General features: G+C 38.4%; 3 protein-coding genes, 1 long non-coding RNA gene and 1 pseudogene across 8 annotated transcripts; 3 read left to right on the top strand and 2 right to left on the bottom strand.

Annotated features, from left to right (window-relative positions):
* The first annotated feature begins 5814 nt into the window (after nt 1-5814).
* LOC135779455 (uncharacterized) lies at nt 5815-29454 on the top strand. 2 transcript variants are annotated; one of them, XM_073816072.1, is made up of 4 exons: nt 5815-6310; nt 11416-11887; nt 12458-13578; nt 28442-29454. In XM_073816072.1, the coding sequence occupies exons 1-4, from the start codon at nt 6299-6301 to the stop codon at nt 29402-29404; spliced, it is 2568 nt and encodes an 855-aa protein (XP_073672173.1). In that variant the 5' UTR covers nt 5815-6298; the 3' UTR covers nt 29405-29454. The 2 variants fall into 2 exon arrangements, with proteins under 2 accessions (XP_073672173.1, XP_073672172.1); XM_073816071.1 differs by lacking the exons at nt 5815-6310; nt 11416-11887; nt 12458-13578 and adding exons at nt 18998-19485; nt 27203-27674 and having other exon boundaries at nt 28245-29454.
* A 5343-nt stretch (nt 29455-34797) lies between these two features.
* LOC135779527 (uncharacterized) lies at nt 34798-65474 on the top strand. Its single transcript, XM_065290275.2, has 5 exons — nt 34798-35272; nt 43001-43472; nt 44057-45549; nt 62984-63467; nt 64034-65474. The coding sequence occupies exons 1-5, from the start codon at nt 35261-35263 to the stop codon at nt 65191-65193; spliced, it is 3621 nt and encodes a 1206-aa protein (XP_065146347.2). The 5' UTR covers nt 34798-35260; the 3' UTR covers nt 65194-65474.
* Nucleotides 65475-70622: 5148 nt separating this feature from the next.
* On the top strand, nt 70623-104247 carry LOC135779532 (uncharacterized). Of its 4 annotated transcripts, none has more exons than XM_065290296.2 (4): nt 70623-70873; nt 83636-84146; nt 91686-92000; nt 104157-104247. In XM_065290296.2, exons 1-4 carry the CDS (start codon nt 70862-70864, stop codon nt 104159-104161), a joined length of 843 nt encoding a protein of 280 aa, XP_065146368.1. In that variant the 5' UTR covers nt 70623-70861; the 3' UTR covers nt 104162-104247. The 4 variants fall into 4 exon arrangements, with proteins under 4 accessions (XP_065146368.1, XP_065146367.1, XP_065146363.1 ...); XM_065290295.1 differs by lacking the exon at nt 104157-104247 and adding an exon at nt 92797-96281; XM_065290291.1 differs by lacking the exon at nt 104157-104247 and having other exon boundaries at nt 91686-96281.
* Nucleotides 101731-104770, bottom strand: LOC135779547 (heat shock protein 30-like; annotated as a pseudogene).
* Nucleotides 104771-108478: 3708 nt separating this feature from the next.
* Nucleotides 108479-111046, bottom strand: LOC135779555 (uncharacterized). The gene is made up of 3 exons (XR_010544824.2): nt 110795-111046; nt 108903-109000; nt 108479-108787 (listed from the first exon to the last, which is right to left on the bottom strand). It is a non-coding gene; the product is annotated as an uncharacterized lncRNA (long non-coding RNA).
* Nucleotides 111047-128074: the final 17028 nt, after the last annotated feature.

The following is a 128074-nucleotide window of genomic DNA, read 5'->3' as shown; positions in this document are numbered from 1 at the left end:
ATGGAAGGGTCTGAAATTGTCATCGTAGGTGCATGTCCACTGTGAGAGACATAATCTAAAAAAATCCAGAAATCACAATGTATGAATTTTTTAACTATTTATTTGCATGATACAGCTGCAAATAAGTATTTGAACACATGAGAAAGTCAATGTTAATATTTGGTACAGTAGCCTTTGTTTGCAATTACAGAGGTCAAACGTTTCCTGTAGTTTTTTACCAGGGCCCGTATTCATAAAGATTCTAAGAGTCCTCTCAGAAAACTCTGAGTAAGGAAAAGACAAAAACTTTTATCTAAGTGAGGAGGCAGGGTTGACCCCGTTGCTACATGTGACACAATCTTTTGAAGGCTGTGATTGGTTGGCTGTCCAAGAAGGAAGAAAAGAGTGCTTTTAAGTATAGGATCTATTATTAGCCATCAATTTGAAATTACAGGTGTACTTTAACCTATTATTTATATAATACATAAAAATTAAGAAATATAAGTATATATAAAATGAATTATATATATTTTTTATGTACCATGCTGTTAATTTCATACTTGACGTATTAGATAGGAAATAAACAGCGACACAAGGTTCTGTAAGTTTGTGTGATGTCTTTACTTATAGACGTCTGTAACAGACCTAAATCATCTCTGCTGCATAGTTGCATATTTTCTAGTTACCGAATCTGTTACTGTAGTTAATGTAGTGATTACTTTTATTTATTGCGCTATATTATATTATTATGCCTCTAATAAGATCGGTCACAAACATGATTCCTGCACGATCTAATGTGTTGCATGTTATTAACTTATTGTCTTGCATTGTGTGCAACATTTATTGTCTCCCTCTTTAGCCCTTTTCACACAGAGATTCCGTAAAATACACGGGACAGGCATCCTGGATTTTTCCGGAATAGTTAGAGTTTTTTTTCATTCACACTGCCAAGATTACACGGCATCTGATGGTCACGGAAAGACACGTGACCTGTTGAAAGTCCCGCCCTCTCTTCTACGCAGCATCTGAAGTTTGCAAAGTATTTATTATTCCTCTCTCCAGAAACAACTCGCGTGCATTTTTGTTTATAATAAGACTACAAAGGAGCGCGTGAAGGCACAGTTCTATGCTGGTGAATGATCTCAGCTTCTGAGTGGATATTTGACGAGCTCCATGATCTCTGATTTAATACAGTTTTCAGACATTTCTCATCGTGATTGTTTATATGCATTTAAAACCCGCATTTTGAGGAGCTGAACGATATATCTTGGTGGGATGACGCGCGGGTATTTTCGTTTATTATAGCTCAAATGAGCACGTGACGCGATATTCTTTTATGCTGCTGAATGATCTCCGTTTCAACGCAGTAAGTAACGAGCTAACTTACCTTATATCTGCTTCTGTCCAGTTTGCTGACATTTCTCGTCGTGAATGTTGTTAATTCCTTATTTTAAAGAGTTGAACCAACTTCGTGTTGCCATGACATGCGCGTCCTCACTACTGCACGTGCGTCATTGTTTATGTGTCTCATTTACAGGGCCGTGCACAGACCTTTTGAGGGGCATGTGCTGAAACTGAAAAAGGGCACCCCCTCCAAATAAATATCACTTAATAATCATCTTAATAGCTTTATATTTATTCACTATTAATGATTGAAAAAAAATCACTATTAATGAATGAAAAATGACATTTTATGATAGCTTGGCATTATACAGTGCAAAGGATATCTGCCCTTGTAAGTTGGCTTTAACAATTTACATCCTGGGTGTTTGTCTGTATTAGGCCTATTTGTAGTCATGTGTTTGTGAAGTGCTCGCTCTTATTTAATTGTAGAATATATTAATTTAAATTTTTTCCTCTGCTTACATACATAAATTTACATAAAAATATGTTTGAAGAAAAAAAGGTATTCTGTTTGGTTTTATAAGCTAATTTGTATTATTTGGTTAACATGTTTATGCATGTGATTGAGAAGAGGGGGAAATAGGATATTAAAGATCAAAATAGGAGATTATACTATACTATAGCCATACCATAAGCATATTCAACATGTATCTGCCTACCTGGTGCTGAGGACCAGGAACCTTGGTCTTTTGAAGGTGCAAATAACTGCATTACTAAAAAAATATACTAAATACTAAATAGACTTAACTCTATGCAGTTAATTTCAGAATAAAAAGTTATAAACCAAATAATCATACAACTCCCTTGACTAATTCAAGGCATAAGATACATGCATATACAATAAATTATATCCAGATTGCATACTGTAATGAGTGACAGGGCAATATAATGTACATACTTGTATCCTTTACACGTTTTTCGTCTCTATCCAGTTTTCCCAACTGGGCATCTGATGTCTAAGACCTTTCTAATCTGATATGTTTTTGGTGTTAATGTAGGCTAAACATTTACCCGCGCGGGCGCGTCTTCTCGCGTGAGATGTGTTGACTTTAGTTAAACGATTAATACGCGTCATGCAAAAAAAACGGTAAAAACCCGACCGTGCATTCCGTATTGTTGTCACGGGTGCCCTTCACATGGGTGAACACTTGTTTAAAAACTGCTCGCGCTTTGTCAAAAACTCAATTTGGTCGCATTTTGCGCCAGCCCTTGCTGCAATATGGAGCCCTTAGTGCCCTCTGATTGCCCACTCGACCAATCCCGTCTATGGATAATTCGGCTCTGCTCAAATTTATAAAACATGCGCCGTTATATACATACTAGTGTTTCTTTCGTAATGACACAGCATTGTACTCAAACAACAAGATTACCGTTGCAAGACGTTCAGCTGCCTCTGACTGCTGTGGAACTTCAGCTCGCTGCACTCAGGGGGCGGAGTTAAGATGTTTGACAGACAGTTTGGGCGGATCCAAAAATATTTAGTTTTTTAATAATTTTATTTGATAAATATATTTGTAAAACACACAGACAGACGTAAATGTTTAACAATAGCATTAATTTATATATTTAAAAAAATAATAAAACACCTCCAAAAAAGGGCACTTCGGAGTGTAAGGACAAAAAGGGCATGTGTTCTGCACAGGTTGAGCCCTATCTGTGCACGTGCCTGCTCATTTATAATTTCCTGAAAACTGCTTCAATCTAGTTTGCAACATTTCTCGTGGTGAATGTTTATATGCATGTTATCTCTCGTTGTAATGAGCTGAACCATAACTTGTGTTGTGATGACGCGCGCATCCTCACTACGACACGCCCATTACGGCATTCTTGCGGCTTCTTGTTCACACAGAGGGTTATCCGGGTATCTGACTAGGTCCTCTTTCTGGCAACGATCCCAGAAGATTAAAGGGACGAGTTTTTGTTCACACAGACGCTTGTCTGGCAATTTTACGGGTATTTTCTGGGACCAAAGGTCTGTGTGAATGGGTTTTTTGTGTTTTGTCCACTTTCCCGGTTGCTAAAAAACTCTTAAGCCTTTTAAAAGTCCTTGTCTGTACTCCTAACAATTTTGACCTTAAGACCTCTTTTAAGGGTTAAGATGCTTTCTGAATTACTTTTTTCTTTACTAGGATTTTTTCTAAATTTTAGGAGTAAACACCCACATTTCTAAAAATTTTCTTAGAATTGCGTCACTAGGAGCTACTCTTTGCATTAAGATTCTTTATGAATACAGGCCCTGGTTTGCACACACTGCAGGAGGGATTTTGTCCTATTCCTCCACACAGATCTTCTCTAGATCAGTCAGGTTTCTGGCCTGTCGTTGAGAAACAAGGAGTTTAAGCTCCCTCTAAAGATTCCCTATTGGGTTTAGGTCTGGAGACTGGCTAGGCCACGCCAGAACCTTGATATGCTTCTTACAGAGCCACTCCTTGGTTATCCTGGCTGTGTGCTTTGGGTCATAGTCATGTTGGAAGACCCAGCCTTGATCCATCTTCAATGCTCTAACTGAGGGAAGGAGGTTGTTCCCCAAAATCTCGCAATGCATGGCCCCGGTCATCCTCTCCTAATACAGTGCAGTCGCCCAGTCCCATGTGCAGAAAAACACCCCCATGCTTCACAGTAGGGATGGTGTTCTTGGAATGGCACTCATCATTCTTCTTCCTCCAAACACGTTTGGAGGAATTATGACCAAAAAGTTCTATTTTGGTCTCCTCTGACCACAAGACTTTCTCCCATGACTCCTCTGGATCATCCAAATGGTCATTGGCAAACTTAAGACGGGCCTGGACATGTGCTGGTTTAAGCAGGGGAAACTTAAACATGGGGAAACCATGATGATTCTTAGTGTATTACCAACAGTGACCTTGGAAACGGTGGTCCCAGCTCTTTTCAGGTCATTGACCAGCTCCTCCCGTGTAGCTCTGGGCTGATTTCTTACCTTTCTTAGGATTATTGAGACCCCACAAGGTGAGATCTTGCATGGAGCCCCAGTCCGAGGGAGATTGACAGTCATGTTTAGCTTCTTCCATTTTCTAATGATTGCTCCAACAGTCGACCTTTTTTCACCAAGCTGCTTGGCAATTTCCCTGTAGCCCTTTCCAGCCTTTGGAGGTGTACAATTTTGTCTCTAGTGTCTTTGGACAGCTCTTTGGTCTTGGCCATGTTAGAAGTTGGATTCTTACTGATTGTATGGGGTGGACAGGTGTCTTTATGCAGCTAACGACCTCAAACAGGTGCATCTAATTTAGGATAATAAATGGAGTGGGGGTGGACATTTTAAAGGCAGACTAAGGGGCTGTCCACACGGAGACGCGTATCACTGTATACGTATAAATTTGTTATCGTATTGGCGTTTCATCCTCACGGATCCGGCGTTTTGGGAGAATGAATCCGCTATTTTTTGAAACCGGGTCCTAAAGTGGATAAATCTGAAACCGACACCCTTCCGGTTTCGTCTGTACAGCCAATCCGTATATTTTGTGAAGCGAAAACGTCATCACATCACGTGTCGGAAGCGTCACACGTAACAGCAACAACAATAACGGCGGATTACGTGATTGTGTTCGTGCTACAGAAGCTACTAAAGCCTACTAGCTTTATTACAGCAAAATCTATTGCTTCTATGCAATTGTGGTGACCAACAAGCGATAATCAACACCATACGTTGGCTATGCGCATGCTCAAAGTCTTCTTCTCCGTGTATAGTGTATATCTGTGGCAGAATTACAGCGCCCCATACTGGTCCGGCATATATACTACACTGCTTTCAGTCGGTTTCAGTGGTTTCGTGTTTACGGATTATTTTTTTAGAGCAAGGAAAAAAAATGATCGGATAGGCTATATCCACACGAAGCCGGTGCATTCTCTAACAGGTCTTTGATGGTCATAATTGTAGCTGATAGACAGGTGTTCAAATACTTATTTGCTGCTGTATCATACAAATAAATAGTAAAAAAAACATATATTGTGATTTCTGGATTTTTTTTAGATTATGTCTCTCACAGTGGACATGCAACTACGAAGACAATTTCAGACCACTACATGATTTCAAAGTGGGAGAACTTGCAAAATTACAGGGTCTTCAAATACTTATTTTCCTCATTGTGAAAGGAGGATCAAGTGGCCTCAAGCATGTAAAACAGCCGAGTGATGATGTGGATAAGGTGCACTGCACTGGGCATCTCCAGTGAGAGAAGAAGAAGGGCTATCTGCAGTAGCACAGAGGCTGCAGAGAAGGCTTCGAGGTGGCTCTGGATCAAAAGAGCTGAGGTCTAATGTACAAACTCCTTGCGTTTAATTCATACTAAAACATTGCTTAAGGAAAAGGCTGTAAATGTGCATAGGCACCATTAAAATCAGATGACTAAATCTCTGTGTACGCAGGATTACACGTACATTCTCATTGTACATCCCAATTAACGTGAAATTGAGCTATTGATTGAAGCTATTTTATGAAGTATAAAGTAAAAGGGGTGGGGAAATGTGCTGAAGAAAGAAAATAAAGATACAACATCAATCTGATTATGATCAGATTAAAGCACAAAACGTTTTTACAACTTTTCACAAAGTTGTGAAAACTTTTGTGTTTGTATTCCCACGCCTTCTTTTCATTTCGCTTCCAGTACAGCAGGAGGCGCTGCAGCTCTTTAGTCCGCAGATAAACTCACTAAAGAAAGAAAGAAAGAGCTCGCGTGTGATGTGTTTGTTTATCCTCAGTGTTTTTCATTGAGTGTAAACAGAGTCTTGTCTCTGTGTATTTAAGTGTTTAGAAGTTGATGATGAGATGTACTGTAAATGAGTATGAACTGATCTGTCCATGTTGGATATATGATGATTTCATCACAGAAATCTCTCAGCTGAAGAAAGAGGTGGCGTTACTGGAGACAAAACTGAGGTCACGAGGAGAGATTTAGCAATGAAACGAGAGGTTTGTACAGCTTAAACATCATTTACCTGAATCACTCATGTAACGTTCAGCCCTATCGGTTGAGTTACAAATGGTTTAAATGGGGTTAGATTTACTCTGTGTGAGATAAGAGTTAAAATGAACTTAAAGTTGAACTTAAAACATCACATTAAAACTCAAGACTGTTAAAAGAAAGGAATAAAATACGATAAAACAATCTAAAAGTTCAAGTCTGCTAAAAGCCCAAATGTGCAAAGTGTCCTCCTACAAATGAAGAAAGTGATATCCAAAGTCCATAAAACGTAAAAGTTGAGTCCAAATACACAAACTCCACAGACCATGCAGCAACCATTTGTTTTAGCTATAGCATAAGCTAACAATGTGCTCTAATTTTTTTTATAGTGAATTCAATTTACATAAGACCAAGGTAGACAGGCAAAATAACACAACAATACAATGAACAGTTGTGGTGTTTTTTACAGGACACAACAACAGTAAACATACATAAAGCCAGGGTGGAGGTAAATCAAGAATTACACAAATATATTAAAAGATTCACACATATTATTGTATATGATTTACTTTCTTATTACTCGAGAAAAAAATTGTCTTCATATAACGTTACATTTTAATTTCTTTTTCAAGAACCAAAAATAAAGGTTTATCTTTACGATATTTGCATTTTTATGAATTTTGCATAAATTAAAATAAAGTTATTGATAAAATATTATTTCCTTTTATTGAAGGAAATCTTTGTAATGCCAAACAATCTTTCCATATATTTCTTACATAAGAGCAGTGGCAAATAGTGAAATAAAGTTTTTTTCTACTCATCACATAAAGAACAGTTTAGATCAATATCCTTTTAAAATCTAACAAGAAATGTATTCACTGGATAGTATCTGTATTATAATATAATTTCCTCTACTTCATTCACTAATAGAAATTTGTTTTTGGTAGATTCCAAATGGCCTTCCATTCTAGACCTTCCACCAATCTATTACAGTAGATTGGTGTGATGACAAAATTTTCAAAAAACCCCAAAGCTCAAAATTTATCACATGACTGGACAGAGCAGACATTCCCATTTACAAAGATACATGGATTGTAAAAATCCATTGAGGATTGAGAAAGTTATGATTTTTTTAATATTAGAAATCAGAGGAAAAAGTTATATATGGATGTTAATGGAAGATGTGTGACCGAAAATGCTGCTTATTTACCTGTTTTTCCTTGTAATTTTCTCATTTTATCAGATATTTGCATGAAATTTGAACAGAATGTAGAAATTTGTTAATATAAACACATTACTGTTTTAGTTGGAATGGGTATCAGACCCATGGTAACCATGGTTTTTAGAACGGCGCCTGCAGTTCTGATGTTATGACTGGGTTTGTTATAGTCTATTACCAGAAATCTGACTACCAAATTTCTTAAAAGTTTTTCTATTGAAGTGTCAAATACATCAAAAAAGGGAGTGGTCACATTGCTGTTTTGTCAATTGGCTTTGAATAACATTAGTACTCCTGTAGGAATTGCGTCCATGAAACAATTTTAAAGTATTGCTTCATAAAGCCTCAAAACATTTATACATTTTTTTTAGGGGTGGGACAAAAAAATCGATTCTTAGATGAATCGCGATTCGGACGTGGGCCGATTCTGAATCGATTCACAAGTGTCAAGAATCGATTCTTAAATGTTAGTTTACAAAATACGTTATCAGAACCAAAAGGCGGAACTCAACTGGGGGAGCGGTGCTGCACACGGACAACTTAAGAGAGTTTGCCATATTAAACTATGTTATTACCTCAACCTACACAAATTAATACATAACTATCTTTTATCAATGCGTGCACTGTAGAGCGCATTGTGAAAGGGTTAGCATTTAGCCTAGCCCCATTCATTCCTATGGTACCAAAAAAAGTTTTATTTTGGGGCACCATACTTACTGGTATAACTCCTCACGTAACAGTCTTTAAATAGAGAAAACACGAAAGTGTTTGGTGGCTTCCCTGTTTGGTACCATAGGAATGAATGGGGCTAGGCTAAATGCTAACACATTCACAATGCGCTGTACATTGCACGCATTGAAAAAAGATAGATATGTATTAATTTGTGTAAGTTGAGGTAATAACATAGTTTAATATGGCAAAAGGGTAGACTTTTCCTTTAAGGTTAGTCAGTTCGTGGAAGTTAATGACGGTTAACATATATAATTAATATGTCACGTTTATTTACTATTTTTTTACTGGTTTTAATGTCTTACAACAGAAACAGGACATATATGTATATAAGAATGACATTATTTATCCCTTAGTTGCATTAAAGTACAGTATATGACAGTTCAGAGACTAGTAGCAAAAGCACAAACATTAACCTGGCTTTGAGAGCAAATGTGACGTAATGACGTCACAGATATGCAAATTAGTACGTCAAGAATCGATTCTGAATCGAATCGGGACCCTAAGAATCGATTCTGGATCGATTCACGAGAGTCCAAGCGGTTCCCACCCCTAATTTTTTTGTTTCAGATCACATGATTTTAGCAAACGAGGCGTTATTACGAATACACTTTTACGTAATGACTTTAAAGGAACAGTATGTAGGATTGTGGCCAAAACTGATATTGCGAATCACAAAACATCAGTTGAGGGCTGCAACTCCACTTTTTAAATGACAAAAGAGACTTTGATTACTCTGATTGTAGACATACAGATTTATACATCATTTAAAACGTGAAAGTCTGTAGTCTTGTATAGGTCCTTCATTGCTTTAGTTTTTGAACAGAGTAGAGATGCTGGATTGTTTACGTTAATTTCTTCTCCTGACATCGGAGATGCTGGTTGTAACTTAGCCTTAAATCCAATTCCAGTCGGATGTATTCTGTTAAACTGTATGAACCATAAAAACATGAAATTTCAGCTTGTCTCTCTCTCTCACATAATATTGTAGTGTAGCCCAGTTTGTGCTTACACAGTGTTATGAGACTTGCCATTATTTTGTTCTTAAGTAACTGAAAAAAGCACAAATATCAGTGCTGGTCAAAACTTTCCTAGGGCTCTATAACCCCTTACGGCGCATTCACACGGGGCGTAAGCGTTAACGCTTAACGGAAGGCTTGTCTGAAGCGTGGCCAACAGCCAATCACTGTGGCCGCAACACAAGCTCCGGTCTTCCATAAACGTAATTGGCTGGCTCTGCCTAGGTTATTTGCATAAGGCGATATGATTGGCTGATGCACGCGTTGTCGTTTGAAAAGTTGAGAAATGTTCAACTTCTGCCGCGAGCAACGTCACTGACGCGGCGCTGACGGATCCACAGTTCAGTTTGCCAACGCTTGACGTCACCCATTAAAGTGAATGGGAAGCGTCAATGCTGACGCCCCGTGTGAATGCGCCGTTAGACCTTAGAGGGTTAAGTTAAAAAAATAATTTTTCCTAAAACATTTTTTTCTAAAAAAAGTGTAAAATGTTTGGACTGAGATCTTGTTGCTTTAACAATGTTTTCACCAGCAGATGGCATCATATTTAGGTGTTTCGAGCACTTTGATCGAGTGAATCATTTCTCCAAGAAATTGGTTCAATTGATTTTTTCGTTTTTCCGGCAAAGTTCAAAATTTTCAAATCGCTCGTTTCTTGCAGCAACGCTCAATTTGCTCAAACAAGCCGAAATCGCGTCTACAGCTCTAAAAGCCTAATTCGCGCTGCGAGACCTCCAGACGCGCGTCAACTAGGGATGTCAAATTATGCAATTTCCCATATTCGATGATCATTTAAATTAACGATCAATCAATCGAATAATCGTTAACAGTAATAGTGCAATAAGCCTTTACAGCAGTGGCATATAGCCAGTGAAATAAATGTGTGCGTAAAAATGCCAGCCTCCTCAAGCGAATTAAAAGATTTTATTTTGTCTAAATAACATGCTAGTGGGATTGTAAAATGAGTGAATGTAGTTGGTGTTTTGATAAAAATCATCAATTGAATCTCGTAATGAAATATAATGACTAATAGACACAGTATAACTCCGCCTCATATGGGCACTCCGCACAGTCGGATGAAAGTCCGTGCGTCCATGACAAAATAAAAGTTTCATTATCATCAAGTGTTATTTTTCTAGTTGTTCACCTTGCTTTCCGAGTCATTGATACACCGTTTGTAATTATATCCAAGAAGCACACGAAGAGCACTTTTCCCGTTGTCACCTCAGCTCAGACCTGCGGCGTACTTTCAGCAAAGATGCTTATTTTATGAAGAAAACCCGCAACAGTGTTTAGCTTGTAGCAATAATGATGATCAATGATATATGTTGCGGGCGTTCAGATTGTAACGACAGTCAGTTACAGTTTACATTTAACAGTTTCTTGCCAGAATTTAAGTTTTACATTTTAATCTGTTTATTAAAAACGGCTTCTGGTCTCCTTTCCTGTGTATAGCAGCGTTGCTATGCTAATCTTGCAGGCTTCCCTGAAGAGGGTCTTTGCTTTCAGTATCCTAACTGTGTTGAGATTTTTGGCATCGGACCCTCTCAGATTCACTGCGGATGCCATTTCGTTGCGTTAGCAGCCAGCCTCGTCTCGAATGAGGTTAAAAAGCCCAGGTGTGTGTTTGGGATCGAGCATCGTTGTGATCATGGCTAGTTTAACTTCTTCGTGCTTGTTTAATTTTTTACCGGCTGTGTATGTGCTTTGCGCAGGCGCCGCACACACGTGCTTGCTCTTTCGACAATCATTAAGTTTTATCGATTTAATTCTTATCGACAATTAATTGATGATCGATTAATTGTTAACATCCCTAGCGTCAACGTGTCTTTACATTGACTTAACATTGAAATCACTCGCGTTTGACGCCTCTACTGCGGCTGGTCTGAACGCAGCATTTAAGTGGCTCTTTCTATTTCCTTTCATGTGATTGATTACTCACATGACAGGCAGACCAGGCATAAAGACATGCATACATAAAATAGCAAAATGAATAAAATTGCCAAGAAAACATGTAAAACCTATTAAAACTAAAATATAGATAAAATCACAATATACTGCATTTGATGAGCGGTAAAACATGTTTCTTGTGTGACAACATCAAATTATTTCTAATCTTACTGTCTGTGTGTGTTGTTCTTGTCAGGAGGTGGGTTGTTGTGAATCTTCAGTGTATAACGTGACTGATGATGGGAGTCTGGATTCAGTGTTGATGAGCAGAGATCAGAGCCGCACACCTCAGCCACTGCTGGACTCTAAACTCTCTGAAGAGAAATCCAGACACACACAGGACTCCGAGCTCAGTCTAACTTTACTCTGTTATACTGAGTCAAAGCCCACAGACACTCAGGACACTACAGTGTGTGACAGTAAACAGAGCTTACAGGAGGATCAAACCTCCACAGAGTCTCTGGATTCTGTCTGTAACGCTGGAGAACGACAACAGATCCTGCAGACCACACTGAAGATGTGTTCAGTCAAACTCATTGACTGCACGAACCTCATGATGAAGATTAAAAGTGAACCCACAGAAATAAAAACTGAACCCACAGAAATAAAAACTGAAACCACAGAAGAGGAAGATCACACTAAGGAAAATTATGATTTTATTCCATCAGGTATGTGTCCTCAATTATTTTTGTATTTTTAACTGTCATGTGAGCACCTGTTTTGGGTTTTCAGTCACAAACTCACAAATCAAAAGACCAAAAAATGTAAGTTCGAAAATTTTAAAGGGATTTAGGATATCTTTAAAACATATTAAGCAACAGGCATGTAGGCTTAAATGGTTAGTTCACCCCAAAATCATAATTTGATCATAAATCACTTATTTGTTATTCTAAACCCCCAAGTGCTCAGATTCTCTTCAGAACCAATTTTTAGATATTTTTAATCAATGTTTTTAGTTTTTATCCGCTTTTCTATTTAAGCCATTATGCAAACATTATAAATAATACCTAAACAGCCTGTATAAATGCACAAATTATTTGCCAGTGTATTCTGTGTCTGTATGCTGGCAACTCCGTCAGCAGCATGCGCCATAGTCTGGTCGTGAACGTGCACTATACAACCAAGGAGGAGAACAAATTGTTGAATAAAATTGTTGTTTGTGTTGTTGCCTAAATCCTTCATCCTTCTTTGTGTAATTAAGAGTGAAAGACAATTTAATTGTTTCATGTTTCTTTCAGATGTGAAGAGTGATTCATGTTTGGATATAGAAATAACATCCTCAACATCAAAAGAGCGACTGACAGCACAAAATCTTTCCTGCATCACCTGTGGAAAGACATTCAGATCACAAAGACAATTAGAGAGACATGAGAGAAAACACAAAGAACAGAAACTCTTCACCAGATCTGAGATCAGCTTTACTACCATTCTACCTTACTACCATGAGAGACTTCACACTGGAGAGAAACCTTATCATTGTAGTATCTGTGGGAAGAGTTTTAGTCAACATGGCAGTTTAGTGTCACACCAGAGAATTCATACAGGTGAAAACCCTAACAAATGCTCTCATTGTGGCAAGACATTTGCTCAGTCAGTTTACTTAAAAGTCCACCAGAGAATTCACACTGGAGAGAAACCTTATAATTGTAGTGTCTGTGAGAAGAGTTTTAGTCAACGGTCAAACTTACTTCAGCACCAGAGAATTCATACAGGTGAAAAACCTTTCAAATGCTCTCAGTGTGGCAAAACATTTTCTCATTCAGCTCCCTTGAAAGTCCATGAGAGAATTCACACTGGAGAGAAACCTTATAACTGTAGTGTCTGTGAGAAGAGTTTTAGTCAACATGGCAGTTTAGTGTCACACCAGAGAACTCATACAGGTGAAAAACCTTACAAATGCTCTCAGTGTGACATGACATTTAATTATTCATGTAACTTGAAAGTCCATGAGAGAATTCACACTGGAGAGAAACCTTATAACTGTAGTGTCTGTGGGAAGAGTTTTAGTCAACATGGCAGTTTAGTGTCACACCAGAGAATTCATACAGGTGAAAAACCTTACAAATGCTCTCAGTGTGACATGACATTTAATTATTCATGTCACTTGAAAGTTCATGAGAGAATTCACACTGGAGAGAAACCTTACGTCTGCTCTCAATGTGGAAAGGGCTTCACTGATTCATCTCATTTAAACGTTCATCTAAGAGTTCATACTGGAGAAAAACCTCATCACTGTAATGTCTGTGGGAGGAGTTTTAGTCAACGGTCAACCTTACTTAAGCACCATAGAATTCATACAGGTGATAAACCTTTCAAATGCTCTCAGTGTGATAAGATGTTTGCTCAGTCAGGTTCTTTAAAATCCCATCAGAGACTTCATACGGGAAAGAAACCTTAAAGGAAAAGTCTACCCTTTTGCCATATTAAACTATGTTATTACCTCAACTTAGACGAATTAATACATATCTATCTTTTTTCAATGCGTGCACTGTACAGCGCGTCGTGAATGTGTTAGCATTTAGCCTAGACCAGGGATGGGCAACTTCGGTCCTGGAGGGCCGGAGTCCTGCAGAGTTTAGCTCCAACTTGCCTCAGCACACCTGCCTAAATGTTTCTAGTATGCCTAGTAAGACCTTAATTGGCTGCTTCAGGTGTGTTTAATTATGGTTGGAGCTAAACTCTGCAGGACACCGGCCCTCCAGGACCGAAGTTGCCCATCCCTGGCCTAGACCCATTCATTCCTATGGTACCAAACAGGGAAGCCACCAAACACTTCAGCGTTTTCCCTATTTAAAGACTGTTACATGAGGAGTTATACCAGTAAGTATGGTGCCACAAAAAAACTTTTTTTTGGTACTATAGGAATGAATGGGGCTAGGCTAAATGCTAACACATTCACAACACGCTGTACAGTGCACGCATTGAAAAAAGATAGGTATGTATTAATTCGTCTAGGTTGAGGCAATAACATAGTTTAATATGGCAAAAGGGTAGACTATTCCTTTAAAGGAATACTTTAGATAATTTACTCACCTCCATGTCATCCTTAATGTGTGTCTGTCTTTGTTTAGTCGAGAAAAACATGGCAGGGTTTTTCTCAATTTAATAGACTTTATTGGACCCCAAAACTTTACAGTTTCATCGCAGTTCCAAAGCGCTCTAAATGATCCCAAACGAGGAATAAGGGCAGGGCTCCAAACTGACATTTTAGAGGGGTGGTACTGGCACCACCCAAGTTGTACAGCTGGTGGCGCTGGGTCTCATTGTGGTGGCACCAATCACTGAGCGGTGTAAAAACAAAAACACTAAAACAAAGTCAAAATTTTTTTATGCAATAATAAATTCTAGGGTTGTCAAAAAATGAATTGTGAATAAACACATACAAAATAAAAGTTTGTGTTTACATAATATATTTGTGTGTAATTATGATGTGTATATATACAGTGAGGAAAATAAGTATTCGAAAACCCTGCTTTTTTGCAAGTTCTACCACTTAGAAATCATGGAAGGGTCTGAAATTGTCATCGTAGGTGCATGTCCACTGTGAGAGACATAATCTAAAAAAATCCAGAAATCACAATGTATGATTTTTTTAACTATTTATTTGCATGATACAGCTGCAAATAAGTATTTGAACACATGAGAAAGTCAATGTTAATATTTGGTACAGTAGCCTTTGTTTGCAATTACAGAGGTCAAACGTTTCCTGTAGTTTTTTACCAGGGCCCGTATTCATAAAGATTCTAAGAGTCCTCTCAGAAAACTCTGAGTAAGGAAAAGACAAAAACTTTTATCTAAGTGAGGAGGCAGGGTTGACCCCGTTGCTACATGTGACACAATCTTTTGAAGGCTGTGATTGGTTGGCTGTCCAAGAAGGAAGAAAAGAGTGCTTTTAAGTATAGGATCTATTATTAGCCATCAATTTGAAATTACAGGTGTACTTTAACCTATTATTTATATAATACATAAAAATTAAGAAATATAAGTATATATAAAATGAATTATATATATTTTTTATGTACCATGCTGTTAATTTCATACTTGACGTATTAGATAGGAAATAAACAGCGACACAAGGTTCTGTAAGTTTGTGTGATGTCTTTACTTATAGACGTCTGTAACAGACCTAAATCATCTCTGCTGCATAGTTGCATATTTTCTAGTTACCGAATCTGTTACTGTAGTTAATGTAGTGATTACTTTTATTTCTTGCGCTATATTATATTATTATGCCTCTAATAAGATCGGTCACAAACATGATTCCTGCACGATCTAATGTGTTGCATGTTATTAACTTATTGTCTTGCATTGTGTGCAACATTTATTGTCTCCCTCTTTAGCCCTTTTCACACAGAGATTCCGTAAAATACACGGGACAGGCATCCTGGATTTTTCCGGAATAGTTAGAGTTTTTTTTCATTCACACTGCCAAGATTACACGGCATCTGATGGTCACGGAAAGACACGTGACCTGTTGAAAGTCCCGCCCTCTCTTCTACGCAGCATCTGAAGTTTGCAAAGTATTTATTATTCCTCTCTCCAGAAACAACTCGCGTGCATTTTTGTTTATAATAAGACTACAAAGGAGCACGTGAAGGCACAGTTCTATGCTGGTGAATGATCTCAGCTTCTGAGTGGATATTTGACGAGCTCCATGATCTCTGATTTAATACAGTTTTCAGACATTTCTCATCGTGATTGTTTATATGCATTTAAAACCCGCATTTTGAGGAGCTGAACGATATATCTTGGTGGGATGACGCGCGGGTATTTTCGTTTATTATAGCTCAAATGAGCACGTGACGCGATATTCTTTTATGCTGCTGAATGATCTCCGTTTCAACGCAGTAAGTAACGAGCTAACTTACCTTATATCTGCTTCTGTCCAGTTTGCTGACATTTCTCGTCGTGAATGTTGTTAATTCCTTATTTTAAAGAGTTGAACCAACTTCGTGTTGCCATGACATGCGCGTCCTCACTACTGCACGTGCGTCATTGTTTATGTGTCTCATTTATAATTTCCTGAAAACTGCTTCAATCTAGTTTGCAACATTTCTCGTGGTGAATGTTTATATGCATGTTATCTCTCGTTGTAATGAGCTGAACCATAACTTGTGTTGTGATGACGCGCGCATCCTCACTACGACACGCCCATTACGGCATTCTTGCGGCTTCTTGTTCACACAGAGGGTTATCCGGGTATCTGACTAGGTCCTCTTTCTGGCAACGATCCCAGAAGATTAAAGGGACGAGTTTTTGTTCACACAGACGCTTGTCTGGCAATTTTACGGGTATTTTCTGGGACCAAAGGTCTGTGTGAATGGGTTTTTTGTGTTTTGTCCACTTTCCCGGTTGCTAAAAAACTCTTAAGCCTTTTAAAAGTCCTTGTCTGTACTCCTAACAATTTTGACCTTAAGACCTCTTTTAAGGGTTAAGATGCTTTCTGAATTACTTTTTTCTTTACTAGGATTTTTTCTAAATTTTAGGAGTAAACACCCACATTTCTAAAAATTTTCTTAGAATTGCGTCACTAGGAGCTACTCTTTGCATTAAGATTCTTTATGAATACAGGCCCTGGTTTGCACACACTGCAGGAGGGATTTTGTCCTATTCCTCCACACAGATCTTCTCTAGATCAGTCAGGTTTCTGGCCTGTCGTTGAGAAACACGGAGTTTAAGCTCCCTCTAAAGATTCCCTATTGGGTTTAGGTCTGGAGACTGGCTAGGCCACGCCAGAACCTTGATATGCTTCTTACAGAGCCACTCCTTGGTTATCCTGGCTGTGTGCTTTGGGTCATAGTCATGTTGGAAGACCCAGCCTTGATCCATCTTCAATGCTCTAACTGAGGGAAGGAGGTTGTTCCCCAAAATCTCGCAATGCATGGCCCCGGTCATCCTCTCCTAATACAGTGCAGTCGCCCAGTCCAATGTGCAGAAAAACACCCCCATGCTTCACAGTAGGGATGGTGTTCTTGGAATGGCACTCATCATTCTTCTTCCTCCAAACACGTTTGGAGGAATTATGACCAAAAAGTTCTATTTTGGTCTCCTCTGACCACAAGACTTTCTCCCATGACTCCTCTGGATCATCCAAATGGTCATTGGCAAACGTAAGACGGGCCTGGACATGTGCTGGTTTAAGCAGGGGAAACTTAAACATGGGGAAACCATGATGATTCTTAGTGTATTACCAACAGTGACCTTGGAAACGGTGGTCCCAGCTCTTTTCAGGTCATTGACCAGCTCCTCCCGTGTAGCTCTGGGCTGATTTCTTACCTTTCTTAGGATTATTGAGACCCCACAAGGTGAGATCTTGCATGGAGCCCCAGTCCGAGGGAGATTGACAGTCATGTTTAGCTTCTTCCATTTTCTAATGATTGCTCCAACAGTCGACCTTTTTTCACCAAGCTGCTTGGCAATTTCCCTGTAGCCCTTTCCAGCCTTTGGAGGTGTACAATTTTGTCTCTAGTGTCTTTGGACAGCTCTTTGGTCTTGGCCATGTTAGAAGTTGGATTCTTACTGATTGTATGGGGTGGACAGGTGTCTTTATGCAGCTAACGACCTCAAACAGGTGCATCTAATTTAGGATAATAAATGGAGTGGGGGTGGACATTTTAAAGGCAGACTAAGGGGCTGTCCACACGGAGACGCGTATCACTGTATACGTATAAATTTGTTATCGTATTGGCGTTTCATCCTCACGGATCCGGCGTTTTGGGAGAATGAATCCGCTATTTTTTGAAACCGGGTCCTAAAGTGGATAAATCTGAAACCGACACCCTTCCGGTTTCGTCTGTACAGCCAATCCGTATATTTTGTGAAGCGAAAACGTCATCACATCACGTGTCGGAAGCGTCACACGTAACAGCAACAACAATAACGGCGGATTACGTGATTGTGTTCGTGCTACAGAAGCTACTAAAGCCTACTAGCTTTATTACAGCAAAATCTATTGCTTCTATGCAATTGTGGTGACCAACAAGCGATAATCAACACCATACGTTGGCTATGCGCATGCTCAAAGTCTTCTTCTCCGTGTATAGTGTATATCTGTGGCAGAATTACAGCGCCCCATACTGGTCCGGCATATATACTACACTGCTTTCAGTCGGTTTCAGTGGTTTCGTGTTTACGTATTATTTTTTTAGAGCAAGGAAAAAAAATGATCGGATAGAGAATGCACCGGCTTCGTGTGGATATAGCCTAACAGGTCTTTGATGGTCATAATTGTAGCTGATAGACAGGTGTTCAAATACTTATTTGCAGCTGTATCATACAAATAAATAGTTAAAAAAACATATATTGTGATTTCTGGATTTTTTTTAGATTATGTCTCTCACAGTGGACATGCAACTACGAAGACAATTTCAGACCACTACATGATTTCAAAGTGGGAGAACTTGCAAAATTACAGGGTCTTCAAATACTTATTTTCCTCATTGTGAAAGGAGGATCAAGTGGCCTCAAGCATGTAAAACAGCCGAGTGATGATGTGGATAAGGTGCACTGCACTGGGCATCTCCAGTGAGAGAAGAAGAAGGGCTATCTGCAGTAGCACAGAGGCTGCAGAGAAGGCTTCGAGGTGGCTCTGGATCAAAAGAGCTGAGGTCTAATGTACAAACTCCTTGCGTTTAATTCATACTAAAACATTGCTTAAGGAAAAGGCTGTAAATGTGCATAGGCACCATTAAAATCAGATGACTAAATCTCTGTGTACGCAGGATTACACGTACATTCTCATTGTACATCCCAATTAACGTGAAATTGAGCTATTGATTGAAGCTATTTTATGAAGTATAAAGTAAAAGGGGTGGGGAAATGTGCTGAAGAAAGAAAATAAAGATACAACATCAATCTGATTATGATCAGATTAAAGCACAAAACGTTTTTACAACTTTTCACAAAGTTGTGAAAACTTTTGTGTTTGTATTCCCACGCCTTCTTTTCATTTCGCTTCCAGTACAGCAGGAGGCGCTGCAGCTCTTTAGTCCGCAGATAAACTCACTAAAGAAAGAAAGAAAGAGCTCGCGTGTGATGTGTTTGTTTATCCTCAGTGTTTTTCATTGAGTGTAAACAGAGTCTTGTCTCTGTGTATTTAAGTGTTTAGAAGTTGATGATGAGATGTACTGTAAATGAGTATGAACTGATCTGTCCATGCTGGATATATTGATGATTTCATCACAGAAATCTCTCAGCTGAAGAAAGAGGTGGCGTTACTGGAGACAAAACTGAGGTCACGAGGAGAGATTTAGCAATGAAACGAGAGGTTTGTACAGCTTAAACATCATTTACCTGAATCACTCATGTAACGTTCAGCCCTATCGGTTGAGTTACAAATGGTTTAAATGGGGTTAGATTTACTCTGTGTGAGATAAGAGTTAAAATGAACTTAAAGTTGAACTTAAAACATCACATTAAAACTCAAGACTGTTAAAAGAAAGGAATAAAATACGATAAAACAATCTAAAAGTTCAAGTCTGCTAAAAGCCCAAATGTGCAAAGTGTCCTCCTACAAATGAAGAAAGTGATATCCAAAGTCCATAAAACGTAAAAGTTGAGTCCAAATACACAAACTCCACAGACCATGCAGCAACCATTTGTTTTAGCTATAGCATAAGCTAACAATGTGCTCTAATTTTTTTTATAGTGAATTCAATTTACATAAGACCAAGGTAGACAGGCAAAATAACACAACAATACAATGAACAGTTGTGGTGTTTTTTACAGGACACAACAACAGTAAACATACATAAAGCCAGGGTGGAGGTAAATCAAGAATTACACAAATATATTAAAAGATTCACACATATTATTGTATATGATTTACTTTCTTATTACTCGAGAAAAAAATTGTCTTCATATAACGTTACATTTTAATTTCTTTTTCAAGAACCAAAAATAAAGGTTTATCTTTACGATATTTGCATTTTTATGAATTTTGCATAAATTAAAATAAAGTTATTGATAAAATATGATTTCCTTTTATTGAAGGAAATCTTTGTAATGCCAAACAATCTTTCCATATATTTCTTACATAAGAGCAGTGGCAAATAGTGAAATAAAGTTTTTTTCTACTCATCACATAAAGAACAGTTTAGATCAATATCCTTTTAAAATCTAACAAGAAATGTATTCACTGGATAGTATCTGTATTATAATATAATTTCCTCTACTTCATTCACTAATAGAAATTTGTTTTTGGTAGATTCCAAATGGCCTTCCATTCTAGACCTTCCACCAATCTATTACAGTAGATTGGTGTGATGACAAAATTTTCAAAAAACCCCAAAGCTCAAAATTTATCACATGACTGGACAGAGCAGACATTCCCATTTACAAAGATACATGGATTGTAAAAATCCATTGAGGATTGAGAAAGTTATGATTTTTTTAATATTAGAAATCAGAGGAAAAAGTTATATATGGATGTTAATGGAAGATGTGTGACCGAAAATGCTGCTTATTTACCTGTTTTTCCTTGTAATTTTCTCATTTTATCAGATATTTGCATGAAATTTGAACAGAATGTAGAAATTTGTTAATATAAACACATTACTGTTTTAGTTGGAATGGGTATCAGACCCATGGTAACCATGGTTTTTAGAACGGCGCCTGCAGTTCTGATGTTATGACTGGGTTTGTTATAGTCTATTACCAGAAATCTGACTACCAAATTTCTTAAAAGTTTTTCTATTGAAGTGTCAAATACATCAAAAAAGGGAGTGGTCACATTGCTGTTTTGTCAATTGGCTTTGAATAACATTAGTACTCCTGTAGGAATTGCGTCCATGAAACAATTTTAAAGTATTGCTTCATAAAGCCTCAAAACATTTATACATTTTTTTTAGGGGTGGGACAAAAAAATCGATTCTTAGATGAATCGCGATTCGGACGTGGGCCGATTCTGAATCGATTCACAAGTGTCAAGAATCGATTCTTAAATGTTAGTTTACAAAATACGTTATCAGAACCAAAAGGCGGAACTCAACTGGGGGAGCGGTGCTGCACACGGACAACTTAAGAGAGTTTGCCATATTAAACTATGTTATTACCTCAACCTACACAAATTAATACATAACTATCTTTTATCAATGCGTGCACTGTAGAGCGCATTGTGAAAGGGTTAGCATTTAGCCTAGCCCCATTCATTCCTATGGTACCAAAAAAAGTTTTATTTTGGGGCACCATACTTACTGGTATAACTCCTCACGTAACAGTCTTTAAATAGAGAAAACACGAAAGTGTTTGGTGGCTTCCCTGTTTGGTACCATAGGAATGAATGGGGCTAGGCTAAATGTTAACACATTCACAATGCGCTGTACAGTGCACGCATTGAAAAAAGATAGATATGTATTAATTTGTGTAAGTTGAGGTAATAACATAGTTTAATATAGCCTGGTATAACCAGACTCTCGTACATTCATTTCATTTGTACAGAGAGTCTGGCCACGCTCCATAGCAAACCATTACTTCCGTTAAGGAGGGTCCATTGTTGAAGTTTAAAACTATTGGATATGCCCAGAGTCACTCAGGATCTGCCAAAGCCAATCGCTAACATGTGGTCGTGACGTATATCATGCACCGAAACCGTCTGGAAACAACAAGTCAGAATAATCAAACAAACAAAAGTTAGCAAACCTGGTTCTTGCTCCGGCTTTAACTTGTGTATATTCGGCAGTTTTGCAACAACGGACCGAATAGCTTTTCTCACGTCTTTCTCCGCTGCCATTACTGAACTACAACTCAAACTGACGCACGACCTCAACGTCATTGTTCTTAGCCACCCCCATCTGTTCGCTGATTGGTCCTGCAGATTTTTGCAGGAGAAAACGAAACTCTATAGAGAAATACCAGACGTACTGCTGAAGCGAAATGAAAAATAAGCGGAAGCACGTAGGAGGGCGGAGCCAGGCTAAGTTTAATATGGCAAAAGGGTAGACTTTTCCTTTAAGGTTAGTCAGTTCGTGGAAGTTAATGACGGTTAACATATATAATTAATATGTCACGTTTATTTACTATTTTTTTACTGGTTTTAATGTCTTACAACAGAAACAGGACATATATGTATATAAGAATGACATTATTTATCCCTTAGTTGCATTAAAGTACAGTATATGACAGTTCAGAGACTAGTAGCAAAAGCACAAACATTAACCTGGCTTTGAGAGCAAATGTGACGTAATGACGTCACAGATATGCAAATTAGTACGTCAAGAATCGATTCTGAATCGAATCGGGACCCTAAGAATCGATTCTGGATCGATTCACGAGAGTCCAAGCGGTTCCCACCCCTAATTTTCTTGTTTCAGATCACGTGATTTTAGCAAACGAGGCGTTATTACGAATACACTTTTACGTAATGACTTTAAAGGAACAGTATGTAGGATTGTGGCCAAAACTGATATTGCGAATCACAAAACATCAGTTGAGGGCTGCAACTCCACTTTTTAAATGACAAAAGAGACTTTGATTACTCTGATTGTAGAAATACAGATTTATACATCATTTAAAACGTGAAAGTCTGTAGTCTTGTATAGGTCCTTCATTGCTTTAGTTTTTGAACAGAGTAGAGATGCTGGATTGTTTACGTTAATTTCTTCTCCTGACATCGGAGATGCTGGTTGTAACTTAGCCTTAAATCCAATTCCAGTCGGATGTATTCTGTTAAACTGTATGAACCATAAAAACATGAAATTTCAGCTTGTCTCTCTCTCTCTCTCTCTCTCTCTCTCTTCTTTTTTTGCAAACAAACACGCGTAAACACTAAGGTTATTTATCGCCTCTAAAAATACTACTGATGTCATGTTCACCTATCATTCGATAAGTCAATATAGTCATTATCGCGACAGGCCTAGAAACACTTCAGAAAAATTAACAATAACTTAATGAATACTTGTCATACAAACAAAAGATAAATGTCTACATAAACAAATATTCTCATTCGGTGTTAGCTGTATGAGAAGGAGAGGTACCGTCTTTCTTCTGTTACCTCATTATCTCTAATGAGCTGACATCATTTTAAAGAAAAAACTGTAGACTACTAGTTCGTGTTTTGTAAAGTCTTGTGAACACATGTTTAGTATGGGTTTTGTGGACTTACAGTATATCAGTGACTTAAAAAATTAGCTTTTTCAAAAACCATGCATAAACATTTTTCTCTCAAAAATACAAACATGTGCATGTTACTCACATAATATTGTAGTGTAGCCCAGTTTGTGCTTACACAGTGTTATGAGACTTGCCATTATTTTGTTCTTAAGTAACTGAAAAAAGCACAAATATCAGTGCTGGTCAAAACTTTCCTAGGGCTCTATAACCCCTTACGGCGCATTCACACGGGGCGTAAGCGTTAACGCTTAACGGAAGGCTTGTCTGAAGCGTGGCCAACAGCCAATCACTGTGGCCGCAACACAAGCTCCGGTCTTCCATAAACGTAATTGGCTGGCTCTGCCTAGGTTATTTGCATAAGGCGATATGATTGGCTGACGCACGCTTTGTCGTTTGAAAAGTTGAGAAATGTTCAACTTCTGCCGCGAGCAACGGCACTGACGCGGCGCTGACGGATCCACAGTTCAGTTTGCCAACGCTTGACGTCACCCATTAAAGTGAATGGGAAGCGTCAATGCTGACGCCCCGTGTGAATGCGCCGTTAGACCTTAGAGGGTTAAGTAAAAAAAATGTTTTTTCCTAAAAACCTTTTTTTTCTAAAAAAAGTGTCAAATGTTTGGACTGAGATCTTGTTGCTTTAACAACGTTTTCACCAGCAGATGGCATCATATTTAGGTGTTTCGAGCACTTTGATCGAGTGAATCATTTCTCCAAGAAATTGGTTCAATTGATTTTTTCGTTTTTCCGGCAAAGTTCAAAATTTTCAAATCGCTCGTTTCTTGCAGCAACGCTCAATTTGCTCAAACAAGCCGAAATCGCGTCTACAGCTCTAAAAGCCTAATTCGCGCTGCGAGACCTCCAGGCGCGCGTCAACTAGGGATGTCAAATTATGCAATTTCCCATATTCGATGATCATTTAAATTAACGATCAATCAATCGAATAATCGTTAACAGTAATAGTGCAATAAGCCTTTACAGCAGTGGCATATAGCCAGTGAAATAAATGTGTGCGTAAAAATGCCAGCTTCCTCAAGCGAATTAAAAGATTTTATTTTGTCTAAATAACATGCTAGTGGGATTGTAAAATGAGTGAATGTAGTTGGTGTTTTGATAAAAATCATCAATTGAATCTCGTAATGAAATATAATGACTAATAGACACAGTATAACTCCGCCTCATATGGGCACTCCGCACAGTCGGATGAAAGTCCGTGCGTCCATGACAAAATAAAAGTTTCATTATCATCAAGTGTTATTTTTCTAGTTGTTCACCTTGCTTTCTGAGTCACTGATACACCGTTTGTAATTATATCCAAGAAGCACACGAAGAGCACTTTTCCCGTTGTCACCTCAGCTCAGACCTGCGGCGTACTTTCAGCAAAGATGCTTATATTATGAAGAAAACCCGCCACAGTGTTTAGCGTGTAGCAATAATGATGATCAATGATATATGTTGCGGGCGTTCAGAGTGTAACGACAGTCAGTTACAGTTTACATTTAACAGTTTCTTGCCAGAATTTAAGTTTTACATTTTAATCTGTTGATTAAAAACGGCTTCTGGTCTCCTTTCCTGTGTTTAGCAGCGTTGCTATGCTAATCTTGCAGGCTTCCCTGAAGAGGGTCTTTGCTTTCAGTATCCTAACTGTGTTGAGATTTTCGGCATCGGACCCTCTCAGATTCACTGCGGATGCCATTTCGTTGCGTTAGCAGCCAGCCTCGTCTCGAATGAGGTTAAAAAGCCCAGGGGCCTCATGTATAAAACTTTGTGTAGATTCCATCCTTAAAGTGTGCGTACGCACATAAGGCAGAATTTGCGTACGCACAAAAGTTTTCAGATTTATAAAACCATGCGTACTCCAGAAACTGCGCAAAATTCCATTCATAAATCCCAGTGAGCGGAAGATTGTGCGTACGTGCGTCCCGCCCCCATCTCCTCCCCGAAATAACCATATATGGAGCGTACAACCCTTAGTTTTAATAGGCATAATGTGGTCTGCATATCATTTTAATATGGATTCACGTAACAAAACACATGGAAAATATCGTAAAAATATATTTTTAAATTCAAAATAATAAAAAAATGGCAAAATATATATTTGCTAAAATATATTTTGTAATATGTTTACAAAAATATTTTTTTCACAAGTAAATACATTTTAAAGCATTAAAAAATATATTTAGCCCTTCATATATTTTAATTCAAGGAAATATATTCACGTCGCATTGGAAGAAAAACTTTGTTACGAACCTGTAAACAAAACAGTTTTAAAAAGATTAAAATGAAATAGTTTCAAAATAAAAAATATACTTTATAAAATTAACTTATTTAGCATATAGTTAAAATATACTTTTGGCCAGAGAAATTATTTTTTTAGGCTTATGGGTTTTTATGAAATTATAAAAACAGTGTTTAAACACTGGCATTGTCAAAGTTGATACTGGTTTCACATATGGCCAGACAGGTGTCATTATATTCATAACATTTTTGATATAAAACAAACTCAGAGGGAGATTAAATGTTTTTGACCAGCGGATGGTGGAGATCGTTTCGGGTCATGTTCGTCTTTCTCTCAGGCGGCAACTGCATCAATTATACCATTGAATGCTACTTAATGGATTAAGACTGCAATATTACATACCTTATAAAGAATAGGCTGCTATAGGCAAGTAGACGAGCCCAGCATATAAAAGTTTCGCGTTACGTGTTTCCCATAATAAAACATAAAGACAATGATATATTACGCGGCGCTGCCTTAAGGCATTAAGATAAAAAAAAGTTCAGTAGCTACAAACGAAAAGTTCAGTACAAACCCTAAAAAAGCATATTTACACGTAAGCAGATGAAACCAGAATATAAAAACCAATGAGTTTAAATAGTTGTTAGTGTTTTTCTTATATAAACCTGCATTGTAATAACATCTCTTTATATTAGGCTAAATTCATGTAGTTCATGTAGTTCTTTATAGCCTTGCGTTTCAAACACGCAGACGCGCTCATGACAGATGTGTGTGGCACTCCATTCACCGTAGAGGCTTCGTCTTTTCAATAATTTTCATCTGTTAAATTTTTGCTACACATAGGCAGGTGCGACTCCTAGATGCAATTTGAGTGTTGATCTTCATGAATGAAACAGGAATATTAAAACTAAATGTGTATAAAAACAAGAACAGAGTTTGTGTTCTTTCACTCCGCTCAAAAAGAGTGCGTACGCACAGTGGAGAGCATCCGTATGGTGCGCACTTATTTACGCCAAGTTTATTTTTTATAAATCCTGATATGTGCGTGGAAAATTGCGTACGCATATTTCTATGACCATTTTGTGCGTACGCAACGTTTATACATCAGGCCCCAGGTGTGTGTTTGGGATCGAGCATCGTTGTGATCATGGCTAGTTTAACTTCTTCGTGCTTGTTTAATTTTTTTACCGGCTGTGTATGTGCTTTGCGCAGGCGCCGCACACACGTGCTTGCTCTTTCGACAATCATTAAGTTTTATCGATTTAATTCTTATCGACAATTAATCGAAGATTGATTAATTGTTAACATCCCTAGCGTCAACGTGTCTTTACATTGACTTAACATTGAAATCACTCGCGTTTGACGCCTCTACTGCGGCTGGTCTGAACGCAGCATTAAAGTGGCTCTTTCTATTTCCTTTCATGTGATTACTCACATGACAGGCAGACCAGGCATAAAGACATACATACATAAAATAGCAAAATGAATAAAATTGCCAAGAAAACATGTGAAACCTATTAAAACTAAAATATAGATAAAATCACAATATACTGCATTTGGTGAGCGGTAAAACATGTTTCTTGTGTGACAACATCAAATCATTTCTAATCTTACTGTCTGTGTGTGTTGTTCTTGTCAGGAGGTGGATTGTTGTGAATCTTCAGTGTATAACGTGACTGATGATGGGAGTCTGGATTCAGTGTTGATGAGCAGAGATCAGAGCCGCACACCACAGCCACTGCTGGACTCTAAACTCTCTGAAGAGAAATCCAGACACACACAGGACTCCGAGCTCAGTCTGACTTTACTCTGTTATACTGAGTCAAAGCCCACAGACACTCAGGACACTACAGTGTGTGACAGTAAACAGAGCTTACAGGAGGATCAAACCTCCACAGAGTCTCTGGATTCTGTCTGTAACGCTGGAGAACGACAACAGATCCTGCAGACCACACTGAAGATGTGTTCAGTCAAACTCATTGACTGCACGAACCTCATGATGAAGATTAAAAGTGAACCCACAGAAATAAAAACTGAACCCACAGAAATAAAAACTGAAACCACAGAAGAGGAAGATCACACTAAGGAAAATTATGATTTTATTCCATCAGGTATGTGTCCTCAATTATTTTTGTATTTTTAACTGTCATGTGAGCACCTGTTTTGGGTTTTCAGTCACAAACTCACAAATCAAAAGACCAAAAAATGTAAGTTCGAAAATTTTAAAGGGATTTAGGATATCTTTAAAACATATTAAGCAACAGGCATGTAGGCTTAAATGGTTAGTTCACCCCAAAATCATAATTTGATCATAAATCACTTATTTGTTATTCTAAACCCCCAAGTGCTCAGATTCTCTTCAGAACCAATTTTTAGATATTTTTAATCAATGTTTTTAGTTTTTATCCGCTTTTCTATTTAAGCCATTATGCAAACATTATAAATAATACCTAAACAGCCTGTATAAATGCACAAATTATTTGCCAGTGTATTCTGTGTCTGTATGCTGGCAACTCCGTCAGCAGCATGCGCCATAGTCTGGTCGTGAACGTGCACTATACAACCAAGGAGGAGAACAAATTGTTGAATAAAATTGTTGTTTGTGTTGTTGCCTAAATCCTTCATCCTTCTTTGTGTAATTAAGAGTGAAAGACAATTTAATTGTTTCATGTTTCTTTCAGATGTGAAGAGTGATTCATGTTTGGATATAGAAATAACATCCTCAACATCAAAAGAGCGACTGACAGCACAAAATCTTTCCTGCATCACCTGTGGAAAGACATTCAGATCACAAAGACAATTAGAGAGACATGAGAGAAAACACAAAGAACAGAAACTCTTCACCAGATCTGAGATCAGCTTTACTACCATTCTACCTTACTACCATGAGAGACTTCACACTGGAGAGAAACCTTATCATTGTAGTATCTGTGGGAAGAGTTTTAGTCAACATGGCAGTTTAGTGTCACACCAGAGAATTCATACAGGTGAAAACCCTAACAAATGCTCTCATTGTGGCAAGACATTTGCTCAGTCAGTTTACTTAAAAGTCCACCAGAGAATTCACACTGGAGAGAAACCTTATAATTGTAGTGTCTGTGAGAAGAGTTTTAGTCAACGGTCAAACTTACTTCAGCACCAGAGAATTCATACAGGTGAAAAACCTTTCAAATGCTCTCAGTGTGGCAAAACATTTTCTCATTCAGCTCCCTTGAAAGTCCATGAGAGAATTCACACTGGAGAGAAACCTTATAACTGTAGTGTCTGTGAGAAGAGTTTTAGTCAACATGGCAGTTTAGTGTCACACCAGAGAACTCATACAGGTGAAAAACCTTACAAATGCTCTCAGTGTGACATGACATTTAATTATTCATGTAACTTGAAAGTCCATGAGAGAATTCACACTGGAGAGAAACCTTATAACTGTAGTGTCTGTGGGAAGAGTTTTAGTCAACATGGCAGTTTAGTGTCACACCAGAGAATTCATACAGGTGAAAAACCTTACAAATGCTCTCAGTGTGACATGACATTTAATTATTCATGTCACTTGAAAGTTCATGAGAGAATTCACACTGGAGAGAAACCTTACGTCTGCTCTCAATGTGGAAAGGGCTTCACTGATTCATCTCATTTAAACGTTCATCTAAGAGTTCATACTGGAGAAAAACCTCATCACTGTAATGTCTGTGGGAGGAGTTTTAGTCAACGGTCAACCTTACTTAAGCACCATAGAATTCATACAGGTGATAAACCTTTCAAATGCTCTCAGTGTGATAAGATGTTTGCTCAGTCAGGTTCTTTAAAATCCCATCAGAGACTTCATACGGGAAAGAAACCTTAAAGGAAAAGTCTACCCTTTTGCCATATTAAACTATGTTATTACCTCAACTTAGACGAATTAATACATATCTATCTTTTTTCAATGCGTGCACTGTACAGCGCGTCGTGAATGTGTTAGCATTTAGCCTAGACCAGGGATGGGCAACTTCGGTCCTGGAGGGCCGGAGTCCTGCAGAGTTTAGCTCCAACTTGCCTCAGCACACCTGCCTAAATGTTTCTAGTATGCCTAGTAAGACCTTAATTGGCTGCTTCAGGTGTGTTTAATTATGGTTGGAGCTAAACTCTGCAGGACACCGGCCCTCCAGGACCGAAGTTGCCCATCCCTGGCCTAGACCCATTCATTCCTATGGTACCAAACAGGGAAGCCACCAAACACTTCAGCGTTTTCCCTATTTAAAGACTGTTACATGAGGAGTTATACCAGTAAGTATGGTGCCACAAAAAAACTTTTTTTTGGTACTATAGGAATGAATGGGGCTAGGCTAAATGCTAACACATTCACAACACGCTGTACAGTGCACGCATTGAAAAAAGATAGGTATGTATTAATTCGTCTAGGTTGAGGCAATAACATAGTTTAATATGGCAAAAGGGTAGACTATTCCTTTAAAGGAATACTTTAGATAATTTACTCACCTCCATGTCATCCTTAATGTGTGTCTGTCTTTGTTTAGTCGAGAAAAACATGGCAGGGTTTTTCTCAATTTAATAGACTTTATTGGACCCCAAAACTTTACAGTTTCATCGCAGTTCCAAAGCGCTCTAAATGATCCCAAACGAGGAATAAGGGCAGGGCTCCAAACTGACATTTTAGAGGGGTGGTACTGGCACCACCCAAGTTGTACAGCTGGTGGCGCTGGGTCTCATTGTGGTGGCACCAATCACTGAGCGGTGTAAAAACAAAAACACTAAAACAAAGTCAAAATTTTTTTATGCAATAATAAATTCTAGGGTTGTCAAAAAATGAATTGTGAATAAACACATACAAAATAAAAGTTTGTGTTTACATAATATATTTGTGTGTAATTATGATGTGTATATATACAGTGAGGAAAATAAGTATTCGAAAACCCTGCTTTTTTGCAAGTTCTACCACTTAGAAATCATGGAAGGGTCTGAAATTGTCATCGTAGGTGCATGTCCACTGTGAGAGACATAATCTAAAAAAATCCAGAAATCACAATGTATGATTTTTTTAACTATTTATTTGCATGATACAGCTGCAAATAAGTATTTGAACACATGAGAAAGTCAATGTTAATATTTGGTACAGTAGCCTTTGTTTGCAATTACAGAGGTCAAACGTTTCCTGTAGTTTTTTACCAGGGCCCGTATTCATAAAGATTCTAAGAGTCCTCTCAGAAAACTCTGAGTAAGGAAAAGACAAAAACTTTTATCTAAGTGAGGAGGCAGGGTTGACCCCGTTGCTACATGTGACACAATCTTTTGAAGGCTGTGATTGGTTGGCTGTCCAAGAAGGAAGAAAAGAGTGCTTTTAAGTATAGGATCTATTATTAGCCATCAATTTGAAATTACAGGTGTACTTTAACCTATTATTTATATAATACATAAAAATTAAGAAATATAAGTATATATAAAATGAATTATATATATTTTTTATGTACCATGCTGTTAATTTCATACTTGACGTATTAGATAGGAAATAAACAGCGACACAAGGTTCTGTAAGTTTGTGTGATGTCTTTACTTATAGACGTCTGTAACAGACCTAAATCATCTCTGCTGCATAGTTGCATATTTTCTAGTTACCGAATCTGTTACTGTAGTTAATGTAGTGATTACTTTTATTTCTTGCGCTATATTATATTATTATGCCTCTAATAAGATCGGTCACAAACATGATTCCTGCACGATCTAATGTGTTGCATGTTATTAACTTATTGTCTTGCATTGTGTGCAACATTTATTGTCTCCCTCTTTAGCCCTTTTCACACAGAGATTCCGTAAAATACACGGGACAGGCATCCTGGATTTTTCCGGAATAGTTAGAGTTTTTTTTCATTCACACTGCCAAGATTACACGGCATCTGATGGTCACGGAAAGACACGTGACCTGTTGAAAGTCCCGCCCTCTCTTCTACGCAGCATCTGAAGTTTGCAAAGTATTTATTATTCCTCTCTCCAGAAACAACTCGCGTGCATTTTTGTTTATAATAAGACTACAAAGGAGCGCGTGAAGGCACAGTTCTATGCTGGTGAATGATCTCAGCTTCTGAGTGGATATTTGACGAGCTCCATGATCTCTGATTTAATACAGTTTTCAGACATTTCTCATCGTGATTGTTTATATGCATTTAAAACCCGCATTTTGAGGAGCTGAACGATATATCTTGGTGGGATGACGCGCGGGTATTTTCGTTTATTATAGCTCAAATGAGCACGTGACGCGATATTCTTTTATGCTGCTGAATGATCTCCGTTTCAACGCAGTAAGTAACGAGCTAACTTACCTTATATCTGCTTCTGTCCAGTTTGCTGACATTTCTCGTCGTGAATGTTGTTAATTCCTTATTTTAAAGAGTTGAACCAACTTCGTGTTGCCATGACATGCGCGTCCTCACTACTGCACGTGCGTCATTGTTTATGTGTCTCATTTATAATTTCCTGAAAACTGCTTCAATCTAGTTTGCAACATTTCTCGTGGTGAATGTTTATATGCATGTTATCTCTCGTTGTAATGAGCTGAACCATAACTTGTGTTGTGATGACGCGCGCATCCTCACTACGACACGCCCATTACGGCATTCTTGCGGCTTCTTGTTCACACAGAGGGTTATCCGGGTATCTGACTAGGTCCTCTTTCTGGCAACGATCCCAGAAGATTAAAGGGACGAGTTTTTGTTCACACAGACGCTTGTCTGGCAATTTTACGGGTATTTTCTGGGACCAAAGGTCTGTGTGAATGGGTTTTTTGTGTTTTGTCCACTTTCCCGGTTGCTAAAAAACTCTTAAGCCTTTTAAAAGTCCTTGTCTGTACTCCTAACAATTTTGACCTTAAGACCTCTTTTAAGGGTTAAGATGCTTTCTGAATTACTTTTTTCTTTACTAGGATTTTTTCTAAATTTTAGGAGTAAACACCTACATTTCTAAAAATTTTCTTAGAATTGCGTCACTAGGAGCTACTCTTTGCATTAAGATTCTTTATGAATACAGGCCCTGGTTTGCACACACTGCAGGAGGGATTTTGTCCTATTCCTCCACACAGATCTTCTCTAGATCAGTCAGGTTTCTGGCCTGTCGTTGAGAAACACGGAGTTTAAGCTCCCTCTAAAGATTCCCTATTGGGTTTAGGTCTGGAGACTGGCTAGGCCACGCCAGAACCTTGATATGCTTCTTACAGAGCCACTCCTTGGTTATCCTGGCTGTGTGCTTTGGGTCATAGTCATGTTGGAAGACCCAGCCTTGATCCATCTTCAATGCTCTAACTGAGGGAAGGAGGTTGTTCCCCAAAATCTCGCAATGCATGGCCCCGGTCATCCTCTCCTAATACAGTGCAGTCGCCCAGTCCAATGTGCAGAAAAACACCCCCATGCTTCACAGTAGGGATGGTGTTCTTGGAATGGCACTCATCATTCTTCTTCCTCCAAACACGTTTGGAGGAATTATGACCAAAAAGTTCTATTTTGGTCTCCTCTGACCACAAGACTTTCTCCCATGACTCCTCTGGATCATCCAAATGGTCATTGGCAAACGTAAGACGGGCCTGGACATGTGCTGGTTTAAGCAGGGGAAACTTAAACATGGGGAAACCATGATGATTCTTAGTGTATTACCAACAGTGACCTTGGAAACGGTGGTCCCAGCTCTTTTCAGGTCATTGACCAGCTCCTCCCGTGTAGCTCTGGGCTGATTTCTTACCTTTCTTAGGATTATTGAGACCCCACAAGGTGAGATCTTGCATGGAGCCCCAGTCCGAGGGAGATTGACAGTCATGTTTAGCTTCTTCCATTTTCTAATGATTGCTCCAACAGTCGACCTTTTTTCACCAAGCTGCTTGGCAATTTCCCTGTAGCCCTTTCCAGCCTTTGGAGGTGTACAATTTTGTCTCTAGTGTCTTTGGACAGCTCTTTGGTCTTGGCCATGTTAGAAGTTGGATTCTTACTGATTGTATGGGGTGGACAGGTGTCTTTATGCAGCTAACGACCTCAAACAGGTGCATCTAATTTAGGATAATAAATGGAGTGGGGGTGGACATTTTAAAGGCAGACTAAGGGGCTGTCCACACGGAGACGCGTATCACTGTATACGTATAAATTTGTTATCGTATTGGCGTTTCATCCTCACGGATCCGGCGTTTTGGGAGAATGAATCCGCTATTTTTTGAAACCGGGTCCTAAAGTGGATAAATCTGAAACCGACACCCTTCCGGTTTCGTCTGTACAGCCAATCCGTATATTTTGTGAAGCGAAAACGTCATCACATCACGTGTCGGAAGCGTCACACGTAACAGCAACAACAATAACGGCGGATTACGTGATTGTGTTCGTGCTACAGAAGCTACTAAAGCCTACTAGCTTTATTACAGCAAAATCTATTGCTTCTATGCAATTGTGGTGACCAACAAGCGATAATCAACACCATACGTTGGCTATGCGCATGCTCAAAGTCTTCTTCTCCGTGTATAGTGTATATCTGTGGCAGAATTACAGCGCCCCATACTGGTCCGGCATATATACTACACTGCTTTCAGTCGGTTTCAGTGGTTTCGTGTTTACGTATTATTTTTTTAGAGCAAGGAAAAAAAATGATCGGATAGAGAATGCACCGGCTTCGTGTGGATATAGCCTAACAGGTCTTTGATGGTCATAATTGTAGCTGATAGACAGGTGTTCAAATACTTATTTGCTGCTGTATCATACAAATAAATAGTTAAAAAAACATATATTGTGATTTCTGGATTTTTTTTAGATTATGTCTCTCACAGTGGACATGCAACTACGAAGACAATTTCAGACCACTACATGATTTCAAAGTGGGAGAACTTGCAAAATTACAGGGTCTTCAAATACTTATTTTCCTCATTGTGAAAGGAGGATCAAGTGGCCTCAAGCATGTAAAACAGCCGAGTGATGATGTGGATAAGGTGCACTGCACTGGGCATCTCCAGTGAGAGAAGAAGAAGGGCTATCTGCAGTAGCACAGAGGCTGCAGAGAAGGCTTCGAGGTGGCTCTGGATCAAAAGAGCTGAGGTCTAATGTACAAACTCCTTGCGTTTAATTCATACTAAAACATTGCTTAAGGAAAAGGCTGTAAATGTGCATAGGCACCATTAAAATCAGATGACTAAATCTCTGTGTACGCAGGATTACACGTACATTCTCATTGTACATCCCAATTAACGTGAAATTGAGCTATTGATTGAAGCTATTTTATGAAGTATAAAGTAAAAGGGGTGGGGAAATGTGCTGAAGAAAGAAAATAAAGATACAACATCAATCTGATTATGATCAGATTAAAGCACAAAACGTTTTTACAACTTTTCACAAAGTTGTGAAAACTTTTGTGTTTGTATTCCCACGCCTTCTTTTCATTTCGCTTCCAGTACAGCAGGAGGCGCTGCAGCTCTTTAGTCCGCAGATAAACTCACTAAAGAAAGAAAGAAAGAGCTCGCGTGTGATGTGTTTGTTTATCCTCAGTGTTTTTCATTGAGTGTAAACAGAGTCTTGTCTCTGTGTATTTAAGTGTTTAGAAGTTGATGATGAGATGTACTGTAAATGAGTATGAACTGATCTGTCCATGCTGGATATATTGATGATTTCATCACAGAAATCTCTCAGCTGAAGAAAGAGGTGGCGTTACTGGAGACAAAACTGAGGTCACGAGGAGAGATTTAGCAATGAAACGAGAGGTTTGTACAGCTTAAACATCATTTACCTGAATCACTCATGTAACGTTCAGCCCTATCGGTTGAGTTACAAATGGTTTAAATGGGGTTAGATTTACTCTGTGTGAGATAAGAGTTAAAATGAACTTAAAGTTGAACTTAAAACATCACATTAAAACTCAAGACTGTTAAAAGAAAGGAATAAAATACGATAAAACAATCTAAAAGTTCAAGTCTGCTAAAAGCCCAAATGTGCAAAGTGTCCTCCTACAAATGAAGAAAGTGATATCCAAAGTCCATAAAACGTAAAAGTTGAGTCCAAATACACAAACTCCACAGACCATGCAGCAACCATTTGTTTTAGCTATAGCATAAGCTAACAATGTGCTCTAATTTTTTTTATAGTGAATTCAATTTACATAAGACCAAGGTAGACAGGCAAAATAACACAACAATACAATGAACAGTTGTGGTGTTTTTTACAGGACACAACAACAGTAAACATACATAAAGCCAGGGTGGAGGTAAATCAAGAATTACACAAATATATTAAAAGATTCACACATATTATTGTATATGATTTACTTTCTTATTACTCGAGAAAAAAATTGTCTTCATATAACGTTACATTTTAATTTCTTTTTCAAGAACCAAAAATAAAGGTTTATCTTTACGATATTTGCATTTTTATGAATTTTGCATAAATTAAAATAAAGTTATTGATAAAATATGATTTCCTTTTATTGAAGGAAATCTTTGTAATGCCAAACAATCTTTCCATATATTTCTTACATAAGAGCAGTGGCAAATAGTGAAATAAAGTTTTTTTCTACTCATCACATAAAGAACAGTTTAGATCAATATCCTTTTAAAATCTAACAAGAAATGTATTCACTGGATAGTATCTGTGTAATATAATTTCCTCTACTTCATTCACTAATAGAAATTTGTTTTTGGTAGATTCCAAATGGCCTTCCATTCTAGACCTTCCACCAATCTATTACAGTAGATTGGTGTGATGACAAAATTTTCAAAAAACCCCAAAGCTCAAAATTTATCACATGACTGGACAGAGCAGACATTCCCATTTACAAAGATACATGGATTGTAAAAATCCATTGAGGATTGAGAAAGTTATGATTTTTTTAATATTAGAAATCAGAGGAAAAAGTTATATATGGATGTTAATGGAAGATGTGTGACCGAAAATGCTGCTTATTTACCTGTTTTTCCTTGTAATTTTCTCATTTTATCAGATATTTGCATGAAATTTGAACAGAATGTAGAAATTTGTTAATATAAACACATTACTGTTTTAGTTGGAATGGGTATCAGACCCATGGTAACCATGGTTTTTAGAACGGCGCCTGCAGTTCTGATGTTATGACTGGGTTTGTTATAGTCTATTACCAGAAATCTGACTACCAAATTTCTTAAAAGTTTTTCTATTGAAGTGTCAAATACATCAAAAAAGGGAGTGGTCACATTGCTGTTTTGTCAATTGGCTTTGAATAACATTAGTACTCCTGTAGGAATTGCGTCCATGAAACAATTTTAAAGTATTGCTTCATAAAGCCTCAAAACATTTATACATTTTTTTTAGGGGTGGGACAAAAAAATCGATTCTTAGATGAATCGCGATTCGGACGTGGGCCGATTCTGAATCGATTCACAAGTGTCAAGAATCGATTCTTAAATGTTAGTTTACAAAATACGTTATCAGAACCAAAAGGCGGAACTCAACTGGGGGAGCGGTGCTGCACACGGACAACTTAAGAGAGTTTGCCATATTAAACTATGTTATTACCTCAACCTACACAAATTAATACATAACTATCTTTTATCAATGCGTGCACTGTAGAGCGCATTGTGAAAGGGTTAGCATTTAGCCTAGCCCCATTCATTCCTATGGTACCAAAAAAAGTTTTATTTTGGGGCACCATACTTACTGGTATAACTCCTCACGTAACAGTCTTTAAATAGAGAAAACACGAAAGTGTTTGGTGGCTTCCCTGTTTGGTACCATAGGAATGAATGGGGCTAGGCTAAATGTTAACACATTCACAATGCGCTGTACAGTGCACGCATTGAAAAAAGATAGATATGTATTAATTTGTGTAAGTTGAGGTAATAACATAGTTTAATATAGCCTGGTATAACCAGACTCTCGTACATTCATTTCATTTGTACAGAGAGTCTGGCCACGCTCCATAGCAAACCATTACTTCCGTTAAGGAGGGTCCATTGTTGAAGTTTAAAACTATTGGATATGCCCAGAGTCACTCAGGATCTGCCAAAGCCAATCGCTAACATGTGGTCGTGACGTATATCATGCACCGAAACCGTCTGGAAACAACAAGTCAGAATAATCAAACAAACAAAAGTTAGCAAACCTGGTTCTTGCTCCGGCTTTAACTTGTGTATATTCGGCAGTTTTGCAACAACGGACCGAATAGCTTTTCTCACGTCTTTCTCCGCTGCCATTACTGAACTACAACTCAAACTGACGCACGACCTCAACGTCATTGTTCTTAGCCACCCCCATCTGTTCGCTGATTGGTCCTGCAGATTTTTGCAGGAGAAAACGAAACTCTATAGAGAAATACCAGACGTACTGCTGAAGCGAAATGAAAAATAAGCGGAAGCACGTAGGAGGGCGGAGCCAGGCTAAGTTTAATATGGCAAAAGGGTAGACTTTTCCTTTAAGGTTAGTCAGTTCGTGGAAGTTAATGACGGTTAACATATATAATTAATATGTCACGTTTATTTACTATTTTTTTACTGGTTTTAATGTCTTACAACAGAAACAGGACATATATGTATATAAGAATGACATTATTTATCCCTTAGTTGCATTAAAGTACAGTATATGACAGTTCAGAGACTAGTAGCAAAAGCACAAACATTAACCTGGCTTTGAGAGCAAATGTGACGTAATGACGTCACAGATATGCAAATTAGTACGTCAAGAATCGATTCTGAATCGAATCGGGACCCTAAGAATCGATTCTGGATCGATTCACGAGAGTCCAAGCGGTTCCCACCCCTAATTTTCTTGTTTCAGATCACGTGATTTTAGCAAACGAGGCGTTATTACGAATACACTTTTACGTAATGACTTTAAAGGAACAGTATGTAGGATTGTGGCCAAAACTGATATTGCGAATCACAAAACATCAGTTGAGGGCTGCAACTCCACTTTTTAAATGACAAAAGAGACTTTGATTACTCTGATTGTAGAAATACAGATTTATACATCATTTAAAACGTGAAAGTCTGTAGTCTTGTATAGGTCCTTCATTGCTTTAGTTTTTGAACAGAGTAGAGATGCTGGATTGTTTACGTTAATTTCTTCTCCTGACATCGGAGATGCTGGTTGTAACTTAGCCTTAAATCCAATTCCAGTCGGATGTATTCTGTTAAACTGTATGAACCATAAAAACATGAAATTTCAGCTTGTCTCTCTCTCTCTCTCTCTCTCTCTCTCTCTCTCTCTCTCTCTTCTTTTTTTGCAAACAAACACGCGTAAACACTAAGGTAATTTATCGCCTCTAAAAATACTACTGATGTCATGTTCACCTATCATTCGATAAGTCAATATAGTCATTATCGCGACAGGCCTAGAAACACTTCAGAAAAATTAACAATAACTTAATGAATACTTGTCATACAAACAAAAGATAAATGTCTACATAAACAAATATTCTCATTCGGTGTTAGCTGTATGAGAAGGAGAGGTACCGTCTTTCTTCTGTTACCTCATTATCTCTAATGAGCTGACATCATTTTAAAGAAAAAACTGTAGACTACTAGTTCGTGTTTTGTAAAGTCTTGTGAACACATGTTTAGTATGGGTTTTGTGGACTTACAGTATATCAGTGACTTAAAAAATTAGCTTTTTCAAAAACCATGCATAAACATTTTTCTCTCAAAAATACAAACATGTGCATGTTACTCACATAATATTGTAGTGTAGCCCAGTTTGTGCTTACACAGTGTTATGAGACTTGCCATTATTTTGTTCTTAAGTAACTGAAAAAAGCACAAATATCAGTGCTGGTCAAAACTTTCCTAGGGCTCTATAACCCCTTACGGCGCATTCACACGGGGCGTAAGCGTTAACGCTTAACGGAAGGCTTGTCTGAAGCGTGGCCAACAGCCAATCACTGTGGCCGCAACACAAGCTCCGGTCTTCCATAAACGTAATTGGCTGGCTCTGCCTAGGTTATTTGCATAAGGCGATATGATTGGCTGACGCACGCTTTGTCGTTTGAAAAGTTGAGAAATGTTCAACTTCTGCCGCGAGCAACGGCACTGACGCGGCGCTGACGGATCCACAGTTCAGTTTGCCAACGCTTGACGTCACCCATTAAAGTGAATGGGAAGCGTCAATGCTGACGCCCCGTGTGAATGCGCCGTTAGACCTTAGAGGGTTAAGTAAAAAAAATGTTTTTTCCTAAAAACCTTTTTTTTCTAAAAAAAGTGTCAAATGTTTGGACTGAGATCTTGTTGCTTTAACAACGTTTTCACCAGCAGATGGCATCATATTTAGGTGTTTCGAGCACTTTGATCGAGTGAATCATTTCTCCAAGAAATTGGTTCAATTGATTTTTTCGTTTTTCCGGCAAAGTTCAAAATTTTCAAATCGCTCGTTTCTTGCAGCAACGCTCAATTTGCTCAAACAAGCCGAAATCGCGTCTACAGCTCTAAAAGCCTAATTCGCGCTGCGAGACCTCCAGGCGCGCGTCAACTAGGGATGTCAAATTATGCAATTTCCCATATTCGATGATCATTTAAATTAACGATCAATCAATCGAATAATCGTTAACAGTAATAGTGCAATAAGCCTTTACAGCAGTGGCATATAGCCAGTGAAATAAATGTGTGCGTAAAAATGCCAGCTTCCTCAAGCGAATTAAAAGATTTTATTTTGTCTAAATAACATGCTAGTGGGATTGTAAAATGAGTGAATGTAGTTGGTGTTTTGATAAAAATCATCAATTGAATCTCGTAATGAAATATAATGACTAATAGACACAGTATAACTCCGCCTCATATGGGCACTCCGCACAGTCGGATGAAAGTCCGTGCGTCCATGACAAAATAAAAGTTTCATTATCATCAAGTGTTATTTTTCTAGTTGTTCACCTTGCTTTCTGAGTCACTGATACACCGTTTGTAATTATATCCAAGAAGCACACGAAGAGCACTTTTCCCGTTGTCACCTCAGCTCAGACCTGCGGCGTACTTTCAGCAAAGATGCTTATATTATGAAGAAAACCCGCCACAGTGTTTAGCGTGTAGCAATAATGATGATCAATGATATATGTTGCGGGCGTTCAGAGTGTAACGACAGTCAGTTACAGTTTACATTTAACAGTTTCTTGCCAGAATTTAAGTTTTACATTTTAATCTGTTGATTAAAAACGGCTTCTGGTCTCCTTTCCTGTGTTTAGCAGCGTTGCTATGCTAATCTTGCAGGCTTCCCTGAAGAGGGTCTTTGCTTTCAGTATCCTAACTGTGTTGAGATTTTCGGCATCGGACCCTCTCAGATTCACTGCGGATGCCATTTCGTTGCGTTAGCAGCCAGCCTCGTCTCGAATGAGGTTAAAAAGCCCAGGGGCCTCATGTATAAAACTTTGTGTAGATTCCATCCTTAAAGTGTGCGTACGCACATAAGGCAGAATTTGCGTACGCACAAAAGTTTTCAGATTTATAAAACCATGCGTACTCCAGAAACTGCGCAAAATTCCATTCATAAATCCCAGTGAGCGGAAGATTGTGCGTACGTGCGTCCCGCCCCCATCTCCTCCCCGAAATAACCATATATGGAGCGTACAACCCTTAGTTTTAATAGGCATAATGTGGTCTGCATATCATTTTAATATGGATTCACGTAACAAAACACATGGAAAATATCGTAAAAATATATTTTTAAATTCAAAATAATAAAAAAATGGCAAAATATATATTTGCTAAAATATATTTTGTAATATGTTTACAAAAATATTTTTTTCACAAGTAAATACATTTTAAAGCATTAAAAAATATATTTAGCCCTTCATATATTTTAATTCAAGGAAATATATTCACGTCGCATTGGAAGAAAAACTTTGTTACGAACCTGTAAACAAAACAGTTTTAAAAAGATTAAAATGAAATAGTTTCAAAATAAAAAATATACTTTATAAAATTAACTTATTTAGCATATAGTTAAAATATACTTTTGGCCAGAGAAATTATTTTTTTAGGCTTATGGGTTTTTATGAAATTATAAAAACAGTGTTTAAACACTGGCATTGTCAAAGTTGATACTGGTTTCACATATGGCCAGACAGGTGTCATTATATTCATAACATTTTTGATATAAAACAAACTCAGAGGGAGATTAAATGTTTTTGACCAGCGGATGGTGGAGATCGTTTCGGGTCATGTTCGTCTTTCTCTCAGGCGGCAACTGCATCAATTATACCATTGAATGCTACTTAATGGATTAAGACTGCAATATTACATACCTTATAAAGAATAGGCTGCTATAGGCAAGTAGACGAGCCCAGCATATAAAAGTTTCGCGTTACGTGTTTCCCATAATAAAACATAAAGACAATGATATATTACGCGGCGCTGCCTTAAGGCATTAAGATAAAAAAAAGTTCAGTAGCTACAAACGAAAAGTTCAGTACAAACCCTAAAAAAGCATATTTACACGTAAGCAGATGAAACCAGAATATAAAAACCAATGAGTTTAAATAGTTGTTAGTGTTTTTCTTATATAAACCTGCATTGTAATAACATCTCTTTATATTAGGCTAAATTCATGTAGTTCATGTAGTTCTTTATAGCCTTGCGTTTCAAACACGCAGACGCGCTCATGACAGATGTGTGTGGCACTCCATTCACCGTAGAGGCTTCGTCTTTTCAATAATTTTCATCTGTTAAATTTTTGCTACACATAGGCAGGTGCGACTCCTAGATGCAATTTGAGTGTTGATCTTCATGAATGAAACAGGAATATTAAAACTAAATGTGTATAAAAACAAGAACAGAGTTTGTGTTCTTTCACTCCGCTCAAAAAGAGTGCGTACGCACAGTGGAGAGCATCCGTATGGTGCGCACTTATTTACGCCAAGTTTATTTTTTATAAATCCTGATATGTGCGTGGAAAATTGCGTACGCATATTTCTATGACCATTTTGTGCGTACGCAACGTTTATACATCAGGCCCCAGGTGTGTGTTTGGGATCGAGCATCGTTGTGATCATGGCTAGTTTAACTTCTTCGTGCTTGTTTAATTTTTTTACCGGCTGTGTATGTGCTTTGCGCAGGCGCCGCACACACGTGCTTGCTCTTTCGACAATCATTAAGTTTTATCGATTTAATTCTTATCGACAATTAATCGAAGATTGATTAATTGTTAACATCCCTAGCGTCAACGTGTCTTTACATTGACTTAACATTGAAATCACTCGCGTTTGACGCCTCTACTGCGGCTGGTCTGAACGCAGCATTAAAGTGGCTCTTTCTATTTCCTTTCATGTGATTACTCACATGACAGGCAGACCAGGCATAAAGACATACATACATAAAATAGCAAAATGAATAAAATTGCCAAGAAAACATGTGAAACCTATTAAAACTAAAATATAGATAAAATCACAATATACTGCATTTGATGAGCGGTAAAACATGTTTCTTGTGTGACAACATCAAATCATTTCTAATCTTACTGTCTGTGTGTGTTGTTCTTGTCAGGAGGTGGATTGTTGTGAATCTTCAGTGTATAACGTGACTGATGATGGGAGTCTGGAGTCAGTGTGGATGAGCAGAGATCAGAGCCGCACACCACAGCCACTGCTGGACTCTAAACTCTCTGAAGAGAAATCCAGACACACACAGGACTCCGAGCTCAGTCTGACTTTACTCTGTTATACTGAGTCAAAGCCCACAGATGCTCAGGACACTACAGTGTGTGACAGTAAACGGAGCTTACAGGAGGATCAAACCTCCACAGAGTCTCTGGATTCTGTCTGTAATGCTGGAGAACAGCAGCAGATCCTGCAGACCAAACTGAAGATGTGTTCAGTCAAACTCATCGACTGCACGAACCTTATGATGAAGATTAAAACTGAACCCACAGAAATAAAAACTGAACCCACAGAAATAAAAACTGAAACCACAGAAGAGGAAGATCACACTAAAGAAAATTATGATTTTATTCCATCAGGTATGTGTCCTCAATTATTTTTGTATTTTTAACTGTCATGTGAGCACCTGTTTTGGGTTTTCAGTCAGAAACTCACAAATCAAAAGACCAAAAAATGTAAGTACGAAAATTTTAAAGGGATTTAGGATATCTTTAAAACATATTAAGCAACAGGCATTTAAGCAATGGTTAGTTCACCCCAAAATCATAATTTGATCATAAATCACTTTATCACATAAATCACCCCTGTGTTATTCTAAACCCCCAAGTGCTCCGATTCTCTTCAGACCCCATTTTTAGATATTTTTAATGAATGTTTTTAGTTTTTATCCGCTTTTTTATTTAAGCCATTATGCAAACATTGTAAATAATACCTAAACAGCCTGTATAAATGCACAAATTATTTGCCAGTGTATTCGGTGTCTGTATGCTGGCAACTCCATCAGCAGCATGCGCCATAGTCTGGTCGTGAAGGTGCACTGAACAACCAAGGAGGAGAACAAATTGTTGAATAAAATTGTTGTTCGTGTTGTTGCCTAAATTCTTTATCCTTCTTTGTGTAATAAGAGTGAAAAGACAATTTAATTGTTTCATGTTTCTTTCAGATGTGAAGAGTGATTCATGTTTGGATATAGAAATAACGTCCTCAACATCAAAAGAGCGACTGACAGCACAAAATCTTTCCTGCATCACCTGTGGAAAGACATTCAGATCACAAAGACTTTTAGAGAGACATGAGAGAAAACACACAGAACAGAAACTCTTCACCAGATCTGAGATCAGCTTTACTACCATTCTACCTTACTACCATGAGAGACTTCACACTGGAGAGAAACCTTATCACTGTAGTATCTGTGGGAAGAGTTTTAGTCAACAGTCACCCTTAAAAAGGCACCAGAGAATTCATACAGGTGAAAACCCTAACAAATGCTCTCAGTGTGGCAAGACATTTGCTCAGTCAGTTTACTTAAAAGTCCACCAGAGAATTCACACTGGAGAGAAACCTTATCACTGTAATGTCTGTGGGAAGAGTTTTAGTCAACAGTCAAACTTAAAAAGGCACCAGAGAATTCATACAGGTGAAAACCCTTACAAATGCTCTCAGTGTGACATGACATTTAATTATTCATGTCACTTGAAAGTCCATGAGAGAATTCACACTGGAGAGAAACCTTATAACTGTAGTGTCTGTGAGAAGAGTTTTAGTCAACAGTCAAACTTACTTAAGCACCAAAGAATTCATACAGGTGAAAAACCTTTCAAATGCTCTCAGTGTGACAAGAAATTTTCTCATTCAGCTCCCTTGAAAGTCCATGAGAGAATTCACACTGGTGAGAAACCTTATAACTGTAGTGTCTGTGGGAAGAGTTTTAGTCAACATGGCAGTTTAGTGTCACACCAGAGAATTCATACAGGTGAAAAACCTTACAAATGCTCTCAGTGTGACATGACATTTAATTATTCATGTCACTTGAAAGTCCATGAGAGAATTCACACTGGAGAGAAACCTTATCACTGTAATGTCTGTGGGAAGAGTTTTAGTCAACAGTCAAACTTACTTAAGCACCAAAGAATTCATACAGGTGAAAAACCTTTCAAATGCTCTCAGTGTGACAAGACATTTTCTCATTTAGCTCCCTTGAAAGTCCATGAGAGAATTCACACTGGAGAGAAACCTTATAATTGTAGTGTCTGTAGGAAGAGTTTTAGGCAACATGGCAGTTTAGTGTCACACCAGAGAACTCATACAGGTGAAAAACCTTACAAATGTTCTCAGTGTGACATGACATTTAATCATTCATGTTACTTGAAAGTCCATGAGAGAATTCACACTGGAGAGAAACCTTACGTCTGCACTCAATGTGGAAAGGGCTTCACTGATTCATCTCATTTAAGCGTTCATCTAAGAGTTCATACTGGAGAAAAACCTCATCACTGTAATGTCTGTGGGAAGAGTTTTAGTCAACGGTCAAACTTACTTAAGCACCAGAGAATTCATACAGGTGATAAACCTTTCAAATGCTCTCAGTGTGATAAGATGTTTGCTCAGTCAGGTTCTTTAAAATCCCATCAGAGACTTCATACGGGAAAGAAACCTTAAAGGAATAGTCTACCCTTTTGCCATATTAAACTATGTTATTACCTCAACTTAGACAAATTAATACATATCTATCTTTTTTCAATGCGTGCACTGTACAGCGCGTCGTGAATGTGTTAGCATTTAGCCTAGACCCATTCATTCCTATGGTACCAAACAGGGAAGCCACCAAACACTTCAGCGTTTTCCCTATTTAAAGACTGTTACATGAGGAGTTATACCAGTAAGTATGGTGCCACAAAAAAACTTTTTTTTTGGTACCATAGGAATGAATGGGGCTAGGCTAAATGCTAACACATTCACAACACGCTGTACAGTGCACGCATTGAAAAAAGATAGTGTAAGATAATTTCCTGAATAAATATAGCACCTCCCCAAAGGACACTGCATGGGGGCAAAGTGAGTGCCCGGGAAGGCAACTCTCTACGATTCACGGTGGACTTCCCACTGAGACACATTTGGGTTTCAAAGACACACCTTTAGGGTGTCATACATTTGTATTCTTTTCTCTCAAAGCAAACTGTATATGACATGCTACATGCACAAAGAATCTAAAATCTGTATCTTATTTGTTTTCTATTGGAATGCCTCATTGCAAGTGGTTACAATGGTCTCACTCATATAACAACAGAATTCAATGTTAAAGTATATGTGAAACATTCATTCAATGTTGATAGACACCTCCCATTCTAAGCATAAACCAATCACCCACTGTATACAGATTAAGGACAGCCCTTAGTTTTTACAACAACCAATCAGTACCAAATTCCTATATGCTTTGTTCTCTGGCTATTTAAGGAGATGTGTAGAAGATTTAGGCGGGACTTTCAATATCTAGAAATGCACCCCCCTGATGCTGTATCTTTGATATAGCATCATGTATTTCATTTTACTTTGTGGAATCTGTAAACAGATCTTCATTCTTACCAGGTATGCAATGGTTCTTCTTTTTATTCTTTCATATTTTAATTGGATTGTAAATTGGCATCTGAATTATGTTTTACCTACCTGGTTAATAAATTGTTACGTTTTGCATTCATTCTAATTTTCTCTGTATTATTGACTCTTCTAAGTTACTATAAAGAATGATTAATCCTCTGTTTAGGCAGGGAAGATTAGCATCACATGCTAATATTGGTGAACCTCTATTATAACAGGGAAGCCTCTGTTATTACAGGGAAGAATGAGTTATCCTCTGTTTAGGCACGGAAGATTAGCACTGCAGGCTAATATTGGCAGGGCTCAACGCAAATAATTTTTAATACTGGCCCGGTCGGCCCAGTGGTTCAGGTTTTCACTTGCCCGGCCAAAATTTTCACTGGCCCCAATAAAAAACTGTCAGTTTAACATATTTAAAAATAATAATTTTAATAAAATAATGATAATTAAAGACAAGTAAAAAATTGCATTGCTTCTTTCGTTGTGTTTTACCCAAGTAAATGTCTGCTTCCAAGATGTTAAATAATATACATTGATGAAAATATATTTTAGTGACTGAGGGTGAAGCACTGGCCCGATTGGGCAAGTGACAATACTTTTTACTGGCCCGAACGTCTCTCACGCTTGCCCCGGGCAACCGGGCAGTCCTTTATGTTGAGCCCTGATTGGTTATCCTCTGCTATAGTAGGGAAGTATTGGTTATCCTCTGTTCAGGCAGGGAAGATTAGCATCACATGCTAATATGTATTATCCTCTGCTATAGTAGGGAAGAATTGGTTATCCTCTGTTCAGGCAGGGAAGATTAGCACTATATGCTAATATTTGTTATCCTAGGGAAGTATTGGTTATCCTCTGTTTAGGCAGGGAAGATTAGCACTATATGCTAATATTTGTTATCCTCTGTTATAGTAGGGAAGAATTGGTTATCCTCTGTTTAGGCAGGGAAGATTAGCATCACATGCTAATATTTGTTATCCTCTGCTATAACAGGGAAGAATTTGTGTATGCGACTGTAAGAGCTACACATTGATGATCTAATGAATGAGTTCAATGTAAACATGAGTAAATAGAATGATCAAACGCTTATCCAAATTCTATCTTAACATCAACTTGATTCATATTACAATACGTTTCATATCTTTGGAGTCAGATATTAAGTTGCGTAATGTTAAAACCGGAAGCACCGGAAAAGACCGAATGCGCTATAAACCGGCCATGCCGTTTGGATTCCGTCGTTGGGCCAAACGGATGGATGGGGTCATATTTGGACCCCCTTACAATAAATATGTATTAATTCGTCTAGGTTGAGGTAATAACATAGTTTAATATGGCAAAAGGGTAGACTATTCCTTTAAAGGAATACTTTAGATAATTTACTCACCTCCATGTCATCCTTAATATGTGTCTTTCTTTGTTTAGTCGAGAAAAACATAGCAGGGTTTTTCTCATTTTAATAGACTTTATTGGACCCCAAAACTTTACAGTTTCATCGCAGTTCCAAAGCGCTCTAAATGATCCCAAACGAGGAATAAGGGCAGGGCTCCAAACTGACATTTTAGAGGTGTGGTACTGGCACCACCCAAGTTGTACAGCTGGTGGCGCTGGGTCTCATTGTGGTGGAACCAATCACTGAGCGGTGTAAAAACAAAAACACTAAAACAAAGTCAAAAGATTTTTTATGCATTAATAAATTCTAGGGCTGTCAAAAAATGAATTGTGAATAAACACATACAAAATAAAAGTGTGTGTTTACATAATATATTTGTGTGTAATTATGATGTGTTTGATACATATTTGATGATGTGATACATTGAGGAAAATGAGTATTTGAATACCCTGCTATTTTGCAAGTCCTCCCACTTAGAAATCATGGAAGGGTCTGAAATTGTCATTGTATGTGCATGTCCACTGCGGGAGACATAATCTAAAATAAAAATCCAGAAATCACAATGTATGATTTTTTAACTATTTATTTGTATGATACAGCTGCAAATAAGTATTTGAACACCTGAGAAAGTCAATGTTAATATTTGGTACAGTGGTCTTTGTTTGCAATTACATAGGTCAAACGTTTCCTGTAGTTTTTTACCATGGCCTGTATTCATAAAGATTCTAAGAGTGCTCTCAAAAAACTCTTAATTTAGCTTAAAAACGTTTATGTAGGAGTCTTAGCTTAAGAGCGATTCGTCACTGATCTGAGAGCAACTCTGAGTAAGGAAAAGACTTTAATCTTAGTGAGGAGGCGGGGTTGACCCCGTTGCTACGTGTGACACAATAGGTGTGTTCGAGATCATCCGGCGCTGCGCAGACCGATCGGCGAGGTTTGCCCAGGGGGGCAGGGTTTCATATTTTATTGAAGCTTCCCTGGACGCCGCCATTGCTTACCGAACACCCATCTGCTGTTAGCATCCCATTGACTCCCATTCATTTTGGCGTCACTTTGACAGCGAATAACTTTACATCTGAGGCGTTTAAAGACTCCATTTGTCCATTAATTATTTCTAAAGAAACACGAAAATGTATAAAAGGCTCCATTACCGTGTATCTTACGTTATGTCCCAGTAGAAGCAGTTTTTGTAAAAATAGGCTAACGATTGCGTCATAACCTGCGACTTTCTGTCGCACAGTAGAGAAATTACCGTATGGACTGGGAGAGAAGCTCACAGGCAATCTTTTACTGAGTATGAGGCAATCGGGTGGAAGACCTATGCTGCGTTCCAGGCAGGTTTTTAAACCTGTGAATTACGACTTCAAAACCACGACTCACGACTCTATGCGTTCCAGGCAGCCTGTAACCAGTGTTTTTACAACCTTCTACCTGTGAAAGTGCAGTGGAACGACAGTCAAACTCGTGACTTCCCACCCGTGAACTCGTACTAGATCGATGTACTCCAAGTTCAGAGTCGTGAGTCGTGGTTTTGAAGTCGTGATTCACGGGTTACCGGTTGCCTGGAACGCAGCATTACAATTGCCAGACAGGTTGCTCACGTGACATCCACGTCATTGAGCTCAGTTTGAGTCTGCGCAGTACGCTCGACACCCAGGAAGTGCGTGCTTCTAATTGACTTCACTTGTCTCCGTTGAATCCAATGGGGTTGCTGTGTCCATTTCTTTTACTGTCTAGGAGTACGCTCGACACCCAGGAAGTGCGTGCTTCTAATTGACTTCACTTGTCTCCGTTGAATCCAATGGGATCGCTGTGTCCACTTCTTTTACTGTCTATGGGTTTGCCGCTTGCAGTCGAGGGAGGAGACGGAGCCGTCAAGCCGGACACCTGCTGCTTGCCGTAGTGACGTGTGCGCCGTGTTTCCTTGTTTTTAATCGCAAATGAAGTGAATTAGATGCTAAATTTGATAAAAACAAACATTTTAATAAAAAGTTGCAACCAGAAACATTTTATATCGAATATTTTAATTGCTGCTTATAATACCCGAAAATAACGAGAAACAAGTCTATATTATTAAAATACCAAGAGTTTGGAATTTGCATTTTTATTTTATAACACGACACAATATAACATATTTAAGCATATTAAAGTGTTTTTCCTGTTTTAAAACATGAATTTATAATGTTTATTGGTGGAACTAAAGGTTGGATTAAACTTGAAACGCATGTGATCACTGTCATCAGTGAGGCAGCCAATCACGTAAAGCTGTTACGTCATCACAACTCCGTGCAGCCGCTCTGGAGAAGCTGCACTGGCTGAGCTAGCCGGCTACTCTCGAAACGCTCTTGTGGCACTTAAAAACCAAATGACAAAGTCACGTGCCTGCAGCGCCAGCTGAAGTCGGACAAAATTACTAACCGGAATGCACTGCTTCAAGTCAGCCACCGATCAGTCTGCGCTGCGTCGCATGAAGTTGAACACACCTAGTCTCTTTAATACAGTGCAGTCGACCTGTCCCAAGTGCAGAAAAACACTCCCATCCTTCACAGTAGGGATGGTGTTCTTGGGATGGTACTCATCATTCTTCTTCCTCCAAACACATTTAGTGGAATTATGACCAAAAATTTCTAATTTTGGTCTCATCTGACCACATGACTTTCTCCCATGACTCCTCTGGATCATCCAAATGGTCATTGGCAAACTTAAGACGGGCCTGGACATGTGCTGGTTTAAGCAGGGGAACCTTCCATGCCATGCATGATTTCAAACATGACGTCTTAGTGTATTACCAACAGTAACCTTGGAAACGGTGGTCCCAGCTCTTTTCAGGTCATTTACCAGCTCCTCCCGTGTAGCTCTGGGCTGATGTCTCACCTTTCTTAGGAGCATTGAGACCCCACGAGGTGAGATCTTGCATGGAGCCCCAGTCGGAGGGAGATTGACAGTCATGTTTAGCTTCTTCCATTTTCTAATGATTGCTCTAACAGTCTACCTTTTTTCACCAAGCTGCTTGGCAATTTCCCTGTAGCCCTTTCTGCCCTGTGGAGGTGTACAATTTTGTCTCTAGTGTCTTTGGACAGCTCTTTGGTCTTGGCCATGTTAGTAGTTGGATTTTTACTGATTAAATGGGGTGGACAGGTGTCTTTATGCAGCTAACGACCTCAAACAGGTGCATCTATTCTAATTTAGGATAATAAATGGAGTGGGGGTGAACATTTTAAAAGCAGACTTACAGGTTTTTGAGGGTCAGAATTGTAGCTGATAGACAGGTGTTCAAATACTTATTTGCAGCTGTATCATACAAATAAATAGTTAAAAATCATATATTGTGATTTCTGGATTTTTTTATTATGTCTCTCACAGTGGACATGCACCTACGATGACAATTTCAGACCACTCCGTGATTTCTGAGTGGGAGAACTTGCAAAATAGCAGGGTGTTCAAATACTTATTTTCCTCACTGTACATATACACATGGATAAATTTTATCATAACAACTGTCAGTGACTACCAGGAAGAGGCTAGTTGACAACCAAGAAGAGGTTGGAGAGACAGATGGCAGCTCAGGAAAACTGCAAATGGGGCGGTATGGGCTAGAACCCCTAGCCGCAGCCTCTGTGAAGAGGAACCCAAATTCTAGCTACGGATCATTTCATACGTAACTCGAAAAAGTAACTCAAATATTAATGTATACATTTAAAAAGTAATGCGTTACTTTACTTGTTACTTCATAAAAGTAATATTATTACATAATGCGCTTTACTTGTAATGCGTTACCCCAACACTGGTCGTCAGTAGGCCTACCACCTTGAGACATGACGTTGTCTGGGTATCTGAAGCAACAAAGAATGTCATGACCATACCAAAATACAACCAGTGTATAGACAGTTTCAGCAGTAACAACATAAACAAGCCGCTGTCGCGGTCCGCACGTAACTTCCGGTAAACTCCGCTAATAATAAATAACAACAAAGTTCTTTAAACAAAGTTTATTTATATAACAAGCAAACAAAACAACACATAGATTACCTAGGAAACCAAAACATTTGTTATTTTCGACGAGGCATTTGTTCAAGAGATCAGTTTAGAAACTAGTCAAACCATTAAAAAAACGAAACCGGAAGTAAGGTTCGGATCCAGACGTGTATCACGTGCGTCCGATGAAACCGTCTATACATTGGTTTAAATGTATCTCAGCTTTATTGTGATTTGTTGTATAATGGTACTAGGCAGGTCTGGTAATCAGGCACACCAGGCATTTCTTGGTGGTTTTTAAAATGTTGTGCTGCAACATAACCTAATTACAATTAAAACGTTGTGAAAACTTTTGTGTTTGTATTTTTAATCTGATCATAATATCTTTGTTCTATTTTCCCACGCCTTCTTTTCATTTAGTCATTACTTTATACAATAGTTTGTGATGATTTCTGGCCATAATTGAGACGCAAACTTGTTTTGTCTTGTTAAATCCATTGTAAAGCAGTGAGCGTCTTCTCTCTCCAGTACAGCAGGAGGCGCTGCGGTTATTTAGTCCGCAGATAAGCTCACTAAAGAAAGATAGAGCGAGCGAGAGGTTGGGAGAGAAGCTAAAGTGGGAGGAGGCAGAAGGGATGAAGTTGTTATTGCTAGGCTTAGAGGTCCGTGTACCTTTTGATAGTTTGTTTTTCAACTTCAAATGAAATAAGCAGAAACGAGAAAACAGCGCCTTTGTTCGTTTTTTCGTTTTTTACCGAAAGACGAAAAACGAGATTTCGGGTTGATTTTTCGTTTTTTTGTTTTTTGGTAAAAAACGAATAAACTACTCTAAAATTCGTTGTGACATGTGGGCGGTCGCTAGACGCACCTCTCCGCCAATTGGTCAACCAAAATGTGAATATGTGACATCATCCGTTGTTCCTCAAGTCTGTTCAACAAAATAAAAGTCCTCCGCTGCTGTAGCCTACTGATCTGTTAAATGTACAGGTCCTAGATTGAGCTATCTTCTGTGTAACCTAAGTTTTGAATAAATATTTATTTCAGAAATTTTAATCTGCACCTGGACCGTTTAATGTTATTATGTTATTTTATTTTAGATGTTTGGTAAAGCGCGCTTCCCGTTATATAGAGCGCCGACTAGAGGAGGTAGATAAATGTTCAGCCAAGTGTAATACAGTCATAACTTTTCTTAAACTTCTTAAAATCATGGAGGTAAAAGTGAAAAGTTTTATGGATGCTGCAGCAACAGCTAGCGTTGCCACATATCACATAAAATACAGGATTGTCCGGAATTATTTATTATATTTGATGTGATAAATAATTGATGTGTACAGAATCTTACCGTCTCTTATACAGTACACAAATTTAATACACAAAGAAAATAATTTGGACCTAATAGTAAATAATAACTAACCAATTTCTAAAAACAGAGAAACTTAAAATATCCAGACAGAAACAGTTCTGCGGAATTGCTCCTGATTGAGCTTCACGTTTCTTTATTGTCGGAGATCACCCGCATTGGCTTGGCTAAAATTATCAAGCTCATACCGTCAAACAGTGCAGGATTTTTGTTGGCAAGACATCCTTTTAGATCAATGGTCACGCGCTTCGCGTTTACACTGAATCAGTGAAGTGTCTTTCTTTTTTTTTTAAGCAATGTGAATGATCATTAACAACATGAATGTCCACCGCGAAATCTTTATCCAAACGTACTAGATTTATCACGAAGGAGGCATAGCCTACATATTTCTAAAGACATCCTCATGAAAACAATTTCGTCGAAATAGGGCTATAGTAACTGCCTACAGTTTAAATTTTTGCTCATAAAATTGTAAATTTTAATATTTTTTTATCTATTTAAGCTCTTTATCTATTTTATATTATAATAACCTATATAATAACGTATTCGGCTTCGGGCAGATCTCTAGTTTTTAGCAAGGCAGAATAATATTCACAGTGCAATATTTGCTACTGGCTGTATGAGTACATGACTATAATGGCTTGTTTTTAGTCACATGTTTGTATTGAGGACAGTCACGCATGTTTGGGAAGTAACAATGCTTTTACGTAAGTAGATTTTTCAGTATTTCCACCCCTGCAAATATGACTCTTGCAGATATAATAGAGAGTAGGCCAACATGTTTATATTTCTCCATAAACCTTCGAATAATAACAAAAAAATGTTAAATATAGTAAACGTATATATTATATATTTATTATTGAAATATATTTTAATATTTTTCATATAATTCCACAAATTCTATTTCCCAAACTCAGAGTAATAAAACATAGGCCTAAATAAGAAACATTATTGCAAAATTGTTCTCGACTGTGTGTAGATCACCTTGTAACTTGTGTATAGATTAACCGGTTCTTGCCATGAATATACTCAGAGATGTTAGAATGCCTTAATAAATATATAAATAAATAGTAAATAAACGAAGCCAATTAGGCTACCTAAAACATTCAAAACATAATTTCCAGCGAAAAAATTATAGAGATTTATTGTAAATATATGAATACATTTTATAAGTAATGTCAATATATTCATTATATTCCTTATCAGTTGGTGTTGCAACCCTACCTCAAGGCATTCTGTGGTATAATAACGAAATATTTTATATTTATTCGTATTCATGGACACGCTTTTCTGCTTTTTTCGTGTGACCACATTTATTTCTATAAATAGTTTTTCGTGTCCCGGCTCGCACGACTTTATTTTAAGTAGCCTATTGTTTTTCCTGTTTATTTTCTATTTTTTAATTATTGCTTGGGGTTGGGGTTAGATTTGGGGTTTGGGTTCGGATGTTATTTTATGTATTGGTATTGCAAAACTATGAAAATCATAGCAGATTTTTTTGTTAGTATTCGAAGGTTTTATGGAGAAATATAAAAAGATAGGCTACTTGTGCAATAGTCATATTTGCATGAGCGGGAATACTAAAAAATCTAATGACGGAAAAGTACTGTCATACTTCCCAAACATGCAGTGTGACTGTACTAAATACAAATCTTTGACTAAAAAGAAGCCATTTAAAAAGTACTCATGAGTATAGCCATGGCAAATATTGTACCGCGTGAATTCCGCTTGTTAATGTACCATGTAATTTGCAAATGTATCTTTCATTCATGTTTTTTTTTTGTTGGTGCTAACACTAAAATTAGAGACATAAAAATAAATATATCTAAAATTATTATATTTATTTATTAATTAATTATTATTATATATATTTTTTATAAATAGGCCTAACAGTCAATATGAATTAAATATGAATGAACAATTATTACAAATCGATTTAATTACCTAATAATGTCTTAATAATTATCATCTCTCTTACCAGCAATGAGCTTAGCTCGATCATTATAAGCCAAGCCAATGCGCGTGATCTCAATAAAGAAACATGAAGCTCAATCAGCATTTCTGCATTATGCAGAACTTGCTTGTCGTATTCTGTCCTCTTATTTTGAGTTTCTCTATTTTATAGATATTGATTACTGTTAGATCGTGTTATTCACCAAACAGCAAATATCATCGTGTGTTTATTAAATCACGTGTACTGTAAAAGATTGAATCAATCCAATATTGATTTGATTCAACATCAGTTCTACATAAAACAAATAAATCCGGCAAAAATGTGCCAAAGCTGTTGCACTGTGTTGAAGCATCCACCAAACTACTTGCTCTTACATTCATGATTTTAAAAAGTTTAAGAAAGTCTGGTTGTAAAATGTAATATAATATTAAGATAAAAATATAACAAAAAATATTATTTTAGTTGTAATAAACACATTAAAAATAAGATAATTTCCCCTTCACAAGAACGCGATTTGTGGTTCATTCTTAAAAAACAAAAGCGCGCACACAGAAAACAACCGAAGACAAACCGAAATCATCACTTCAACAAAATTACCACATGACATTGTTTTTTTTATTAACTTTTCATATCTGTACTATAAATCAAACTTTATCTCTTGTCCAAAACTGAAGAAAGGTACGTATTTGGTTGAACATTGCACTTAAGAGCGCTTTCTACGAGCTACTTAACGAACATTCGTTGTTCATTGTGCGTTTCCCAAAGATGCAGGTAACGATCGCTCGCAGCTGGGTTTTAAGTGCTACTTAACGAGTCGCTATCCGTTTGTCAAGTGCTGAAATGTCACCAATAGAATGACTCAAATTTGTAGCAGAAGCTTGTTTAGGCTAATGATCTTTAGCTGATGTGCACTAATATTTTAATATTATTAATCATAATTGATCAATGACTTGTTTTATGAAATGCTTTAATAATTTGTGCATAATGAAATATTCTTTTCCGTATTTAGTTAAGACTCGTCCCACCGCGAAATGCCTTGCTTCTGATTATTGCATTGTACTGTAAATATTTATTTGGTTTCTTTAATTAGATGCCATTTCCCTTCAAAACATTTTTAGATGAAGCAGCAATCGGTAGGAACCATTTATCAATTTGCTAGTACCAAGTTTTACCAAAATACAAAAAAAACCCTTTTACCAACTTGTACCAAATACGTTTTACTTCTTTATTAATTTATGTTTAGTCATTTAAATTTGATTTCTCTTTTGAATTTTAAATATATTATATTATATATTTAATTTAAAATAAACAAAGAACCCAATAAATAAATAAACATTTAAAACATTACATTATCGTCATTGCAGGAGTGCAATTTGCTGGTTTTCCTGCAGGTGACCTTGTAACTCTGTTGTCTTACGATGAACTTATGAATGAACGATTACTCCAGAGCACTCGTAGATCTACGATGATTTTCAAGTGCTACTTGTTACGAAGCTTTTGGGAAATTCTAAGATGATTCGTACGATCGTTCCCTTACGAAAATACCATGGTTTTACTACAGTTAAAAAAAACATGGTTACTGTAGTAAAACCATGGTAACCACAAAATAACCATGGTTTTGACAACTATGGTTTTTAAAAACCATATAGTTAAACCATGGCTAGTGAAGTAAAACCATAGTTTTGCTGATAGTAATCCATTCACCAAAAAACATGGTTACTACACTTTTACCACAATAAAACCATGGTTAATTTTCGTAAGGGTTTTTACGATCTACTTAGCCTTACGATGCTTTTGGGAAACCCGGCCCTGTACTTTACATCCTAACTTATCTGCGCTGTTTATAAAGGGTAGCGCGGCTTCACCAAATATCTAAAATAAAATAACAAAATAAAACCATGCAGGTGCAGATTAATATTTATGAAATAAATATTTGTCCGAAACCCGTTAAGTTACACAGAAGAAAGCACAATTTAAGACCTGACCTGTAAAGTTTAAATATTAGCCTATTGCTACAGCAGCGGAGGACTTTTATTTTGTTGAACAGACTTGTGGAACAACGGATGATGTCACATATTCACATTTTGGTTGACCAATTGGCGGAGAGGTGCGTCTAGCGACCGCCCACATATCACAACGAATTTTAGAGTGGTTTATTCGTTTTTTACCAAAAAACAAAAAAACGAAAAATCAACCCGAAATCTCGTTTTTCGTCTTTCGGTAAAAAACGAAAAAACGAACGAAGGCGCTGTTTTCTCGTTTCTGCTTATTTCATTTGAAGTTGAAAAACAAACTATCAAAAGGTACACGGACCCTTAGAATTGGGCATACACTGCTGAATAGCACTCAGTGTAGGGTTGGTAGAGTAGAGACAGGATATTGCATGTGGTGTCCAGATCAAGAGGAGACGGTGAAGCATGTATTGCTTGTTTGTCCTAAATATCAGAATCACAGGGAGCAGTGGAAAGATCAATTACAAAGAGCAGGATGCTCAGATTTTAGTTTGGCTGCAGTTCTGGGACCTGGAGTAAAGTCAGGGGAACTGATTAGATTCCTTAAGAGTGCAGGGTTGTATGTAAGAATATGAGTGTTTTTTTTTTTTTTTTTTTTTTCAGTATGTATATGTGTGTGTGTGAATATTTCCCCTTTAAATACTTGGAAATATTTCAAAGAATGGACGTCTTAACCTGCATTGCAATGCATTGACCTGTGGGTGGCGGTATGCACCAGTAGGTGTAACCCGCCATAAAAATTAAAGAAGAAGAAGAAGAAAGAGCGAGCGAGCGAGCTATGGTTGATGATGTTTTTGTGTATCCTCAGTGTTTTTATTGAGTGTAAACAGAGTCTTGTCTCTGTGTATTTAAGTGTTTAGAAGTTGATGATGAGATGTACTGTAAATGAGTATGAACTGATCTGTCCATGTTGGATATATTGATGATTTAATCACAGAAATCTCTCAGCTGAAGAAAGAGGTGGCGTTACTGGAGACAAAACTGAGGTCACGAGGAGAGATTTAGCAATGAAACGAGAGGTTTGTACAGCTTAAACATCATTTACCTGAATCACTCATGTAACGTTCAGCCCTATCGGTTGAGTTACAAATGGTTTAAAATGGAGTTAGATTTACTCTTGTGTGAGATAAGAGTTAAAATGAACTTAAAGTTGAACTTAAAACAACATATTAAAACTCAAGACTGTTAAAAGAAAAGAATACAAAACCTAAAACAATCTAAAAGTTCATAAGTGTGCTAAAAGACCAAATGTGCAAAGTGTCCTCCTGTGTGTATATACAAATGAAAAAAGTGATATCCAAAGTCCATAAAACGTAAAAGTTAACACAAACTCCACAGACCATGCAGCAACCGTTTGTTTTAGCTATAGCATAAGCTAACAATGTGATCTAATTTTTTTTTATAGTGAATTCAATTAACATAAGACCAAGGTAGACAGGCAAAATAACACAACAATACAATGAACAGTTGTGGTGTTTTTTACAGGACACAACAACAGTAAACATACATAAAGCCAGGGTAGAGGTAAATCAAGAATTACACAAATATATTCAAAGATTCACACATATTATTGTATATGATTTACTTTCTTATTACTTGAGAAAAAAATTGTCTTCATATAACGTTACATTTTAATTTCTTTTTCAAGAACCAAAAATAAAGGTTTATCTTTACGATATTTGCATTTTTATGAATTTTGCATAAATTAAAATAAAGTTCATGATAAAATATTCTTTCCTTTTATTGAAGGAAATCTTTGTAATGCCAAACAATCTTTCCATAGATTTCTTACATAAGAGCAGTGGCAAATAGTGAAATAAAGTTTTTTTTCTACTCATCACATAAAGAACAGTTTAGATCAATATCCTTTTAAAATTTAACAAGAAATGTATTCACTGGATAGAATCTGTGTAATATAATTTCCTCTACTTCATTCAGTAATAGAAATTTGTTTTTGGTAGATTCCAAATGGCCTCCATTCTAGACCTTCCACCAATCTATTACAGTAGATGGGTATGATGACAACATTTTCAAAAAAACCCAAAGCTCAAAATTTATCACATGACTGGACAGAGCAGACATTCCCATTTACAAAGATACATGGATTGTAAAAATCCATTGAGGATTGAGAAAGTTATGATTTTTTTTAATATTAGAAATCAGAGGAAAAAGTTATATATGGATGTTAATGGAAGATGTGTGACCGAAAATGCTGCTTATTTACCTGTTTTTCCTTGTAACTTTCTCATTTTATCAGATATTTGCATGAAATTTGAACAGAATGTAGAATTTTGTTAATAAACATATTACTGTTTTAGTTGGAATGGGTATCAGACCCATGGTAACCATGGTTTTTAGAACGGCGCCTGCAGTTCTGATGTTATGACTGGGTTTGTTATAGTCTATTACCAGAAATCTGACTACCAAATTTCTGCAATTTCTTAAAAGTTTTTCTATTGAAGTGTCAAATACATCAAAAAAGGGAGTGGTCACATTGCTGTTTTGTCAAATGGCTTTGAATAACATTAGTACTCCTGTAGGAATTGCGTCCATGAAACAATTTTAAAGTATTGCTTCATAAAGCCTCAAAACATTTATACATTTTTTTTTAGGGGTGGGACAAAAAAATCGATTCTTAGATGAATCGCGATTCGGACGTGGGCCGATTCTGAATCGATTCACAAGTGTCAAGAATCGATTCTTAAATGTTAGTTTACAAAATACGTTATCAGAACCAAAAGGCGGAACTCAACTGGGGGAGCGGTGCTGCACACGGACAACTTAAGAGAGTTTGCCATATTAAACTATGTTATTACCTCAACCTACACAAATTAATACATACCTATCTTTTATCAATGCGTGCACTGTAGAGTGCATTGTGAAAGTGTTAGCATTTAGCATAGCCCCATTCATTCCTATGGTACCAAAAAAAAGTTTTATTTTGGGGCACCATACTTACTGGTATAACTCCTCACGTAACAGTCTTTAAATAGAGAAAACACGGAAGTGTTTGGTGGCTTCCCTGTTTGGTACCATAGGAATGAATGGGGCTAGGCTAAATGCTAACACATTCACAATGCACTGTACAGTGCACGCATTGAAAAAAGATAGATATGTATTAATTCGTCTAAGTTGAGGTAATAACATAGTTTAATATGGCAAAAGGGTAGACTATTCCTTTAAGGTTAGTCAGTTTGTTGAAGTTAATGACGGTTAACATATAGAATTAATATGTCACATTTAATTACTATTTTTACTGGTTTTAATGTCTTACAACAGAAACAGGACATATATGTATATAAGAGTGACATTATTTATCCCTTAGTTGCATTAAAGTACAGTATATGACAGTTCAGAGACTAGTAGCAAAAGCACAAACATTAACCTGGCTTTGAGAGCAAATGTGACGTAATGACGTCACAGATATGCAAATTAGTACGTCAAGAATCGATTCTGAATCGAATCGGGACCCTAAGAATCGATTCTGGATCTATTCACGAGGGTCCAAGCGATTCCCACCCCTAATTTTTTTGTTTCAGATCACGTGATTTTAGCAAACGAGGCGTTATTATGAATACACTTTTATGTAATGACTTTAAAGGAACAGTATGTAGGATTGTGGCCAAAACTGATATTGCGAATCACAAAACTTGTGGCTAAAACTGGTACTGCAATCACACAACTGGTGGCCAATACACAACATGACAACATAAGCATCAGTTGAGGGCTGCAACTCCACGTTTTAAATGACAAAAGAGACTTTGATTACTCTGCTGATTGTAGACGTACAGATTCATACATCATTTAAAACGTGAAAGTCTGTAGTCTTGTATAGGTCCTTTCATTGCCTCAGTTTTTGAACAGAGTAGAGATGCTGGATTGTGTACGTTAATTTCTTCTCCTGACATCGGAGATGCTGGTTGTAACTTAGCCTTAAATCCAATTCCAGTCGGATGTATTCTGTTAAACTGTATGAACCATAAAAACTTCGTTTTGAGTCTCTCTCTCTCTCTCTCTTTTTCTTTTTTGCAAACAAACACACGTAAACACTATGGTAATTTATCGCCTCTAAAAAAAACTACTGATGTCATGTTCACCTATCATTCGATAAGTCAATATAGTCATTATCGTGACAGGCCTAGAAACACTTCAGAAAAATTAACAATAACTTAATGAATACTTGTCATACAAACAAAAGATAAATGTCTACATAAACAAATATTCTCATTCCGTGAAGTTGTATGAGAAGTAGGAGAGGTACCGTCTTTCTTCTGTTACCTCATTATCTCTAATGAGCTGACATCATTTTAAAGAAAAAACTGTAGACTACTAGTTCGTGTTTTGTAAAGTCTTGTGAACACATGTTTAGTATGGGTTTTGTGGACTTACAGTATATCAGTGACTTAAAAAATTTGCTTTTTCAAAAACCATGCATAAACATTTTTCTCTCAAAAATAAAAACATGTGCATGTTACTCACATAATATTGTAGTGTATCAGTAACAGTAATAGTGCAATAAGCCTTTACAGCAGTGGCATATAGCCAGTGAAATAAATGTGTGCGTAAAAATGCCAGCTTCCTCAAGCGAATTAAAAGATTTTATTTTGTCTAAATAACATGCTAGTGGGATTGTAAAATGAGTGAATGTAGTTGGTGTTTTGATAAAAATCATCAATTGAATCTCGTAATGAAATATAATGACTAATAGACACAGTATAACTCCGCCTCATATGGGCACTCCGCACAGTCGGATGAAAGTCTGTGCGTCCATGACAAAATAAAAGTTTCATTATCATCAAGTGTTATTTTTCTAGTTGTTCACCTTGCTTTCCGAGTCATTGATACACCATTTGTAATTATATCCAAGAAGCACACGAAGAGCACTTTTCCCGTTGTCACCTCAGCTCAGACCTGCGGCGTACTTTCAGCAAAGATGCTTATATTATGAAGAAAACCCGCAACAGTGTTTAGCGTGTAGCAATAATGATGATCAGTGATATAAGTTGCGGGCGTTCAGAGTGTAACGACAGTCAGTTACAGTTTACATTTAACAGTTTCTTGCCAGAATTTAAGTTTTACATTTTAATCTGTTTATTACAAACGGCTTCTGGTCTCCTTTCCTGTGTATAGCAGCGTTGCTATGCTAATCTTGCAGGCTTCCCTGAAGAGGGTCTTTGCTTTCAGTATCCTAACTGTGTTTAGATTTTCGGCATCGGACCCTCTCAGATTCACTGCGGATGCTATTTCGTTGCGTTAGCAGCCAGCCTCGTCTCGAATGAGGTTAAAAAGCCCAGGTGTGTGTTTGGGATCGAGCATCGTTGTGATCATGGCTAGTTTAACTTCTTCGTGCTTGTTTAATTTTTTTACCGGCTGTGTATGTGCTTTGCGCAGGTGCCGCACACACGTGCTTGCTCTTTCGACAATCGTTAAGTTTTATTGATTTAATTCTTATCGACAATTAATCGAAGATCGATTAATTGTTAACATCCCTAGCGTCAACGTGTCTTTACATTGACTTAACATTTAAATCACTCGCGTTTGACGCCTCTACTGCGGCTGGTCTGAAAGCAGCATTAAAGTGGCTCTTTCTATTTCCTTTCATGTGATTACTCAGACCAGGCATAAAGACATACATACATAAAATAGCAAAATGAATAAAATTGCCAAGAAAACATGTAAAACCTATTAAAACTGAAACACAGATAAAATCACAATATGCTGCATTTGATGAGCGGTAAAACGAGTTTCTTGTGTGACAACATCAAATTATTTCTAATCTTACTGTCTGTGTGTGTTGTTCTTGTCAGGAGGTGGATTGTTGTGAATCTTCAGTGTATAACGTGACTGATGATGGCAGTCTGGAGTCAGTGTGGATGAGCAGAGATCAGAGCCGCACACCACAGCCACTGCTGGACTCTAAACTCTCTGAAGAGAAATCCAGACACACACAGGACTCCGAGCTCAGTCTGACTGTACTCTGTTATACTGAGTCAAAGCCCACAGACACTCAGGAAACTACACAGGACACTACAGTGTGTGACAATAAACGGAGCTTACAGGAGGATCAAACCTCCACAGAGTCTTTGGATTCTGTCTGTAACGCTGGAGAACAGCAGCAGATCCTGCAGACCAAACTGAAGATGTGTTCAGTCAAACTCATCGACTGCACAAACCTTATGCTGAAGATTAAAACTGAACCCACAGAAATAAAAACTGAACCCACAGAAATAAAAACTGAAACCACAGAAGAGGAAGATCGCACTGGGGAAGATGATGATTTTATTCCATCAGGTATGTGTCCTCAATTATTTTTGTATTTTTAACTGTCATGTGAGCACCTGTTTTGGGTTTTCAGTCAGAAACTCACAAATCAAAAGACCAAAAAATGTAAGTACGAAAATTTTAAAGGGATTTAGGATATCTTTAAAACATATTAAGCAACAGGCATTTAAGCAATGGTTAGTTCACCCCAAAATCATAATTTGATCATAAATCACTTATTTGTTATTCTAAACCCCCAAGTGCTCCGATTCTCTTCAGAACCCATTTTTAGATATTTTTAATGAATGTTTTTAGTTTCTATCCGCTTTTTTATGTAAGCCATTATGCAAACATTGTAAATAATACCTAAACAGCCTGTATAAATGCACAAATTATTTGCCAGTGTATTCTGTGTCTGTATGCTGGCAACTCCATCAGCAGCATGCGCCATAGTCTGGTCGTGAAGGTGCACTGAACAACCAAGGAGGAGAACAAATTGTTGAATAAAATTGTTGTTCGTGTTGTTGCCTAAATTCTTTATCCTTCTTTGTGTAATAAGAGTGAAAAACAATTTAATTGTTTCATGTTTCTTTCAGATGTGAAGAGTGATTCATGTTTGGATATAGAAATAACGTCCTCAACATCAAAAGAGCGACTGACAGCACAAAATCTTTCCTGCATTACCTGTGGAAAGACATTCAGATCACAAAGACTTTTAGAGAGACATGAGAGAAAACACACAGAACAGAAACTCTTCACCAGATCTGAGATCAGCTTTACTACCATTCTACCTTACTACCATGAGAGACTTCACACTGGAGAGAAACCTTATCACTGTAGTATCTGTGGGAAGAGTTTTAGTCAACAGTCACCCTTAAAAAGGCACCAGAGAATTCATACAGGTGAAAACCCTAACAAATGCTCTCAGTGTGGCAAGACATTTGCTCGGTCAGTTAACTTAAAAGTCCACCAGAGAATTCACACTGGAGAGAAACCTTATAACTGTAGTGTCTGTGAGAAGAGTTTTAGTCAACGGTCAAACTTACTTCAGCACCAGAGAATTCATACAGGGGAAAAACCTTTCAAATGCTCTCAGTGTGACAAGACATTTTCTCAGTCAGCTCCCTTAAAAGTCCATGAAAGAATTCACACTGGAGAGAAACCTTATAACTGTAGTGTCTGTGGGAAGAGTTTTAGTCAACAGTCAAACTTACTTAAGCACCAAAGAATTCATACAGGTGAAAAACCTTTCAAATGCTCTCAGTGTGACAAGACATTTTCTCAGTCAGCTCCCTTAAAAGTCCATGAGAGAATTCACACTGGAGAGAAACCTTATAACTGTAGTGTCTGTGAGAAGAATTTTAGTCAACATGGCGGTTTAGTGTCACACCAGAGAATTCATACAGGTGAAAAACCTTACAAATGCTCTCAGTGTGACATGACATTTAATCATTCATGTTACTTGAAAGTCCATGAGAGAATTCACACTGGAGAGAAACCTTACATCTGCTCTCAATGTGGAAAGGGCTTCACTGATTCATCTCATTTAAGCATTCATCTAAGAGTTCATACTGGAGAAAAACCTCATCACTGTAATGTCTGTGGGAGGAGTTTTAGTCAACGGTCAAACTTACTTCAGCACCAGAGAATTCATATAGGTGATAAACCTTTCAAATGCTCTCAGTGTGATAAGATGTTTGCTCAGTCAGGTTCTTTAAAATCCCATCAGAGACTTCATACGGGAAAGAAACCTTAAAGGAATAGTCTACCCTTTTGCCATATTAAACTGTTATTACCTCAACTTAGACGAATTAATACATATCTATCTTTTTTCAATGCGTGCACTGTACAGCGCGTCGTGAATGTGTTAGCATTTAGCCTAGACCCATTCATTCCTATGGTACCAAACAGGGAAGCCACCAAACACTTCAGTGTTTTCCCTATTTAAAGACTGTTACATGAGGAGTTATATCAGTAAGTATGGTGCCACAAAAAAAAAAAAAAAACGTTTTTTTGGTACCATAGGAATGAATGGGGCTAGGCTAAATGCTAACACATTCACAACGCGCTGTACAGTGCACGCATTGAAAAAAGATAGATATGTATTAATTCGTCTAGGTTGAGGTAATAACATAGTTTAATATGGCAAAAGGGGAGACTATTCCTTTAAAGGAATACTTTAGATAATTTACTCACCTCCATGTCATCCTTAATGTGTGTCTTTCTTTGTTTAGTCGAGAAAAACATGGCAGGGTTTTTCTCATTTTAATAGACTTTATTGGACCCCAAAACTTTACAGTTTCATCGCAGTTCCAAAGCGCTCTAAACGATCCCAAACGAGGAATAAGGGCAGGGCTCCAAACTGACATTTTAGAGGGGTGGTACTGGCACCACCCAAGTTGTACAGCTGGTGGCGCTGGGTCTCATTGTGGTGGCACCAATCACTGAGCGGTGTAAAAACAAAAACACTTAAAACAAAGTAAAAAAAAAATGTATGCATTAATAAAATCTAGGGCTGTCAAAAAATGAATTGTGAATAAACACATACAAAATAAAAGTTTGTGTTTACATAATATATTTGTGTGTAATTATGATGTGTATATATACAGTGAGGAAAATAAGTATTCGAAAACCCTGCTTTTTTGCAAGTTCTCCCACTTAGAAATCATGGAAGGGTCTGAAATTGTCATCGTAGGTGCATGTCCACTGTGAGAGACATAATCTAAAAAAATCCAGAAATCACAATGTATGATTTTTTTTAACTATTTATTTGTATGATACAGCTGCAAATAAGTATTTGAACACCTGAGAAAGTCAATGTTAATATTTGGTACAGTAGCCTTTGTTTGCAATTACAGAGGTCAAACGTTTCCTGTAGTTTTTTACCAGGGCCCGTATTCATAAAGATTCTAAGAGTCCTCTCAGAAAACTCTGAGTAAGGAAAAGACAAAAACTTTTATCTAAGTGAGGAGGCAGGGTTGACCCCGTTGCTACATGTGACACAATCTTTTGAAGGCTGTGATTGGTTGGCTGTCCAAGAAGGAAGAAAAGAGTGCTTTTAAGTATAGGATCTATTATTAGCCATCAATTTGAAATTACAGGTGTACTTTAACCTATTATTTATATAATACATAAAAATTAAGAAATATAAGTATATATAAAATGAATTTATATATTTTTTATGTACCATGCTGTTAATTTCATACTTGACGTATTAGATAGGAAATAAACAGCGACACAAGGTTCTGTAAGTTTGTGTGATGTCTTTACTTATAGACGTCTGTAACAGACCGAAATCATCTCTGCTGCATAGTTGCATATTTTCTAGTTACCGAATCTATTACTGTAGTTAATGTAGTGATTACTTTTATTTCTTGCGCTATATTATATTATTATGCCTCTAATAAGATCGGTCACAAACATGATTCCTGCACGATCTAATGTGTTGCATGTTATTAACTTACTGTCATGCATTGTGTGCAACATTTTTTGTCTCCCTCTTTAGCCCTTTTCACACAGAGATTCCGTAAAATACACGGGACAGGCATCCTGGATTTTTCCGGAATAGTTAAGAGTTTTTGTTCATTCACACTGCCAAGATTACACGGCATCTGATGGTCCCGGAAAGACACGTGACCTGTTGAAAGTCCCGCCCTCTCTTCTACGCAGCGTCTGAAGTTTGCAAAGTATTTATTATTCCTCTCTCCAGAAACAACTCGCGTGCATTTTTGTTTATAATAAGACTACAAAGGAGCGCGTGAACGCACAGTTCTATGCTGGTGAATGATCTCAGCTTCTGAGTGGATATTTGACGAGCTCCATGATCTCTGATTTAATACAGTTTTCAGACATTTCTCATCGTGATTGTTTATATGCATTTAAAACCTGCATTTTGAGGAGCTGAACGATATATCTTGGTGGGATGACGCGCGGGTATTTTCGTTTATTATAGCTCAAATGAGCACGTGACACGATATTCTTTTATGCTGCTGAATGATCTCCGTTTCAACGCAGTAAGTAACGAGCTAACTTACCTTATATCTGCTTCTGTCCAGTTTGCTGACATTTCTCGTCGTGAATGTTGTTAATTCCTTATTTTAAAGAGTTGAACCAACTTCGTGTTGCCATGACATGCGCGTCCTCACTACTGCACGTGCGTCATTGTTTATGTGTCTCATTTATCATTTCCTGAAAACTGCTTCAATCTAGTTTGCAACATTTCTCGTGGTGAATGTTTATATGCATGTTATCTCTCGTTGTAAGGAGCTGAACCATAACTTGTGTTGTGATGACGCGTGCGTCCTCACTACGACACGCCCATTACGGCATTCTTGCGGCTTCTTGTTCACACAGAGGGTTAACCGGGTATCTGACTAGGTCCTCTTTCTGGCAACGATCCCAGAAGATTAAAGGGACGAGTTTTTGTTCACACAGACGCTTGTCTGGCAATTTTACGGGTATTTTCTGGGACCAAAGGTCTGTGTGAATGGGTTTTTTGTGTTTTGTCCACTTTCCCGGTTGCTAAAAAACTCTTAAGCCTTTTAAAAGTCCTTGTCTGTACTCCTAACAATTTTGACCTTAAGACCTCTTTTAAGGGTTAAGATGCTTTCTGAATTACTTTTTTCTTTACTAGGATTTTTTCTAAATTTTAAGAGTAAACACCCACATTTCTAAAAATTTTCTTAGAATTGCGTCACTAGGAGCTACTCTTTGCATTAAGATTCTTTATAAATACAGGCCGTGGTTTGCACACACTGCAGGAGGGATTTTGTCCTATTCCTCCACACAGATCTTCTCTAGATCAGTCAGGTTTCTGGCCTGTCGTTGAGAAACACGGAGTTTGAGCTCCCTCTAAAGATTCCCTATTGGGTTTAGGTCTGGAGACTGGCTAGGCCACGCCAGAACCTTGATATGCTTCTTACAGAGCCACTCCTTGGTTATCCTGGCTGTGTGCTTTGGGTCATAGTCATGTTGGAAGACCCAGCCTTGATCCATCTTCAATGCTCTAACTGAGGGAAGGGGGTTGTTCCCCAAAATCTCGCAATGCATGGCCCCGGTCATCCTCTCCTTAATACAGTGCAGTCGCCCAGTCCCATGTGCAGAAAAACACCCCCATGCTTCACAGTAGGGATGGTGTTCTTGGAATGGCATTCATCATTCTTCCTCCTCCAAACACGTTCGGAGGAATTATGACCAAAAAGTTCTATTTTGGTCTCATCTGACCACAAGACTTTCTCCCATGACTCCTCTGGATCATCCAAATGGTCATTGGCAAACTTAAGACGGGCCTGGACATGTGCTGGTTTAAGCAGGGGAAACTTAAACATGGGGAAACCATGATGATTCTTAGTGTATTACCAACAGTGACCTTGGAAACGGTGGTCCCAGCTCTTTTCAGGTCATTGACCAGCTCCTCCCGTGTAGCTCTGGGCTGATTTCTTACCTTTCTTAGGATTATTGAGACCCTTCAAGGTGAAATCTTGCATGGAGCCCCAGTCCGAGGGAGATTGACAGTCATGTTTAGCTTCTTCCATTTTCTAATGATTGCTCCAACAGTCGACCTTTTTTCACCAAGCTGCTTAGCAATTTCCCTGTAGCCCTTTCCAGCCTTGTGGAGGTGTACAATTTTGTCTCTAGTGTCTTTGGACAGCTCTTTGGTCTTGGCCATGTTAGAAGTTGGATTCTTACTGATTGTATGGGGTGGACAGGTGTCTTTATGCAGCTAACGACCTCAAACAGGTGCATCTAATTTAGGATAATAAATGGAGTGGGGGTGGACATTTTAAAGGCAGACTAAGGGGCTGTCCACACGGAGACGCGTATCACTGTATACGTATAAATTTGTTATCGTATTGGCGTTTCATCCACACGGATCCGGCGTTTTGGGAGAATGAATCCGCTATTTTTTGAAACCGGGTCCTAAAGTGGATAAATCTGAAACCGACACCCTTGCGGTTTCGTCTGTACAGCCAATCCGTATATTTTGTGAAGCGAAAACGTCATCACATCACGCGTCGGAAGCGTCACACGTAACAGCAACAACAATAACGGCGGATTACGTGATTGTGTTCGTGCTACAGAAGCTACTAAAGCCTACTAGCTTTATTACAGCAAAATCTATTGCTTCTATTCAATTGTGGTGACCAACAAGCGATAATGGACAACACCATACGTTGGCTATGCGCATGCTCAAAGTCTTCTTCTCCGTGTATAGTGTATATCTGTGGCAAAATTACAGCGCCCCATACTGGTCCGGCATATATACTACACCGCTTTCAGTCGGTTTCAGTGGTTTCGTGTTTACGGATTATTTTTTTAGAGCAAGGAAAAAAAATTATCGGATAGAGAATGCACCGGCTTCGTGTGGATATAGCTTAACAGGTCTTTGATGGTCATAATTGTAGCTGATAGACAGGTGTTCAAATACTTATTTGCAGCTGTATCATACAAATAAATAGTTAAAAAAACATATATTGTGATTTCTGGATTTTTTTTAGATTATGTCTCTCACAGTGGACATGCAACTACGAAGACAATTTCAGACCACTACATGATTTCAAAGTGGGAGAACTTGCAAAATTACAGGGTCTTCAAATACTTATTTTCCTCATTGTGAAAGGAGGATCAAGTGGCCTCAAGCATGTAAAACAGCCGAGTGATGATGTGGATAAGGTGCACTGCACTGGGCATCTCCAGTGAGAGAAGAAGAAGGGCTATCTGCAGTAGCACAGAGGCTGCAGAGAAGGCTTCGAGGTGGCTCTGGATCAAAAGAGCTGAGGTCTAATGTACAAACTCCTTGCGTTTAATTCATACTAAAACATTGCTTAAGGAAAAAGCTGTAAATGTGCATAGGCACCATTAAAATCAGATGACTAAATCTCTGTGTACGCAGGATTACACGTACATTCTCATTGTACATCCCAATAACGTGAAATTGAGCTATTGATTGAAGCTATTTTATGAAGTATAAAGTAAAAGGGGTGGGGAAATGTGCTGAAGAAAGAAAATAAAGATACAACATCAATCTGATTATGATCAGATTAAAGCACAAAACGTTTTTACAACTTTTCACAAAGTTGTGAAAACTTTTGTGTTTGTATTCCCACGCCTTCTTTTCATTTCGCTTCCAGTACAGCAGGAGGCGCTGCAGCTCTTTAGTCCGCAGATAAACTCACTAAAGAAAAAAAGAAAGAGCTCGCGTGTGATGTGTTTGTTTATCCTCAGTGTTTTTCATTGAGTGTAAACAGAGTCTTGTCTCTGTGTATTTAAGTGTTTAGAAGTTTATGATGAGATGTACTGTGAATGAGTATGAACTGATCTGTCCATGCTGGATATATTGATGATTTCATCACAGAAATCTCTCAGCTGAAGAAAGAGGTGGCGTTACTGGAGACAAAACTGAGGTCACGAGGAGAGATTTAGCAATGAAACGAGAGGTTTGTACAGCTTAAACATCATTTACCTGAATCACTCATGTAACGTTCAGCCCTATCGGTTGAGTTACAAATGGTTTAAATGGGGTTAGATTTACTCTGTGTGAGATAAGAGTTAAAATGAACTTAAAGTTGAACTTAAAACATCACATTAAAACTCAAGACTGTTAAAAGAAAGGAATAAAATACGATAAAACAATCTAAAAGTTCAAGTCTGCTAAAAGCCCAAATGTGCAAAGTGTCCTCCTACAAATGAAGAAAGTGATATCCAAAGTCCATAAAACGTAAAAGTTGAGTCCAAATACACAAACTCCACAGACCATGCAGCAACCATTTGTTTTAGCTATAGCATAAGCTAACAATGTGCTTGTTTTTATTATAGTGAATATAATTTTTATTATAGTGAATTCAATTTACATAAGACCAAGGTAGACAGTCAAAATAACACAACAATACAATGAACAGTTGTGGTGTTTTTTACAGGACACAACAACAGTAAACATACATAAAGCCAGGGTGGAGGTAAATCAAGAATTACACAAATATATTCAAAGATTCACACATATTATTGCATATTAGGGCTGTTCCGAATACCATTTTTTGAGCTTCGAAGCTCTAGTAGAAATAAAATCGAATATTCGAAGCTTCGGAAGGAGGGGCTGAACATATTTTTTCTCTTTAATAAAGGCAGGAATCTGTGTGTGTGTATGTGTGTGTCTGTCTATCCACAGTTTTATTATGTGGCGGATGTGTTGCTGCGAACTCAAGGGAGTGTAGTGCATTTTTTTCGTGCAATATGGACATGTGACACTTCTAGAATTAATAAACTTTAAAAATACTACAGAACAGCGCAAGCCGGAAGCGGCGTGCCTGTCATGCATCATGCGAGAACAGCATTAGTGAAACAAAACACAAGACCAATACTTTTAATAAGGTAGCCTATTTTCTAACAACATTTGTCTAACAAACAAACATTCCCGTATCAGAATTTAGCAGCACAGTAATTACTGACAACGTAGGGTAGGCTATTTAAATAAAACAACGAAAATAAATGAACGAAGTTCAACAAACTGTAATAAAACGGTAGCATACTTTCAAAATCAAGTTTATTTATTATAACACTTACACCATCCAATATGTTTTTTTTCATCAGAACAATAATGAAGATATTTTGCAGGAACCCCAGTGCTCCGTCATGCAAGTCAACCGATCCGCACACTTTAAGAGCTAAAGCATATATATCCAATACAAAAGTAATCCCCCATATCTCCGTGTGACATATTGACGTCTTGTGAAGCAAATCAATCAGTTTTTGCAAGAAACTGAACGTTATTTACAACACTATTAGCGTGAATGCCAAAGCAGGAAGCGCGCTTTCCGTTCGAGGCGATCTCTTCTTCTACTGGTGGAGTTTGATGGCTGTTGGCTATGGATGTTGGTCTCTCTGCGCCACCTACAGAGCGGGAGTGTGAAGCGCACTTCCTGCTTGGCAAAAGCTCTGCATTAACGCTGAAAAATATTTATATATATATATTCGAATCTCAAAACTGAAAATCGAATGTCAACCCACCGAACGAATATTCGAATATTCGAATTTTCTGGTCCAGCCCTATTGCATATGATTTACTTTCTTATTACTTGAGAAAAAAAATAAAGGTTTATCTTTACGCTATTTGCATTTATGAATATAAGATTTTGCATAAATTAAAATAAAGTTAATGATAAAATATTATTTCCTTTTCTTGAAGGAAATCTTTGTGATGCCAAATAAAACATTTTCTAAATGTAGAGCAAAGGTGAGATCAATATGTAAAATTATAAATCTAGATATATCTTTTTTTTTATGTAGTTCTAAACCAGGAGTGGGGAACCCTGGGTCCTGGAGGGCCACTGTCCTGCAAAGTTTAGTTCCAACCCTAATCAAACACACCTGAATTTCATTTCCAAGCAATCCTGAAGACTTTAATTTTATTTTTCAGGTGTGTTTAATTAGGGTTGGAACTAAATTCTGCAGGACAGTGGCCCTCCAGGACCAGGGTTCCCCACCCCTGTTCTAAACGTAGGTTCGGTAGGAGCCTAAACATTCAGGCCTGTCAATCATCATCATCATGGGCGTATATAAAGCAGCCTTCAATTCCTGAATACATTTATGAACTCTTATCCTACATTTTTGCCACCAAAATTTTTTTCTGTTTTGATTTATTTTGGATTGTTTAACTCACAGTATTGAATTGGCTAAGTACCATCTCTGTATAAAAATAATATTACTGCTCTATGTGGAACTGCATAGCAAGCAACATGATGATATACTTATTATACACTCATATTGAGATTAGTGAGTTGCATAAATTGCCATATTTTATCTTTTGCACGTTTCTCCTAATCTTTGCTTGTGTCGTCAATGTAAGCTGTGACTAAAACTAATGAACCCCTTCGCAGCTGAGTAAGCCCGGGTTACAGCTAGGGAGGCCATTCGTGCCAGTTCCGCCGGACACGTCCCGAACATGTTTTCGGGTTCGTCGCGTTGGTCGACCGCATACGTCATCAAGGTTTAATATTTCGGGTTTAATTTTAGAAAAGCAACCGTTACTTTCAAGGAAAGAATGAAACTTCAATGATTGTATGTCTTAAAAGAAATAAATCTTAATTTTCTAATGTATTTTAACTGAAAAGTGAGAACCTCGATGACTTATGCGGTCGAGCAACGCGACTTCCGGAGAACGAACCCGAAAACATGTTCGGGACGTGTCCGGCGGAACTGGCACGAATGGCCACCCTAGTTACAGCTCTTCTCTGTCCCGACCAGCTGATCGCATTGTGACAATGATATGATTGACGTTAGGTGTAGATGAAAAATCTGATTACACATTCCTTATTCTCGCTGTCACAGAAAGCGCATCTCATGATTGTGTAGCAACGAAAGACGCGCAACCTCTCACGCACTTTTGAAAGAACAAAACAGAGCATTGACACGTGTTTAACACGCGCTTTTAGACGCGACACGTAAGCGGCCATGTGACCATTTGCATCAATAATCAAACGAATATACATCTAAGTAAATAAAAATCTTTCTGCGGGCCGAATTATTATTTATTATGTTTGACAGAAGACTTGCGCTGAACGCAGAGACTTCCGGCACTTAATATGTACCTGTGGAAACACGAAAATTGACCTATGTTCCGCACACAAAAGATTGCATTCGACCATTCGGTGCACATGTGCACCGTGCCGAAGGCCCTGTACGGTCCGGTACGAATACAGTATCGGGACACTGGCGGCTTCACTTTTCACCAATGGAAGAGAGCGAACGGGCATCGTCCATCTTTTTAACAGTCTATGCTGCATACACGATAGGACGGTCTCCGCAGATGGGCGAGGATGCTCGCGCATTGCTCCACACCGCGAGCCTCCGCTTTTCGCATGCATGTCTCAAAACGGAAAGCATTTATAGTTGCCGCTCACTGTTGCACTATTCTTTGAACCGACAGGGGGTGACTCGAGCAATCGAGTTCAAAAACCAACACAAAGCAAAGGATAGAAAAATTTGTTTGTTAGAACAACCCTATTGTTGTAACATTAAAACTTGACACATAAATATAAGAACATGAATGAAAAAACAATCTCATAAATATGTCTTTATTAAACTTTTTCATTTCATTTACGTTTTTACTTTACAAACAATGCAGAAATCTGTTTGTAATTATTTCCTCATTCAGTGGTACATTCTATACAAATATAAGACAATAGCCTATTTCGTGTTTTAAATGGCAAAATTCTATACTTTATAGTAAAGTAGTATATATATTAAATAGTATATGCATTGTATTGCATGGATCGATCAAATAGATATGTTACAGGCTTGCCTGCTGAGACAGACTTCAAGGTCAGTTAAGTATTATTTATAACGCTGATCTTTTGGCCGCTTTGTCGTGACCTCTACTGCAGTAGGGATCTCAGTTCGCATTTATCCTATAATCATCATCACTTTTCTCTCCGTTACAGAAGCGATTTCATCGCCACTCACACTACCGCAGTAAGCCAGCCCACTTTCATCAACAGGCCACCTAATAAGCAGTGTTGGGCAAGTTACTTCCAAAGTGTAATACATTATATATTACAAATTACTGTCATTTGAAAGTAATTAGTTACATTACAATATTACTGACTCTGAACTGTAATGAGTTACACTACTTTTACGTTACTTTTGAGTTACTTTCATCAAAATAACAGAAGTATGACTAGGCATTATAAAATGTTAAAATGCAGTTTATTGATGCTTATAAATCTAGAAGTTATGTGTTGGCCCTCGAGCTTTGAATAGGCACAGAATATGGCAAAAAAACAGTAACAATGACTGTCAGAGTCATAAACATAGACAAATGATCTGGTAAAAGTCTGGTAAATTATGGTAGACATACCAAACACAATAAAGCTAGAGCCCACTGTAATGCAAACTATAGACTAATAACATGGCAGGACATGCAACCTCTTTTCATTTCTATTCTTTAATTCACTTTTAATTCAGATTCACAGCACAAACCTGGCATGCATTGGGTTGACACAACTTATCAAAAAGTGCTATTGGAGGATCAGGCCTCAAGGAAAACAGCTCATTTCAGTATAATATAAGGATTACATGTAGACTAACATATAAAACATAGACAAACAGAGGAACACTGCTTTTTGCCAAACATTGCATATAGGCTCCCATACAAAGGCTGGTAAAAACTTTAAACAGTGATGTTTAAATATACTATTTAAATATTCATGTTTAAGTCTACATTAATGTTATGTTGTAGTTTAGGTTGCTGTTTGTAATAAAACTGTAGATAGCATAGGAATAGCCTAGCAATCTATTATGCATATGGACTGTAACCATAGCTTACCTTATCATTGCTGGTGTGGTGAAATGGATTTTACTGGCAAGATTTTTAAAAGTCTCTTTACTTCTGAGGTTCAAGCAGCACAGGAGACCGATAGAAACGTTCTGTTGCTTTTTGCTCTCATTCGCAGAATTTTGCGTGTGCGGCGCTACCGGACCTGATTGCGACCACTTTAGTCGATGCTTATACAGCCGCGGACTTCCCAGATTCGGCTCTTTAAGAAACGCGTCAAATACAAAATTAAAGTAAAAATGAACATGCTGCATACAGCACCTGGAAACAGACATACGCTGCGTCCCAAACCGCCTACTTCCATACTATATAGTAGGCAAAGAGTACGAGAAGTAGGGCTTTTCGCCTACTATGTAGTATGGAAGTATGCTGTTTGGGACGCAGCCATTACTATTTTACCCGCAGCTTTTTCCTGTGTGGATGCTGGTCACGCGCATTGGTCAAAAATAAAAAAATTAAAATAACACGTCTATTTTTGAAATGCATTGTTGTAACGCGCTCGTTACTAAGACTGTAACGAGTAAAATATTACCAAAATTTTATTAGTAATGCGTTATATTACTGCGTTACAGCAAAAACTAATATATTACTGTAATATATTATATTTTGTAATGCGTTACTCCCAACACTGCTAATAAGCATATGTTTATTCATCAAATATATTGCCTCATCATTGCTTTCACTGTAATTTCATCGTTCAGGCTCAACGCAAATAATTTTTTATACTGGCCTAGTCGGTCCAGTGGTTCAGGTTTTCACTTGCCCTTAGAGATGTTCCGATGCCATTTTTCTCTTCTCGATACTTATACTTGGGCTCAGGGTATCAGCCGATACCGAGTACCGATCCGATACCTAGGTGTGTATCTGTATTACAACTGTACATACTACTAGCCCTTTATGAATGGATATAACTATTTTATGGTGTACTTTAGTGTTGCCGCGAATAGTCGACGAGGAAAATTTGTCAATGGCAATTGTTTTTGTCGAGGAGTCGCATATTTATTTTTCTCCCGTCTCAAACGGCAAACTGTAATTCTGTCTCCTGTCTCAAATGGCTCAATGTTATTCACCTCCACACCAGTCTGTGCGCTGTGCGTGCCCTGCTGGTTAATCTGCTACGCTATCATCTTTCTTCCCTCTTCCCCTGCCTTCACTGCTTTAATTTTGAAAAAATGGCGGTGGCAGGTGAGTCTATGGAATTAGGAGTCCGAAAGCTTCCAAAAAGTATTCAAGTATTTTAAGCCAAGTTGTGATAAAAGAGTGGTCTGTTGCACTGTGCGAAACGTCTCTGGCTTATCACGGGAGCACAACGACAATGCACAAGCATCTTAAACGAAAACACTCGAGAGTTATTGATGATGCACCCACAGAGAAGAATAGGACAACGTAAGTAACTGTTATATTATTAATGAAACTGCAAGCTGGTCTGTACTGTTTATTAACTCTTGAGAAGTACAAGACTCTGTTTTTGGATGTTAAAGGCGATCAATGTTTCCCATACCTTGATTTGTTTGTGATTCTGCTACGGAATCAACACTGGCCGCCACAAATAGATTTTTCTTGATTCCCATTTACATTTTATTTTACTATTTTAAATGGTTCAATTCATTGCTGCAAGTGCTCTCTCTCTCTCTCTCTCTCTCTCTCTCTCTCTCTCTTTCTCACATGTTGCTTGCAGCACCTCGACAGCACGTGCCTCTTGATCACGTGACAGTGAAAAGGTGGCAGTGTTTTTAATGTACGTTCCAACGGATACTTTCTTTTTTGTGTAAACGTCAACATTCATGGATGTTACTGACAAAGACGACTGATCGTGTTAACATGACTTGAAGAAAGATTAGCAGTAGTGTGAGTCTGTGTGCGAGCTTTCTCCCTCCCTATGATGCGGTATGCGTGTGCAAATGTTCTGTAGTCTGTGTAACAACAACAACAGCGTATTCTCTTATATCTCTGAATTTGCACCGAATTGTCTGCGCTATATCACTCGCATTTAAAATAAAAAATGTATAACAAATATAGCAGCGATGGCGGGCCCTCGCACGTTTGTTTACCGCTACACGGTGCCTCCCAGAAACCGATGCACGGTGGGCAAGTGCATCAAGTGGGTAAATATCAGTGGACTATTTCATGCTGCTATTGACCCATTTAGGTACTGTAGGTAAAAGAAACCCCACATTTTAGACAAACGGGGGCGCTAGTGAGCCACTAAATAGACACGCCTTTATCTGACCTTTTTGTCAACACTTAACAGCCGACAAATCTGATGTGTGTCCCAAATTTAAAGTCAATCTAAGCATGCCAAGAGCCTTAAATATGCCTGAAATAAAAGTAAAGTTTGAAGCGTTGCCATGGGAACAGCGTTCGAGATGTCAAAAATTCCTTCGCAATTTAGCGTCTACAATGTCTCAGCATCATGTTGACCACTTCTGGTGTCAATCGCATGAATCCCATAGATGGAGTATTTAAAAGTTCACAGCATGTAACTGTCAGTCTTAAATATGTGTAAAAATGAAAGTAAAGTTTGACACATTGCCATGGGAACAGAGTTTGAGATATCAAAAATCCCTTCGCAATTTAGCATCTACAATGTCTCGGCATCATGTTGACCACTTCTCGTGTCAATCGCATGAAAATCCTAGAAGGAGTTTTTAAAAGTTCACTGCATGTAACTGTAAGGCTTAAATATGCCTTAAATGAAAGTAAAGTTTAACACGTTGCTATGGAACAGCGTTCGAGATATCAAAAATCCCTTCACAATTTATCATCTACAATGTCTCAGCATCATGTTGATCCCTTTTGGTGTCAATTGCATGATTTTTCTAGAAGGAGTATTTAAAAGACAATCGGCATCCACTGAAAGACTTAAATATGCCTTTAAAGTGAAAGTAAAGTTTGACGCGTTGCCATGGGAACAGAGTTTGAGATATCAAAAATCCCTTCGCAATTTAGCATCTACAATGTCTCGGCATCATGTTGACCACTTCTGGTGTCAATCGCATGAATCCCATACGAGGAGTATTTAAAGGTTCAAAGCATGTAACTGTCAGCCTTAAATATGCTGGAAAATGAAAGCAAAGTTTGACGCGTTGCCATGGGAACAGCGTTCGAGATATCAAAAATCCCTTCGCAATTTATCATTTACAATGTCTCAGCATTATGTTGACCACTTCTGGAGTCAATCACTTTATTTCCTCAGGAGGAGTATTTAAAAGTTTACCGCATGCAGATGTAAGGTTTAAATATGCCTTAAAAATGAAAGTAAAGTTTGACAGGTTGCCATGGGAACAGCGTTTGAGATATCAAAAATCCCTTCGCAATTTATCATCTATAATGTCTCAGCATCATGTTGACCACTTCTCGTGTCAATCGCATGAAAATCCTAGAAGGAGTATTTCAAAGTTAACTGCATGCAACTGAAAGGCTTAAATATGCCTTTAAAATGAAAGTAAAGTTTGACACGTTGCCATGGGAACAGCTTTTGAGATATCAAAAATCCCTTCACAATTTAGCATCTACAATGTCTCGGCATCATGTTGACCACTTTTATTGTCAATCGCATGAAAATCCTAGAAGGAGTATTTAAAAGAACATTGCATGGAACTGTCAAAAAAATTCATCTTTGTGACTGACACACTTCCTGGCGCCTGGTGGTGGCGTTATACCCGGGATTCACAATAGGCACATCGATGCGATCGGAATCTTCAGACGAACAAACATCCCGCATGGCATCACAATACGATATTTTTTGCCTCAGATATTAGACACTTCCTGTTTCTCTGATTTCGCTATAAATTTGTCGCCTCGCCATGGCAGGACCGTTCGAGATATCAAAAATCCCTTCGCAATTTAGCAAGTACAATGTCTCGGCATCATCACCACGTTTGGTGTCATTTGCATGAATCCCCTAGGAGGAGTATTTAAAAGTTCACCGCATGCATTTTTAAACAATCCAAAATAGCCAACTTCCTGTTGGGCAGAGCTAAAATGTTAGAGGGCGAAAGTTGTTTGGGTCGATGAGATCTATATGCGTACCAACTGTCGTACATGTGCGTACATGTTTTGCCCGATCTGTGCAACATTGTTTGTTTTTGCATTACAGGGGGCGCTACAGAGCCCCCCTGCCACGCCCGAGTTCCAGCCTTTGCCCGGTCCTAATGGCCGACGACTCTGACGTCTCTGCCAAATTCCAAGAGTTTTTGAGTATGTTAAGGCACCCAAAATGCCCCAAAATGTAAAAAAAAAAAATCAGAGCAAAAACAATAGGGCTTCGCACCTTTCGGTGCAGGCCATTCTCAGTGCTCGGGCCTTAATTATAAGAAGAGCAACAGCAGTAAAGCTACAATGTAAATGTATGGTGATTTTGTCAGACAATGTTGCATATCTAAATCAGGATTTTAGCAGCAGTTAAAGGAACAGGTGGTTGGATTAAACACTAGGTGTAATGGGTCGTGTTTAGTCACTATTTTATAGGCTACTCGTTTTATGTCTGTCAACAGAACAGATCATTTGTAAAATAGCATTCAGTTGTGTTAAAATGCAAAATAATGTTATAGATCAAAGAGTAGAAGTGAAACATTTCATATATATATTTCATATATATATTTAATTTGTACAATAAAGAGAGTGTTATTATTCATTTAATTCAATTTCTGTACCTAAAGCTAATTCTAGACCTTACTTAATGTGCAACTTTGTTCTTTTTTATAAGTGTTTGTAATTTCCCACCTTTTTTTTTTTGCTGATCTGAAAAACGATTCGATCCGTGCCTCAAAAAACGTAACGTGATCCGAACCGTGAGTTTTGTGATCCATCACAGCCCCATAAAAACATGAAATTTCAGCCTCTCTCTCTCTCGTATGAGAAGGAAGAGACTGAGGTACCCTCTTTCTCCTGTTACCTCATTATCTTTAATGAGCTGACATCATTTTAAAGAACAAACTGTAGACTACTAGTTCGTGTTTTGAAAAGTCTTGTGTTTTGTGATATAAGTCCACAGGTTTTGTGGACTTATATCAGTGACTTAAAAATTAGCTTTTTCAAAAACCATGCATAACCCTCTGGGGTCTAAGGGGTTTTTAGGGCCCTGGGGAATTTTTGACATGCACTGACATTTGTGCTTTTTTCAGTTGCTTAAAAACATATTAATGGCAAAAGTCTCATAACACCGTGTTCATCACAAACTGGGCTACAATATCATATAATCAACATGTATGTACATGTTTGTATTTTTGAGAGAAAAATGTTTATGCGTGGTTTTTGAAAAAGCAAAATTTTTAAGTCACTGATATAACACCACAAAACTCATTCTAAACATGTTTTCCCAAGACTTTTCAAAACAGGATCTAGTAGTCTAGAGTTTTTTCTTCAAAATGCTTTTAAAATCATATGGCCTACTCAATCACATAAAGCAAGATATTGATTTACAATTTCTAAGACAGTTTAGCTTGGGAAAGGCTGTATGCGTGGAGGTGGGAAAGCTCCTGAATAATCAGTGATTGACAGCTGAGAGACAAAAGAGTTGAATAATGAGCCACATAATGAGCCTTTATTTGTAGTAAAACTATGATAGGGTTTACTTTTCAATATAATGTAAACATTTATATATATATTTCTATTGAAATATTTTCTATTAATTTCACAAGTATAAGTAACCTTTTAAAAACCATAGTAGCCTAATCATGGTAAAGATACTGTTTGGCCATCGTAAAATGAACACACTTCAACACAGGGTTAGTGTTTGGTTGGCCAGCGAGAGGTTTACTTTTGTGCAGTAAAAAGCTCAAAAGAACAACTGCCTATCGTTGTCTGGACTTTTATTTGTGTTTTGTAATCATTATAGTAGAAACACAACAAGGGACACGCGTGGTAAACTTATCAATGTTTGTTTACAGCCGCCGCCATTACCTCACGTGTTGATCATGAAAGCAGTGAATGTGTGCACATGCGAGTGATCATGTGTTTAATAAACTTGCTGTTCGGAGATATGCGCTTCGACGCAACTAAATAAGGATTGTACTGTTTGCAATCGCGTATTTTATAAGAATACCAAAAAGCGCGTCGAGTTTCCTGACTCGCGTGTTTGTGTATGTGCGTTCCAATCGCGTGAACTGTTTAACGGAAGAACAAAGAAAACACTCGCGTCTGGAGATACTGACACACATACGCAAGGAAATAAGGATTTAGATGTCATGTTTGGTGCAATCGGATGGAAATACAAGGAATGGAGAGACTGGATTGTGGATTGCATATCCATTGACTGCAGGAGGCACGAGTCATGCATATGGATGTTTCTGCTTGTTCACTTCAATGGCGCGGGGGTGTGGCGATCTCTTCTCATTACAGATAATGAGGTAACTGGAGAAATACAGTACTTTTCCTCCTTCTCATACAGTTTACACCGAATGACAATATCTGTTTTCAGTATCACTTACATCATTTAAAAGGAGACATTCCAAGCATTATGTATACATTTATCCTTTGTTTCTACGACAAGTATTCGTTAAGTTACAGTTTATTTTTCTGACGCGTTTCTGAAAGGACTTCACTGAGGGAGAGAGAACAGAACGTGCATCATGTTTATTTTCTTAATTTTGCGAAAAGCACAACATTCTGTTTTTATTGGGAGTGGACAGAAAAAAACTAGACACTTTAACGTTTTAAATGATGTATAAATCATATCTGTATGTAAAAAATCAGCAAAGTAATTTAAGTCTCTTTGCTGAGTGATTGAAAAATAAAGAGTTTGCGGCGCCCGCGCCGCCGTCGACCCCAGAGTGATAAAAATGTTTCTCTCAAAAATACAAACATGTATATGCATGTTACTCGCATAATATTGAATCCCAGTTTGTGCTGAACACAGTGTTTTGAAACTTTTCCCATTATTATGTTTTTAAGCAACGGAAAAAAGCACAAATATCAGTGCTGGTCAAAACTTTCCTAGGGCCTTAAAAACCCCTTAGACCTCAGAGGGTTAAGTTAAATAATATTTTTTTCCTAAAAGCAGTTTTTCCTAAAAAAAGTGTAAGGTATTTGGACTAAGATCTTGTTGCTTTAACAACGTTTTCACTAGCAGATGGAATCATATTTAGGTGTTTCGAGCACTTTGATCGAGTGAATCATTTCTCGAAGCAATTGGTTCAAGTGATTTGAAGCTTCGAAGAACTTTGTTTCTCCCATCACTAATGTGCTCTGGCTGCTTCCTTTTACTGTGGGTTCACACCAGCTGCGTTTGAGGCGTCAAATTCGCGTGTACCGCGTCTAGTTTGCCGCTTGAACATTTGAGTACTCGCTTCATTCACGAGTAAAATTCTAGTTATCGAGACATTCATACGGAAATCCGCGTCATGGGAGGGGCTTTTGCGACTCTGCTCACTTTCTGTAATCACGTCACTACTAAAGCAAGCTCCTGATTGGTTAACGCAGCGCGTTTTCCGGCAAAGTTCAAAATTTTCAACTCACTCGTTTCCTGCGGCAACGCCTCATTTGCGCAAACGAGGCGAAATCGCATCTGCAGTGCAGCTCTAAACGCCTCATTTGCGCTGCGAGACATCCAGACGCATCCTTGACCTAACGTTGAAATCACTCGTGCTTGACGCCTTTACCGCAGCTGGTCTGAACGCAGCATATTGTGGCTCTTTCTATTTCCTTAATGTGATTACTCACATGACAGGCAGACCAGGCATAATAAAAGACATACTAACATAAAATAGCAAAATGAATAAAATTGCCAAGAAAACATGTAAAACCTATTAAAACTGAAATATAGATAAAATCCCAATATACTGCATATGATGAGCGGTAAAACATGTTTCCTGTGTGACAACATCAAATCATTTCTAAACTTACTGTCTGTGTGTGTTTTTGTCTTGAGGTGGATTGTAGTGAATCTTCAGTGTATAACGTGACTGATGATGGGAGTCTGGATTCAGTGTGGATGAGCAGAGATCAGAGCCGCACACCACAGCCACTGCTGGACTCTAAACTCTCTGAAGAGAAATCCAGACACACACAGGACTCCGAGCTCAGTCTGACTTTACTCTGTTATACTGAGTCAAAGGCCACAGACACTCAGGACACTACAGTGTGTGACAGTAAACGGAGCTTACAGGATGATCAAACCTCCACAGAGTCTCTGGATTCTGTCTGTAACGCTGGAGAACAGCAGCAGATCCTGCAGACCACACTGAAGATGTGTTCAGTCAAACTCATCGACTGCACGAATCTCATGATAAAGATTAAAACTGAACCCACAGAAATAAAAACTGAACCCACAGAAATAAAAAATGAACCCACAGAAATAAAAACTGAACCCACAGAAATAAAAACTGAAACCACAGAAGAGGAAGATTGCACTGAGGAAGATGATGATTTTATTCCATCAGGTATGTCTCCTCAATTATCGTTGTATTTTTAACATTTTAAGCTGTCATGTGAGCACCTGTTTTGGGTTTTCATTCACAAACTCACAAATCAAAAGACCAAAAAATGTAAGTACTAAAATTTTAAAGGGATAGTTCGGCCAAAAATTATAGGGCACAGAGCAGCAGCAGAGTAGCCTCCGTAGGCTGCGTAAGCTCTCATCCTGAATGCGGATACAACAACACCGCGCAGATTACCCTCAGAAGACCTTTGTTTATCATCCAGGAGCCGTTTGGATATATTTTGTGAAGGATGGACGCACTTTTTTTGGACTTGAAGGTCGTGGACCCCATAACATTACATTTAATCAACTGAAAGATCTAAAACATTTTCTAAAATATAGCTGCAAGCAGCAATTGCGGGGCCAAGCACCTTCAGCGCAATGAGCACCCAAAGCACAGCAAACACCACACGACGCAGCAAATGCCCAAAGCGGACAGGTCGAGAAGAACGTTTTAAAGTGAACACAAAAGGAAATCTCAATAAGTGAAAGTAAGAGCTGGGTTTCGAACCCATGACCTCAGGTTCCCAAAGCATGGCACTTACTGCATGCACCACTGAGTAAACGATAAAACCACTGAGTTGGTGTGTCCAAGCTATAGAAACGAGCTTTACAGCTATAAACAATGATATCCAGCAATTACCAAAAGTGCAGAAATGACAACAGAGAGCACAAATAACTGAAATACAATGTATAGTGTGAAAATCACAAAACTTAAGAGAGAAAAAAAGTTAAGACAAAATATCACTGCACATGGGTTTCGAACCCATGACCTCAGGTTCCCAAAACATGGCATTTACCGCATGCGCCACTGAGTAAACGATTAAACCACTGAGTTGGTGTGTCCAAGCTATAGAAACGAGCTTTAGAGCAGGGGTCCCCAACCTTTTTTTCACCACGGACCGGTTTCAGCTTTAAAAAAATTTTGCGGACCGGGGGGTGAGATTGGGGGGGGGGTATTGGGGTCGCTGAGTTGCTGTTCAAACGTGCTGAAAATCCTCCTTTTCGAAAATTACGTTTCAAACAGAAGTAAACATAACAACCATGCATAAGGAAAATTAATAATTGCTTTATTTAGGCTATAGTATATTTTCTATAGACATGTAAAACCATATTTTGGCGGATTGTTTTTTACTTTCATTGTTTTTACTTGTTTGCCTGCCCATTTAGTCTTAATAATTAATGGAACCTAAACAAACTTGGCTTGCTGTTCTCGAAGGCAGCTCGAATCTTGGTCGGGCTCGAGACCCAATTCCAAGTAACAGAAGAGAAGAAAAATGCAGTGAAGGAGGAGAGATGCCAGAAGAGTTGCGGCTGGGCGCAGAGGCATGGAGACTCACGTTTACCATGATTAATGATGATTGACAAGTTTAGGTTCCTTTCAAACCTACGTTAAAAGTGTAGCTGTTAAAATATTATTAGCCTAATAGTTTATTTTGATCATGGTGCTATGATCGCTGGATAATTCTGAAGTTGTTTTAAAGAAGAATAAAATAATTGCTTTTCAGTCATTTGCGCTGTCACACATTTGAACGTCTCCGCATATGTACATCATTGCGAAGTACATTTGCAAATGATTCATAAAGTCATACCTCCGCAATTCTTTGATCGATTGTGTTTTAGAAGTACTGTATGCTCAAATGACAGCAATGTGATCGCTGATGCGTTGGTAGAGGGAGAGAGGCGGAGAAAAAGAGAGAGAGCGCGGCTCTGTTCAAAAGTGGAAATGATTGATGTTATTTGAAGTCGGCTCTTACAGTACAAAATACCCGATTAAGCTATTACGTGGCTATTATACACATTTTTTCGGGACGTTCTTGCGACCCGGTGGCAACTTGTCCACGACCCAGTACTGGGTCGCGACCCGGTGGTTGGGGACCTCTGCTTTAGAGCTATAAACAATGATATCCAGCAATTACCAAAACTGCAGAAATGACAACAGAGAGCACAAATAACTGAAATACAATGTATAGTATGAAAATCACAAAACTTAATTGAGAAAAAAGTTAAGACAAAATATTCGAACCCATGACCTCAGAATCTCATGGCATGTGATTTACTAGATGCGCAACTCAGTTAACACAGCTCAAGGGGCAGCAAAAAAACAGCTTAGGTGCTGCAAGGATTGACACGTGCCAATCAACACAGAAATACAATGTATATGAGAATCAAAAAGCTCAAGTGAGATTGAAGACAAGAAGATCATTCTGTATAGTAATGCTATACAATGTAATATACAGTCACATTAATTTACTACGACAAATAGACAGCGTCACAGGCACGGTCAACTTTGGAGTGGTAATTCTAAGAAAGAGAACAGAATATCAAAAATCTGTTCAGTCATTTCTGTGCGGATTGCTCCATACATTATACGAGCAGTACCTGGCATAAAATAAACAAAATTTGTTAAAGGAGTAGCGAAAAAAATCATCTACCATATGCTTTACAATAACACGTGAACAGAATGTTGGAAAATGACAAACGAGGTATCGTTCCAATCGGCATAAACCAGTGAATACAATTTCACAAAGAAATTAATATCAGACAATGTATTGAGCAGAGGTGGAAAAAGTACTAAAATATTGTACTCAAGTAAAAGTAAAGTTACTTTAATAATATTTTACTTAAGTAAAAGTAAAGTTACTTGTCTAAAAATCTACTCAAGTAAAAGTAAAAAGTAAGTCATTTTAACTTTACTCAGAGTAAAAGTTACTTTTTTTACAGCGGGAAGAGGTGGAGGATTGTAGTATAGTTAAAAAACGACAAGGGAATATACATCTCAAAGCTCTTTTAAAGTAAGAAACATTTATGGAATTGTTTAATGATTTTTACATGTGAGTTATGCACTTTTGAATGTGGTCAGCAGGTTGTAAATACAATCACTTTAGTAAGGTGGTAACATACATTATTTTATTAAACTATATATCTAGTTTAAATGAGCATATAATGAGATGAGTGCCATGTCTATATACATTTGACACGTTTATTATCTTCTTACTTCCCTGACCTGGGTACCTGATGACCTTTATTCCTCTCTCTCTCTCTTGCTCTCTCTCTCTCTTGCTCTCTCTCTCTCGCGCTCTCGCTCTCTCTCTCTCTCTGCAATGTCTAATGACCTGCGCATTCTCGAGGACGTTTTGAAGTTGTGTTTGACTTGACGCGAAGCTGCTAGACCTCGGAAGATAATGCGCATGGAATTAAAAACGCGTCGTGCAATTTCGTACTTAAGAGCATGAATCCTACCTTTCATAGAAATGAAACACTCGCTTCGCGTCATAAGGGGTTTCTTTCATAAGATTTGAACTGAGGCGGGTCTGCATTAGCGCGCGCCTGTCTCGTCTGTCTCCATGGTTCTTTTTGCGCGTTCCCCGGGCCCCGCCCATTTACATCCGTTGCACGTCTTTATCCTCTTGCTTTTTAAAATATTTTTTACTCAGTAACGGATATGATTTAAAATGTAGCGAAGTACAATACTTTAAACAAAACATACTTAAGTAAAAGTAAAAGTACAGATTTTAAAAACTACTCAAAAAAGTAAAAATACACAAAAAAACTACTCAATTACAGTAACGTGAGTAAATGTAATTCGTTACTTTCCACCTCTGGTATTGAGAAGTTATAAGTAGTTCCATAAGAACTGTTATAGTTTATAACCCCTAGGTGGCGCTGTACTCTGACTTCCCAGGTACCTTCAGGACATCATGTCGGAGCTCCTTACTAATTTTTGCGCGGATATGTCCAATAGTTCAAAAAATATAACAAATTATGTGAAATTTCAAAATGGCGGAAAGGCGGTTCGGTCAAACCCGGCATAATACACATCGACAGATTCGGCATGAGCCAAGGAATCCGAAGACACCAAGATCATAATTTTTTGACAAACATTTCAGTAGTTATGGGCAAAAATAGCCTTTTTTTTATATCTCATGACCCATAGGTGGCGCTGTCACCAAATTAGGCATGGACCCCCAGTTCATGGTCTACATGAAGTGTACCAAATGTCATTTCGATTGATCAAAGAATGACCAAGATACAGCCTCAGAACGATTTTTGTCAACCTCGTTAAGTTTGCGCATTTATTACTTTTCAAGAAAGATAAAAATAAAAATTTTCTGTTCAGTCATTTCTATGCGGCTCACTCCAAAGATCATCTGTGCCAAAATTCATAACAATTGAATCAAATTTGAAAGAGGAGTAGCGAAAAAACGAAATACTGTACATTTCAAAATGGCCGCTACTGTAATGGGTGGAGTTTTACTGTAAGGCATCAAAAACAATAAGCATGAGGAGAGCAATCACGTGTACTAAGTGGAATTTTCATAGATCAAGCGGACCAGCCGTTATAACCATTTGAACATTGAATTTTTGAGCTGTTGGTGGCGCTATAGAGTTAGTGCTAGAGACCCCATTTTTGGTCACATGACTATTTATGACCACCACTACAACTGTGCCAAATTTCATCATTTTCCTACGTACGGTTCATAGGGCTGCCATAGACTCCCATTGGGGAAGAAGATGCAGAATAATAATACTGACAATTCCAATAGGTGCCTCAGCACCTTCGGTGCTTGGCCCCTAAATATCCGAAAATGTGTTTGTCTGAAAAACCATGGACATATGCAACTCGTACAGCTTGAGGGTGAGTAAATCATGGGTTTAATATCATTTTTGGCCGAACTATCCCTTTAAAGTGATTTAGGATATCTTTAAAACTTATTGAGCAATAGGCATGTAGGCTTAAATGGTTAGTTCACCCCAAAATCATAATTTGATCATAAAAAACACAACCCCTGTGTTATTCTAAACCCCCAAGTGCTCCGATTCTCTTCAGAACCCATTTTTAGATATTTTTAAAGGATAATTCCGGTATTTAACACTTTGGGTCTCATTTCTGGTTTGTTTTGGATGAACTACAGTGATGGACACAGAAATTTTGACAATGGGTCGTGTCTTGAGTTTTTGACTCGTTTAGAATCGTCTCTTGACTGCTTCAGAATGGAAGTCAATGGCCATGCACAAACATGTCATTAAAACAACACTTAACGTTCATTTTCAAAACTGTGCTACTCACCGAGTGGTTCGTGGTGTTAGTTGATGATTAAAAACAAGTTGTGTAGCGAAATACAGTTTCTGTCGTGTTTTATTTGGCATTTTGTAAAATTCCATTGACTTCTCTTTGAAGACTTATTGCTCGCTGATATATCACGATATATCAAACAGAAAAGGGTCTGTTTACATGTGGTTGTAGTTTTTTCGCTCGGTTTCTCTCAGAATAAATTTTTCCCATATTTGTAGGGCTGGACCAGAATATTCTAATATTCCTTCTGTGGGTTGACATTCGATTTTCAGTTTTGAGATTTGAATATATATATATATATAAATATTGTACAGCGTTAATGCAGATCTTTTGCGCAGAGAGACCAATATCCATAGCCAACAGCCACCAAACGCCACCAGTAGAAGAGATCGCCTCGAACAGAAAGCGCGCTTCCTGCTTTGGCATTCACGCTAATAGTGTTGTAAATAACGTTTAGCTTCTTGCAAAAACTGATTGATTTGCTTCACAAGACGTCAATATGTCACACAGAGTTATGGGGGATTACTGTTGTATTGGATCTATATGCTTTAGCTCTTAAAGTGTGCGGATCGGTTGACTTGCATGACGGAGCACTGGGGTTTCTGCAAAATATCTTCTTTATTGTTCTGCTGATGAAAAAAACATATTGGATGGTGTAAGTGTTATAAATAAACTTGATTATGAAAGTATGCTACCGTTTTATTACAGTTTGTTGAACTTCGTTCATTTATTTTCATTGTTTTATTTAAATAGCCTACACTTTAAGTTGTCAGTAATTACTGTGCTGCTTATTTCTGATACGGGAATGTTTGTTTGTTAGAAAAATGTTAGGCTACCTTATTAACTCTTTCACCGCCAGTGTTTTTAAAAAAAGTTGCCAGCCAGCGCCAGCGTTTTTCATGATTTTCACCAAAGTTTAATGCCTTCCAGAAAATGTTCTTCTTTAAATATATAAACATACAATATACCAAATGAAAGAACAGACCCTCTGCTTTCAAAAAAAAAAAAAACGTTTCATCCTACCTTTAGTGGTTCTTTTGCAATCAGCTTTTGAATATGGGTAGGTTTTTGCAAAAACACCATATTTTGAGCAAAAAGCAGAGATAATTCCATTTTTATGACGGACTTTTCATAGAGATCCCACTCAGAGCGATCTTTAAAACAGACACGGACATGCAGCAGCTTGCCATAGGGCAATACTTCCGGTTTTAAAAAGTTGCGGAAGGATAATAGCGGTATTGCGGAAAGACGGAAAATCTCGTCATTGGCGGGGAAGCGTTTTCTCTTAATTGACGAGATATCTCGTCAATGGCGGGGAAAGAGTTAAAAGTATTGCTCTTGTGTTTTGTTTCACTAATGCTGTTCTCGCAGGACGCGTGACAGGCACGCCACTTCCGGCTTGCGCTGCTCTGTAGTTTATAAAAAAATTATTAATTCTAAACGTGTCACATGTCCATATTGCACGAAAAAAAGGCACTCCACTCCCTTAGGTCCGCAGCAACACATACGCCACATAATAAAACTGTAGACAGACAGACACACACGCAGAGATTCCTGCCTTTATTAAAGAGAAAAATATGTTCAGCCCCTCCTTCCGAAGCTTCAAATATTCGATTTGATTTCTACTAGAGCTTCGAAGCTCAAATAATGTTATTTGTAACAGCCCTACATATTTGATGGCTCAGTGACCAGCTTTAGGTTTAAAGTTATGCTCGATTGTGACTGTCTATATGCTAGACACCGAGCGTACTTGTATGGCAAAGTGGTTGTCGCCATCAAGTGGTTGGGAGTGTGCTAACACTTCAGACTCAAATATAGAGCGGAAGTATATATGCGGTTCTGAGGTATCTGAAAAAATAGTTCCACTATAGCAAATAACACGGATTGAAATCATACATTGCGCCAATATATTTGTTTTTAATCATCAACGAACACCACAAACCACTCGGTGAGTAGTACAGTTTTGAAAATGAATGTTAAGTGTTGTTTTAATTACATGTTTGTGCATGGTCATTGACTTCCATTCTGAAGCAGTCGAGAGACGCTTCTAAACGAGTCAAAAACTCAAGACACGACCCATTGTAGAAATTTCTGTGTCGATCACTGTAGTTCATCCAAAACAAGCCAGAAATGAGACTCAAAGTGTTAAATACCGGAATTATCCTTTAATGAAAACTGGGAGGCTTCTGTCTGTCCCATTGACTTCAGTTAGTTTCACAAATCTTTTCCTCAGAAAACAATGAAAGACATCGCTATAAGGTCCATCAGTTATTCAATAATAATATTATGAAGTGATGAGAACACTTTTCTGCACAAAGAAAAAAATGTTGAATAAAATTGTTGTTTGTGTTGTTGCCTAAATCCTTCATCCTTCTTTGTGTAATAAGAGTGAAAGACAATTTAATTGTTTCATGTTTCTTTCAGATGTGAAGAGTGATTCATGTTTGGATATAGAAATAACGTCCTCAAAATCAAAAGAGCGACTGACAGCACAAAATCTTTCCTGCATCACCTGTGGAAAGACATTCAGATCACAAAGACTTTTAGAGAGACATGAGAGAAAACACACAGAACAGAAACTCTTCACCAGATCTGAGATCAGCTTTACTACCTTACAAGAGAAGAAACTTAATTCAGAAGAGCAGAAAGAGAAGAGGAAGAAGAAGAAGAAGCAGTTTCACTGTGAGAAGAGTTTTAGTCAACGGTCAAACTTACTTCAGCACCAGAGAACTCATACAGGTGAAAAACCTTACAAATGTTCTCAGTGTGACAAGACATTTAATTATTCATGTCACTTGAAAGTCCATGAGAGAATTCACACTGGAGAGAAACCTTATCACTGTAATGTCTGTGAGAAGAGTTTTAGTCAACGGTCAAACTTACTTCAGCACCAGAGAATTCATACAGGTGAAAAACCTTACAAATGCTCTCAGTGTGACAAGACATTTTCTCAGTCAGGTCCTTTAAAATCCCATCAGAGAGTTCACACTGGAGAGAAACCTTATAACTGTAGTGTCTGTGGTAAGAGTTTTAGTCAACATGGCAGTTTAGTGTCACACCAGAGAACTCATACAGGTGAAAAACCTTACAAATGCTCTCAGTGTGACATGACATTTAATTATTCATGTCACTTGAAAGTCCATGAGAGAATTCACACTGGAGAGAAACCTTACGTCTGCTCTCAATGTGGAAAGGGCTTCACTGATTCATATCGATTAAGAGTTCATCTAAGAGTTCATACTGGAGAAAAACCTCATTACTGTAATGTCTGTGGGAGGAGTTTTAGTCAACGGTCAAACTTACTTAAGCACAAATGCTCTCAGTGTGATGAGATGTTTGCTCAGTCAGGTTCCTTAAAATCCCATCAGAGACTTCATACGGGAAAGAAACCTTAAAAGAATACTTTAGATAATTTACTCAACTCCATGTCATCCAAAATATGTATGTGTTTCTTTGTTCAGTTGAGAAGAAATTAAGTTTTTGAGAAAAAAATTGCAGGATTTTCCTCATTTTAGTAAACCCCAATTCTTTACAGTTACAACGCAGTTCCAAAGCGCTCTAAACGATCGCAAACAAGGATTAAGGGCAGGGCTCCAGACTGACATTTGAGAAGGATGGTACTGGCAACCACTCAAGTTGTACAGCTGGTGGCGCTGGGCCTCATTGTGGTGGCACCAATCACTGAGCGGTGTAAAAACAAAAGAGAAACACTAAAACGAAGTCCAAACATGTTTAATGCATTAATAAATTCTAGGGCAGTCAAAAAATGAATTGTGATTAATCGCATACAGAATAAAAGTTTGTGTTTACATAATATATTTGTGTGCATTGTGTGTAATTATTATGTATAAATAAATACACACATGTATAAATTTTATCATTACAAGTGTCAGTGACTACCAGGAACAGGCTTGTCAACAACCAAGAAAAGGGTTGATGACTTCTGGAGAGACAGATAGGAGCTCAGGAAGACGGCAACTGGGGTGGTATGGGCTAGCACCCCTAGCCGCAACCTCTGTGTAAAGGAACCCAAATCTAATTACGAATCAATTAAATGAACAACACCCCCAGAGGAGCCTGAGGGGGGGAGAATGAGAACCCCATTTGGATGGATTTAATGTAATCCGCCATTAACAATGGAAAAACAACTATGTCCTTGCGGAAAGATCTGCAAAAATGCAAGAGGACTGAAGATCCATCAGTCACAGATGAAATATCTGGAGCAACGGCAATCACCACAATGCACAGGCCTAGTGCCTGGTGAGTCAGAGGAGGAGCAGGGCCTGGAAGCACCCTATAAAGCCCAGAGTCTCCAAGTGGTGCAAACTGCCCCTCCAGTCATGCAGCCTGAGAATAGAAGGATCAGGTGGCCTCAAGCATGTAAAACAGCCGAGTGGCAGACGTTTGATGATGATGATGTGGATAAGGTGCTGGAAGAGAAAGAGAAAGTGCCCTGTGCCAGAAAAAGGGAACTCTTGAGCACATCATGAGCTGCTGCCCAAAAGCTTTGGGTGAAGGCCGGTCTCGCTGGAGGCATGACCAGGTACTCAAAACAATTGCAGAGAGCATCCAGGCTACCATCAGCTTCATCAGGGCTGGAGAGAAACCAGAAAGATCTGCCAGAGTAATATCAGGGCTTCTGAACACTGTACAGGACTGGCAGCTGAAAGTGGACTTGTGCAGACAACTTAAGTTCCCTCAACATGTCGTCAATACCACCTTGAAGACCTGACATTGTCTTGGTATCTAAAGCAACAAAGAACCTGGTCATGTTGGAGCTCACTGTGCCAAATGGAGGAAGCTTTTGAGCGGAAGAGACCGAAATATGAAGGCCTCGTCAACGACTGCCATAACCAAGGCTGGTAGGCAAGGTGCTTACCTGTGGAGCAGAGCATTTGAAAGGAGAGTTAGCGAGGACCAGAGTGTGTGAAATATAGTCAGAGCACAGAGCTGGGTTTTTATCCAAAGGCCGGATCGATCATTCCATCTCGCTCCGGTTCCTCTCTGATACCACTTACAAGTCTAGGGCATGCACAAGAATATAGGCTGCGTGGCGGACGCAACGAGGAGTGGGTTTGCTGCATATTGATTTGCCTATGTTAACAGTCAACTGAAATTAACAGTCAACTGAAAAATGTCACAGACACACTCACAGAAATAAGCAATTCATTAAAGGAATTGTTCGAAAAATTAACTTTTTGTCTGAGTACCATTTATATTGTCGCAATTACACGTTGATGGGCCTGAATGGCTTGTTGATTTTGCTGCACATATACTGGTCCTGGGTCAGGGTCATCTGGCGGTGCCCCCACCTCACCAAGGAGCACCCCACCCCCAGATTATATATATATATATAAATCGAAATATATAAGCATGTAAATGTTTCTTAAATACATACAGGCAGGAGTGTGTATTTAAATATACAAAATAATAAGACACAGTGCACACACAAATATTATGCAAAAACAATTTTATTTTGAATGTGATCACACGTGTGATCACTGAACTACGTTTTCATTCTTGTTTAAGTAAACATAAACAGCTGGATGAAAGCAGTCTGTCTTGGGTCTTAAAGTGACAGAAATGTTCATTTCATAACAAATATATTACATTTTTTTAATACAGATGCCTGAAAAGTAAAATTATTTTATTATTATTCGTATTTGTCATGTTCTGAATAAAAAGTAGTGTAAAACCACAATTAACTGTGGAGCAAAAATCTGCCTTTTAATTTGACAGGAATCAAGATTTGTAATTTATCATGATAATTATCGATATCGGCTGATATGGAAAACTACGCTGCATGGATAACTACTTTAAAGAGAACGGCCTAGACTGGCAGAACTGTGTTGGGGTGTGCAGGGAAGGTGCAGGGTCAATGACAGGCAGGCATCACAGTGTCGTCAGGCAGATACTTGATCGTGCCCCAGAAGCTAAATGGACCCACTGTTTTCTTCACCATGAAAGCCTTGCTGCAAAAAAAATGTCACCAGAGTTACATGAGGTGATGGGTGTAAGTGTGAAAACCATAAACTTAATTAAAAATAATGCTGTGAACTCACAACGCATCGTCACAACAAAAGTTATGGTTCAGCTCTTTAAAACAAGAGATTTACATGCAGATCAACATTCACGATGAGAAATGTCAGCAAACTGGACACAGATATTAGGTAAGTTAGCTTGTCACTTACCGCGCTGAAGCGGAGATCATTCAGCAGCATAAAAGAATATCACGTCACATGCTCATTTGAGCATATAATAAACAAAAATGCCAGCGCGTCATCCCAACAAGGTATATCGTTCAGCTCCTCAAAACAGGGGTTTAAATGCATATTAATAATCATGATGAGAAATGTCTGAAAACTGGATTAAAGCAGAGATCAGGGAGCTCGTCAAAGATCCACTCAGAAGTATATCCACACCTTGCAGTTCCCGGCAATCATTGGCAGTGTGAATGAACAAAAAAATCAAACGATCTCGGAAAAATCCAGGTTGCATTTTCCGGAATGTCTGTTTGAAAAGGGCTTCTGTGAAGCAGGCCCAAGTGTCTCATTAACGGGACACTTCACCCATTTGCATTAAGCTTTGTATAGTTAGAACCCCAGTCATGTTTTTGAATGGTCGGGCATCATTTCCTCAGTTGCCGCTGAGACAGGAGAAATACAGATTTCAGTGTTGCACTTCCTTCTTTCAATGATGTAAAATCATCATTTTGCATCATTGAAAGAAGGAAGTGCAATATCTTTGTTGAGAGGGTGAGACTACAAACACCAAATTCTAAATGTATGTTACATTTCGACTACATATATGACACACTTTCAATAAAGATTAATGTTTCTACGGGTGAAATGCTCCTTTAAGAGGGGAACATAAATAGGGAGTTGTAGCTTGTTCAAATCGAACTGTTGTGACTGTTATTGTTCATTTATAACAGATATGAAGAACAACTTCAGGTTCTGACATGCAAAAATGTAGACTACTGAAACAATTATTTTTAATTATTTTTCAGATTATAAAGCTATATTTTTTCATTTGCACTTTATTTCAATTTTCATTTACAACTTATTTATTTTAAATTGAAAAATATTATTGCACAATTTTTGGTTGTTCCAGACGAAAGATTGCTATCGTCAATTTCTCCTATCGTGGCTCTTCATTGGTGGTCCTATGTCGTACAGTGAAAGAGGTTCAAAGACGTCGGTTTTGCTCCAAATATAGCCTACAATAGTTTTCTGACAGTGTCAGACATTCAGCATGATGAACGCTCAAGTGTGTTTGCTGCTACGACCTGTGTACTGGTATTTGTTTACCACTAGCGCATGCTGGTGACATTGCGCTAAAGCCCGGAATACACTGCAGGATTTTTGCACTCCTATAAGATCATTACCTTATCACCCTGTGCGACATGGATCGTTTAAAGCATGGGTCACCAAACTAAGGCCCGCGGGCCGACTCAGGCCCGCCACCCCCCTTTGACCGGCCCCCAGCCCCTCTGCCCCCCGCTACTTCAGAGGTGTAAAGTACTTGAGTAAATGTACTTCGTTACTGTACTTAAGTATTTTTTGGGCTACTTTGTACTTGTTCTGAGTATCAAAATATAGGCAACTTTTACTCTCTACTCAATTACATTTTTGATTGGGTATTTGTACTCTTTACTCCACTACATTTGAAATGACACTTAACGTTACTCGCTACATTGTTTATTCATCAAAAAAAAAAAAACGAGACGAAAGTGTCAGGGGTGATGATGGATAGAATCTGTGGTCGCGAGGTTACACGCACACACACAACTGAGGGACTTCATTTGGCGCTGCGCAGAGCAATCATATGAAATCAAAATACTGCGAGAGCGAATCAAATGCATATGGAGAAGTCTGGTCTCGCGGTACTTTGATGTCAAACGCTGAATGGGTTGCGTTGAGCCACCGTAGCGGGACATCTGCGTGCTGCGTATGTCATAAACTGTAGAGAAAAGTTCGCGTCTGGTCTGAGAGAAGAGATAAAGAGCAAACATATGGATGCATATCACATTTGCTTCAGTCAAGGGACCCTTTGTTAAACTTGTGATGCTACAATCAAAACAAAAGTGATGCGCGATTGCAGGAGGGTCATCCCGCAACTCAAAGGCAAGCACAAATGTTTTATACTGATGTTTATCAGCTACATAACTTGATATAACTTACTATATAAGCCTAAATAAACCAGCGATGTCCTGTACTGATTGCCTGAGTAAATTAAGTACATTATAAGATTGATAATAAGTGTACAATTTCACTGTCCTCACATAATGTATTTAATGTAAAGAGGGATGCATGACGAAAGAAATGTAGTGCACTTAATGTGAGATAGTGGTGTTGCGTACTACATGTGTTTACAATCTTTCAAATGAACAACTTCACGTTTTTAATATGCATTATCATATTTCTGTTAGTGTAATTTTAGTTTACTGGAATTTTTAAATATTAAAATTATATCTTTTTTAGGATAGGCCTATATAAGAATATTTGGTAACACTTTACAAGTGCAAATGCTATGTATAGTGACCCTATATATACACAGTTATGGTGACACAAAATGATTTAAAACTTGAAATAAGGTTTTGGATATTGCACATCTCCAAGTCATTCACTCCATGTGCAACTTCATTCGCTTTGTCACACCACCAGGTGTCACTGTGGCCTCAAAGCTTCAGCACTGGCACTCAGAGATCGATTGCTAAGTCTGAGGTAAAACAAGCCCCCCTCATTAGCATACAGACGAAGAAAAGAAGAAATAAATAAATGTATAAATAAATAAATGTGGAAATAAATATATATAGAAATATATAAATGTATAAATAAATATGTGTAGACATAAATACATAAATACATAAATAAATGTGAAAATAAATAAAAGTAAAAATAAATAAATTTATAAATAAATGAATAAATAAATAAATAATAGTGTGAAAACATACAATTATACATAAATAAAGAAATACAGGTATAAATACTCATTTATTTTTGTTTTTTTACATTTCCATGTATATATATATATATTTCTTTATTTATTTCTGTATTTTTGTTTTTTTACATTTCCTTGTATATTTATTTATGTATTTATTTATTAATGAATATGGCAAAATTGGCTCCCCATAGGAGGACTAGTGCATCTTTGAGCCAACATTCAGTACGAGTAAAAATACTTGAGTACTTTTAAAGTGGGTTACTTTAACACTTTTACTCAAGTCGTTTTTAAATTGGTGACTTGTAACTTGTAGTGGAGTAATTTTTACAGAAAGGAATTTGTACTTTTACTCAAGTATGGCTTTCAGCTACTCTTTACACCTCTGTGCTACTTGAACCGGCCCTGGTCGCATATGCAACCGAAATGTAATCTGTGCGACCTTAAAATATATTTGGGAGCATTTTTGCGACTGCCTATTTTGTTGTGGTGTGACTTGATTTAGATTGTGAATGCTGTGTGCTGTTCCAGGTTCAGTGTTCTCGCCAACATTACATAACCAATCAAATTTCATCATTATGTTCTTGCGTTTAATGAAGACCGCAGATTGGCTAATATGAATGTCAATCATTCCTTGTTGCTGTGCTATGTTGTCGTTGGTGCGTAACACCCCATTCAGACAGCCAACGACAAGCAGTAGCAGAGCGACGCAATCTTATTCATTTCAATGGAAATTGGGCGACTTCCGGCGACACGAGCGAACGTGACCGTTGGCGACAGAATGTAGGCGCGACAAAAGTTGAGAAAAGATTAACTTTATGCAAATTAGCAGCGAGTTTCACGAGCAACTACCAATGGGAGTGAAGTAAGTGGAGCACTGATTTGTTGTTTACAACATGGGGTAACGTCACACTACTACGCAACCAGAAGTGGGAACGCCCACAAGCGACATCAACCACCAGCGGCAGGCGATGAGCAGCGATAACATCGCTGGCTGTCTGAATGTGGCGTAAAGCGCGAAAATGTGAAAGACAAATCGCGTCCGCGTACATGAGGAGAACGAGCCGACTATAGCCAATTTTACTACTGTATTAATTCATAACGACGGGCCGGATTTAAATGCAGCTTCACCACCGGAAAATAAGGCTTAACTTTTAACCTTTCGGAGAGAGTGGCTTAAAGATTACAAGTGGCTCCGCTATGAAAATGGTAAAACGGCGTTGGTGGCAGAATCCACACATTTTAAGCGGCAGACCTTGCTTAAACATGGCAAAAGTGTTGTGACAAATGTGTTCATTATTGATGGAGACACCGACCTGTCTATCAAATAGTGTTTGATAGTGTATATGTGCGCATCCTGCTTGAGGGACTTCCGACAAATATCCTTGTATTCCATGTTGAGGAGGAACACGAAAATGCTGATGGTATGTTTTTAAAACATTCCCTATTTAACTGTTAGTAGTAATAGCATCCTGGTAATGCTGTTATAAATACCAATATATATTAGCCTTCTATATTGAGGTCACTTTTGTAATGTCACAATTAATCACTGTTTTACGTGTTTGCTAGATTTTCTATTGTAATCATATGTTACCTGTTTTGTAAAATTATTTATAGCTGCTATACTATTCAAACAGGATTTGGGAATTATTTTAGGAATCTATGCAGCAAAAAAAGACCCATTTTTCAAATCCTGACCAAAGGATGTGTAAAGCCCAGTTGTGGTGTTTAATTTTTAATAAAATATATCTATTAACTTATACATCGTAGTTTTGGTGCTTCATAATTTTTGGATGAGTGCACTTTTGATCTGGGCCATACAATTCTATGTTATATAGCTGACCCGGCCCCCCATCACAGTCAGGAACGATAATGTGGCCCCCAGAGAAAAAAGTTTGGTGACCCCTGGTCAGAGGCGATTCTAGGGTCTATGGGGGCCCCAAGCAGAAAATTCCCTGTGTGCAAGAAGTGTGCAAAACTTCTATACAATGTCTTTTGCTTAACCCACTATTATACAGTGCAACAGTTACTGCGAAAGATACATATAATCCTCATCATACCTAACATTATTAACATGTTTGGATGCATAAATGGCATAACATGTTTGAAAATAATGACAGCAGAGAAATGGCTTAATTCATTGCAGCGAGTGCCCAGCGCGCCTCCATCCTCCCTCTCTCGTTGTGTGAAGCGCCTCAACAGCGCGCGCCGTTGGCCCCTCCCCTCTCTATGAAACGCGCCTCCAGTGAAAGGTATTTTAACTCCGTGTTCCTCCGTGTACTTTCTCTTTTTCGCGTAAACGTCAACAGTCATGGATGTTACTGACAGCTGATCAAGTTCATCATGGGTGACTTTACAAAAGGTTAGCAGTAGTGTTTCCCACACTTACCCTTTCTTATGTGAGTCTGTGTCCGAGCTCTCTCCCTACCTATGATGTGGCATGCCCGTGCACGTGTTCTGGAGTAACAGCAACCGTGTATTCTCTCATATTTCTGAATTTGCAACGAATTGTCTGCGCTATATGCGATATACAATAAAACTACCACTCGTATTTAAATAAAAAAGCGCTCATAACACAACAACACTGATGAGAAGAGCAACATCAGTACAGCCTCAATGTAAATGTATGATGATTTTTTCAGACGATGTCGCGTTTTTAGCAGCAGCTAAAGAAAGAGCTGATTGGATTAAACAAAGAGTAACTGGGTCGTGGGTCCTTACTGGGTCCTGTTTAGTCACTATTGTATAGACAACAGAACAGAAACTATGTAAAAATAGCATTCAGTTGTGTTAGAAAGCAATATAATGTGACGGATGCAGGCATTTGTTATAATACATACATAATGCTTTTTATTTATAGACCACAAATGTAATGTGTTTGTTAATGTTGTTTAATGTAACTTGGTTTTAATACTTTATTTGAACCAATTATTATTGCATCTTCGTTATTATGTAATTTTAAATGCTACTGCTCACTTGGGTCTATTTTTATTACCCCAAAATAACAAATTACTTCATTATCAGTTAGCAAAATAATTGTTAGGGCCAGTCCTTGATTAGTTAAAACATTTAATAAAAAAAAAATGTGATTTCAGTTTCTTATTCATTTATTTTATCATTGTGGGTTTCTTAAAAAGTGTACAAATATCGTCTCGTCTCGTTCTCGTGAACCCAATCTCGTGGGTTAAGTGTCTCGTCACACCCCTATTATACAATGGTAGCAATGATTAATAACTTATTTTTACAAGACTGCTATATTAAATAATCTCAGTCATAGTTACTGCTAACTGTTATGTAAGTTAGTGTCCTAGAGTTAAATATTAGTAAACTAAATATTAATTTCATATCTGAAAATACAGAACAGTATAACACATACATCTGCTGATTTTCTCATCAACAATGCAATTGTTCTTCTTCCCTTTCCCTGCTTTGCACAAAACATTTCTGATGTCAATCTACAGAAGCCAATAATGATCGAGTCAAAATAAGATTAGCATTATGAGAAACTTACTTCTCGTCATGTTTTCATAAGCTAACTCACTCGCGTGGCGTCTTTTGAATGCGGTTGTGGGCGAATGAACGCAAAGACGCGCGCGGACATGAATACCTGCGTGCACGCGTCATTGCGACTGCTTCGTCACTTTTACAAGCGTAAATTGGGTAACTACATTGCATATAGATCCGTTTTTGCCGCGGTTGTCTTTGTAAAGGATTGCACTAGTTAACTGTTAAAATTTAAACTTGAGATTTACACCAGAAGATTTACACTTGGGCACTTGCCTGACTGGAGCTGGACCGGGCACATTAAACCACATGTGGGTACAGAGGGCTGCTCACTTTAGCGCCTTTTTTGCGGTTAAATTGTTTTAAATCACTTGAGTGTTGGCATTTGCAAGCCTTTGAAACCCGTGCAAATGATAAACTTTTCCTATTTAAATTTGGTATTAATCTGGCAATCACATGCGAGCCAAACCATGGGTCGTGATCCGTACGGATCAACCGCGACAGCACGACTGAACGATACAACATCACCCATTCGCTACGTTCATTTTCGAAACTGCCAAGTTATCCACCTGGGTTGGATTTTGAATGGGCTAAGCCAATGTCAATCAACATTCCATCCAATCGGAATTTTCATATGCAGTCATGTTGAGTATCTATGTTCATCTACCGGGTGTAGCTGGCCATCCGAGAAACAAACTCGGGGGCCCTCTAGTGGCTCGGGGCTCCAAGCAGTTGCCTGCCTTGCCTGTTGACAAGGTGCGCCTCTGCCCCTGGTTTAAAGTTTGGTACGACAAGCATGTAGACTGTACGATGATGACTCTGAGGCTTCGTCGCCGTCAGGCGAGAGATCGGAAGGTTGCGCCTCGCTACTCCCCCTCTCGCTTAAACTTCTGTCAATATTACAGCGACCGAGGTTAAATGGCTTACATTTATGGCGGGATGTAAATTTAAAATGGTTAAATACAATGAATAAATGAATGTATTTGAGTGAACTGAGCAGGAGCACATTCAGAACAGACTAACTGTACGAAGCTGACGCATTAATGAGCTACAGTATATACCTACAAAACAACGTTTACCATCATTTATCACCATATCCTTATGTTTTGAAACCGGACTGTTTGCACATGTATACATGAACATACACACATTTCATTTTATGAGAACAGAAGCAGATGAATGAGAAAACATTTTTTAGGCATTCATGTATATTAAATTTGAATTTGTGACAGTACAGAGAGAAAGAGAAACGTGAAACAGGCAATGTAGTGACCATGTGGTAGCACGCCCTGTTGAGTGGTAAAACATTCAACAAAATGGCTGTTTTTCATAGCGGCTGCTGCGAAAACGCCAGTAAAATCGACTATTACCAGCTGAAATTGAATTCAGTTGGCCTTAACAGTGACCCTAACAACTTATCAAACAACCAGTAGTCTGTGGACATTGGCATATGGCCAGATATTACTTTTCCTGACATGTATGTTTGTCTTGCCTAATAATTTTAAACCATCCAACCTTTGTAGAGCAAAAGCCTCTTCGTAATGCATGTTTTTTAATGAAGGCTCACTGAAAAAAACTTTGCAATTACACAGAATAAGAGTATTAATTTATGTGTATTTCATGTATTATTTTTTTTTAAAGATTTTTTATCCCAACATTTTACATACCTGACATATGGCTACTGCTACTGATTTACTTCTCCTTTGAGTGGCAAAACATTCAACAAAATGGCTGTTTGTTCTAGCGGCAACCGCAGTCATTTTCGTCGATGATGACGTCATGTGCATACTCTTTATACGACGTAGTGAAATCACTGTTATGCTAATGACACAATGATGTAATCTAGCGACATTTTATTGACTTTTCAAACAAACTTTAGCTACTTTCCATTGAAAATAGTTGGCAACACTGCAGGACGTTGCAACAGCCTAGAGAGGAGAAAGCAATCTTAAAATATTGGTCATCTACACATGCTCCCTCGGATTTTGAGCCAAGTGGATTTTGAATGCAATGTCAAAATCAACTAAGCAACTTTTCATCTTGTTTTTATAAACTTTTGTATCGTATAGGAGCTACTACGTTTTTAAAAAAACAACGTCTGTTACACACAACGATGTAAAAGGTTTACCAATATAATAAACACAGACAAGGAGAAGGAGAAAATTGACATTAGGCATTTTTATTTTATCCAGTTTAGTAAAAAATTTTTTTTACACAAATATTCTTTCTTGTTTTATGTTTGCCTAGTTTTTAAAAAGTAAAAAAAGTATTTTTATAGTAAGTAATATAAAACAAAAGTTTATCACAGATTGAGGTAAATTGCATCACACAGTCCAAAACTGTTGAGTTGATCTTCTGTTGAGAGTTTTTAAAATTGCTGATCAGTCTTATGTGCTTCAGTGGTGTTGTTTTGAATCTTTTCAGTCTCTGTCTGTGTTGTCTTCACAGTTTGAGGGCAGTGAATGTGCAGCATCCTCTCAGGTGTTTCAGATATCTGATTGACTGATGCCTGTATGTAGAGCTTTCCATCAGTCATGAACAGGTCTCAGGATTCACTCCTTCAGGCAGATCAAACACACGTCTGAACTCTTGGATTCTGTATGAGTACGAGTCTTTCCCATCCTCCTGCTTCTTCTCTGTCTTTCCGCTCACCTGCAGCTTCCTGCCCACCTGTTTGACTGACAGTTCTTCTGGGGAAAAGTCTTTAGTGTCCAGTGTCAACTTAAAGCCACTTCCCTCTTTCTCCTGCACTGTACAGGTGAGCGGCTGGATCTCCTCAGAGTTTGACATTTGCTGGATCTCCTCAGAGATTTTGTGCTGAAGTTTCTCCAGGCGGCTCCTCATCTCCTGCAGTAGGTCAGTGTGTCTGTAAAGAGGTTTGATCTCCGGCCACAGACTGCACACTGGCCAGTGAATCCTCATGAATGGAGTGAGGAGGGAAGGCTGAAATCCATGCAGGCTCAACATTTTCAGTGTCTTCTCTGTTGTTGTTTTGCTTCTCAATCTCTCTGTGTCTCTCTCTGGTTGTGTGTTTAGGTTTGACTCGAGTGCTGTGAGTCTCTCAGCTTCAGGGGCGCCGCTAGCAATTTTGGGCCCTATGAAAATATAGGGGGTCAGGCCCCCCCCATACCCATTTCGTACCAAACATACAATCCAACCTACTGTAGCTATTCAAAATCTTTGTCTGTAATTTAATAATACAGAACTATTTTGCTATTGTTTTGACCACAGTTATCAGTATTTATAGATACCTAAAATGTCTGCAGCTAAGATAATTTATTGTGAAATGCAAATTTAATTGAAAAATACAGTACATTAAATCAAATATTCAGAGAAAATGCAACATTCTTAAAAATTAAAGATAAATGTGACCATGCCTGTGAAAACCCAGCTGAAGTATTTCTTTGTGATTTACTGTTACTGTAAAGAACATTTTGTGAAAATATAAACTTGATATCTTTAATGTTGACTGAGTAATGTCATTTCAGCGATTGAAATCATAGTGAAATTAATGCTTGAAATTAAACTGTGATGCTTTTTATCTCACAATAAGATTTGAGGCTTTAGTCTGATTTTCAGAGACAGTCTTAGTGACATACTGTATACTTGAGCTGTTACACACACGACATTGTAACATTTAAAAATGGCGAACAACAAAAATGCATATTTTCTATGTACATTCTGCCTGAAATAAGACTGGGTCAACAATGCTTGACCAAAGCGGCGTGGTGAGCTTGAACCTGCTTACATCACGAGGTATTTTTGGACCCAACATTCAATAGGAAAATATAACTGCAGTAGCCACCGTTCAACCTGAAGAGGGCAGCACTCAGACGTTTTTACACCATATATTGTAGTATTGAAACACTTTATATCCAAATGTCAAAAAACTTACTAAAATCAATGAACAGCACTAATAAAACCCCATTCTTACAGATCACTAACTAAAAAAAGTTGGTTTAGGGTTTAGTTACTCTTTAAGAAAACAGCTATACTGTTATTAAATGATTCTTCAGACTGTTTTTAATCAACGGGGCTCTAAAATGAAATGAATGACAACTATAGCAGATTACAACATTTCCATTGATTTCTTAACCCTTGCAAGTTGAGAAGCTTTAATATACAAAAGTTGACTAGTTTAGCCTTAGTTGCATTTCAGTTTTATCACAACCAACTCGATTTACGACTGCATAAAAATCCTTCCTTGGCATATTGCGTTACAAAACAAAACAGTGTGTAACCGATCACATTTCTAGTTTATGTTAATTAGCTTATACGGGCTACGTTAATTTAAACAGCTTATAAGGGCTGACTTCGCGTTAGAATCATAACATAAAACAGGGAACGTAAATCACCTTGTGTTTTTTTAAACTGGGGTGAACAGAGCGAAGACTTTACAGTGGAAAGAAAACTGCATTGTATTGATCCAGCGTCACATTGTGTAAACTCATTTATAGTAAGGAAGTGCACATATGCAGATATCATAGCAAATAGCAGTAAATACACACACCTTGTTCGCTTCTGAAGTTCACGCGCACTGTGAGACCGTGGATTGAAGACGGCGCTAAAACGCAGAGTAAAGACGGGGCGGAGCTAAGAGGGCTCAGCTTAAGGGGGTTGCGTGTGCGGCACAGTCCTTGGCTGGGGCCCTCAAAAGTTCATGGGCCCTTAGAATCGTCCTAACTTTTCCCCCCCTTACGGCGCCCCTGCTCAGCTTTATACTGCCTGTTTATCAGCACCAGCAAGTTCATGAACTTTCCAGGTAATACCACATTCATCCACTGGGTGGAGCATAGACTGAGTTCATGACATCAAACCAGTTGCTTTCTGTGAAATGAGGCATTAACTCTCGATTCTCTTTAAAGCAAAAGGCACTGAAAACTTTAAAAATGTGTACCTTATTTAATATTCTATTGTAAATTCCCCCTAGCATACCCTGTATTTGTTTTGTTACTGTCAATCTTTTTTATTGATGTCTGTTGTTCATTCATTCAATAAAAATAAGAAAAAAAGGCATCAACTCCCAACTTACTTAGCAAATCAAATATTGTTATTTATTTGATGGACAAAGCTTGAATGATGAAGGTCTATATTAAATTACTCTCACATGATCTTTCTGTTATGTCAACTTTTATATTTGTTGAAGATAATTTAATGATTATTTTTAGTGTAACTTTGACAATTGAAAATAATAAAAAATGCACAAAACTTTGATTTCCATATGATGTGTGCATATTTGTAAAAGTATGCAAAATATTAATTATGGTTCACAATATTTTTTTTAAATTTTCAAATTTTTAAAACCTTTATAGTGATAGCTAGGAAACAATGCAAGAAATATTTTATTAGTATCAGTGCTGTATGTAAAAGTTCATGAAATTCCAGGTAATACAACATTCATCCACTGGGTGGGCGCATGGACTGTGCTAATGACATCACACCATTTGCTTTCCAAGTTTGTGAAATGAAAATCAAGTTTGAACTTAATTGCCTAACAAAAAACAATATTTTTATGGACTGATTGGTATTGTTTTGATGAACAGTGTAGGGGATTTTTTTGAGAGAATGCCATGGTTATATTCAGAGTCTAATGTTGTATTACTAGCGAAACAGGCTGTTATAAATGTATGAAAGGAGAAATCTCATGTTAAGCATTTTTATTTAATCTTATTCAGTAAAACACTATTAACTATACAAATAATGTTTGTTGTTTACATTTACATAGTTTGAAAGGGTACAAAACACTTATTAAAAACAAAACATCAAAATAATCTAAAAATAAATCTAAATTTCATCACATACATTCAGAATATATTGAGAAATCACGTTTATTTATTTAGCAGAAACAACTGTGTGACTTTAGCATCATACCATTAATATTCATTCATATAGTTTATAATTGTCAGAAATCTGCATAGGCCATGATCCCAAAGCTGCTAAAGAGATCATGTGACACAAGCTTAATCATGTATCTTAAATCATATATATGATATGACGGTTATACAGTCCGCATAACACACTTTTTTGTTTTGTTTTCTGTGTATATTTTCCACTTCCCAGTTTCAGAGTTTATTTTAAAATCCGCTGGCATACAACAAATAAAACCACAATGAGCTCAGAGTTTGCAACTTCACCACACACATACTAGGAAATGCAAGAGCTATTTTTACCAACTTGATTTGTAGTTAAGACAACAAAACAACATTATATGGTCACACATCATTATACTGTTGTGTGTTTATTATAGCCTAGAAATCTAGACGCACCCTAGCGGCCGCAAAATATATTTGCTGCCAGGGTTTAGTCTAGGCACTCACAATACACTTAACAGCTCCAAAAACCAAAATTTGGTCAGGCCAATCACATCGTGTGTAGCGTCTGTGGGGCGGGCTTAACATGATGACGACAGAGCTGCAACGGTTCCTACTTGAAAACAAAGAATGTCTGCTGCTGCTGGCGAACAGCTATCTTTTGAAGCGGCTTTGGCCGCGACTCTGGAGGAATTAGACTTATGTTTTTCTTTGAGAGAAGAGCAAATAACCCTACTGAAGTCCTTTTTAAGCAAGAAAGATGTGTTTGGAGTTTTGCCGACTGGTTACGGTAACTACGTCACCTTCTTCGTTGCTCTGATCCGTCATAGCGCTATCCTATTGCGTGCAGAGGCATTTTGAGGGACAACCTTATATCCCGCCCCTTGCATTGAGCCGTTTGTGTGAAGAGTTGCCAGACCTTACATCTTGATGTAGGTCTGGCTAACCAGGCTATGTTTATTAGGCTAAAGTTTATAAACACATTTATCATACACTGGCCTAAAACTATAGATGGACAAATGCAGTGTTATGAATCTGACATTTCTGGTCAAAACTTAAAATATAAACTCTTAGAAAATTTATTTATTATCATATTGAACACACAGGCCTAAATGGTTTCTTTAAATAAACATCATCATATCATGACAGATTTAAACAATTCTTCTTTCACATATCCATTTATACTTTACTGAACACGTATGATCAGCCCACCCAGATTCAGTCATGAGTGCACAACCAGAATTTCGGGGATATCCATCTAGCCAGTAGCTGAAACAGCAATTTTGAATACTTTTGAATTATTTAAAAAAATTTGAATAAAATGAATGATGTATTAATATATGAAACTTAGACTTAAATTAGGTAAAATTCAGTGATCTCTTACCCAGATGTTAGTGTGGTGCCATCAACCCATTTCCAGACTTCCTGTTCTTCTGTCAGGCCAATCCAAATACCATGACCAGCATGCATACGCAAAAACAACTGAAACAATATCACAAATAAACTATAAATTCCAATAACAAACCACATTCTGCTGACCATTTCGTAGAAACAGAGGCAAACAGACAAACAAATAAACACACTAGTGTCAAATAACACTGCACTCTATAAAATGGTGCTAAATAGAATTAAAAGTGGTTCATTGGCTTATTATCATAGGGCAATCATTAATGCTGCTATCATGACTATAAACCTACTTAATTGCAATTAATAGTTGTGCCTAGATTCTACGTCATAGCTACACCGTAGGCTATGTGCATGCTGTGCATAGCCTGATGTGCACCTCTAAAAAATGTGAATGCGCATCTGTTCTACATGGACTGTGATTGGTCTGCTAGAACATCAAGTAAAAAAAATCTGCGTCGCTTTTCCTCATACAGATTTTCGCTTACGACGATAAAAACAAAGAAAGGTCAAGTTGAAGTGTGATAAACACGGACAGCAACAATAGTCGCTGTCCATTTACCTTCATAACAGCCCGAAACCGAAGGCAGCAGACTTGTTGCCTCACAGCCTTATTCGTCAGTATAAAGCAGCTTCGGGAAATGCATTTGAACAGCCTTTATGGGCAGCATAATAGAATTCAGTTTAAAATATAAACAGAGAGTGCATTTGTGATTATGTTAACTAATATTTGAAAACTACAATACTAATTTCTCTCTAGAAATCCAATCAAAAGATGTAAAAGTGAAAACGCTGATTCACAATGCAGTTCTGCAATGCATGACATCATCCATTTAAAGTAAATAAGAAGTGTTTCTGTATTGTTTTTAATGAAAACGTTAAGGAAATGATAATACTAAGGGACCATTCAGTATTTATGGAAGGCGCCACCGGAGGAAAATAGGGGAGGGTCATGTCTTTTTTTTTCTTTGTTGAGGGAAGGGTCATCCAACTTTTTTTTTAGTCTATGGGGAGGCTCACTCAACTTTTGTATTCATGAAAACATAAAAATTGCAAAGTGGCTTGTTGAGTGCATATTTTCTATGTAGCTCCATGTAGCTCCCTCAGCCCCCCCTCCATTGCTAGCAAATGGGACTGACCCAACCAAAATCGCATTATCCCCATGATGCACAATGATAATATTATTAAACTCTGAATAGAATTACACTGAAAAATCTTTTAAATACTTGCAAAATAAATACTCCATATGTCAGATGACCCACATACAATGAATGAAAAAAGTCACTCTAGAAAAAGTTGAAAACCATTGAGAAGCAGCAAATAGCGAATGTGTGTAGGCAACTCTTCACATATGTTTTGGGTCCCGGTGATTTAAAATTGTGCAAACGACAACAATTTCAAGGCATTTGAGAAGACAGGAGTGGATGCAAACTCCCAAATTTACGCTCGTCTGAGAAATGGAGTTTTGGATAATGTTCAGATTCAGCAGCATGGGTGGAGCGTGTGTTAAGGCTGGCAGCCTTCCCCTGCCACGGACTTCTTGATACGTGATTAAGATTCGATTTTTTCCACGCATATCACTATCTGAAAGGTAGCTGTTTCTGCGGCCATTTCTCAAACAGAAGGTTGCATATGCATGCTGCATACGTCACCAAGCCTAGTTTATTTCAGTTACCTGAGCATTGTATTTGCAGGTCATACGCATATTACAACAATTTACAATTAATTAAGTATAATAGTAAACTTTATAGTTTATAATATTCTGAAATAGGAGCGCCAAATCATCGAGACAGTGATCCACTTTTAGCGCTATTTAGCACCAATTATTAGAGAGTGTAGTATAGACATCTTATCTTATTTTCTTTCACTCACTTCTTCCTCTTCGTTATTAATAATCAGCAGATCTGCTCTTTTCTCTTCACAGTCTCGCCTGCTGTCCCTCCAGTTCTTATGATCAGATGAAATGTAATAAAAACTGAACCTGTAGTAAATCCATGTGAAGTTACTGAAGTGCAAATCTGTTAATACAATCAGTGTGTTTGTTAGTTTGATTTATCCAAACTAAAACATAAATACTTCATTTAATGCTGTACATAAATACAAGTGTTCAAATATTTTTTCCAGTTAATGCCAGTTAAAGGGATAGTTCACCCAATAAAGACAATTTTGTCATCATTTACTCACTCTCATTTTGTTACGAACCTGTATAAATGTCTTTGTTTTGATGATCACAAAGGAAGATATTTTGAGAAATGTTTGTAATCAAACCATTTGTGAGTCCCATTCACTTACATATTATTTTTTTCCTACAATGGAAGTGAAAGGGCTCATAATAAGTTTGGATACAAACATTACTGTGAATCCGCAAACATGCTGCTTTATGCATGTAGACATTGTCACATTCTATTCATCATACAATTCTGTTACGTGATCAACCTTGGCTGGGTCTGAACCTAGGTCTTTAGTGTTCAGAGTGTGGCGTGTTATCTGCTGAGCTAACTCTCAGACAGTGGAAACCAAAAGTAGAAGAACAATGAGTCAAGACTTAGGTTTTCAAAAAAAAAAAAATCTTTACTTGAGAAATAAAGGAAGACTTGGATAGCAGAGCTTCTGTAAAAAAGAGAAACACAAAATAGACACAAAGGTCAAAAAGGTACAATATGGTACAAACTATTAGCTGGAGATCTGTTGCCTGGGGTACAATGGCTCAAGACTGAACAAAATGGCTCTTATAAAGAGCAAGACAGAGGGGAAGGAAATCAAGGCTAATAAGGAGAGAATAAACAATAGTGCCTTTAGCAGTTGTGGCTAGCACTGAGCTTGGGGTTACAGTGTCATCTGGAGATCTGGAGGGAGTCCAACAAGGACGCTTTAAGGGGGAGTGCCTGGAGGCCAGGAGTGGAACAACAGCCCAGAGATTGAATCTTTACAGTTGCCCCTCCCCTAGGAACGGCACCTGACGTTCTTCTAAGTGTTCCCTTTGGCTTGGCGAAACTCCGAGATGAGAACCAGGTCAAGAATATCTTGAGCGGGAACCTAGGACCATTCCTCTGTACCAAAGCCCTCCCAATCCACAAGATATTAAATCCTCCCACGAACACTTCAGGAATCCATCAACCTATAGACCGTATAAACTGGCTGGCCATCAATGATGTGAGGTGCTGGGGCAGATTTCCTAGCTGGGGACAGAGTAAAGCGAACAACAGGTTTTAAAAGAGAAACATGTAAGGTAGGATGAATCTTCATGGACCTGAAAAGGAGTTGATAGGAAACAGGTTTAATCTTCTTCATGATTTTGAAAGGGGCAATGTACCGCGGGGCCAACTTGCTCTTATCTCTGGTTGAGAGCCATACTCTTTGTCCAGGGCGAAGCACAGGTCCAGCCCTTCTGTGTCGGTCTGCCTCCCTCCATTGTTGTCAGGCAGCCCTCAAGTAAGGTATAACGTGCTCTCTGCCAGGAACGCCGGCACTGGCAAATCAGCTGAGATCTCCATGTGGATTGGTTGTCTGCAACCAAGCACCTCATTATCTTCTCAATTTCTTAATTTACCCCCTCCATCTGGCCATTTGACTGGGGATGGAAGCCAGAGGACAGGCCAGAACCAGGAAGTAAACTGTGGACCCCATGATCTAGCATGGCTAGCAGTGGGAAGCTTGGGCAAAGGCAAGAGGTAACAATTCTCAGAAAATCTGTCGACTACTACAAGGATTACCTTATTTCCTTGAGACTGTGGTAACCCACCAAACATGGAACGTCTGGGAGACATTCAGATCATGTCTGTATAACGTCCGTTAGTTCAGACCCACTTTTAAATGTCTGCTGGATGTGCAATAGAGGGTCAGTGTCTGGACATCACTCTTGCACCCCTTTTGGATGTCTGCGGACGTACCAAAAAGGTTCAGTGTATGAACGTCAGACTATGACTCCTTATGGATGTCTCTGGACGTGCAAAACAGGGTCAGTGTCTGGACGTCACTCTTGCACCCCTTTTGGATGTCTGTGAACGTACCAAAAAGGTTCAGTTTATAAACGTCAGACTGTGATTCCTTATGGATGTCTCTGGACGTGCAAAACAGGGTCAGTGTCTGGACGTCACTCTTGCACCCCTTTTGGATGTCTGTGAACGTACCAAAAAGGTTCAGTTTATGAACGTCAGACTGTGACTCCTCATGGATGTCTCTGGACATGCAAACCCACATGGAAAGAACCTATATGAGGATATATGCACATATATGAAACCTGCAGCTTATATGCACATACAGTATATGCTGCATATACATGTAGGCAAAATTGAGGTGCATATATGTGCATATGTCACAGGGTGACTTAGGGCGGAACCAAAAACGGAGAGGAGAGGGTCCGCCCGGACAGAATTTTTAAAAGCACCTTTCACTTCCTGGTCTCCCTGGCAACACAAATCATGAAGAAACGAGCCACAGGTGCAGCAAATTCATGTAGCAGCTCTGATTGGAGGAGGAAATGAGGACGGGCCACATAAATGGAGCTGTAGCAGCACACAAGAGGGTTGTTGTTTCGGGCACGAGCTCCTTTTATCGCCTAGGGCAGACTAAAGCACCCTCCCCGTCCTTGGAAGAGCCGGAGGCGCCGTTGATCCATGGAGCGCTTACAGCGAGAGGAAAGAGTGCGGCAGCCAGGAGAGGCGAAAAGGACGGGGCTGTGAGTTAAAGGAGCACTGCACCACGAGTGCTTTTTGTGACCGTTGGTGCGTTGTGATTGTTGTCGTTGTGTGGGTTCACTCGACGCGCTACTGGTGGCGGTCTGACTCTCTCTCTCAAGCTAAAGCTACACGTTGGAAGTAAGTTGTAAACCTTAAAGGTTGAAAGACGAACGGAACCTATGCATATGAAGACACATTAAGAGGAGGAGAAACGAAGTTGTGTGAGTACCAACTGTAAAGGGACTGTGGAAACATTTGAAAGAGACGCACTGTTGCAGAGCTGACGTTGCCGGTTGAGTGGATCAGAGCAAAGGGCAGTGAGACAAACACTTAAGGTATTTCGTGAGTAACAGTATTGTTGTACAGACACTGTGTATTACTAACCTGTCTTCTAGTGGATACCTCCGGGAGAAGGAGAGCGGCCCTACCCCTAAGACAGCATGGTGGGTGAGCCGAGGAGACTTTGGATTGAAGCCAGCCACAGTGACGAGACCACCACTAAGGCCGCGAGATCCATCGTGCAATCGGACTCGGGCAAAGTGGGCGAAGACGGGCGTCCTTTGTGTGCACATAATTGTGGTGGGTGAATCTTCGTGCCGTGGAAACTTTCACTTTAGCGTGGTGCTGTGTATTCTTGCTGTGTATTGCTGTGTGTGTCTCGTCAGACAAACCACCGCCTTCATACATTTTGTCTGGGAGGACGAAGAGGCTGTTGGCCCTGGTGGGAAATTATTATACTGTACGTTGTGAGTGAAACCTGTACTTATGGTACGCTGTGTCCAGTAGAGAGAGTGAATGACCTAAGAAGGAACTAAGCGAAGCCTGTAACTTGCCGTGAGCTGTAGTCAGCGAAGAGGTGAGAACGAACCCAGTCCAATTAACTGTGCCTCTGTGTCTCAGCTGCTGCCTGTGGAGAAATGGAGAGAAAGAGTGAGCACCACGAAACCGAGCCGTGTGGATCCTGTAACTTACCGTGAGCTGTAGTCAGCGAAGAGGTGAGAACGAACCCAGTCCAATTAATTGTGTTTTGTGTCCCAGCTGCTATCTGTGGAGAGAGCAGGAGAGAGTGAACACCAGAGAAAACGAACGGAGCAAACCTCATATTACCGTAGGCTGTAATCAGCGAAGAGCTGCTGTCTGTGGGGAGAGGAAGAGAAGGAGAGTGAACCTACGACGGGGAAACGTGAAGGCACGCGGGGCGAAGACCCCCTGCCGAACAGAGAAAGGTACGCAAACAGCGAAAAGTTCACTCACCAGTCACACTGTTAGTTATTCTGCCTCCAGGAAGGAAGAAGGAGGGCGCCACGGATAGCAGGGACCAGGCCGGAGCCTGACATTTCCCTTCCCCTGGCTTACGGTGGTCTGGACCCCCGTTGCCCCTTTGTCCCTGCCTGCCCATGGCTGCAGTCTCCCTGGAGGGAGGAGCCCGAGATCCTTTAGTTTTAATTGCCCTTTTCCCATTTCCCCATTCTTTTAAATATTTAAATAAAGATTGTTTTATACTTACCTGTCCTCGTTGTTGTCTGGTCATTGGGTTGGCTTTGGGGACCTCCTCGAGGTGGAAGTTGAGAAGGGGCGTGGCTTTAGCCAAATAGCAGCCAGCCCCTGGGTGTGACACATATACGGGCCATATTGGTCTCATGTATTGCTTATAAATATCCTCATATAAGCCCTATACATACAAGATATGTCTCCTATATTGCTCATGGCAGGATCTGTTTATTTTGTAGCTAATACCTCACATTGGCATCTGTCATACATGATGCCTAGCTCATATTTTCTATTATCAAGGCAATAACTAGGAACTAACTAAAAAATTATGTAAGAACTTATGTATGAGCAAACATGTGAAATTGGTATCACATAATTGGCATGTTATGGAATTTAAGCTATGATGTCTACACATCCTGAAACATTTACAAGGCCAATTCTTTCTTGTATGAAGATAGTATGTCTATGGCTGTGCCAAAAATATTAAATATCTGAACACCTGACCAGAGACCGATATGAACTAATATGGAATTTTTATTGTAAATCAAGAATTTATTGTCAAATAGTCTGGAGAACTACCTGCTATTTAAAAACAAGAAATCACATGAAATTGGCACATGTTTACAGTATATGCAATACTTTACCATTTATGTAATATACAGCCGCTGAAAAATGTATTTTTTTTTTCATTTTTTGCATTTATTCAACATTTCTACATTTGTGTCCATATTAGTCCATTGTCTGTTGGCAAGCAAACCTCAGGACTGACATAAACTAACAGCAATAAAAAAGTATGAGAGCATAACATGAAACATGTGATAAAAATAAGGTTATTCCATCAAGTACAATTGTTCCTAAAATACATGTAAAAACATTATGTTGTTTATAAATGAATATGACACCAAACACCAAGTTTTTTTTTGCTCATCCACTGTATTTTTCTGCCTGCTTTAGCATAGAGCCTATCGTTAGATTCATATCCTTTCCCTTAAAAATAGTTACTTGTAAAACTGATTTTGGAACGAGTTGTACCTCCCACTACCTGTTGTTGTAGGTGTGGCTCTTATTACAGTCAAGTCCAAATTTTGCCTCCCAGCTCCCCTTGGAACATCATGGAACATCTTTTAAACGTTAGACACAGACATTATGATTACTTCTTTTAGACGTGTTTTTGCTCAGTGGGTTCTCTGGACAAATGTAGTTGACATTTCTGACTGCTACAAGTATTTTGCCTTTTTTTCGTTTCAGTTTTCTGCAAAGACATGTATAGAAAAACATATACTTTTTCTTTGTACACAAAAGGCCTATTTCTCATAAATATTGTTCAGAAATCTGTGTAAATCTGTGTAAGTGAGCACTTCTCCTTTGACAAGATAATCCAACTCACAGGTGTGGCACATCAACATGCTGATTAGACAGCATGATTATTGCACAGGTGTGACTTAAGCTGGCCACAATAAAAGCCTTGGCTCTCCAGCACCTTGTTTCCAGCCGGGCTCTGTGTCTGTCTGGTTACATCTCAGGCTCTTCTGCCACCGTCTGCAGCTCTGTGTCCATCAGTCGGCACCCTGGTCTCCTCCATGATGGTTCCTTCCACTCCTTTAGTGATGGGCAGTCTGACTCTTTCCATTGATTCGGCTCTTTCGGCTCAAGCTCCGGCTCTACATTTTAGTGATGGCAGTCCGACTCTTTTCATAGATTCGGCTCTTCTGGCTCGGCTCCCTTAGAAGAGCCGGGTCCCCTGCCTGCGTCTGAAGATTCGGCTCTGCTCGTTCGCTACAAAGAATCAGCTCTTAGAGCCGGCGTTCGCGAACGACCCATCACTACACTCCTTCATGGCTTCTCATGCTCATGTGTCGCCTTGCTCAAGGCCCCATCCTGGACTGCATCTTTTTTCCTCCTCCTGGCAATCCATCTGCCTCCAGAACCTCCTCCTACTCTTCATTGCTCTCCACGGCGCAAGTCTGCAGGAATCGTCAGCCCTCACTCACCGGACTACATTACCCATAATCCTTTGCACCCCCTCAACCACCATCTTTAATTTTTTATACACACACATGCTTACCATTGTCTTTATTCATTGTTCGGTTCTTGTCTATGTTATGGGTATTTACCCATAGTCTGTCAAATAAAGTTCTGTTTAGTGTTACCTGTCATCGTCCTTAACCTTCCTACATACTGTGACCCATATTACAAAATGTCTCTGCCCACCTAAAGTTCTTGGATAGGTACATGTCAGCCAAGGGGATGGGTATTTATTATTTTAAAGCAGTATGTGTGCACACGGTCAACATCCAGTACCTGAAAAGTGTTGATGTCCAAACCCTTGTGTAGCATATTTGGTGATAAGACCATTTTGAACTGTGGCCTTAAGAACTAAAATTGTACACCTGGTTTAAATGGAGGTCAACAGGGATGTCTGAAATTAAACATAATAAAAATTGTATGAATGTCTTTTAGAGGTATGCAAAGACATTGAAAAACCCTGTAAGGATGTCACTTGGATTTCAATAATGAACATTTAAAAAACATCCTTTAAAAGATGTCTTTTAAACGTTTAGCAAGCATGTCAGTAGGACGTCTAATTTCAACACATACAAGATGTCTAGAAAAGACTTTGAATGAACGTTGTCTCTGGCTCCCCACTGGACGTCTTTTAAACGTTCAACAAGCATGTCAGTAGGACGTCTAATTTCAACACATAAAAGACGTCTAAAAAAGACGTTGAATGAACGTTGTCTCTGGCTTTCCAGTAGACATCTTTTAAACATTCAACAAGTATGTCAGTAGGACGTCTAATTTCAACACAAAAAAGACGTCTAAAAAAGACGTTGAATGAACGTTGTGTCTGGCTCCCCACTGGACGTCTTTTAAACGTTCAACAAGCATGTCAGTAGGACGTCTAATTTCAACACAAAAAAGACGTCTAAAAAATACATTAAATGAACGTTGTCTCTGGCTCCCCACTGGACGTCTTTTAAAAATTCAACAAGCATGTCAGTAGGACGTCTAATTTCAACACAAAAAATACGTCTAAAAAAGACGTTGCAAAAACTTTCATTCTGGCTACTCAGTGGACGTCTTTTAAACGGTAGAGAAAGACGTTATAATGACGTCTTTTGGACGTGTTTTTGTTTAGTGGGAAGCCTGTGATGAAGTCCAAGAAATGTGGGACCAATGATGTCTTGGAATGGGCAGTGGGTGCAGCAGGCCATGAGGATGGGTCCTTGGGGGTGCATTACCTGGGCCTGGTTGCTGCTGTTGGGCTTTTTTAACTGCTGTCTCGATATCCCATTGGATAGGTGCAACCACTCTGGAAGTGGGGAGAACTCTGGACAGCACTCTACTTCCAGTGGTTCAAACTGCCTAGAGAGCGTATCTGGCTTGAGATTCTTAGAACCTGGGCGATAGGAGAGAGTAAAGTTAAACCGATTGAAAAAAGGGCCCAGCGGCTTGTTGGGCATTCAATCTCTTTGGCTGCTGTATATAAGTGAGATTCTTTTGGTCAGTCCAGATGAGGAATGTTGTTTAGCCAGCAAGTACCTCCACTCCTCTAAGGCCAGCTTGACAGTCAGTAGTTCTCAGTTCTCAATATCATATACCTGCGTGGGGGTAAGCTGATGAGAGAAAAAAGCACATGGGTGAAGCTTGTTATCACACTTAATTCTCTGTGACAAGACTGCTCCCATTCACACATCTGAGGCATCCACCTCCAACACAAAAGGAAGCTCTGGGTCAGGGAGGGTTAGAATTGGGGAAGATGTGAAGAGCTGCTTTAGTCTGTTTAAGGTGTAATCTGCTCTGTTAGTCCACACAAATGGCTTAGCTGACTTCCTTGTCACTGCTGATAAAGGCTCAGCCACAGAACTAAAGTTTCTAATAAATCTTCGCCTGGGTCCATATGAAGGTTGCCCTCTGATACTGTAAAGCTTAGGAAAGAAATTTCCAAAACATGAAACTCACTTTTTTCCAACTTTACATAGAGTCTATGTTTCAGTAGCTGGGCCAGGACCTGTCTGACCTGCTGAACATGCTCTTGATAATTGTGGGATAAAAATCTAAATATCATCCAGTTAGACAAAAACAGATATATTCAGCATATCTCTAAGAACATCATTAATAAAGGCTTGGAAGACGGTTGGTGCATTGACCAGGCCAAATGGCATTCCCTGGTACTTGTAGTTGCCAGTCGGGGTGTTGAACGCCTTCTTCCACTCGTACCCCTCACAAATTCTAACTAAGTGGTATGCATTACGGAGGTCAAGTTTTATGAATATAGTAGCCCCTTGCAGGATCTCAAAGGCTGTAGAGATAAGAGGGATAGGATATGGTTATATGGTTCAAGCCTTGATAGTCTATGCAGATTCTGAGACCCCCGTCCTTCTTTTTCATAAAGAAAATACTGCCCCTGCCGGTGAGGTAGATGGACGGATGAACCCGCTGTCTAAGGCCTTCTTCAGGTACTTGTCTCTCTCAGGGCCAGAGAGGGAATAGAGCCTTTCACGTGGTGGTCAAGTTCTAGGCAATCATATAATAGAGCAGCCATAAGCTCTATGCGGGTGCAGAGTGGCAGCTTGGGTCTTACTAAAGACTTCCTGGACTTCTGCATACTCCTGGGGAACTCAAGATAACTCAGGACATATAGCAAGTGGCTTGGTCTTTACCGGCACCATTTCGGAAACGGCCATAACTTCTGTGGAAAGGGTCTTGGAAACAGATGCGGATCTCCCCGTAGGGATGTCTGGCTCTGGAAATGTCTATAATGTCTTGGAAAGGTGACAGGAGGTGTTATATGACACTAGGCAGTTAGCTCCCAAGGTTCTAACCATCCCTCGGGTCCAGTCAATGTGCAGGTTGTCTAAAGTCAGCCAAGGATAAACGGAAGTTTTGGAGAGTTAATCAGAAAGATCTGTGTCCATTTTTAGTGTTGCCCCACCTGTAGCTGGAGAGGTGGGGTACATTGACTGACTTATCCTGAACCCAGAGGACTGCCATCAACTGTTGTGATTTTGAAGGGTCTTTGTAGCATTTTGGCTGAATAAAAAACCTCTTGGTTCAGCCTTGACGTTATGGATCAACCTTGGCTGGGTTTGAACATGGGTCTTCAGTGTTCTGAGGGTGGTGTGTTATCTGCTGAGCTAACACCCAGAACGTGGAAAGCAGAAGAGCAATGAGTCGAGAGACTTAGGTTTTCCAAAAATAAAAATAATCTTTACTAAGCAAAATGGCAGAGAACAAGCACTCTTATTAAGGGCAAGAAAATCAAGGCTAATGAGGAGAGAACACACCATAGAGAGTATGCACGTGACCTCACCTTTGGCGAAAGTGCCTGCGGTTATGCCTACTGAGTGGCAAAAGACAGAGTGGCAGAATGAGTGTACAGTGTGAAATCAGGGAAAACACGGGGAAAACGCGTCTAAATGGGAAACAGCTGTTGTGCGATAGACTGTACTAACAGATTAACAAAGAATTCGGAGCTATCGTTTTACAGACTGCAAAGAAATACCGAAAGGAGAAGTAAAAAGATGGTTCATTCCAATGTCCACAGACCACAGGTGGGTTGACAAGTTGCTAGGGTCACTATCAAGCAGAGGTTTTACTTTCTACTTAAAACTATTTCTCAAGTGTTTTATTCGTTTTTTTTCTTTGGAAAACATACATTCCAAAGCATATTATAATTTTTACTCTATTACTGTACATTTCATAAATACAAGTTTTTCTTTCACATTTAATATTTAAGTACACAATTTTAATGTAATTAGGTATTAAATCAACTTTAATATGCAATATTAAAGAATACACAGTATTATTCTATGCTTGAAGTAATTTTTTTCCCAATACAAACATCCTAATTAGGGATTTTAACAATTAATCGATCTTCGATTAATTGCCGATAAGAATTAAATCGTTAAAACTTAACGAATGACGAAAAAGCAAGCACGTGTGTGCAGCGCCTGCGCAAAGCACATACACAGCTGGTGAAAAAGTTAAACAAGCGCGAAGAAGTTAAACTAGCCATGATCACAACGATGCTCGATGCTAAACACACACCTGGGCTTTTTAACCTCATTCGAGACGAGGCTGGCTGCTAACGCAACGAAATGGCATCCGCAGTGGATCTGAGAGGGTCCGATGCTGAAAATGCAAACACGTTTAGGATACTGAAAGCAAAGACCCTCTTCAGGGAAGCCTGCAAGATTAGCATAGCAACGCTGCTATATACAGGAAAGGAGACCAGAAGCCGTTTTTAATAAACAGATTCAAATGTAAAACTTAAATTCTGGCAAGAAACTGTTAAATGTAAACTGTAACTGACTGTCGTTATACTTTGAACGCCCGCAACATATATCATTGATCATCAGAATTGATAACTGGCTGAGGCGCTGCACGCTAAACACTGCTGCGGGTTTTCTAATGGAAGGTTAAAATCTTCATAATATAAGCATCTTTGCTGAAAGTACGCCACAGGTCTAAAGCTGAGGTGACAACGGGATAAGTGCCCTTTGTGTGCTTCTAGGATATTATTACAACAAGCGGTGTATCAACGACTCCGAAAGCTAGGTGAACAACTAGTAAAATAACACTTGATGATAATGAAACTTTTATTTTGTCATGGACGCAAAGACTTTCATGCGACTGTGCTGAGTGCCCGTTATGAGGCGGAGTTTACTGTGTCTATTAGTCATTATATTTCATTACGAGATTAAATTGATGATTTTTTATCAAAACACCAACTACATTGACTAATTTTACAATCCCACTAGCATGTTGTTTAGACAAAATTAAATCTATTAATTCACGTGAGGAAGCTGGCATTTTTACGCACACTTATGTCATTGGCTATATGCCACTGCTGTAATGGCTTATTGCACTATTACTGTTAACGATTATACGATTGATTGATCGTTAATTTTAATGATCATCGAATATGGGAAATTGCATAATTTGACATCCCTAATCCTAATAAAGCACAGATGCTTGAAAAATGTAATGGAGTTTAAACCCAGAAGACAAAAATATCACAAAACAGCTAAAAATTAACAATTTTTTTTTTTAATGTTAAAATTAACAGATGCTAACATTGTCTTTTATGATGTGCAACACAAATAATAATGTTAAGATAAAAAAAAATTTTGGTTAATGTTTCATGATGCTTTAACTCACAAGGCTGAACACCTATACAAGACTGAAACGGCCGTCATTTTATCCAGCTTGTTTTATGATTTTTTTTACTGCAAATCAAAACATGTTAAGCTGGTGAACGTGGCAGATGAAAAATACACGTCTTTTACAACGGACCATAACCCAGGGAACACATACTGTTAAAAAATGTAAACCTTATAATTCACTGTATGTCACTTTGGATAAAAGCGTCTGCCAAGTGTATAAATGTAATGTAAATAATAAATAGCTTCTGTTTTTACTTTTTGTCTTAATCACATACATTAGTTTTCTTCATCATGCAGCAGTTTTTGTTTGTAAATTACTCTTTTTTTGCTGCAATTTCATTTAGTCACCTTATAGTTGTTGGTTATTGTTTACTTATTCAGGTTTTATAATCATAAATAATATTTTGAAGTGTTTGAGAGAGAATAAATAACGTGTTACCTGCTAAGGCATTGTTGATGTTTTCACTCTTCTTTTTGAACTGGTCTTCTTCTTCAGTCAAGATTTTGTTCCGGGTTAGGAACTTACTACATTTGGTTAGTAACTCTTCTCTTTCTTTAGTCAAGTTATAGTTGTGTGTTAGTAACTCTTCTCTTTCTTTAAGTAAGTTAAAGTTATGTGTTATTAACTCTTCTCTTTCTTTAGTCAAGTTATAGTTGTGTGTTAGTAACTCTTTTCTTTTTTTAGTCAAGTTACAGTTGTGTGTTAGTAACTCTTCTCTTTTTTTAGTCAAGTTACAGTTGTGTGTTAGTAACTCTTCTCTTTTTTTAGTCAAGTTACAGTTGTGTGTTAGTAGTTGGTTTGTCTCATTGTTAAAATAGACACAGATGACTATTACAGCAGTGAAGAGAAGAACAGACAGTAAACCCAAACACACTTGAACTGATCTGTGTCTTCTGTTCTTCACTGAGACTTTTCCTGAAAATCACACACATCAGATTACATTTGTCTTTTCTTTCTCACTTCAATAAATCAACTGATAAATAAATGTGAATACCTGTATGTTCAAGCGCTTGCTGTCTCTCTGTTCTGATCATCTCTGTGTTTATCATGAGTTCATCATTTCTTACTAAATCTAAATCTTCATAGATGACCATTGTAATCTCCATTCTCTCTCCTATGTCCATGTCCAGAGTCTGAGGTCTGACCACACTGTGATAAATAATCTCAGACTTCTCTGATCTGTTAATGTCAAAAATTTTAACACCCTGCCAATGCTGTAGGTTATTCTAGTTTGGTTTGTTGAGGCTGCTGTTTTCTATTTCTGTTTCATCAGCTTTTCTACACAAGACAAAACCACCAAGTGTGATCATAGCTGGTGTGAATTCAGGGGTATTTATAGAAAGCCGTTTCAAAGTGTCTACAAACAGGCTATGATGTAATTTAATTTTTGTCAACTTGAGACTCTTGAAAATGCAGAATGTTTAAATGAAGACTTTTATTTATCTAAAAGATTATCAGCAATGATTTAAGCAGCACATTTTTGTTTTTCCTCTTCGTACGAGAAAACAAAAGTTTATTAGGAGTGTAAACTCTCGACAGATTACATTTTACTGAAATTATGGATACTGTGTCAAGACAGTAAAATAAATGTGTGTGAACATTAATGTAATTTTATTTGTCAACATGATGTTGGTGAATCATGTTCAGTCTCTGTTTTGGTCAAGGCTCACATGGCGTATGCATGACTCATATAAATACATACATACATACAGAGGCGTCATATCCATTCAAACTGAGGGGGCATATGCTCCCTTGGATTTTGCATGCAACGTCAAAATCAACGAAGCAACTTTGCATCTTATATTTACAAACTTTTGTAACGTATAAGAGCTACAGTGTACTAAAAAAACAACGTCTGTTACACACAATGACATAAAAAGTTTACCAAAATAATAAACACTGACTAGCTTATATTTTTAGACTTTAGTTTATTGAATACACCAACTAAATTAGTGAGACTACAAGAGACAACTTGGCCACAACTTGGCTGATTGCCACGACTGTGCTTATTTGCACTTCAGTCTATACAAATAAAATTTTGGAAATATAATGTAATACACCAACCCCTGGTTTTACAGACAAGGCTTAAGGCTAGTCCTAGACTAAAACACATGTTTGAGCTGTCTCAACTGAAAATAACTTGCACTGACATATCTTAAAATATATCAGTGCCATTGATTTGTCTCAAGATACACACCAGTAAAGGCCTTTTCTAAGGCAGGTTAATAAAAGATGCTTAAACATTTAATTCAACTAATGCTAGTCCTGGCTTTAGCTAAGTCTTGTCTGTGAAACTGGGCCCAAGAGTTCAATTATTAGGCTAATAGACCATTTACGCAAAAACCGGAAATACGTAAACAACGCGTAAACGCAATTCCGGTATAAGCTTTGTTGTTGGTGGAGAAATGGCAGCTAGAGTGTTTCCGACTTTCCTAACTTGTCTACCGAAGTTCACCAGCGCCGATGTGGTGAAGAGTGTGGGTATACATTCGTCCATTAAAGGGAACAAACTGGATAAGGGATATAAATTCTTCCGCGCGGAGTTTATCCACAATTATCAAGGTAAGCTTTAGCTACAAAACCGGCTATAACTCCGTTTACGTTAATTGTAAATCTTAGGGGTTGTGAATTTGTAATATAAGATTTAACACATCGCAGTGAATATGTCGTGTGTAAGTTATGTTTAAGTGAGATGACATGAGGTTAACATAACAACCAGTAATTTGGTGTAGCTGCTGTACTAGGTAAATGTTACTAGCAGTCTGCTGCAAAGTTGTGTATTTCTATATGAGATAACATGCAATGTTTCCTTGCTACATGCGGTTTAAGTAACAAATATACTACAGGGACAGGTAGTAGTGAGAGGTAGATGCTTCAGGTCAATGAGAGAGAGTGAGGAGCCTCACAAACTGGAGGTTTTAATATAGACAGAATGCCGGTTGGCAAAAGTTTCCCGTTCTTGCGTGTTCACTCTTCTTGCTGCGGCACTTTTTTTCACTTACTGTTACTATTATAAACTATTATAAAGGTAGGGCTGTTTCTGGTTGGAAGACGAACAGCCTTGAACACTACAGAAACGGCGACTCGTTGACTCTGCTATTTTTCGTATCTGCCGCTACGATAACAGGAAGTTGCCATACACTTTGTTGACGTATTTCCAGTCGAAAAATGCGGAAGTGCGTAAAAGGTCTATAGAAGTGTTTTTGTGTAAAGAAAAGTAGTCATTACTGATGGTTGTTAACTTTTAATTATTTGATCCAAAGGCTGGGGAGAGCGGGGCACATAACGCTTTTTGGTTTTGACTCAATCACTTAAAAAAAATTTGATTAATCACTTTTACACAAGCAATACACATGTCTCTGCTAAAATTAACACTTAGATTTTGTTTGCAGAACCTGCTGTTGTTATTCAATTACACTTAAAGTGAGGTGCAAAATAATGTTCTTACCCATGGGTGGGGTAGACAGGGTGTATAGATATGGCCTACACTGAAGATGGACATAATTTGTGCTTCTGTCTATAATAGATATTCAAACATCTATCCATATATTCATCATGGATGGATACATACAGTGCTTTAAGTGGGCCGGAACGCACCGGTACTCAGTACCGCCATTTCCAAATATAGCTCTTGAGCGTACCACCACCTCTCCGTGGGCCCAGAACGTGCTTTTACCGTACCGGAACGCTCATTTGCACATCTGTTTAAATCATAGGTTTAATTTAACCCTTTGGCTGCGCTGCCGCTTTTCAGAGCGCCCTTCACAATGTACGCTTCCTAATTCGTCCCACCGAGAGCAGAGACTACATTACCCATTCACCCTTGAGTTTTACAAGTTAAAAGCGCATGTGTCGCTTTTGCTGCTGTCAGTGTTAACAACGTGGTCTGGAGAGGTGTGTTAAACACGCAACCATAGCTGCTCGGTTAAAATGAAAATACAATGAACACTTAATATGCCCTCCTGGTTTTAGACTATGAGCAGGGACGGATTGGCAATCTGTGCGTTCTGGAAAAGTCAAATAACGCAATATGAACAGCCAACAGCAGAGGCACTAATACGATCACTTATATGCTGCTACGTGTAAAAAAACAAACAAGGAAGAAGAGTCAGCCTACTAGCCGTGATTGGTCCACGGATTCCTGGAATTGCAAGAGTCTATGTCCGCGAGCTTGAGCATCCACAGCCTGGTCATGATGAGGGACAGACCGAGTTAACTTCACATCAGCAAGAGCTAAGTGCCAGTAGTAGCAGGACACGTGACATTATAATATAATATACAAGATATAAAAATAAATAAAACTCGCATGAAAATTAACGTAATGCGCAACTACTGTAAGAGAGAGACGTGATGTGTGTGTGTGTGTGTGTGTGTGTGTGTGTGTGTGTGTGTGTGTGTGTGTGTGTGTGTGCGCGTGTAGGAGAGAAAGAGAGGCGCGGGCGCGATTGAACAGTGGAAACGTAAAAACAATACATACTCCGTCATTTAGAAAGAAATTATAGAAGCACAAAGTTAGAAGTATGGCGCGCAGCATGGAAACAGAGTGTTAAACACTACAGACAGGCTATTAAAACCGCCAGATCTACATATCTTAGCAAGCTTATAAATGAGAATCATAATAACCCTCGTTTCCTCTTTAGCACAGTTGCGAAACTGACTAGAAACAAAGAACAAACAGAAACCAATAGTAAACTTCAACACAATAGTAACGACTTCATGAACTTCTTTTCTAACAAAATTTCGGCTATTAGGGAAAACATCGTAGCTACCCAGGCAGCCACCACTCTACCCATTAGTTCACTTAACACTAGACTACCATACGAACATCTTGATTCATTTAAACCTACTACAATAGATGAGATCTCTAAACTAGTCACATCATCCAAATCATCGTCCTGTATATTAGACCCCGTTCCCACAAAACTACTTAAAGAAGTATTCTCTGTAGTGTCAACCCCGGTTCTAAACATCTTTAACTCATCGCTAGAAATAGGATACGTTCCAACAGCTTTCAAACTAGCAGTTATTAAACCGCTGATTAAAAAACCACAGCTTGACCAAGGAGAACTTAATAACTTTAGACCAATCTCAAATCTCCCTTTTCTTTCGAAAATATTAGAAAAGGTAGTGGCAAGCCAGTTACGCACATTCTTGACAAATAATAGTACATATGAAAAGTTCCAATCAGGATTCAGGCCCCACCATAGCACAGAGACAGCGTTGCTTAGAGTTACAAATGACCTCCTATTAACATCCGATCGTGGTGAAATCTCAATTCTTATATTACTAGACCTTAGTGCAGCATTTGACACAATAGACCACAGAATCCTACTCAATAGACTAGAAAACTATGTTGGTATCAGTGGTCAGGCGCTAGCCTGGTTAAGGTCATATCTAACCAATCGCTATCACTTTGTTTATGTAAATGAGGAAGAGTCATATCACTCCCTGGTTAAATACGGTCTACCGCAGGGATCAGTTTTAGGTCCTATCCTGTTTTCGTTATGCATGTTACCCCTAGGAGACATTATCAGGAAACATAACATAAGTTTTCACTGCTATGCGGATGATACCCAGCTTTACATCTCCTCGCATCCCAGCGAAACACACACGTTTTCTAAGCTAAAAGACTGCATTAGCGATGTTAGTGACTGGATGGCACATAACTTTCTTAAGCTCAACTCCAATAAGACAGAGGTACTTATTATTGAACCAAATCGCTACAAACATAATATGTCAGATTACAAATTGCACATAGATGGCTGTACTGTGGTGCCATCTTCCACGGTTAGGAACTTAGGTGTGATGTTCG

Source organism: Paramisgurnus dabryanus, chromosome 10, assembly GCF_030506205.2.
Source record: "Paramisgurnus dabryanus chromosome 10, PD_genome_1.1, whole genome shotgun sequence".
Classification (NCBI taxonomy): Eukaryota; Metazoa; Chordata; class Actinopteri; order Cypriniformes; family Cobitidae; genus Paramisgurnus; species Paramisgurnus dabryanus.
This window is presented reverse-complemented; position numbering and strand designations above follow the sequence as displayed.

Coding starts and splice junctions, on each gene's coding strand:
- LOC135779455 (XM_073816072.1), top strand. Junction 11,888..12,457: donor TTATGATTTTATTCCATCAG/GTATGTGTCCTC, acceptor TGTTTCTTTCAG/ATGTGAAGAGTGATTCATGT. Junction 13,579..28,441: donor TTGCTCAGTCAGGTTCTTTA/AAATCCCATCAG, acceptor ACCATTCTACCT/TACTACCATGAGAGACTTCA.
- LOC135779532 (XM_065290291.1), top strand. Junction 84,147..91,685: donor TGATGATTTTATTCCATCAG/GTATGTCTCCTC, acceptor TGTTTCTTTCAG/ATGTGAAGAGTGATTCATGT.
- LOC135779527 (XM_065290275.2), top strand. Junction 43,473..44,056: donor TTATGATTTTATTCCATCAG/GTATGTGTCCTC, acceptor TGTTTCTTTCAG/ATGTGAAGAGTGATTCATGT. Junction 63,468..64,033: donor TGATGATTTTATTCCATCAG/GTATGTGTCCTC, acceptor TGTTTCTTTCAG/ATGTGAAGAGTGATTCATGT.